This window comes from Pongo pygmaeus, chromosome 9 (genome assembly GCF_028885625.2).
Source record: "Pongo pygmaeus isolate AG05252 chromosome 9, NHGRI_mPonPyg2-v2.0_pri, whole genome shotgun sequence".
Taxonomy (NCBI): Eukaryota; Metazoa; Chordata; class Mammalia; order Primates; family Hominidae; genus Pongo; species Pongo pygmaeus.
This window is the reverse complement of record NC_072382.2, coordinates 57,931,716-58,042,562: the sequence shown is the minus strand read 5'-3', so window position 1 is coordinate 58,042,562 and position 110,847 is coordinate 57,931,716. Positions and strand designations below refer to the sequence as shown.

Sequence of the window (110,847 nt, the reverse complement as noted above, 5' to 3'; positions counted from 1 at the left end):
AATTCAGAAAGAGGCCACAGATATAAATGGAGAGGCCACTGGCATAATGATCATATATAAAGATAGTACATAGGCCGGGTGGGGTGGCTCATGCCCGTAATCCCAGCACTTTGGGAGGCTGAGGTGGGAGGATTGGTTGAGCCCAGAAGTTCGAGACCAGACTAAGCAACAAAGTGAGACTCTGTCTCTACAAAAAATTTTTAAAAGTTAGGAGGGGCATGGTAGTCCCAGGTGCTCTGGAGGCTGAGATGGGAAGATCACTTGAGCCGAAGAGTTTGAGGCTGCAGTGAGCCAAGATTGTGGCACTACACCCCAACCTGGGTGACAGAGCTAGTCCCTGTCTCAAAAAATATATATATGAAATTTCCTAGGGAGAGAATATACAGAGAGACAAGAAAGAGGCCAGCACTGGACCCCGGAGCACATCAAGGTTCAGAGGTTCAGAAGAGGGAGCAGAAGGCAGAAAAGGAGATGTGAAGGAGTGGACACCAAGGAGGGAGAAAACTAACGTGACTGTAATGTTACAGAAGCCAAGAGGAGAAAGTGTTTTAAGAAGGAAGGATTCGTCAGTTACCTTGAATGCTGCTTCAAGCTGAGGACAGAGGTGTAACCAATAGATTCAGCATCAGAGAGAGCACTGGGATCCTTGATGAGCAATTTAAGTGGTGTAGGGCAGAGGGAATCCAATTTACAGGGGCAGAGATGAGATTAGGTCACAGAGCTCCTTTGGGAGTTTCATCGTAAAGGGGAGCAGAAAAATGGAGAGAAATGCGAGGTAAAGGGAGGAGTTTTTTGGTTTGTTTTTGTTTTTTTAAGATAGGCAATCTAGAGAGAGAGTGTTCTAGTAGGGCAGAAGAAATAATTAAGGAAAGTAAGAGAGTGATTGTAGGAGCAAAGTTCATCTTGCTGAACTCATTGGTTCTATTAGGCCTGTCAGGTAAGTCTCTTGACTTCCCATGTATATAACCATATCATCTGAAAATGCACCTGAAAAAAATAATAGCACTTTTCGGCCTGGCGCAGTGGCTCATCCCTGTAATACCAGCACTTCTGGAGGCTGAGGCGGGTGGATCACGAGGCTGAGGCGGGTGGATCACGAGGTCAAGAGATCGAGATCATCCTGGACAGGGTGAAACCCCGTTTCTACTAAAAATACAAAAATTAGCCGGGCATGGTGGCGGGTGCCTGTAGTACCAGCTACTTGGGAGGCTGGGGCAGGAGAATCGCTTGAACCCGGGAGGCAGAGGTTGCAGTGAGCCAAGATCGCACCACTGCACTCCAGCCTGGCAACAGAGAGAGACTCAGCCTCAAAATAATAATAATAATAATAATAATAATAATAATAATAATTTTTAAAAAATAATGGCACTTTTCAAATAAGTGACTTTTATAAAAATCAGGATAGTGGTTTGTTTTGGGGAAAGGCAGGAGTCATATTGAGAGAGGGCTTATAGAGGAGCTTCTGGATGACTGGAAAAGTTTTATATCTTCAGTCAGGTGATGAATACAGAATTATTTGCTTTTTAACAATTCAATACAATGTACATTTGTTTAATGCAGTTTTCCCTTTTGTGTTTTACCTTACAAGAAAAAGATGAATGAAAAACAAAATAAACAAGGAAAAAACAATAGGACTTCTTATCCTTTCTTTTAAATATTTATACCTTATATCTATTTGTTTTTCATCCTGTTGTGTTAGCTAGGGCTGTCAGTACAATGTTCAGTAATAACATCTTTGTTTTGTTCCAGATGTTAATGGGAATGTTTCAAATATTTCAATTAAGAATCATGTCGGCCAGGTGTGGTGGCTCATGCCTGTAATCCCAGCACTTTGGGAGGCCTAGGCAGGTGGATCACCTGAGGTCAGGAGTTTGAGACCAGCCTGGCCAACATGGTGAAACCCTGTCTCTACTTAAAAAAACAAAAATTAGCCAGGCGTGGTGGTGGGCACCAGCTACTCGGGAGGCTAAGGCAGGAGAATCTCTTGAATGCGGGAGACGGATGCTGCAATGAGCTGAGATCGTGCCGTTGCAGTCCAGCCTGGGCAACAGAGCAAGACTCTGGCTCAAAAAAAAAAAAAAAAAAAAAATCATGTCGGAGACCAAGTGCAATGAATCATACCTGTAATCCCAACACTCTGGGAGGCCAAGGTGGGAGGAGTCTTTGAGGTCAGGAGTTGGAGACCAGGCTGAGCAACATAGCAAGACTTCATCTCTACTAAAAATTAAAAAAAAAAAAGAAAAAGGCTGGACATGGTAGTGCATGCCTGTACTCACAGCTCCTTGGGAGGCTGAGGCAGGAAGATTCCTTGGGCCCAGGAGGTTGAGGCACAAATTTGATCGGAGACCAATCATGCCATTGCTCTTCAGCCTGGGTGACAGAGCAAGACCCTGCCTCAAAAAAGAAAAGAAGAACGTCTGCTATAAGTATCATGTTCATAAAATTTTCTTCTATTTAGACTATAATGGACTTTTTCTCAGAAATAAATATTCAATTTTATCAAATGAGTTGTGAACATTTACTGAAATGATCACATAATTATTTCTTTAGTCTATTAATGTAGTGAATTACATTAAATATTTCCTAATGTGAAGCCATATTTGACATTCCTGGAATAGACTCAGCTTGGTCACGATGTTTTTTAATGTATATTTTTATCCATCTTTTAATATAGTTAATTTTATTTGTTTGTATTTTGTCTGGAATTTTTGCATCAACACTAATAGATGAGATTGGTCTGCAGTTTTGCTTTGTGTATGTGTGACTGTTTTTTCCAGTTTTGTTAACAATTTTGTTATCTCTATAGAATTCATCCATTTCCCACTATTTTCTGTTGCTTTGAAGTACAGATGGAAGTAGTTTTTTTTTTAGTACGTTTTCAACATGAATATTACTTTTTAAAGGTTTTCTGCCTCTTCTTGGTTTTAGTATTTAATATTTTCCTGGAAAATCATCCACTATTTTAAAATTTTCATGTGGTTATGTTTAGTTTTCCCTAAAAAAAATTGTTTTCTTTATTGCACAAGTCTCCGAGAGTGTGCCGGTATGATTTCTACTTAGGGGGACTTAAGAAAATGTTCTTTGTGACTTATCACATCATCAAATTTTACGGATATTCCGTTTAATTTGAAAATAATGTAACATTTCCATTTTGGGGTATGTAACAGTCAGGATAGAGCAAACACACCTGCAATGACGAATTCTCCCTTTATTATGTTAACACAATAAAGGCTTACTTCACTTTCACTCTAAGTTCAACATACATTGGGAGACTCTCCAGGGCAGCTCCTCCCCATGTGGTTTTCTGTGTGGTTACTCAGAGATTTGGGCAATTTCCATCTTGTGGCTCTGCCATCTTAATCCATGGCTGTCACCAAGAAAGAAGAGAGTTTTGAGATGAAATACCAGCTTTTAAATGCTTTGTCATTTAACTCATTGGCTATCACTAATCACTTCACCCTTCCCTACTACAAGAGGGTTGTTAAACATAGTCTTCCCATTAGCTCAAGAGGAAGATAAAAACCAAATATGGAGAGCCCAAATAGTCTTTACCACAGAGTACAAAGGTCAATATATGTGTGCACTTAGAGTATAGGAATTAAAAGCATGAACTGTGGAGCCAAATGCAGTCCTGCCATTCACTTGGCTGTGTGACTTCAAGCAAGTTATTTAATTTTTCCATGCCTTGATTTCTCAATCTGTAAAATTTCTGTCTTATAGGATTATTATGAGAATTAAATGAGTTCATATTTATAAAGCATTCAAAATACTGCTTGGCACACAGTAAGTGCTAGATTTGATTTTTAAAAAACAAATATATAAAATCAAACATTGTAAAATGTCGTTATTCATATCCTCTATGTCCTTACTATTATTTTTCTTTTACTTACTTTCCCATTTCTGAGAGATGAGTTCAACTTTCCTACAATTTTTAAAAGAATTACTCTTGGTATGTCTAACAAAATTTGCTTAACTTATTTAGTTGCTCTATTGTTTATTGTAAAGTTTATGATGGTTACATCTTATTAATTGTGTCATTTATAGTTATAAAATATCCTAAGTGGCCCTTTAATGTTTTTCCCCTGATTCTGTTCTTTGTTGTGCAATTCCTGCTTTCTATTTTGTTATTACTTACTTAATTTTTATTTATCCCTGCCTTTATTGTGTGTTGTTTTAAGTTTGCCACTTGTAAAGACATAAAACTGATTTGTCTCCAAACAGAATACTTACTTTTTAATAATGTAATCTAGCCCATTCATATCATTGGTGTTTTGAGTCTTAAAATGTATTTCGATTTCTTTCTTTTTCTTTCTCAATCTGATCTTTGCTGGCTTGATCAAATTTTCTGTGGTCCTTTTTTTAAAATCTAGTGGTTTAGAAATTCTACATCTTTTTCCTATTTCAATAGTGATTATCCTTGAATGATTAAAAAGCATATTTAAATGTATATATTCCTATCAACACCAAGATTACTCAGTATCTACAACCTCTTTCCTTAACAAGACAAGGCATTTGGAATGCTCTTATTTCTCTTTTCCCTTGCCTCCTCCACCCTAAACCTTCCAATATCTCATTTTTGTTCATTCAACAAATATTTACTGAGCCTCAAGTATGTGTTAAAAACATCTGGAATTTTATTTACAAATTGTTGGTACATTAACATTTAACAATTGCATCAAATGTTACATTAACATCATCAGTGATTATTTAATCTTTACTAACAATTTTCCTGATTTGTTCATTGTTTGTAGAGGCATTACTGGGGGGTTGTTTTTTTAATTTTTAATTTTTAATTTTTGTGGGTACATAGTAGGTGTATGTATTTATGGAGTACATGAGATATTTTGATAAAACATGCAATGTGTAATAATCACATAGTGGAAAATGGCATATCCATCCCCTCAAGCATTTATCCTTTGTGTTACAAACAATCCAATTATACTCTTATAGGTTTTGTTTGTTTTTTCAGACAGAGTCTTGCTCTGTCGCCCAGGCTGGAGTACAATGGCGCGATCTCAGCTCACTGAAACCTCCACCTCCCGAGTTCAAGCAATTCTCCTGCCTCAGCCTCCCAAGTAGCTGGGATTACAGGTGCTTGCCACCACGCCCAGCTAATTTTTTTGTATTTTTAGTAGAGATGGGGTTTCACAATGTTGGCCAGGCTAGTTTCGAACTCCTGACCTCAAGTGATCAACCTGCCTCGACTTCCCAAAGTGGTAGGATTACAGGCATGAGCCACTGCACCCAGCCTCTTATAGTTATTTTTAGATGTACAATTAAATTATTATTGACCACAGTCACCAGATATTACTGTTTTTTAATGCTCTGCATCTATTCCCTTTTCTTCTGTTGAAAAAACTGGTTTTCTTCTGGGGACTCACTCGTCTCTCAGTCTCAGTCCATTTGCTTTGGTTGGACCTACTTCTACTCCTCCTGCCCTCTCCCCGAGTTCTAGGGCAGTTGCAGGACTCTGGACTGGCTGAGGAGAGGATCAACAGCCTTTGGCCAGATTAATTGGCTCAGTAATGAGCACATGATGCAATTTGGACCAATAAGAATCAGGCCCAAGACTTCTGTTTGCAATTTAGAAGATAGTTTCTCTTTCTTATCTTGAACTCTGGGGGATAAAAGCCTGAAGTTCGTGGAAGTCATCTAGTGAAGAAGGCTTATTGAAGGTGATGCCAAGGTGGTATCTAGTGATAGATGAAGAGAAACCAGGACCTAAGGCACTGCTTAGGTACCTGGAACCATCCTACCTGAAGCTTGACTCCTCTTTTGTTAAGCCATAGGTTTTTGACCCATAAGTTACTGGGTTTTTTTTTTTCTATCCCGTGAATATATTTTTTATTTTCTTAAAGTCCTTGAATATTTTTTTTCCAGAAAGACTGCAGGGGTATACTTCAAAATACTCATATGTCCAAGTGTTTCAATTCTAGAGTCTTGCTGTCTTTGTCATTTCATAGCTCGCCTTGGGAAGGTAAGTAAAACTGGTACAGCATTTTATATGATGGCAGTTCAATGTTCGTGTATTATACATGTAGAAAAGGAAGCATTTTTAGGTAAAAATGGGGGAGGACTTTATAATCAGACAAATATGAATTCAAATTTCAACTCTTCCACTTACTACCTGTGTGAACATCAACAAATTTTTTAACTTCTCTGAACCGTTCTTCATCCAGAAAAGATAGAGATGATATTATCTCCCTCATGAGAATTGTGTTAATAAGATAATATATGTATGTAAATTCCCTAGATCAGGTCCTAGCACACAATAAGTACTCGGTAATTGCAAATTTCCTTCCTCTTCCCTTTCTTTATGGTGCTTCAATAAATTTCAACAAAAAATAATATTGCAGAGAGGAACATTTATTTTAATACATGTTTTAACCCCCAATCCTTATACAAATATCTTACCAGGGTTTGGAAAGTAACATGAGCATTCCTGATCTGTGCAGTTATTTTCTGAAAGTTATAATCCCAAGATGTTGTACTTCTAAGATAGCAAAAGTCATATTGAATTGTTAGTGTTGAGTCATTTAAAAAGTAAATCAAATGTGGGTATGTGGTGTATGGAAAGTGTAGAGAAGAACTTTCCTTTTTCGTGTGTAGTGAAATCAAAGCAAAGTGTAGCCTTGCCACTCGTATGCACACCTCAGGAAAAATCATTCTCTGAAAAATTATTCTTAGGCTGATCTGTAGAGATTTTAATACCATGCTAATATACAAACTGAGAGTTTAAAACGCATGCTAATTGTCTTGTGACTGGATATTTAGGTAAAAAGAATAGTTTTGGACATCGCAATGTGATTTATGTGTATGGTTAAGAAAAGTGTCCCTTCAGGGAAAAATTAGGCCCAAGATAAAAGTTGTGCTTACTATTCTTCAGCTATATATTGTGTGCATGCAGCAAACTAAAGGTTTTTCTGATATCAATCTCTAAAATTTATATAGTGCTTTACATTTTACAAAGTACTTTTATTTATATTGTTTACGTTGGTCATTAAAGTAACTGAGACTCAGATGGTTCGGTGACTTATCTAAAGTTACACGGCTTGTAAATGGCATAACATGAACTAGAAACCACCTGTTCTGTCTCTCAGCTCTGTGCTGTTTTACTCATCATGCTACCTCTTCTAAGAGGAAACGTGATTTGAACTCCAGTGAATGAGTATGTACATGCTTAGCTTAGATTTTATCATTTACTCGAAGGAGATCCCTGTAACAAGCGACAACCATTTTCCAGAAACCACAGTTGCCGTGGGAATGCTCCCTAAGCTTACTTCTGTCTATGGCATTGTAAATGTTTGTTCCTTTGTTTCTCTCCTTGGCCATAAACTCTTTCGGGGCGGGAACTGTGCCTTTCACCTCTAGGGCAGGTTCCAGCACAGTGCCTATCACAGAGAAGGCTGTTAATAAGTAATTATCCAATACATGCTTGTTGAGAAGGAATATATGAATACAAAAATGAAGCTGGGCATGGTGGCAGGCACCTGTAGTCCCAGCTACTTGGAAGGATGAGGCACGAAAATCACTTAAACCCACGAGGTGGAGGTTGCAGTGAGTGGAGATCATGCCACTGCACTCCAGCCTAGGCAACAGATTGAGACTCCATCTCAAACACAAAAAGAAAAAAGCAAGTCTATGTGAGATGTGAGAGAAATGCAAGACATGATAATAAAAACAAAATGCTGTCTGTAATCCTCAATCATGAAGGTCAAAGCTCCATTTATGCCTCCACGCGTGTGAAACAGAGGCTGCTTCTTTAAGACCTCAGATGTTAGAAGCCATATGGCATTCTATCCATGTTCAAATTGAAATTAATTTGATGAGGCAAAGGGATGGAGGAGAGAGGTTAGGCCAGGACATAATCTCTTGAGTCCTCAAGATCCAGATCTACTAAATCCCCCTGCAAAAAGCATAGTAATCTTCACAACATGACATCTTCAGGGAGCTCTCATATCAGATGACACCCAAATGACTTTACAGGAAGAGTGGTGTACAAGTCTGTTTACACACAGCATTACACAAATTTCATTCCAAGTCCCCTTCAATTCTCAATTACACTTTTTAAAATTACAATTGGAAACCCTGTTTATCACTTGAACTTCTCTGCTTCAACACATTGCCTCATGAAATGTTGGCTTGTGGCCATTTCAAACACACTGAGCAAAATGGCCCAACAAGTATCGATCATGACAAAGCCTTTCATTTGCTGTGCATTACAGCTTGCCAAAAGTCACACGGTAAGTGGCAGAGGGGGAACAGAACCTAAGGCCTCACTTATCCTTGGAAACATTTTTACCTCAATGTACCACGACATTTCAAAAAGTAGATTGAGGAACCCACAGGATATATTTCATTTTTCAGTTCCTTCAGGTTTTCAAGACTTCATTAACTTTGGGTTCTGAATCATATAGAAACCTCCCAATCCTTTAGTGATAATTATGAAAGCACTCAGTACCATCTGGAAGAGCCAAGACATTCTAAGACTAGGACTCGTGATTTACATTAAAGACAGCGTGAATGGTGCCCCCCGGAGTTGTACCATGCAGCATTCTTGCTCAAGTTAATAAAGCAAACTGTGCAAAAATGCCATTAATATGGAAACAGAATAGTCTGAATCATTAGGAAGTACTGGCTACTCAGATTTTTGGGGTGAGGAAGACTATCTTATAGCATGAGAATCAACTGTGCTTGGGGAAATTGGCCCCGTTACTTGGGCACACTTGATTTCCCTCAATGTCTGCTGTCTTAATGTTTGCTTTGTGTTGTTCAAAGAGGCATTATCGCCCTGCTCATACAGTGCCACTAGCCTTTTCTCCAACAAGTTAAACAGTATTTGTTGAGGCTGCAGAAAGAAAAGCCAGTACCATTTGTCAAATTAATGACCTCTGAAGCTTTTATGAAAGGGTATGATAAGTCTACATCAGGGGAAATGAGCAAACGTGATGATTAACCTCCCTTCTTTGCTTCTCCAACTGAGCTTAAGGTACTGTGACCGAGCTTTCACGGAAATCAGGAAGATTCTGAGAGAATCCAAATGTGACCATCTGGGAGAGTTAAGAGAAGAAAATACACTATGTGGAGAGACAAGGCATGCCACTCCTGGAGTTCCAAATGGACAGAAGGAGAGAGCTTCCTCTCATCTTTGGGAAAATCCTATCTACATAGCATAAATGCCCCATACCCCACCCTGGAAGAGGCTAATCAGGGGCACCTCTTCATGGGTGCCAGATATTAGAAGATTTTACATGCTCCATTGTGGCAGAAGGTAATCAAAAAGGCCCACCCTACAGAGAGCAGCAGCATGACCTTAAACTGCCTTTGTTGGTCACTTGGAGAGGGAGGGTACATTTTCCTCAGTGGGCAACAAAGCCACTGATAATCAGATGCACACATGACGTGGATGTAACCTGCTGAGGAAGTGTTTGATATACCAAAGGAGCCAGGACTCACAAGCCTGGCCAGGAAAAAGAAGCCTCAGAGAACCCTAGAGCAGCCTCTACTTCGTAGATGATATGAGTAAATACAACGCAGACAGCCACTTAGCCAGTTCAGAGCTACTTCCAAACGACGCTGAGAGCCTGGCGTCAGCTCCTGCACAGCGAGCTCCATTCTCCTCCCTTCAGGCCGTGTGCATGTTCACTCCAGTGAGCCACAAAGACACATTCCCAGGTGCGCACCTGGCCAAAAGCACAGAAGAGGAAGTTGCACATGTGACCATCCTCTGCCAGCTAGCCCACGTGTACAGCAGAAATCAGTATTGTTTGCCTCTGTAATAAAATCATTGCATAAATTTTGTAGAGCTTTGAATCAGCCTCATAAGTGTCACCAGGCAACTCTTCCAAGAAGGGTAGGGGGATGGTGAGGTAGAGAACTCCAGGGACACAGAAAAGGACCATGGTGTGTTTCTTGCAAAGCCCTTGTGCTGGAAATGCTATGAAGGCAAAAACTTTATGCTGACCATGAAACCCAATCAATATAACGCAAAATTCAGGCCAGGTACGATGGCTCACACCTGTAATTCCAGCATTTTGGGAAGCCAAGGCGGGCAGATTCCTTTAGCTCAGGAGTTCGAGACAAGCCTGGGCAAACATGGCGAAACTCCATCTCTATAGAAAATACAAAAAAAGTCCGGGAGTAGTGGCTCATGCCTGTAATCCCAGCACTTTGGGAGGCCGAGGCAGGCAGATCACCTGAGGTCAGGAGTTTGAGACTAGCCTGGCCAACATGGTGAAAGCCTGTCTCTACTAAAAAATACAAAAATTGGCCGGGTGTAGTGGTGGGCACCTGTAATCCCAGCTACTTGGGAGGCTGCGGCAGAAGAGTCGCTTGAACCTGGGAGTGGGAGGTTGCAGGGAGCCAAGATCACACCATTACACTCCAGCCTGGGCAACAAGAGTGAAACTCCATCTAAAAAAAAAAAAGGAAAAGAAAATACTAAAAAGTAGCCAGGTGTGGTGGTGCACGCCTGTGGTCCCAGCTACTTGGGAGGCTGAGGTGGGAGAATCACTTGAGTCTGGGGTGCAGACGCTGCAGTTAGCTGAGATCATGCCACTGCACTCCAGCCTGGGCAACAGAGCAAGACTCTGTCTCAAAAAAAAAAAAAAAATCCTCAATAAAACTACAGAACTTTGCACTTGTAGCAACCAATGCTTCCACTTCACACTGGCGTTCTCTCTGAAAGCATTGCAAAAATCCCTGTTAAGGTCATGGGCTAAAACATAAGGGAGACAAAACCACAAAGGGTGACATCTGTTGCTTGTAATGGTTTAGCTGTCATGTGGTGGTAGCCATAAGACGGCTGCTAATCTGCGTCTTCAGCCAAATTACACTTCTGAAAAGCTTGTGCTCACTAAGCAACCAGCTGACTGGACTAAGACCACCACAAGGATGGGGAAGGGCAGATTCAGATTTTATGGCACCTGAAAATCATTCAAGTTGGGGGCCTTGTTCAATAAAAATAATATAAAATTTCACATTCAAAATTGCTAGGCACCTCCCAGAGTCGTGGAAGGAGACCAAGTGACCAAGTGAGGGGCCATTAAACCCATGGTTCCCAAACTTTGCCGTACAGTAGAACCACTTGGGGAGCTTTTAAAAAGTCCTGGTGCCCAGTTCGCACCCCATATCAATTGAATCAGAATGTCTGGCATTTTTAAAGACCCTGTGGTGATTCCAATCTGCATCAAAGTTTGGGAACCACTACCTTAAGGGTTAAGCCTTATTGAGGTAAGTCAGCCTCCAGCTAGGGAACATAGTTCTCATTCACTTATTTAACTAACATTTGTGGAGCAATTGCCCTATGTCAAGCACTGTATCCCCCAGCATTTAGTGCTGTGCCTGACATGGAGCTGGCCATCAGCAAACGCTTGCTAAATATAAAAATGAATACGTTCAGCAGGGTCTCTCGTTTCACATTGGAGATGGGTTGTAGACTGGATGTGGAATTCCAGTTTATCTTTCTTTTTAGATGTGTCAGCATTTTAAAGGAATACTTTAGGCTTACCCCAGGATAGATATGCTTCATGGCTTCACCATACATATTAGGTGCTCCCTGTAGATTCTGGATATAAAAGAAGTCAGTCAGCAAGCCTACTGAAATATAATGAAATTTCTTTTTTATCTACCATCCTGCTCTTTGTTTTCTTGAAAATGGATCTATGTATGTGGAAGAATATTGAGTATATCTAACTATAGGGATTCCAAAAGTCTCTAAGGATTCTTATTTTATCTACCTTATCTATCTTACCTATCATAACTTCAGCAAATTCATCTCCTCCTACTCTTCCCATATTGTAGGGTCTAGGTCTCAAAATTCAGCTCATACTATTGCTCACATGCAGAGAGAAAGGTAACAGCTTCATTTTGCCTGTGACTAATCTGCTATTTCTCTGGAGCCCCCATCTGTTAGTAGCAGGAAAATTAACAAACTGAAGACCCAATTCAGTTTCAATTTACTCTGGTCCAATAACTTAAATAGAGCCTTTAAGAATTGCCCAGTCCTTAGTGGGGCATGGTGGCGGGTGCCTGTAATCCCAGCTACTTGGGAGGCTGGGGTGGGAGAATTGCTTGAACCTGGGAGGTCGAGGCTACAGTGAGCCGAGATTGTGCCACTGCACTCTAGCCTGGGTGACAGAGTGAGACTCCGTCTAAAAAAAAAAAAAAAATTGCCCAGTCTTTAATTAAAAAAAAAAAAAAAAGATTCAGTGCTTAAATAGCTTTCTCTTAAGACAGAGCCCAACTTTATGAAAGAGAGGTACACCTGTGAGACCTCATGGTAGGTGTGGAGAGGATTATGTTCTTTCCAACTCTAGCCTCTTGGTTTCCAACATGCTGGTTGCTTCACTGTTGTGTGAGGCTGTGTTGTGAAGCTAATGTAATTTAGGGATTTTGTTTTTCTTGGCCTGGGTAAGACTCCACAGTACTCCCTGAGTGAGTGGGCCTCATCACAGTTCCCACTGGCAACAAACCTTTGAGCTTCTCACATTACATCATTCCTCTAGTCTCTGCTGTGGCACAATCGTTCCCTGCCATGCAGGTGTGTTGGCATGTCCACTAGCTCTCAACTCGGCATTGATATTGCATGGGAACTTCAGGAATCACAGGAAAGCTAAAATTCAGAACCTCCCTCTACAAGTGAGATATGGCCAAGCCCTCGGTTGGAATGAGAGTGGTCTGAGTGATTTCCTTGTTAAGTCCCAAAAGAGGAGTGGGTGGAAGCATTTATCTGCTGTCTTTAATTGTCATGGAGGGTGGGCAGTGGTAGAAGGGTGCTGTTGAGCCTGCATATAAACTGCAGGGAGATATTCTCTCACTAAATATATACATCACTTATAGCTGTGTAATCCTCAAGAGACCCCCACATCTCCGACTAGCATAGAAGTTGGAAGAGTGAAAGTACATAGCTTCAGGAGAAGTGAGATGGACCTTGAACTTTCAGAAACTGATGGAATGAACAGCTATTAACTAGCCCCCTTGTCTTCCTCCTATCTTGAATTGTCACCTCCTTAGTCCCACTAACTGAGCACAGTGCTTAACACACGATAAGTTCAAATCACAATATACTTTGGAATGAATGAATGAATGAATGAGAAGTGTTAATCTACAATTCAGTTTCTCTCTTACGGGTTCAATAAACTTCAACAAAGCACTTGGTGATCACATATTGGAAGTTCATCTTTGACTGAAGACATGACACTCTCAATAGAACCTATGTTCTATTAACATCCCATTTCTCCCAGGGAGGGCCACACCATCTGCCCACTGAAACTCTCCAAGGTCCAATAGCAAACTTACTGGAGTGCAGTTTGAGAGAACTGGTCAAGAGTGATGATAGGGGCTTTACAAAGAAAAAATTTAACTCAAATTTTAGAGCCAGAAAAAATGGATTTTAACCAAAAATAAGTATTCTCAAACTCTACGATGTGGCAAATAAGCTCATGGTAGCTCCTCTGTATTAGACACAGACACAGATAAAAATCAGTAGACCAATCCAATTCTTCTGCTAACAATCGCATCAACTACCAAACTTCTCTTCTGCTCCTTCTGCACTTGTTTCCAGAACCGATGTCCACTACCCGGGACAACCAGCCACATGTACACTGGCTCCACTGCCCAGTGTTTCTGTTGTTTGGAATTATTTAGGCAGAGCTGTAACCCCTTTCCCATAACTACCCCCTCCCCACCATCCAATTGCTTTCTTCTGGTTCTTTTTATCTACAATTTCAAAAGAAACATTTTGGCTCCCATTGGCAACAAATCCTTGAATCTCTTTCTCATCATTTCTCTAGATGAGAGGCTTAGAGGGGAAATAAGACAGGAAGGATTTTTTTTTCTTTTTCAATTAACTTCAATTTCTTTCAAGTCTAAGTAAACTCCGGGCCCAGAACAACCAGGATGATATAATTATGGAAACTATTAATCTCTCCATCAAAGGAGAGCCAGCTCATGGTTACGGAGCAGTTGGCACGTTCCTCCAAAGGGTTTCTGCAGCATGATGTTCCTGGTTTCCCTTGGAGTCACAAATGCTCAGGGTACACCTTTTAGCAAGTAGGCAACTTCCTAAGAAAATGAAATAATCCATGAGTACTTTGTGAGTTGTTCTGGGAAATTGGGCATTTTTCCTTAATTGCTCTAAAGAAATAGCCAACCCACATTAAGCATGTTCAAACAGAATGAAAGAGAAAAATCTAACATTTTAAGATCACTCAAGGCTCATCCAAAATTGTGAAATTTGAATCTTTAAAGACCAGTCAGATATCACTTGATGTGAGCAAGGAACAAAGGGGTGCATCTGGAACAAGAAGTCTCCAAATTACTTTGAATATTGATCATGGAAATGGCAACAATCTCTAGAGGTCACTTAGGACAAACAGAACAGTTATCTGGTTTGTTCAAACCTAAAATAAATATAAAAAGAAACTAGAGAATTTAATTTAGAGATTTTATTCCAGGGCATCAACAAACTTTTGTTCTTCCAATGACAACAGAGTACAGACTTCTCTGTGATGGGGGGCAGGGGGCAGTGTTAAAGGATTTAGGAGTTTCCTCCAGAAATTCCTGCCAATTGGCTTATTCCTGGGTACAGATAGGAAAAGTCCAACACCAGTTGCATTTTGAAGAAAGCACATTCATAGATTTATAAATGCCATCAGCCTTCCAAAATACAGCCCCCCAAAAGAACGAATTTGCAGAGATGCCAAATTCCTCAAATGGTTTAGTTCAACAGGCACCACTCAAAACAAAACTACATGATCGTATGTTGAGTGACATAATAAAGCCATGTATATGCATTTGCTTGAATTGTGGGCTGTGATTAATATATACAATCCTTACCCACTGACTGCTTTCAATGTATACTGCTTCCTGGAAGCAAGCCCATACTTCAGGAAGTCAAACTCCTCCAAGGGAACAGGAAGCCTCTTTGTTCCTTCTTCCCACTATCCTGTTGTTGGAGCCTGCATGCACATTGGGCCTGAGCAGGAAAGTGTCACTTCTGTGAAGAGACTGTTCACAGAACTTTAATTTCTCTTGTAATCATATAAAGCCTGAATGGTAAGGGGGAAAACCCATAAAGGTCATTATAAACAGATCCTGTGATGTCAAAGGAAAAACAGCTGGAGAGAGGGAGTTTAATAAGCAGCCTTTTTTATTACAACAGGCTTGACGTCATTGATTATTTATTATTTCCAACACTAAAACATAAAGCCATGTGCTACACTGTGGACCAGGATGAAAAGGATATGTGGACTTTTCTGAGTATTTTAATATCCTCTTATTGACAGTAGATAGAAGATCTGAACAAGGACTGGGAACAGGAAATGATTTTAGTGATTTCATTACAGTAATAAGAGAAAAGCATTACCAATGGCAGCATTTGGCAGATGGTCTGGTAAGTCCTCAACCTCTAAACAGCCTGTAGGTCAACAAGCTCAATATTGATACAAGGTCAGTATGTAATTATGAGGTGTTCTAGCAAGCAGAATAGTTTTTATAAATATGGGCTGTAGCCTTGGCAGTGGAACACAGGAAGCTGGTGTTTAAAAGTTAATTTAGGATGGGTGCAGTGGCTCACTGCAGCCTGTAATCCCAGCACTTTGGGAGGCCGAGGTGGGTGGATTACTTTAGGTCAGGAGTTCGAGACCAGCCTGGCCAACATGGTGAAAACCCATCTCTACTAAAAGCACAAAAATTAGCTGGGCGTGGTGGCGGGCTCCTGTAATCTCAGCTACTCAGGAGGCTGAGGAAGGAGAATCACTTGAACCCAGGAGGCGGAGGTTGCAGTGAGTTGAGATCGCACCACTGCACTGGATCCAGCCTGGGTGACAGAGCGAGACTACGTCTCAAAAAACAAGGAAAGGTATTTAGAGGCAGCACAAAGTACACAGTAAGACCACGACCACAGAGTTCTTGATGTTCCAATACAAATCAGATTTCCAATGAAATATCAAGCATGGTACATCTTTACTTAGTTTAGCTCTAGTGAAAAATAAACATGGTTGTAGAATTTTCAGAGTTTTGAGACTTTTCAGATCTCATTCAAGAAAACCTAAGAAGTGATCAGTCAAATCATTTTAACCAACATCAAACATCATTTTGGTGAGGCCCCCTTAGAAACAGATTTCCCTGGAACAAAACATTAGTGTTTGGAAGCTCCCTAATATGTGAGATTTGTACAGGCCTTTACAATTTCCAGTGTTAGTTTAATCTCATTAACACTTCAAGTAATCCTGCAGGGTAGGCAATTTAACATCATCTCTACTCTATAGATGAGGATGCTCAGAAAAGCTAACTGACTTGGTCAAGGTCATACTGACCCTTGATCACCTTGATCAATGGTTTTCTTTTCATTTTCACCACTAATGTGTGTTCTATTTCTGTTTGATATGATCTATTTCTGTTCAATATTCTATGTATTTTAACAAAATCCAAATCATATTTCATATCCAATGTGTTGTTTCCCTTTTTAAAAAACATGCTTCCCATTATGTCATACCTGCTTGGTCAAGCATGGGTGTGAAATACAAGTTCCTTACAGGAAATATCCTTATAGGAAACTTTTCTGTAGAAGGCTATGATTTTGAGTGTCCAGCGTCAATTCATCACACGGAGCTATTTTTCCTGAGCCCTAGGTGGAGCAGTCATGTTCAGAGGTGAGAACAGTGGATCCGGAGTTCAGCTTCAAATGTACTATTTCCTTGTGAACTGTCACTTATAAGCTGTAAATCTCTCCCAATTTAGTCCAGTGTCTCCCTCTACAACTCCTATCTCTTTCGTTGACACTGTTAGCCCTTTAAATGTTTGTATTCCTTGGAGCTTTGTCCTAAGTCCTTAACCTGTATCTCTAGCCCACTCTCTCACAGAGTTCCAAGTCTGTATGGAAATGGGACATCTCCATGTGGATGTCCAACAGGTATTCAAAATTGAACACGTCTTTTACCCACCTTTACCTGCAACTCTTCCTGGGTTACTTCCCTATCATGATGAATGATGCCATCATCTATTCAGTCACCTAAGCCAGAATTCTGGATTTAACTTCTCACTCTCCTTTGCTTCAAATTGATGCCCAAATCCAGTTGTGTCTACTGCTAAACCTCTCTGTATCAAGCCCCTCCTCCCTCAGAAGGCTTTCAGTGATCATGACACTTTAAGGGCTTCTCACTGCCTTCAAGGTCACACTCAGCGTGGTGATGTGCCACTGAGGACCAGAGAATTTCCCTTTTCCACTATGTTTTACAAAAAAATCCTCCTCAGCCCCATGAGGCCTGTGGTTTAGATCTCAAGGGCACACAAGAAATCAATCAGTTGGCTCTTCAGAACCTTATATCATGGATGGCTTGTGTCTCATCCAGAATTGGGGAACTTTCACTAGCCTGCATCCTACCCTTCTGTAATCCCACAGACACTTCCACATTTTCTCTGTCTGTCACTTATTACACCATTCCCGGTGCCATTTTTTTTTAAAGATGGGAATGCAAATGATCATATCTCAAGTAGAATTTATTATGTTAAATTTACTATAGGGATTTGGGCATATCTTACAGACAACCTAAAGCAGGAATTACTGCTGGAACCCATGAGACTGTGACATGAAGCTGGAAAGCAGCTGAGCATTAAGGCAGCTTTTCTTTCATGCTGTTTCAGTGAGAGGTTACTTCAATAAAGATGTGTAACAAACTACCCCAAGATTCAATGATTCAAAACAATAAGCATTTAACTACTCACCACAGATCTGTAGGTTGGCTGCAACTCAGCTAGGTTAGGCTGAACTCCAGGTTGCAGATTAAAAAAAAATTTTTTTTTAAAGGATGGGGTCTTGCTCTGTCACCTATCCTGAAGTGCAGTGACACGACTATAGCTCACTGCAACTTCAAACTCCTGGGCTTCAGGCAATCCTCCTACCTCAGCTTCCCAAGTAGCTGGAATTACAAGTGCCAGCCACCACACCCAGCACCGGCTGCAGATTGGGTTTAGGTTTGCTCCATGTTTCTCATCCTCCATGGATCAATGGCTACCCAGGGCATGCTCTTCTCACGGCAAATGACAGGAGCACAAGCAAACTGCTAAAAGTACTCTGCTTACATCAGCTCCATTAACATTCTATTGGCCAAAGCAAGTGACTTGGTCAAGCTCAAAGTCAAGGGACAGGGAAGTACACTCCTTTCACGGAGAAGCCATGGCAAGGGCACGATACACAGAGGTGAAGAATCGAGAATGATGATCCAGTCTGCTACAGGATGCATGACGTCTATGCAGACCAGCTTCTTCCTCTGTTCCTCTTACACATGACTCTGGAATTCCAGGCCCATTAGGTCAAGATTTTTGTGTGCTTTGTCCACTGTATTTCTATTACACAGATTTTGTCTGTTTTGTTTACTGCTGTCTTCCTAGTACTTAGAATACCTGGTACATAGTGGATGATAAATATGACTGGCTGCCCCCACAAACAGTGCCCTCAGCCTTGTAAGTTACATGGTCTAGAGTCCAGTGTCCTTGAGCCAACCTGAGTTGTCCAGCTTGGGTTAGGAGTAATTCCCTTATTAAACCATATGCTGTAACCGGGGGAAGAATGTGGGCAGTCCAGCGGCAATTTTGGAGAAAGGAACATGGATGCGCAGATAGCCTAGCTGTCTCTTCCACGTGATCTATCAAGACCTTCATGCTCCAGTCCATGCCTCCCCACAGTATGCAAGTACAGTATAGTGGCTAAAAGAATATTCATTAGGCTAGGCAGGTCCAGATCCAAGCCCTGGGTCAGCTACTTACTACCTAAGTAACTTTCAGCAAGTTATTTTACCACTCTGAATCTTCATTTCTCCATCTATAAAATGGTGACAATTACCTTATGGGATTATTGCAAAATTAAATAACATACCTAAAGACCTTTACAGAGCATCCGACACATAGTAAATCCTCAATAAATGGCGGTCATCTCTAACAGGAAATTAAGTCTGGTGTCTACCACATCCTTCTGTGTCCTTAGGTAAATTTCATATCACACTCATTTTAATTTCAACTTTAGTTGATTGTGTTGGGTCACACACTTAGCCCAAAGTAGCCAAATCACAGGTGACTCACACTGCTTGATACAAAAAGACTAGTAACTACGCAAGAATTTCTCTCTCACTAATTTAAAGAAATACCAAGAGAATAAAGTGATTAAGCTGGCAGAACACAACCCCCCAAAAAAGACAGGCTGGTGTGGTCTTGAGAGACCACATACAAGCTGAAGTCCTAAGAAAGAAGAAATGGAAATAAGGAAGCCAGGTGAGACAGGGACTCAGAGCAGACCCTAATGCCACCTCTTTGGGTACAGATCCTCTCTCCTCCAGGTCTAGTTTCAGTGTGGCATGACCCTCTCCCAGAATTGTGATCCTTGCCAGAGCCCTGAGGCATGAACAATTAGGATAAAATGAGAATGCCCTACTCCATGATGTTACTACACTATAGAATCTTGCAAACGTCCAGGGAAAACACAGTTGTTCAGAAAGGGCAATCACATGGGCACAATCATCATGACAGGAGGAGTAGCCTGATATTACGAAATCCTTGGCTGTGAAATGTGAACTCATGGAGGTTTTCTGGCTTTTATATTACAGATGTTCCTTGGGTTGTATAAAATTGGATTTAAGCAAATATGACCTCATGCAAATTATCTAAGATACAGCATAAAAGCTTAGCGATGCAGATTTTGCATGCTATATAGAAATACAAAGCAGTCAGGTTGATGAACAAATAACATGAGAGGTGAGTGGAGGGCTAGCAGCACCACCACAACGTTCCCTCCTGCTTCCAGTCTCACCTGTTTTTTTTTTTTTTTTTGGTTGCTGGACTGGCCCACAAGACTTAAGACTACATTGGCCCAGGCTCTTGTAGGTTTGACTAGCCCAATGACATAAAAAGAATAAGCATCATTCATAATCAAATTAAAGCTTAAGTTGTGTATGATTTATTTGCTTTTATAAACCTTTAACAGGGAGGCCAGGTGTGGTGACCTGCAATCCCAGCACTTTGGGAGGCTGAGGCAGGATTGTTTGCAGCCAGGAGTTCAAGACAAGCCTGGGAAACATAGTGAGAACCCATCTCTACAAAATAAATAAATAGGCCAGGTGTGGTGGCTCACGCCTGTAATCCCAGCCCGTTGAGAGGCCGAGGCAGGCGGATCACCTGAGGTCAGGAGTTTCAGACCAGCCTGGCCAATATGGTAAAACCCTGTCTACTAAAAATATAAAAATTAGCTGGGCTAGGCATGGTGGCTCACGCCTGTAATCCTAGCACTTTGGGAGGCAGAGGTGGGCAGATCACAAAGTCAGGAGTTTGAGACCAGTTTGACCAACATGGTGAAACCACGTTTCTACTAAAAATACAAAAATTAGCTGGGCATGGTGGCATGCGCTTGTAATCCCAGCTACTCAGGAAGCCGAGGCAGAAGAATTGCTTGAACCCGGGAGGTGAAGGTTGCAGTGAGCCGAGATCGTGCCACTGCACTCCAGCCTAGGTGACAGAGCAAGCCTCCGTCTCAAAAAAAAAAAAAAAAAAAAGAAAAGAAAACCCACAAAATTAGCCAGGTGTGGTGGTGCGTGCCTGTAATCCCAGCTACTCAGGAGGCTGAAGCAGGAGAATCGCTTGAACCTGGGAGGCGGAGGTTGCAGTGAGCCAGGATCACACCACTGCAATCCAGCCTGGGCAACAGAGTGAGACTCTATCTCAAAATAAAATAAAAATGAATAAATAGATAAAAATTAGCTGGGCATGGTGGCATGTACCCATAGTCCCAGCTATGTGGCAGGCTGAGATGGAAGGATGGCTTTAGCCCAGTTTGAGGCTGCATTAACCTATGAGTGTGCCACTGCACTCTGGCCTGGGCAACAGAGCAAGACCCTATCTCTGAAAAAAAAAAAAAAAAAAAGTATAATGGAACCCCATGTAATTGTCACCCAGCTTCAGCAACTCCAATTCACAGCCAGTCCCGTTTCATCTACTCCATTAACTTACTTCTTTCCCTCTGCCCCAGACTAATTTGAAGCAAATCCAAGACATCATACTATTTCACTATAAATATATAACTTTTAATAATGGTTCTTGGATTGGATCTCAAACCAGCAACAAAAAGAAAACATATTCTATTCAGGATGTGGAGGCAGGAGGATTGCTTCAGCTCAGGAGTTTGAAACCAGTCTTAGCAAGAATATAGTGACACCCGTATCTCCAAAAAAAAAAAAAAAAAAAATTGGAAAGAAAAATATGGTATGGTTAAGAGGGGCATTTGCCTATTTTCCCTTTCTTAAAACTTCTGACAGAAGCATGCAGGAAACTGAAGTTGCAAAGTGGTAAAAGAGAATACATGCTCAAGTAGAATAATTCAGTCCTAAATTAACATGGACCTATTTCTTCTTTTTAAAAAGGCTATTGATTAGGTCATAAAGAATATTAATTAAAAAAGAATATTAGTTGAAGAAACAGAATACTAGAGTTATAGATTATCAGCTTCACAGCTAGCTCAGACACAGCATCATTATTGCCCAGTCCTGAAGAACAGATAATGGTGTTCAGTGTTTCATACACTTAAGATTTTCTGAACCCCTAACAGAGGTTGTTTTTTAATGCTTATAGTCGGTTTCTGCATGTGCTTCTCCAAAAAAAAAGTGTATCAGGCTGAGAGGTGGCTCTTAAACTTTTTCCCACTTACATACCAAAATTATTCAGTAACTAATTCAAAGCAAGGCAATAGGAAATATTAAAGATAGAGTGGGAAAACTCTTTTGATCTGGAAAGATGAACCTACCAAGAAAACAACAGTTTAGCTATATCCCATTTGCTGTAGGGGATAAAATATCTTTACAAAAAAAAAACAGTGGAAGGAAACCACGCCTTCTTTCTTAGTAGTTTAGGTACTTAAAATACCAAATTCAATATAACAAATGCTAACTCAAGCTCAATTTGCATTCTTCCTCTTCCTGACAAAGAGTATAGGGAAAAAAATGAGTTTCCATTTCATTTGTGTACATAATTTCATTTGTGTATATAATTTCATTTGTATATAAAATTTCATATTTATGGTTCTGGAGAAAGCACCATTTCAAAATTATCACTGCAACTGATTCAAGCACTAAATCTTGTTGAGTGAATTCTTCAGAACATGCAGCATTAAAAATGCTTTAACACTGGTCACTGAAAAGTATCATAATTTATAGATATAGGATGTTTTCAAACATACCAAAGTACTACGAAAATATGTACCAAAATTCATAATGTTAACAATAAAGAAGTAACAAAGTAAACAGTGTAGGTCCAAGGCAGAAATGCGAGCAGAAAATAAATTGGACACTCCTAGCCTTCCCACTACTATCCTCTTTCTCCTTCTCCCTCTGTAATTTGCCATTTTTGTGGAACACTCCTTCAGGTACATAAGGTCCTTGTGCTTTCCGTTTTAAAACATGCTCTCAGAAGGCTGGGCGTGGTGGCTCACGCCTGTAATCCCAGCACTTTGGGAGGCCGAGGCGGGCGGATCACGAAGTCAGATCGAGACCATCCTGGCTAACACGGTGAAACCCCGTCTCTACTAAAAATATTTAAAAAATTAGCCGGGCGTGGTGGCTGGTGCCTGTAGTCCCAGCTACTCGGAAGGCTGAGGCAGGAGAATGGCATAAACCCGGGAGGCAGAGCTTGCAGTGAGCCCAGATCGCACCACTGCACTCCAGCTTGGGCAACAGAGTGAGACTCCGTCTCAAAAACAAACAAACAAACAAACAAACAAAATTAACAGCTATGAAGAAAATCAACACTGATCTTTCACATATCCTAAAAAGAACCTCAATGATAAGCCTACATTTTTGCTTTCCTCAACTGAGGATGATAAATATCACATAGAAAGAGGGGTGACAGTGGTGAAACCCCAGATTCCAAAGTGAAAAAAAGTGAGACAAGTCTAGGACAGAAAAATGTAACACCAGACAATTATGGTCTAATATGGGCTTTAGCTAGTATTTCCAATAAGTCAATTTCAACTGTCAGTGAGAAAAATAAAGTTTATTTCTTGTACAGAAGTAATTCCAATTCAGGTTTTAAGTCTGAACCTTCAAACTTGGGAAGCTTTTTTCCAAGTCATCAGCAAGCGCCTTATCAACTTCACGTAGGATTTTAATAAAATCTTCCACCTGTGAGTCAAACAAAAAAAAATCAAACACAGAAGAGAAAAATGTGCTTTAAGGTACTGATTGCTCTACCTGTGGTTTCTAAATGGTCCAATGGAAAAGAAATGCTGGCAGATCTCCAAATGACAGTAACAGTACTTCCTAAGCAGTCTTCTAAAACATTCTCAAGGAAATGACTATGCTTTCCCATTCCGTTTTACTCTTGAGCTAGTACTTCTCCCCCTGCCTCCTCTTTACAGTCTGTTCCCACATTCTGTCCTTCATTTTCCTGTAAAAGTTCCTACTTTGAAATCTGATTCTAACGGTAGGAAATGTGATGTCATTTGAAAAACCATAAAAACCTACCGACTATTCCCAAGAATCTGATTTTGGCTTAATATAGATGCTACCTACTTCATAACAGAAAGGAGTACTATAAATTCAGAGCTTATGTTTTTCCTCTTAGAATTGTTACTCCCAATAGTATTATGAATTTTCCAGTAGTCATCTTTTTTTCCCTCAACTTTTATTGTAGACTCAGGGGAGTCTAAATGTCTAAATGTGCAGGTTTGTTATAAAGGTATATTACATGATGCTGAGGTTTGAGGCACAGATGAACCTGTCACCCAGGCAGTGAGCTTAGTACCCAATAGGTAGTTTTTCAGCCCTTGCCCTCACTCCCTCCCCTCCTCCTGTAGTCCCCAGTGTCTACTGTTCCCATTTGTATGTCCACAGTATCCAATGGTTTAGCTCCCACTTCTAAGTGAGAACATACGGTATTTGGTTTTCTGTTTCTAGCAGTCATCTATCTGATAAAGGCATTAAGTCATATAAATTGTATATACTATCATTTTTGACAATGACCTCGAAATCAAGTGCTTACTTGAAAACATTTAGTAATCCTACGAAACTTGGCCACCTATACATTTACCCATACTCACCACAGGGCTATAGAAAGGAAGAAGGTTTTGAAATGCAGAGGAACACTTCTGTTTGCTCAACTGGCCTTCCTTTACTCCCTGAGCCACCGTCTCCTAAAACAACAAGATTTAATGTCAAAAAAGGAAAATTTTTCAAGCTTTAACTAGTGAATAAAAACAAATCAGGATATTCAATTCCCTCCTGACTTCACAGGCATTTCAAATGTCCCACCTGAACCCACCAACATCAAGGAGGCTTATGTAACCCAAACATGTTCTCCACTCGTCTTTATTTTAGTGAAAGGCACCACCATCCACCCTGCTACACAGACTACAAACTTGGAACACAACCAAGACTTTTCCTTCTCCCCTCCTGCTGACCCCTCCCAGCAAGTGCTCAGTTCTATTCTACCAAATCTCTCTTATCCCCATCCCTCCTCTCCATTCAAACTTCCATTGTTTAGGCTGCCATCACTTTTCAGATTATTCTTGAAGATTACCAACCACAAGAGCCTGTTAGTTGATCTCCTGCCCTCCAGCCTCAACTATCTCTACTCCTTCCTCTCTATTGCTTTTGGAGTAATCTTTCTAAACTGATTGTATCACTTGGTGCTTAAAAGAAAAAAATCTTTAGTAGCTCCTCAGTTTCTTCAAGATGAAGTCTAAATCCCCTAAATATGACATAAGAATTTGCATGACATAGCACTCGTGTATTCTCAGCCCACCTTTCTTTGATGTTCCTACCACTTAAAAGTTAAGAAATATCGATGTCCCTTGCTCCAAAAAACAAAAGCAACAGCAAATGGGAAAAAATACATGCAATAAATATGGAAAAGATACACTATTACCGAAGAAATTCATACAAATAATCAAAATGGATAAATTATAAAAAAGTAGGAAACAAAATTAATATACGACATCCAAATATTTCAATCTCATTAATTTAAAAATGCAAATCAAAGTAAGACACAATTTATTACCTGAACTTTGACATAAAAATTAGAATACCCAATAATAAGGGTCAAGTAAAACCAACATTTCCACATGTAAACAGCATTTTGACAAAATATGGCCATTACGCCTTAGCCATCTTCACATTTATAATGTTGAATCCAGTAATTTAAATTCTGTAAAACCTGCTAAGGTAATAACCCCAAATCTGGAAAATACAAATATGGAAAAGGGAAGCAAGACAACTAATAAAAAAAAAATCACCAGAATAAGATAAACTTTTTGTTTCATTTTGTTTTTTGAGATAGGGTCTCACTCTGTCGCTCAGGTTGGAGTGTAGTGGCACAGTCTGGGCTCACTGCAGCCTCGACCTCCTAGCCTCAAGCAATCCTTCCATCTTTGCCTCCCAAGTAGCTAGGATCACAGGCGCATGCCACCATGCCCAGCTAATTTTTGTATTTTTTGTAGAGATGAGGTTTTGCCATGTTGCCCAAACTGTTCTCAAACTCCTGGGGTCAAGTGATCCACCTGCCTCAGCCTCCCAAGTGCTGGGATTATGGGTGCCTGGCCAAGAGAAACTTCTTAAGAAATACTCTTTAAAAAATTCAGTAGGTATGAATAAATATATTCTTCACAGCTATATTTATAACATTTTATATTCATACTATATTCATAACATATTCATAATACATTTCTTTCCAAATATATGGATAGAAAAAATATGGTCAAAGGAAGAATGTTAATAACCATTGAACATATTCAGGGAGAATATTCCTTAAGAGAAGTTTGCAGTAAATTTTGAAAACTGATTATTTGGTAAATTAGGTTTAAACTGGCTCTCAGTAAAAAGTCTTTCATCTAGAATCAAGAAAAATGTTTATAATATAGTGTTAAGGGAAAACAGTAGTCTATAAAAATTGCATATGCTGGGTTAAAGTATATGAAAAATGCATTTATAAAAATACATGCATGCAAACATAGGCATATGTCTGTCACACAAATATACCAAACTACATCAGCTAGTTGTTTTTAAGATTATAAACTCATGGTGATATTAAGATTTTACTTTATTTTCCCAAATTATATATTATTTTCATATTTAAAAAAAATAAAGTTTGGAGAGTTAAGCAACCCACACTTTCTTTTGCTTATGACATCATCAATACTTCTTTCCTACCTTTGTTAATGCCTGAAAAATATTAGAAAGAAATTCACATAAAATATCCTTTAAGATTTTCAAGTGGAAATCATCTTGGGTTAAATCAGTCTTTTTAGTTTCTTCTGTGTTAGACTCCGCCGAGTTCTCTGGTTTTTTCTGACACTGTTCCATATTTTGTAAGACCCGAATGAGGCTGTCAATTAGAGGAAGATCTACTGTATAAACAAATCAAGAAGCATGGAATTGGCCAGTTAAGTTTGGCTTTTCATTCATACGTATTGAATTAGTGCTAGACGTTATTATTTTGGGTATTACAGACACAGTAGTAACATCAGCAAGATGTCAGCCTATAAGAGGCTTACATTTTTATACTTTCAAATAAGTAAATAAAATAGACTATTTCAGGTTTTGGTTAAGTTCTATGAAGGAAATAAAAGAGGAATATAATATAGCAGCCTAGCAGGGCTAGCTCTCTGACAAGGTGACATTGAGTTGAGAACTAAAGCAATGAAGCATCAGCAATCAAAAGAGCCTAGGAGGCCAAGGGTGGTAGCTCACGCTTGTAATCTCAGCACTTTGAGAGGCCAAGCTGGGCGGGTAGCTTGAGCCCAGGAGTTCGAGACCAGCCTGAGCAATATGGCGAAACCGTGTCTTTACAAAAAGTACAAAAAAATTAGCTCAGAGGATTTTTCTACCACTACCACTGTTACCATCTTGGTCCAAGTTATAACATTTCTTGCTATGAGTCAATTATCAAGAATCTCTAAAAGCCTCCTAACTCATGTCCCTTTTGTACCCATGACTCCCTACATTTCTCATCAAAACAGCAGCCTATTAAAGTCAGCTCATGTGTATGCAACTTCTGCTTAAAATCCACCATGGTTCCCCACCTCATTCAGAGGAAAAGGCAAAATCAGGCCCTCCATACTCTACCTCTCTGGCTCCATGTGCTACTTTGCTAAACCACCCCAGCCACATGGGATCTCACTGTTCCTCCTCAAAAATACCCGGCATACTTCTGGTTGAGGGCTTTTACACTTTCTATTCCCTCTGTCTGGAATGTTCTTCTCCCCAAGTATGCACATGACTCCCTCCATTCTCTCCCTAAGGACTGTACTCAATGCCACCTTCTCAATGAGGTAACATTATCTATAAATGAAGATCTTAAAAATATTCAACATTCCTTTTTTATTAAAAACTCTTAATAAAATAGAAACAGATTAATATTTCCTTAAATGGTAAGACATACATCTGTTTTTGGAGGGGGGTGCGGAGTATTGCTCTGTTGCCCAGGCTGGAGTACAATGGTGCGATTTCGGCTCACTGCAGCCTCCGCCTCCCAGGTTCAAGCAACTCTCCTGCCTCAGCCTTCCGAGTAGCTGAGATTACAGGCGTGCGCCATCAAGCCTGGCTAATTTTTGTATTTTTAGCAGAGACAGGGTTTCACCATGTTAGCCAGACTGACTTTGAACTCCTGACCTCAGGTAATTGCCGGCCTCAGCCTCCCAAAGTGCTGGGATTACAGGTGTGAGCCACAGCACCTGGCTGTAAAACATGTATCTTACACCCAATAATGCTTAACAATGGAACTCTAGGATTATTCCTAATAAAATCAGGAAGAAGGTAAGGATGTTTTCTACCATCACTATTATTTTACACCAGAGATTCTAGGCAACCCAGAAAGACAAGAAGAATAAACCAGAGATAGACAAGTGATAAAATATATCTAATTTAAACCAAACCACTATCAGATAAAACCCAAAGATTATTACTGGAACGACTACTAAAAATAGTAAGAATTTGGTAAGGTTACAGGATACAAAGTTAATATACACAAATCAATAGCCTTCATATATTCCAACAACAATAATCAGTGGAAGAAAATACGTCACAGACAATAGTAAATCCAAAAGATAAAATATCTAGGAATGAAACTAACAAGAAATATCCAAGATCTATATGAAGAAACCATTACTGAGGGACACAAAAAAGACCTGAACAAATGAAAGGGCATAACATATTCTACCAAGTTAACACAATGTCAACAAAAATGTCAGAAAGTTTTTGTTTTTGGAACTCAAAGTTAGTGATAAGAATAGTTAAAAACATTCTGAAAACTTAGAATGAAGAGGAATTTGCCTTATTAGGTATTAAAACATAAAACCTTAATATTTAAAAACACTATGGCTACTAATATATCAATACGACAATGGAACTGAATAGAATATATAGGGGAATTTAAAAAATAATGATGAAATTTCAAATCAGTGTGGGTAAGCTGGATTATTCACTAAATGATGTTGAGATAACTGGGTAGCCCTCTGGGAAAAAACTGATACCACTAGTACCAAAGTTATCAAAGGGGGAAAAAAAAATTAAAGCCACACTTCACATGTGACACCAGAATAAATTCTAAACGAATCATGAATTTAATTGTGGTCATAAAAATCATTCTGTGAAAGAATATGTGTTTACATAGGAAAATATTCATTTTATATTTCTAAATGAAATGTTGGCTAAAAAGCAGAATTAAATATATGTGCATGTGTGGGATGGTAAGATTACAAACATCATGTTTCCTTGATATTTTTTATAAATTTTTAGGCAGGGTGCAGTGGCTCATGCCTGTAATCCCAGTACTCTGGAAGGCAAGGCAGGAGGGTCATTTGAGCCCAGGAGTTTGTGACAAGCCTGGGCAAGATTGTGAGACCCTGTCTCTATAAAAAATTTAAAAACTAGCCACATGTGGTGTCATGTGCCTGTAGTCCCAGCTACTCAGGAGGCTGAGGTGAGACAATCACCTGAGCCCAGGAATTCAAGGTTGCAGTGAGCTATGATCCTGCCATTGCACTACAGCCTGGGCAACAAAATAAGACTCTGGCTTTAAAATAAGTAAATAGGCCAGGTGGGGTGGCTCACGCCTGTAATCCCAGCACTTTGGGAGGCCGAGGCGGGTGGATCACCTGAGGTCAGGAGATCGAGCCCAGCCTGGCCAAAACGGTAAAACCCCGTCTCTACTGAAAAAATACAAAAATCAGCCGGGCATAGTGGTGTGTGCCTGTAATCCCAGCTACTTGGGAGGCTGAGGCACGAGAATCACTTGAACCCAGGAGGCAGAGGTTACAGTGAGCCAAGATTGTACCACTGCACTCCAGCCTAGGCAACAGAGCAAGACTCTGTTTCCAAAAAATAAAAATAAATAAAAAATAAAATAATAAATACGATAATAAAATAAATTTTTGAAGTTTAGCATGTAATATTTTTATAATTAGGGAAAAGAAAGCGTTTTTTAAAAGGGAGAAATAAATGAAATGAAAAACAGTATGAGCCTGGGAAACTGTACTTGCCTTTTTCTATCTTTAGATACTCTTGCTCAGTCTGTGAGGCATAGATGGCAGACAACACTGAAAAAACAGAGGCTAGCACTGTTTTCTGTTCTTGAAGAATGATGGGTGGATCATCAGACTGGCAGAACTCATGGCAGACCAGGTCAAAAAGTAAATTCCAAATGTCTTTTCCAGTGTCAGGACAATGTACTTAATAAAGAGGACAAATAAAGCAGTACTTTAAAATCATCAAACAATTAAATGAGTAACTGTAGTGCATCCCGATAAACCACCTTACCAATTGCTTGAATTCCATCATCCACTGTAGTAAGCAGTTGTAAAATATGCATGTAAACATCAAGCCATTCTGGATTTTCAGAACTAAATAGGAAAAGTAAAAGCACTGAATCAACAACTTTACTGTCCAGGGCATTCCAATCATTCTTCATTCAATAAATATTTATTACTCTGCCAGCCACTGTTCAAGGTGCTGAGGATAAAACAAGGAAAGGAATGAAGTCTCTGTGCTCGTTAGAGCTTTTATATTCTAATAGGGGAAACAGCAAAAAATAAACAAATATTATATAATATAATCAACACACACAGGACAAGAAGTAAAAAAACTTTTTGGCTCTATCTCACAAAAGCAACAATGCAGAAACCTGCTAGTTGATACTTTATCATTTTGGTTTGCTTGAATAATCAGAACAAAAAATGACTGCGATTTTTATAGTATGAATGTAAGGTCCACTGCACCATGCATCAACAATAATGATGTGCTGAAAATGTCTCAGGATTATCCTAGCTCCCTAGCTGAGAATACTAAAACCGTGTAAGTCTAATTCTTATGATCAACCGTTTGGATTCTCAAAAATCTAAATAGTTTGGAAACTCAAAATCTTAGTTCTTCAACCAAACAAGTGAAAAGACAGTGAACAATTAAAACAATGGTTTGGCAAATGTTTATTTAAGTACTTACAAATTTCAGGCACTATGTTAGGAGTTGAGAAAACAGATGTATAAGATGTTATCCCTACCTTCATGAAGTTTATACTCCAAAAGGAAAGAAGATTGCAAGCGGGGTAATTACAATGAAGTGGTACTAATGTAGCACTATAGGGCTAGGAACTTCACAAAGCAAGGAGACTTAGTTTGCAGGGTCAGGGAAGGTATCTTAAGAAAAATTATGTTTACACAGAAACATGAAGGGGCAAAGAAGTGTCTGAGGTGGAGGAAACATACTGTGCAAAGGCCTGGAGACAAGAGGGCCTGGTTCAGTTGAAGAAGTGAAGCAAACTTCACATGACTGAAACGCAGAGTACAAGGAATAAGGATAGCGCTACTGGGTCTATAGGCTGTACTTTATTTTTCTGAGAATTTTTCATTTATTTTATTCTTTTTTCCCCTATTTTATTTATTTATATTTTGGATTCAGAAGGTACATGTTAGGGGGTTGTTACATGCATGATGCTGAGGTTTGGGAATATGGATGGTCCCATCACCCAGGTGATGTACATAGTACCCAAGCTGTGTTTGTTTGTTTGTTTTTCTGGACCTTATCCTAAGGAAGCCAACTGAAAAGACTGAAGCATGAGAGTGAGATGAGTGCGTACTTTGCAAAAACAGCTTTAAAGTCTAGGCTTGGGAGAAGCAAGCATAGAGGCAGGGAATTCAAGTAAAAGAATGTGGCAGTTCTCCAGATGAGAGACAATAATGGCTTGATTGCCATGGATGGAATCCCAGAAAAAGTCAGGAATAAGGGTGGGGAGTTGACTGCAATGGGAAAATACTGGGGCAGGAAAGATTCAGTAATGGCTTCTCGATTTCTTCTACACTATCCAAATAGGATAATGATTACATCATTTACTGAGATTGAGAATACTGATGAAGCAGGTTTAGGGAAAGATGATGAATTTAATCCTCACTTGGATAAAGGACACAAAATTAATAGGTTTTGATGTGGCTTACTCAGCACTAAGAATGCACTAAGCAACCCACTATGCAGATCAATTTAAAAATTAATTTTCTAGTGATTAGCAATAAACAGTTTTAATGACCTGGAAGGCTTAGTAATCACTCTTGGCAAGACATCAGAGTCCCAACATCAGTCACTTATTGAAGACTGGCATATAAACACAAGGAGCAAAAAAAAACAAATGATGTGCAACGTTAATGAAGATATTGTTAAATATTCAATGTAAAATAAAGCACAAGAAAATGTTTTCTCTTTGATTTAAATTACATAAAATATCATAAGACAGAAACCACAGTTAATGTTGAGTAACAGCCTATAGCTAAATGATAATATAACAGGAACTTTGTAACCACTACACAGGTTGCATCACAAATAGTAGTAGTGAATTAACGTAACAAGGAGTGACTATGTACTTTATTCTGTTGTAAGGAATATAAGAAGACTTTATATCTGAGAATACTTCTAGCAATTGCATTTTCCCAGAACATTTTGCACGAAAGAGCTCACCTACCGTACTTGTTTGGCAGCTTCAAGTACACAGGGCACAAGCCGAAACACTGGCTGCTCTTCAGACTCTTCCTGGGGTTGGTCCAGAGGCTGAGTTCCCCCATTTCTGACCCATTCTAACATTAGTTTCTCATCCAAATCAAAGAGCTTGTCCACAACCTCCCCCACCTTCACCAGCAAGTCAACTGCAGAGAATAAAACAGATATCGAAATGAAAAACAAACTGCTAAAAGCAATAGGGTTAAGCAAAATTCCTAAAGCTATTCTAAGAAAACCAAATCTTGCCAAAGCAGTATTCTAAAGGGTGATTTACTTACCTTGTATGTTTAAATTTGCTTATCTTTCCTCATTTTTAAATGAGGAATTTATCAGTGTCCCAAGAGTTTAAGAAATTTTGTATCTTCAATCAAAAAACTTTCTCCAAAAAACAAACAAACAAAAAGCTGGACATGGTGGCTTACACCTATACTCCCAACACTTTTGGGAGCCCAGGGCTGGATGACTGCTTGAACACACGAGTTGGAGACCAGCCTGGGAAAGAAAGCGAGACACTGTCTCTACAAAAAATGTTAAAATCAGCTGAGCATGGCGCTGCATGACTACAGTCCCAGCTATTGGGGAGATTAACAGAAGGATACCTTGAGCCCAGGAGTGTGAGGCTGTAGTGGGCTATGATCACACTGCTGCACTCCAACCTGGGTGACAGAGCAAGATTCTGTCTCAAACAAACTTCATTACCTTGCACTCAAGGCTTTTTTAAAAAAGGTGACTTCTAGAAATAGTTACATGGTTTCCTAAAAATTAAATACAATTTAAAACATTTTTTTTCTAGAGTACATGATGACTTACCATTTGTTGAACTTGACATAATGAAGCAAATGCTATCATAAATAGCTGGATGTTCCCGGATCCTTTCAACCCAAACACTGGCCACTTCTGCCTGGGAAAGGCAAGTAAGCAACAACCTACATGGTAAACGTGGGTTGAATTTCTACTTTTCAAAAAAAAAAACAGTAAAGGAAATTTGAAAATAAAAAATTAACTTTTTTTCTTATCTACTCTTACGAGTAACCTTATAGAATTCATAAAAGGAAAAGCATACCTGCTTGTTTCCAGCAGAGTAGGTGGGTCTGAATCATACAAACAGTGCAATAACACCTGCCTACAAAAACAAAGAAGTTAACCGATATGCCTCACTTCTTGCATTTAAAATATCAGAGTTTTCATTTAATTTTTTGAACATCTTTATTGTGAAATACAGCATATATTCAGAAAAGCTCAAAAGACACAAATCTATAGTTAATAAATAATTATAAAGCAAACACTCCTGTTTCCAAGAAACAGAACAGAGCTGCATCTCTGTAGTCACCATGTGTCCATTCCAAATCACAATTCTCTTTCCAACTTAGAAATGATGACCATTCTGATTTTTCCAGCAACCATTTCCTTACTTTGCTCTATAGTTTTATTATTTTATATATTTTGGTGTTGCTTTATACTGCAGGTAAGAGGATTAAGAGGACATGCTGAATAAATAGACATAATCTGGGAGGTTATTCGGATTCATGAAGACAGTCAAGGAGGGGAGACAACATATGAAATAAATTGTATTATACTTATTGACTCTTCATTTATTTGCTGAAAATTATACATGTAAGATCCACCCATGTTGTTTCTTTAGCTGTTATTCTTTGACAGATTGCTGCAGAGCACTCCATTGTGTGAAAATAACACAATTTATTTTTCCAGGCTACTGTTGATAGACATTTGTGTTGATTCCAATTTGGGGCTAATTCAAGCAATCCTCCTATAATATTTGTAAGAGTTATCCTGATGCACATGTGCACAGTTTCTCTTACCATATATGCCCACTATGAGCTGGTCACAGCACATGCATATGTTCCAACGTGACCAGATAATGCCCAACTATTCTAAAGTGGTTCAACAAATTTATATCCCACCAGTAATATAAATTGCACCATACTAATATTAAGACAAGCATTTAATTGAATTTATAACATTTGTAAACATTTCTCATTTTTGGATTTTTGATAGAGAATATTAGAGACCAAACATAATCTTAAGTCATTTGCTCCATGGATGATGGTAAATTACTGAGGAATAAATACTCTGAACTAGGATCTTAAAGTCCCTCCACAACTAGGAGTTCTCTCTTTCTGAGAAACCCAGGTACTTGAATCCTGTGATAAAACCCTCACCGCCCCAGCTCTGACAAAAACTGCCCAGAACAGTTTTCTTAACCTATTTTGGGTACAAATTTCTTTGAGATTCCGATTAAAAGCCATGAACACTTTGCCTAGAAAACTAATACACTCATAAAATTCAGCATATAATTTCGGGGTGTTCTCAGAACACAGTAACCACTTGGGTTTCCTCCATTAAAAAACCTTCTGCCCAGAACTTTACACATGGAGAAGAGAACGAGCCTCGAAGCAGAAATCTGAAAGTCTTTTCATCACAGAGGCAACCCTTTATCTTCCAGTTGTTGGCAAGTCTTACCCTCTAAGTCAGAGCTCTCAGGATGACATTATTCAACAAATCTAGTTTCTGTAGACTCCAGCTGAGACATCGGATTCCCTGCCCCTAAACTGTTTTGGATTCCAGTTGGCTGCCCCATATCCAAGTTTTGGCCCACTGGTTCTTCCCCTATCTGGCTTACTGCCACCAGCTGACAATTCAGGTTCCTTTGCTACTGAAGAAAACAGGCTTAAATCCTGAATCATTTCAGTACCTCCTGAAGAAGCCCCTAGCTATCATCAACACACAATGAAGTTCCCAGAGAGTGTTCATCAAGACAAAGAAAGGACTGTCTTTCAGATTTGCTACTTTTCCTATGTATTAGAATTTCCTTAAGGATATAAATGAATATATTAAAAAACATAATTATATAGTAAGACTTACCCAAGATTTTTATCACTGCTGATGGACACACATATCTCCTGGAAACAGGCCATATTACCTAAAATTCCCACACAGATTTCCTGCCAAATCAAATTTTACAAGTCACAATGGCTCTGAGACGAAAGACATAAACAAAAATATTAACTTAAACAAAAACCTGCTGAGCCAAGTTTTGGGGCAAGGCGGAGGGGAGGCAGGATAAAGAAATACATATACTGCCTGTACCCTAACCTTGACAAGCTCACAGTATTTGAGAAGGGATGAAAAACATAAGAACAAGAAAGGGCAAAGGCAGGAGCTATGCAAGAAGAACTCCTATCGATAAAATGAGTTTTAAATGATTGATAGGATTGAGATATGCAAACAAAAAGACAGACGTTCAAATAAGGGGAAAGTATCAGCAAAGGCAGGAAGGGAATCATGTACATGGCGAATACTGTAGACAATAAAGTACTCTGGTTGTGGCACAAAGTGGGTGAACAGCATGAGGTAAATACTGCAGGTATAAAGGACTGAGATTAAGGGCTCTGAATGCCGTGCTGAAGAATTAGACTTAATCTGGGAAGTTATTTGGAATCATGAAGATGCTCAAAGAGGGGAGACAACATAGTGAAACGGTATCTTAGAAAGATTATTCTGGTGGCAAAATGCATAATGTATTAGTGCAGTGCCTCTTTACCCATGGTTTCAGTTACCCATGATCAACCTTGGTATAAAAGTACTAAATAGAAAATTCTAGAAATAAACAATTCATGTTTTAAATTGCATGCCTTTCTGAGCAGCATGATGAAATCTTGCACCGTCTCACCTGGGATGTGAATCATTCTTTTGTTCAACATATCCACACTGTATATGCCGCCTGCCCATTAGTTACTTAGTAGCCATCTTGGCTATCAGATCGACCATTGTGGTATCTCACAGGGCTTGTGTTCATGTCACCCTTATTTTACTTAATAATGACCCCAAAGCACAAGAGTAGTGATGCTGGCAATTTGGATATGCCAAGGAGCTGCCACTAAGTGCTTTCTTTACATGAAAAGGTAAAAGTTCTTGACTTCATAAGAAAAACAAACAAAAATGTATGCTGAGGTTGCTTAGGATCTCTAAGAACAAATCTATCCATGAAACTGTGAAGAAGGAAAAGGAAATTTGTGCATATTATAAATAGGGTTCAGTACTATCCTCGGTTTTAGGCATTAGGGGCCTTGGAATGTAACCCCCAAGGATAAGGGGAGACTAGTGTATAGGGAAAAGAAGTTGAAAAGAACTTAAGAATCTATCTCAGTAATAGTTAATTAATATGTAATAACAGTTTATTACCACTCATTATGGCCAGGCATTACTCTAAGCATTTTCCGTGTATAATTTCATATAATAACTTAGGTGATAGGTACTAATAGTATCCCCATTTTTCCAGATGAGGAAACTAAGGCACAGAGAAGTTAAGCCACTTGCCTAAGATCTTAAGATCTCCAACTAGAACACAGCAGAGCTCCAGAGCTTGAGCATTTAACCACTATTCCAAACTGCACCTCAGTTATCAAGATGCAAGAGGAGGAGGGCCCTCAGGCATGGAAAAGGATGAAGCTGAGGAAGACTCTCAAGGTGAAAGCAAAATAATCCAGTGTGAGGATAGGGGAGAAAGCAGTTGAACTTGACTCCTAGCTTTCAAGTTGCCTCATTTCCCCATCAGTGATATTGGTCCCGTTGACAGGAAAACTAAAAAAGAAAGTGCATAAAAGGCTACAATGAGTTCAGATGGTACAGTGTTTCCAACCTTGCTGGAACATAAGAATCACTCAGGGAGCTTGTTAAAAATACAGATTTCCAAATCTCATCTCAGATCTACTGAATCATAATTTCCAGGGTAAAGCCTGGAAAGCTATTGTTTACCCAGCATATACCAGGTGACTTTTGTGATCAGATAAGTGTGACCATAAATCACTGAGGACATACAGAATTCAGGGTTAGAGAGTACAGCTGACTCTTGAACACAGGTTTGAATGTGTGGGTCCACTTATAGGTGGATTTTTTCTAACCAAACTTGGACTGAAAATACAGTGTCCTCAAGATGCAAAACCTGCGTAATATGCAGAGCTGACTTTTCATACACACAGGTTCCACAGAGCTGACTGTAGAATTGAGTACGTGCGGATTTCAGTATGGGGGAATGTCTTGCAACCATCCCCCATGTATACCAAGGGACAACTGTAGAGCATGCAAGCAGAGAATGCCTGAAGAAAGTTGGAGATGTGACATCAGTTATCAGAAGGGAAGTCGAGGCTTTGCTCCTACAGGCAGAGTTGCAACTTAAAGGTGTAAAGAACACACAAGTTCACTACAAAAATGAATATAATGAGAACAAAGGATCAGGGCTTACACCTTAGAAAAAGTCCATATTCAGGACAGTATAAAAAAGGAAGAAAGAAAAAAGCCAATGAAAGGTGAGAGACAAGTGACTGAAGAGGTCAGAGACGACAGTGAGGTGACACAGGAGCTATAGAAATGGAGTTTCAATAAAAAGTGGGTGGTCAAATGTTGGGAAAAGATTAAGAGTGAGTAGGGGCAGAAAAAAACCACATATATTTCCCTTATAAACTAAAGAGGGAATAACTGAACTTCCAATCAAAGATCAAGTTTTTCTGTCTTGGCTGTTCACTGGAATCACCTGGGGAACTTTAAAAGCTGCCCAGAGTCTCACACTTGGAGATTCTGCTTTAACTCATCTAGGGTGGCCTGACCCAAGATTTTCAAAAGTTCCCTAGGGCAAAGTTTCTCAGAGTGTGGCAATGCACCAGAGCACCAGCATCACCTGGGAACATATTAGGAATCCTGGACCTACTGGACTAGAAACTCTGGAGGGACGCTCGGCAATTAGTGATGCGGGGACATGCTTAAGTTTGAGATCCCCTGTCCCAGGTGATTCTAACATGCAGCCAAGGCTGAGAATCACTGTGGCAGCAGACGGTGGCCCGCGGATATATACAACAATGTGACTAACTCCTAAAAGGTGCCATTCCTGATATAAGCTTATTTCTTTATATACCAGTAGTGAGTAAACATATTTAAGACAGAAAAAGTCAGTACAAAAATAGCATAATCGTCAAATCTTATATTAACATAAGGAACCATGGAAAAAAGGGTTAATCAGGCCCTAATTCAGAGAGAACATTCTACTTAAATAAGAATTTTAATTCAACATTCAATTTGTAAAAATATACTGTGGAATTCTCCATTTTATAATCTGAAAGAGAGGAAATACAGTACAGTGGTTATATTGGAGTCAGGCCTAGGCTGAAATCTCAGCTCCATTCTTTCCTAGTTGTGTGACCCTGAACACACCAAGATTTAGTTCTTTAAAAGTATACCTCATAGTAGTAAGACCAGGTATTCAGTAAAGAGCAGTTTTTCATAATTATAATTATTGAACAGATATTTACTAATCCACGATATGCACAGCACATGGCAATTTAATTGGCAATAAAGCACAGTACACTGCACAGTATATAAAGCCCTCTCCTTCAGTCTTTATCTATTGTTCTTGGCAGTTTACCAACAGCAATGACCACTGAAAGCTTACTTACTTACTTGGGAAGGTGTGGAAGGAAAAGTACCACTGTGAATAACAGATGCAAATACTGAGAGGGGACAGAAGGCACACAAAGGGAGGCTCGGAGACAGTGTGAGATAGGGAGTAGAAAGGTCTGGCTAAATCAGAAGGGTTATCTGGCTATCCAGATTTTATGCTGGAAAGATGAGTTAGGTTCAGAGAGTGGAAGTCTTGAGCAGCAGGCTGAGTTTAGAATAGTTTTCAAGCAATGGTGGATTTTGTCAGTAAAAAAGAAATCAACTGAAAAATGGAAGGCCCAGGCTCTGTTCCTTGTTCTGATACATACTAGCAGCATAACAGTGGTTATGCCTAACTTGTCTCCACAGCTGGTAAATGAAAGTGCTAATTTCCCTGGTCCGGCCTGAATCTAAAATTCTATGATTCTCATAATTTTAAATTATTAAATTAATAATTTAACATTTTAAATTATTACAGGCATGTAGCTCACGCTTATAATCCCAGCACTTTGGGAGGCCAAGGTGGGAGGATCACTTGAGGCCAGGAGTTCAAGACCAGCCTGGGCAACATAAGGAGACTCTTGTCTCCACAAAATAAAAATAAAAATTAGCTGGGTGTGGTGGCTTACACCTATAGTCCCAGTTACTTGGGAGGCTGAGGTGGGAGGGTCCCTTGAGCCCAGGAGGTCAAGACTGCAGTGAGCCGTGATCACGCCACTGCACTCCAAGCCTTGGAGACATAGTGAGACCCTGTCTCAAAAATAAAATTAAAAAAATGTAAATAGCAAATTACCTAGGACCTGGCAATGTTCAATTAACATCTACAGGCTGATTTGTTGATTTATGGTCAGTAGAAAATCAAAGTGAGAAAAATAAATGACTATCCAGCACTATCTGTTCTTATTGCTTCAAAGAAGAAGGCTTTAGAAATGTACACACTTACTCTTAATCGAGGACACTTGGACTTGGCCAGTACTCCCATGAATATATCAGGAGCATTAAATTCTTGGAGAAATAAAGCCACATCCTGAAAAGAAAAATGATTATTAGCTTGGATGTTGAATATTCCTCCCTAAACCCCAAAGCTTAGGCAACCATAAAATTCTATATTAAAATTAGAATTTTAGGTCAGGCACAGTGGCTGACACCTGTAATCCTAGCACTTTGGGAGGCCAAGGCTGGCAGATTGCCTGAGCTCAAGAGTTCAAGACCAGCCTGGGCAACACGGTGAAACCCTGTCTCTACTAAAAATACAAAAAAATTAGCCGGGCATGGCGGCATGCGCCTGTAGTCCAGCTACTCAGAAGGCTGAGGCAGGCGAATCACTAGAACCCGGGAGGCAGAGATTGCAGTGAGCCGAGATCATGCCACTGCACTCCAGCCTGGGTAACAGAGCAAGACTCTGTCTCCAAAAAAAATAAAAAAATAAATAAAATTAGAATTGTAGACACAAGAAAAAAAAAATCACAGGCTTAGGAACTGTGTCAACAGACAAAAGTGATGTTAGAGAGTCTTTATGGTAACTGGTCCCAGACAATGGAACAATTTCATAAACAAATCTAAACTACCTACAATACTCCAGAGGATTATCCCACTCTTTTCTGCCCGAATCTATTTACTCTTTATGGTAACTGGTCCCAGACAATGGAACAATTTCATAAACAAATCTAAACTACCTACAATACTCCAGAGGATTATCCCACTCTTTTCTGCCCGAATCTATTTACTCTTTATGGTAACTGGTCCCAGACAATGGAACAATTTCATAAACAAATCTAAACTACCTACAATACTCCAGAGGATTATCCCACTCTTTTCTGCCCAAATCTATTTACCTTAATAATTTTTCTGCCCACTAGGAATTCTCATTAAACACATTCAAACACATTTGGTGATTACCTATCAGGTATTAAGCTAGAAGTGGGGGACAAGGGAAAAAAGCAACACGCTGGGCGCAGTGGCTCACACCTGTAATCCTAACACTTTGGGAGGCTGGTTAGAAGGCCGAGGTAGGTGGATTACTTGAGCCCAGCTTGGGCAAACATAGTGAAAACCCATATCCACAAAAAATACAAAAATTAGCCAGGTGTGATGGCACATGCCTGCAGTCCCAGCTACTTGGGAGGCTGAGGTGGGAGGATCACTTGAGCCTGGGGAGGTCGAGGTTGCAGTGAGTCATGACTTTGCCACTGTACTCCAGCCTGGGCGATACAGCGAGAAAAAAAGGGGAAAAAAAAAAAAAAGTAAAACTTGGCTGGGTGAGGTGGCTCACACCTGTAATCCTAACACTTTGGGAGGCCAGGGCAGGCAGATCACTTGAGCTCAGGAGTTCGAGACCAGCCTAGGCAAACATAGTGAAACACCATCTCTACAAAAAATACAAAAATTAGCTGGGCATGGTGGTGTACCATCTGTAGTCCCAGCTACTCAGGAGGCTGAGGTGGAAGGATTGGTTGAACCCATGAGGCAGAAGGTGCAGTGAGCTGAGATCTCACCACTGCACCCCAGCCTGGGCGACAGAGTGAGACTTTTGTCTCAGACAAAAACAAAATTCCTTCTTGTCCTCCAAGAGCTTAAAACACGGTAGGGGAAAGAAGTCAAGAACTGCTATAGGGTCCTGTCCAAAACCAGAACTTGTGTTTTCAAAATCATCAACAGAATAAAAATTCTGATCACAATGTAACTGTGGCAGCCTCATAACTTCTTCCTACAGAGTCTGCCACAGTGCATAAAGGGGCATAACACACAGGTGACATGTGAGTGGACATGTGGCCCCAAATGGGCCAAAACTCACCTAGGAATGTAAGACACAAAAGCTAAGTCAGTTTGCTTGGGGATTTGCAATGTAAAATATATAAATAAAATTAAGTTTCTGGCTGTCCACTGCTTCAGATTTTCACTAAATTTGAGGTGTATATTTGAGAAGCCTTAACTTAAAATATAAGCTGCATGGCTTATGTGAAAATTAAGGGCCCTGGAGCATCTCAAAGAGAGAGGCAATTATTCTCCACAGCAACTGAAACCAGTAACCTGCCAGACAACTGACTGAGAGAGACACACTCTACTTACTAAAAGACCATGGTCAGAGAAAATAGTATTTTCAAAGATACACTCTGAACTGAAAGTCATAATGGCAGATTCTCTTCACTGTAAGTGATCAAGCTGTCCTGTGGGCAATTCTTTGTCACATGCAGAAATTTTTTAATTTAATGGTAATTCCTGGAGTAGCACAAGGGTGGCCTAACAATATCAACACCAACAGTAATAAAATTAACATTCATTGAACAAGTATTAAATGCCAGGCACAGTGAAGTGGCTTGTATGCTATCTCATTTAATTCTTAAAACAACTCTATCAACTAGTTATCATTATTAGCCCCATTATACTCATAAGCAAACTGAAGTTTAAAAAGTTTAGTAACCTGCCCAAGATTATACAGTCTCAGTAGAGCAAAGCTAGAATTTGAACCCATATGAGTCTGATTTGAGCCTATGGTTTTGTTTTTTAAAAGAGATGGGGGTCTTGCTATCCTGTCCATACTGGAGCAGTGGCTATTCACAGATTCACAGGCATTATCATAGCTCACTGCAGCCTCCAACTACTGGGCTCAAGTGATCCTCCTGCCTCAGCCTCACAAATAGCTGGGAATACAGGCAAGTACCCAGCGAGACTATGTTCTCAACCAGCACAACATGCTACCTCTCAGGTATTCATCTATTCATTCATTACTCCTCAAATATTTTCTGAAAAACCTAATAGGCACTGTTTTAGGTTCTGGGGACACATCAGTGAACAAGCTAAATAAGGGCTCAGTCCCATGGAATTTTCATTCTAAAGAAATGAACCAACAATAAATGTAAAACAACTAAACTACACAATTTCTAAATGCTACAAAGAAAATAAGATGTTATGTGCTAGAAACCAAGATAAAGCGGGCTACTTTAGACATAACATTGAAGAAGATATTTCAGAAGGGGTGACATTATGCTTTGATGAGAAGGAATTTAAATCCATCAGAGGACACATGTAACAGAGTGAAGCAATTCTGTGGGAACACCGAAACAAGAGAGATTAATTCTGACTGGAATGTCTGGGGTGGCATCACAGAGGAGGTGACACTGAAGCCGGACCATAAACAATGAGAAGGATTTTGCCAGCTGGAAGCCATTCTAAGCAGAGCGGCATGAATAGTGCCCACGGACACGTGAAAGTGCAGGAAGTATCTGGAGGTCTCTGGTCCTTGCACACTGAATTCGTGATTACAGAATGATAGGAGACAAGGCTGAGATATAAACTCACTAGACTTTGCGCCAGAGACCTCAATGGTCAGTGGAGAGCTCAGTTCTGAGTGGTGCCTCAAGGGCACCTCTTGTAAGGGAGCAAAAGGAGGCCAAAGAACATGACTTTGCCCGCCCCAATAACCTCCTTCAAACAGTAGAGCTGTTTTCTCAATTTTAAAACTGAGATTTTCACCCTAAGAGTTCATTTAAAACACAGGTTTTATTTCTTTTTTAAAAAATTTGTTTAACCATAATTTATCAATAATTGTAGAACAGAAAGTAGATCTGAGCAATACTCTCAACCAACCTGATCTGACATTGAGAATAAGATACTCCACTCAGCAAGAGCAGAACACACATGCTTTTTAAGTGAACATGGAATATTTACCATGTTCAATTAAAACCATATTCTGGGCTATAAAACAAGTCTCAACACATTTAAAACGATTCGGTGTTCACCAACCACAGCAACAGAAAGATAACTGAAACATTCCCAAATATTTGAAACTTATCTATGAACCAAAGAAAAAGTAAAGAATATTAGAAAGTATTCTGAACTTCTGCGGGCATGGTGGCTCACATCTGTAATCCCAGCACTTTGGGAGGCCGGGGCAGGCGGATCACTTGAGGCCAGGAGTTCAAGACCAGCCTGGCCAACATGGCAAAACCCCACCTCTACAAAAAATACAGAGCGAGACTCTGTCTCAAAAAAAATTGTAAACACAGCATATCAGAAATTGTGGAATACTGATAAAGCATAAATATTTAGGGAAAACTTTATAGTGCTAGATGTCTATCTTTAAAAAGAAAAGATTTCAAAGTATAAAGTATGCGGACAGCCGATTTTTGACAAAGACACAAAAGCAATTAGTGGAGAAAGGATCGTGTCTTTTCAACAAATGAACCTGAACAACTGAATATCCATAGGCAAAAAAATAAACTTCAATCCATCCTTGCACCATATACTGTACAAAAATCAACTCAAAATGGATCACAGACTTATATGTAAAACCTAAAATTATAAAACTTTTAGAAGAAAATGTAAGAAAACAACACAATTAAAAAGCAGGCAGAAGATTCAAACAGGTACTTCACCAAAAAAGATACACAGAGTACAAATAAACACATGAAAAGATACTCATCATTAGGAATTAAGGAAGTCCAAATTATAATCACAATGAGCTATCACTACATACTTATTAGCATGGCTAAAATTAAGAAGACTGACCATACTAACTGTTGGTGAGGTTGAGGAGAAACTGGACCTGGAATTATGTCTCATACACTGCTTGTGGTTATGTAAAATGGTAAAAACTGCTAGGAAAACAATCTGAAAGTTTCTTAAAAAGTTAAGCATACACCTACCATAAGATCCAGCCATGCCACTTGATATGGTCTGGCTCTGTGTCCCCCCCTAAATCTGACCTTGAATTGCAATCCCCATAATCGCCATGTATCAAGGGCAAGACTAGGTGGAGGTAAGTGAATCATGGAGGTGGTTTCCCTCATGCTGTTCTCATGATAATGAGTGAGTCTCATGAGATCTGACAGTTTTATAAGCGTCTGGCATTTCCCCTGCTCGCACTTCTCCTTCCTGCCACCGTGTGAAGAAGGTGTCTGCTTCCCCTTCTGCCATGATTGTAAGTCTCCTGAGGCCTCCCCAGCCATACTGAACTGAGAGTCAATTAAACCTCTTTCCTCTATAAATTACTCAGTCTCAGGTATTTCCTTATAGCAGCATGAGAATGGACTAACACAGCACTCTAGGTATTCACCCAAGGAAAAAAAAAGTATATGTCCATACGCACTTGTATACAAAAGTTCACAACAGCTTTATCTGTAATAAACCTTAAACAACTCCAACATTCATCAACAGGTAAAAAATAAATTGTGGTATATACATATAATGGAATACCATTCAGCAATAAAAAAAAAAAAATAAGCCACTGATATACACAACATGGATGAATCTCAAAATAATTATGCTGTATAAAAGAGCCAGCCCAAAAAAAGGATATGAGCACATTTATATAAAACTCGAGAATACACACTAATCTGTAGTGACAGAAAGCAATCAGTGGTTGCCTGGAGAGATGGAGGAATGGAGAGGCAAGAGGAAGAGACTACCAAGGACCATAAAGAAACTTTTAGGGGTGATGGTTATGCTCTCTATCCTGATTACAGTGACAGCTTAATCTGTGTACACATCCGTCAATGTTTACTGGCTGGGTGCAGTGACTCAACGCCTATAATCCCAGCACTTTGGGAGGCCGAGGCAGGTGGATCATTTGAGGTCAGCAGTTCGAGACCAGCCTCACCAACAGGGTAAAATCCTGTCTCTACCAAAAATATAAAAATTCACAGCGATTGGTGGCGCACACCTGTACTCCCAGCTACTCTGGAGGCTATGGCAGGAGAATCACTTGAGCCCTGGAAGCGGAGGTTGCAGTGAGCTGAGATCGCACCACTGTACTCCAGCCTGGGTGATAGAGACTCCATTTCAAAAAAAAAAAAATCAATGTCAATGATACTTCAAAACAATATGCAGTTTTTTGTGTGTTAATTATACCTCAATAAAGTTTAAAATAAAATGACTGAAACAATGAATAGCCATTGACAATTTTAAGAAAATGAGTACAATTAAGTCTGCATTTCTGGAAAAAAAGGTAACACAGGTGGCATCGTAGAGGACAGAAGGGAGGTGAAAGAGATTAAAACAAGGATTTTAATCAGGAAGCTATTGCAAAAGTCCAGGTAATAAAACAAGAGAGATTACACAGGTCATTTAATGTCTTTTGGCTTCTATTTTCTTAACTGTAAAATAAGGGTACTACCTACATCACAGGGTTATTGTGAAGATCAAATAGAATACTATACATGAAAATGCTTTTGAGCTATAGAATAAAATACACATATTAAAACACAATGATTAATATTGCAATTATAGACATATAATTATTTATTGTCCTCCTTCTAATATTATCATGGTATATTAGTGGTCTTCTAACTCCTAACCTGCTCTCAAATATATGGCCAGAGTTCTCTTTAGGTAGGTAAGTATCAGAACTTTCCCGGCCTACATGTGTGTAGGAATACATTCAGAAGAGCTACGTATTTAGTCCGAATCTATTGAGAGCTCAGATCCTCCAGCCTCAAAGACAGAAGTTCAGCATTTATAGCTCCTGGGATCTCATTCCCTATATCATATATGGGTGTGATTACAGACAGGAGATAAAGCCTTTCCCCAGAGTGAAAGACTGAACCATTTTTAAAACATCCATTCACCATCTCCTCACCCAACAGTCTTCAGAGTTTTGTTTCCAGCCTCATACCTCATCCATTGACATATCCCATACTCTGCAAATTTCATTCTCCATTTCTTCATCAAGCTCCGTCTGCTGTTCCTCATCATCTGAGTTAGATTTGGTGTTTTCAGGGCTAACAATCTTCAGAAACACAAAGAAAGAAAACATGAATAAAAGTTGTCTACAATACTAACCAGGTACCCAAATACAGCAGGTGATCAAATAACATTTCCTTGTAACGCTGATGAGAAAAAAATTTGATTCCTGGCCAGGGCCACCGTCTGTGTGGAGTTTGCATGTTCTCCCCAAGTATGCATGAGTCTGTTCCAGATACTTTAGTTTCCTCCTACATCCCCAAAATTTGCACATTAGCATAACTGGTGTCTAAACGGTCCCAATCTGAGTGAGTGTGGGTGTGTGTGTACCTGTGATGGGATGGCATCCTGTCCAGGGCTGGTTTCTGCCTTGCACCTTGAGCTGCTGGTACAGGCTCCAGCCACCCTCAACCTTGAACCAGAGCAAGTGGGTTGGGAAATGGATGAATACAAATTATTATAAAACAAAAATCTGTAAAGAAGACAATAATCATAGAGATGCACGACAATAATTATGTGGTAGGAAAGTGCTCAGTAAGCCTGCCTTATTTGTTATTGTTTTTGGACTGTACAGTAGTAAGAGGTGGTCATTTTTGCTTTGTAAACATTTATTCCTTGATTTAACACAATCAAAGAATAAAGGTTGTAGTGATAATCACTACAACCACCATCACTCACTAACTCACCAAAATTGGGTAAATAATTATCTTGTTTTTATTAACCTTTCCTAAACGTATTTATAGCTCACATTTATCTCAATGTTTAATATTAGAAGTGTTTTAGGTCCTCATTTAGAAGTTTGGTGATGTTCTTGTGTCCACAAATATGCCACAGGGACTTAACTCTTGTTTATATCAATTAGCTATGGTAAAATTGGTTTCATTATCAGTAATTTTGCTTAAAGTCACAATTTCCAAGAACCTACTGATGTTAAGTGAGGACTTACTTTAATATTAACCCATAATCGTTTAGAAGTCACAAAGAGGCTATCAGCAAAGTATCTTCTCTTGCAAAAATCTTCTTTTAAAAATGTAGTGCCTTGGGTAGATCTATTCTTTCAACATTCACAAAGTAAATACTGTTGCTAGGCACTGGGGTAGATATACAAAGACGAGTAAGATATAATCCCTTACGTTTAAGCTTTTTTTTTTTTTTTTTTTTTTAACTTTTAGGATCTAGTGGGGAAAGACATGTAAAGGGATAGTCATATTAGAAAAGGCAAAATGATTCAACTGAATTGTGGACAGAGTTGTGGTAGCAAAAATGATGGACCAATGACCTATTCCTGGGAGATGGGGAACCTTCTCTTAGGTGTTGATATTTAAGCTAAATTTTAAAGGAAGAATAGTAGTTTGTCATGTGAAGAAGGAGAGAAGTGAGTATTCAGAGGAAAGCACCAGAGTTCAGAGTTAAGAAAGGGCCTAGCATGTTTGGGGATGGTGAACAGTTCGGTGTTGATGGAACACAGTGTATCATGAGAAGATGAGGCTGGAAAATGTACAAACAGCCCTGGATTCCAAGCTTCAAGAAACACGCATTTTTCTCCTAGGCAAAGAGAACTAAGAGCAGTATCATGAATAGCCCTGCCTTTAAAGAAGATTATTCTGGCAGCTGTGTAGAAAATTGACTGGAGAGGATAGACAAGAGAAGCAGAGGAACGAATTAGGGAAACATGGGGAGAAGAAAACTCACATTTACTGACAACCTCCTATAAGCCAAACACCATGCTAAACACTCTATTGCCATTATAATCTCACTTAACCTACACAATAACCCTATATATAATAATATAAATATTATAATCCTATTTTATAGAAATTAAGAGACAAATAGAGGTTCTGAGCCGTTAGGTGACCTGCAGCTAGTGGGTAATGAAGCTGCGTTTTTTGTTTTTTTGAGACAGGGTCTCACTCTGTCCCCCAGCCTGGAGTGCAGTAGCTGGATCATAGCTCACTGCAGCCTCCAACTTCAGGCTCAAGCGATCCTCCAGCCTCAGCCTCCTGAGTCGCTGGGACTACAGGAGTGCACAGTCAGGACTGGCTATTTTTTTTTTTTTTTTTAAGTTTGTAGAAACCAGGTCTGTGTTGCCCAGGCTGGTCTCAAACTCCTGGCTCAAGCGATCCTTCTGCCTCGGCCATCCAAAGTGTTGGGATTACAGACGTGAGCCACTGCGCCTGGTCAGAAGCCACGTTTTTTATATAAAAGTTGTATAACCCTAAAGTCACCATTTATTCTATTACAACGATAGTCCATGAAATATATAAATTAAAGACCTGGGCTTCAGAAATGACAGTGGGGATGGGGAGCAAAACCCGAGCAATGCAGTTACACGATCATGTATTTTTGGAGAACTTGCGAAAACAAAATAGAACGGCAAGTATTTCAGCATCCCTACCATTATACTTCCCTTTGTGTCGAGAGCCCCCGACGGGGCCCTGATAGTTTTGGGGTCCGCAGCGGCCGGAGAAACGCAAGGGGCGAGGTCCCGCAGCGCACGCCTGGGGAGGGGTCTTTGTGGGGATGGCGGCTCCCGGGGCAGGAGGAGCCGCCAGAGGCGGAGCCCCGGTGCCTGGGGAATGTAGGGAGAGCCCACGCGTGCTGCCAGTTTCCACACCTGGATGAGTCCGCTGAGGACGCCGAAGAGCCAGTGTTTGCTGTAGACCGTGCTCCCTATGCAGTCTCCACCGGCCACCTCCTCCTTCTCCTCCTTGTCGCGACCCGTCAGCGGCGGCGAAGGGTTGCGGTCCATGACTTTGCCGCGTCCCGCGCTCTAGGGCCGTGCCGGAAGCTACGGAGGAGACGACCGGCGCCCTAGTGCCAGAGCGCCGAGCGCACCCGGCGGGACTCCCCCTACAGCGCCCCCTGCTGTTCGGAGCCTGGCCAGCCAGCCAGCCAGTATGGCTTGACCTCCCCCACCCCATCCTACCCAGGACCCAGGCACTAACATACTCATAATTATTTGTCACCCCCACTGAATCAGGTGTTCCATTTCTCCAGGAGCTCTTAGCCTGATTGAAGAAGGAAGAGTGGGGAGCAGGGAGGAAGCCTCAGGACCAGATGTGAATCTCAAAGCTAGCGGACTTCTTCTATTCGCCTTCTGGTCTATGTTGCCCAGGCTGGTCTCAAACATCCGGTTCAACCGATCCTTCTGCCTCGGCCTCCCAAAGTGTTGGGATTACAAACGTGAGCCACCGCGCCTGGTCAGAAGCCACGTTTTTTATATAAAAGTTGTATAACCCTAATAATATAATCCTCTGATCTCTGGCCACTGTTGCCATTCCTAAAAATATCCGTAGGGGAAGCTGGATGGCTTGTGAGGGATTCCAGGGATCCAAAGTGATTCGAAAAGCTAAAGAGGCACCATTTGTCCCCAGTGGAATGGCACGTTTTGCAGTAGTTGCTGCATATGGATTATGCAAATTGAAGAGCAGGGGAAATACTAAAATATAACATCACCTGATCCACATGCGTATGGCAGTCCAACTTTGTTGTAGCAGCAATGACTGTTGGTATGGGCTATTCCATGTATCCGGATTTCTATGCAAAACTTAAACCTTAGAAGAAGAGATGTTGTCTTTGTCTTGTTGGAGGAGCTTGACTCATTAATGAGTCATCTCATTATTGAAGTTACATGTTTATGTTGAAAATAAATTATTTGGGTAGGTTCAGATGATACTACGGTATTTTGAATATTCACTTCCTTTCGTGTAGGCTTGATTTGCCTGGTGACCAAATTATTAGTGACTAGTTCACTAACTAGATCATTCAGGGTAGTCAAGTTACACAAGAAACACGTCACCTAAATGCACTTGATGGTGTTAAAATGTCCAACTTCTTAAACTGTTAAGAAGAAATGAATACTAAGGAAGATAGCAAGCCAATCCTGAAGTACTCCCAGTTTGCTGCAGAATCTTGCATGCTTTGAATGTTAAGAGTCCAATTTACAGAAGAACATTCCATGCTCATGGGTAGGAAGAATCAATATCGTGAAAATGGCCATACTGCCCAAGGTAATTTATAGATTCAATGCCATCCTCATCAAGCTACCAATGACTTTCTTCACAGAATTGGAAAAAACTACTTTAAAGTTCATATGGAACCAAAAAAGAGCCTGCATCGCCAAGTCAATCCTAAGCCAAAAGAACAAAGATGGAGGCATCACGCTACCTGACTTCAAACTATACTACAAGGCTACAGTAACCAAATAGCATGTTACTGGTACCAAAACAGAGATATAGACCAATGGAACAGAACAGGGCCCTCAGAAATAATGCTGCATATCTACAATTATCTGATCTTTGACAAACCTGACAAAAACAAGAAATGGGGAAAGGATTCCCTATTTAATCAATGGTGCTGGGAAAACTGGCTAGCCATATGTAGAAAGCTGAAACTGGATCCCTTCCTTACACCTTATACAAAAATTAATTCAAGATGGATTAAAGACTTACATGTTAGGCCTAAAACCATAAAAACCCTAGAAGAAAACCTAGGCAATACCATTCAGGACATAGGCATGGGCAAGGACTTCACGTCTAAAACACCAAAAGTAATGGCAACAAAAGCCAAAATTGACAAATGGGATCTAATTAAACTAAAGAGCTTCTGCACAGCAAAAGAAAATACCATCAGAGTGAACAGGCAACCTACAGAATGGGAGAAAATTTTTGCAATCTACTCATCTGACAAAGGGCTAATATCCAGAATCTACAATGAACTCAAACAAATTTACAAGAAAAAAGCAAACAACCCCATCAAAAAGTGGGCAAAGGATATGAACAGACACTTCTCAAAAGAAGACATTTATGCAGCCAAAAAACACATGAAAAAATGCTCATCATCACTGGCCATCAGAGAAATGCAAATCAAAACCACAGTGAGATACCATCTCACACCAGTTAGAATGGCAATCATTAAAAAGTCAGGAAACAACAGGTGCTGGAGAGGATGTGGAGAAATAGGAACACTTTTACACTGTTGGTGGGACTGTAAACTAGTTCAACCATTGTGGAAGTCAGTGTGGTGATTCTTCAGGGATCTAGAACTGGAAATACCATTTGACCCAGCCATCCCATTACTGGGTATATACCCAAAGGATTATAAATCATGCTGCTATAAAGACACATGCACACGTATGTTTATTGCGGCACTATTCACAATAGCAAAGACTTGGAACCAACCTAAATGTCCAACAACGATAGACTGGATTAAGAAAATGCGGCACATATACACCGTGGAATACTATGCAGCCATAAAAAATGATGAGTTCATGTCCTTTGTAGGGACATGGATGAAACTGGAAACCATCATTCTCAGCAAACTATCACAAGGACAAAAAACCAAACACCGCATGTTCTCACTCATAGGTGGGAATTGAACAATAAGAACACATGGATACAGGAAGGGGAACATCACACACCAGGGACTGTTGTGGGGTGGGGGGAGGGGGGAGGGATAGCATTAGGAGATATACCTAATGTTAAATGATGAGTGAATGGGTGCAGCACACCAGCATGGCACATGTATACATATGTAACAAACCTGCACGTTGTGCACATGTACCCTAAAACTTAAAGTATAATAATAATAAAATAAAAATAAAAATAAAGAGTCCAATTTACTGCAGTTAATTTAACTTTTTTTCTGTCTGTCTTGTGGACTGGCTGGCTCTTTTAGAACTCTTTCAAAAAAGTGCATGAAATATAACTTGCAAAGCCTCCCACAACTGACGGTATTGTGTGCGTGTGTTTAAACCAAATCTAGAAATCTTACAACAGACCTGCATAGTATTAGTATTGATTAAAGAACCACAATTGTAAACATGAGAAAACCTTAATTATGGATTTCAGTTTGGCACTTTTGTAATTGCAGAATTACATTTTTGCTGCTGTTATATTAGAATAATTTTTCAGTGTCATCTTGAAATAGAAATGTGTATTTTAAGCACCCATGCAAAGGTAAATGAAAAACACTTTTTTCTCCATAAGAATCATAAACATTAAACTAAACAAATTACCTATGACGGAATTGATTTACAACTATCCACTTTGAGTTAATGGAATTAAATTTATAGATGATATAAGCTACTTCCACATGAAATTTCAAAAATGTCAATATAATGTCCAAACAGGAATGGAGACATGAAATTATTTAAAATAAAATGTCCACTTGAATATTTTAAATACTCAGTCATAACTATATTAGAAAACATAATGAAGGTGTCCAATGTTTGCCTAGAATTACTGTGATACTTATGTCAAAGTCAAATAAAACATAGAGATGAATCTCTAAATTTAAAGCAATTGATTTAGAAAGTAAGAATTGCAATCCAGGGCATACACACAGATGAGACAGATAGGCGTCTTCAATATATGTGAAGTACAAAGAGAAGATTGGGGGTTTTATAAAAAGGAGAAATGTTACACATTGTTTTGAAAGAAATTTTATTGGTTTTAGTAAGGTTTGGGGGAGCTTGCAAGCTAGGATTGGTGAGAGATGGCAGCAGGTAAAATTAGTCTTAGAGTCACAGTAGGTTGTTTCAGCAGCCATTAGATAAAACTGGTCTCCGTTTACAAGAGGCAGTTTCAGCAGCCAGGCTTGCAGAGAGTTACCTTTTTGGAGACAGAGGGTCTCCCTATGTTGCTCAGTCTGGTCTCCAACTCCTGATCTCAAGTGATCCTCCCACTTCAGCCTCCCAAAGTGTTAAGATTACAGGCACGAGCAACCACACCCAGCTCATTTCTTTTATTTATTTTATTTTAATTAATTAATTAATGTATTTATTTATTTTTTGAGATGGAGTCTCGCTCTGTCGCCCAGGCTGGAGTGCAGTGGCACAGTCTTGGCTCACTGCAAGCTCCGCCTCCCGGGTTCACACCATTCTCCTGCCTCAGGGGATCATTATTTATTCCATACAATAAAGCATTGTATGAAGCCAATGTCACCTTAATACCAAAACCAGGAAAGGACATACAAAAAAGAAAACTACAGACCAGTACCACTGATGAATATACATGCAGAAATCCCCAACAAAATACTAGCTAACCCAATCCAACAGCATATCAAGAAGATAATCCACCATTGTCAAGTGGGTTTCACACCAGGGATGCAGGATAGGTCAACATACACAAGTCAATAAATGTGATACATCACATAAACAGAATTAAAAACAAAAATCACATGATCATCTCAATAGATGCTGAAAAAGCATTTGACAAAATCTAACATTTCTTTATGATTAAAACCTTCAGCAAAATCGACATAGAAAGGACATACCTTAATGTAATAAAAGCCATCTATGACAGACCCACAGCAAACATTACACTGAATGGGGAAAAGTTGAAAACATTGTCCCTGAGAACTGGAACAAGACAAGGATGCCACTTTCACCACTTCTATTCAACATAGTAGTGGAAGTTTTAGCCAGAGCAATCAGACAAGAGAAAGAAATCAAGGGCGCCCAAATCAATAAAGAGGAAGTCAAACTGTCCCTGTTCACTGATGATATGATTGTATACCTAGAAAACCCTAAAGACTCATCCAGAAAGCTCCTAGAATTGATATATAAATTCAGTAAAGTTTCAGGATACAAACTCAATGTACACAAATCAGTAGCACTGCTATACATCAACAGTGACCAAGCTGAGAATCAAATCAATACAAGCTTTTACAATAGCTGTAAAAAAATACTTAAGAATATTCTTACCCAAGGAGGTAAAGGACCTCTACAAGGAAAACTACAAAACACTGCTGACATCATAGATGACACAAACAAGTGGAAACCCATCCCATGCTCATGGATGGGTAGAATCAATATTGTGAAAATGACCATACTGCCAAAAGCAATCTACAAGTTCAATGCAATTCCCACCAAAATATCATCATCATTCTTCACAGAACTAGAAAAAAACAATTCTAAAATTCATATGGAACAACAACCAAAAAAAAAAAAAAAAAAAAAAAACTCGCATAGCCAAAGCAAAACTTAGCAAAAAGAACAAATCTGGAGGCATCACATTACCCATCTTCAAACTATACTACAAGGCTATAATCACCAAAACATCATGGCACTGACATAAAACTAGGCACATAGACCAATGGAAAAGAAGAGAGAATCCAGAAATAAAGCCAAATAATTACAGCCAACTGATTTTTGACAAAGCAAACAAAAACATAAAGTGGGGAAAAGACACCCTAGTTAACAAATGGTGCTGAGATTATTGGCAAGCCACAGGTGGAAGAATGAAACTGGATCCTTGTCTCTCACTTTATACAAAAATTGACACAAGATGGATCAAAGATTTAAATCTAAGACCTAAAACCATAAAAATTCTAGAAGATAACATCAGAAAAATGCTTCTAGACATTCACTTAGGCAAAGACTTCATGGCCAAGAACCCGAAAGTAAATGCAACAAAAACAAAAATAAATAGATGGGACTCAATCAAACTAAAAAGCTTTTGCACAGCAAAAACAATCATCAGCAGAGCAAACAGACAACCCACTGAGTGAGAGAAAATCTTCACAAACCAAGCGTCTGACAAAGGACTAATATCCAGAATCTACAAGGAACTCAAATCAGCAAGAAGAAAGCAAACAATCTCATGAAAGAGTGGGCTAAGGACATGAACAGACAATTCTCAAAAGAAGATATACAAATGGCCAACAAACAGGAAAAAATGCTTAACATCACTAATGATCAGGGAAATGTAAATCAAAACTGTAATGCGATACCACCTTACTCCTGCAAGAATGGTCATAATTTAAAAATCTAAAAATAATAGATGTTGGTGGGTCTGTGGTGATAAAGGAACACTTTTACACTGCTGGTGGGAATGTAAACTAGCACAACCACTATGGAATACAGTGTGGAAATTTCTTAAGGAACTAAAAGTAGATCAACCATTTGATCCAGCAATCCCATTAAATATGTATAAATATATATTTATATACCATGGAATACTACTCAGCCATAAAAAGGAATAAAATGATGACATTCACAGTAATCTAGATGGAATTGGAGACCCTTATTCTAAGTGGGGTAACTCAGGAATTGAAAACCAAACATCATATGTTCTCACTTACAAGTGGGGGCTAAGCTGTGAGGACACAAAGGCATAGAATGATATAATGAACTTTGGGGACTTGTCGGGGAAGGATGGAAGAGGGGTGAGGGATAAAAGACTACACATTGGGTACAGTGTACACTGCTCAGGTGATGGGTGCACCAAAATCTCAGAAATTACCACTAAAGAACTTATCCACGTAAGCAAACACCACCTGTTTCCCAAAAACTCATTGAAATAAAAATAATAATAATAAATGATTTAATTTCACAGAACTTAAAAAAGCTCACTGTTCAGAGTTGATAATAATAAAAGAAGTAAGAATGAAAAGTGTAGCAAGTGGTAGCCTCTGGACAACAGGGCTCTAGATTTTCACCTTGCATACACTTCTCTAGCATTTGCAAAGAAAGTATACACATGAATACATCACCACTATCATAAAGAAAACATCAAAAAATGGTGTCAGGCCATTGTCAGCCTTGAATGAGCCCAAGATCTACTTTTTCATTTGGATATAAAGCCTCATAATGATAGTTCACATTGCTTAATGTGATACCTAGGCCCATAATTGATTTTTAAAATCAGGACAGCAATTACAGGAAGTTGAACAAGATGGGATGTGATAGGAGAGGCTTAAATGTACTAGATATGGGACAGAGGCCAAGAATCATCTCAGTTAGGATTTGTGTCTCAAATACCTCTGGCCTCTGATTTGTCCATAGTCCTCCTACAGGAAATAACAAGACTGTCCAGCATCTTCATAAGCCTGGATTGCTAACCAGCTTTCATTTCAGCTCCTGTAGACATCTCCTGAATTAAGCAACACAGAAAAGTCCTCTGAAGTCACTGAATCCCAGAAAGGCTCTCTACCTTTAGTACAAGGCAGGTCTTCACCACTGGACAAAGAAGGAACAATAAGGGTAAGTACCAAGAACTGTCTTCTTCCATAGTCAGTTATGATTTTTGCTGTAAGATCATGTCCTTATGCTTCCACCTTGGTGCTACATGCAGGGGGTCATGAGCTTGTTTTAGGAAAAGACAAGAGACATGAAGCTTCCTTTCGGAAACTGAGTGCTGTCAACCCAAACTGTGTGAGTTCTAAATGGTGTCCCCCCTTCTAATTTATCTCCCCATATCACCTCCTTCATTCCAATCACTCAATCTGCCCTCATGGAGAGACTGCTGCCTCTTACATACGTTTAACGCGCAAGGGGACATGCAGGCATTTCTTCCCAGAGTTGAACTGCTATAGAGCCAGTTTTGTTGTTTCACTTACTTTTCAAATTTATTCTTCTTTGCCTATCTGGAAAGGTCTGAGGAAGATATAGATGGTCCAATAATTAAGGAGTGTTTCATGAGGAAAGTATTTACAAAGATGCACAGAGTTAAGGGTCAGCACCTTAAGCAGCAATACATAGGGGAGCACTACTTCCTCCCCTAGGCTGAAAGGGACAAGGAAGGAGCAGTTACTATTGTCACCATAGCCATAGCTGTAGCCATAAGGGTGGGAGAGCATGAGCAGGCAAGTGGAGAAGCCCTGTGTGGCCAACACACAGCCACACAGGCGATATAGTTTGGATCTGTGTTCCCACCAAAATCTCATGTTGATTGTAATTTCCATTGTTGGAGGAAGAGCCTTGTGGGAGATGATTATTAGATCATGGGAATGGTTTTGCATGAATGTTTTAACACCATCCCCTTTTGGTATTGTTGTTGTGATACTGATGAGTTCTCATGAAATCTAGTTGTTTAAAAGTGTGTAGCACCTCCTCCCTCTCTCTTGCTCCTGCTCTCACCATGTGAGATGCCTTGCTCCCCCTTTGCCTTTCACCAGGATTGGAAGCTTCTTGAGGCCTCCCCAGAAGCAGAAGCTGCTATGCTTCTTGTACAGTCTGTAGAGCTATTAGCCAGTTAAACCCATTTTCTTCATAAATTTCCCAGTCTCAGGTATTCCTTTTTAGCAATGTGAGAATGAACTAATACACAGACAGAGAGCCAGGAGATGGAAATCCCAAGGTGCTCTCCTGCTGTCTTCCAGTCTCCTGCTGGTGTCTCCCAGTGTCTCAATTCCACCAGAAACCAGAAATAAAAAGAATCCCACTGATGTGGTACATAGAAGCCACTGTCTTTGGTTGTCAAACAGGATAAAGAAGAATGGAAAGCAAATCCTCATGGCAAATGAGACTATCCCTCTCACCTTCTTGTATCCTCCTGATTCCTGGGGCTTTCTCTATCTGATTGATCCCTGTCTTATTTCAGCTCTATCAGACTACTTTAACGTTTGGCATGTCTTTCTCTACGGTCACTTTTATGCAGAAATATTTGCATTTGTTAAAAATGCATAGAAAATAAAATGTAATTTTAAAAAGAGAACATATTTATTTTGTTTAGAATATAAGTTTGGCTGATCTAATAAAGACATGAAGTAGAAATACCTTAAACAAGAAAGTATAGTTGTGCCTCTGGGTCACTAGGTTCTGAATCTACAGATTTAACAAACCACAGGAGGAAACTTTTCCAAAAATAAAGGTGTGGCGGAGTTGTGTATGTACTGAACAGGTACAAACTTGTATTTCTTTGTCATTATTTCTGAAAAACTACAATATAACAAGAATTTACCTAGCATTAGCATTTTGTCAGTTATTCTAAATAACCATAAATGATTTAATGTATCTGGGAGAAAGTGCATAGAGTATATACAAATACCACATATAAGGAAATCAAGCATCTTCAGATTTTGTCTGTGCTGGGGTTCTGGAAAGAATCCCCTGTAAATACACAAAAATGACACTCTTCGAGATCTGAACTAGAAGCTCCAAAGCATCATATATCAGAATTCCAAAAATTGCTGCTCCCCAGTTTCTAGAGAGTTGCCCTCATCCTTGTGATCCTACATGGTTCCCAGCGACATTAACATTCCAGTCTTATGGAAAAAGGACGCGGGGAAGGAGAGGCTTTGCTCCTTCTATTAATCCCATGAGCCGGAACTTGCTTCTATCACTTTTGTGATTCTTCCACTTAACAGCACCTGGTCATGGGATGTCATCCAGCATCAAGGAAAACTGGGATGTAGGTGTGCTGCTTGTACATTCTCAGAATTGTTATGTGACCAAAAAAGGAAACTTTGGGGCAACCAGCAGTCTCTTCAGCCCCTGACTGTCTCTGATTCTGTGCTCACATCAAGATTTTTCAGGAACTCCTCAGAAATAATAAATGATGGGGCAGAGAACAGAACTGGAGTCTCATGCAGGGCTCCAGGGACCAGGGGCTGGTATTGGACCTGCTCTTCGTGTTGTGAACCAGGAAAACCCTTTAATTCTCTAGGCCTTGGCTTCATCTTATGTTATATGAGGATAATACCATAGATGGTCTTTAAAGAACATTATAGCATGTTAAACAACATGCTAAATGTTGGTGATACCACAGTGAAAGAGACAGGCATGACTTACTCCTTACGGATCTTCGGGTTTCATGAGGAAGACAAACATATCATACCATAACTATAGATGGACGAACAGTTTAGTGCTCTGAGTGTGGATAACAGAGGTTCTCCTTTTCCTCCCATTTCCTTTTTGGGCCAATCAGACCTGTGGCAGCTTGTCTCCCTAAGAGAACTCATGATGGATGCACTCACTCCTGATGTTCCTCTATACTCCCAGAGGAGGGTGCGCCTTCTTTCCACCTGGAGAGCTCCTGCCCATGTGCATTCTTGGGATTCCAGAGCAAATGTGGCCTCTGATATGCAAAAAAGAACTCCTGAATTTGTTCCTAAATGGCACTCACTCGCCTCTATTTTTTTCCCTATTTCATTTGCTTCTCATTCTCTATCTGGAGTTTGTTTAGGTTAATTTTTTTTTCAGCCCACAATTTTGACTGCCAACTTGGATTTAACTTGAGAATCACTCCTCTACTTTACCCCCTCTAACATGTATAATTGACACATAGTGGTGCTGGGTCCAAAGGGCTGGTGAAAAAATGGATCATGAGTCAGCCCTGCTGAGCTCACATTCATACTATATAATATATAACCCCCGGGACAAATAATACCCTCTCTTTATACTCTAATTTCATTATCTACAATACAGGAATAATATTAATTTTTACCTCCTAGGCTCTTCAGATGATTAAAAGAGGCAATACCTAATAAACTGTCAATCAGCTGCTGTTATTCTCCCAAATTAGACCTAATCCTCATTCTCCAGTTGAAATTTGCGTGAATATTTCTCTTTACAACCCAAGCCCTACACTTCTCCTATTTCCACTCATGGACTCCTCTCATACAAATGTTTGCATCAACAAAGAAACGCTACCAAAGATCTCCCAAAAGAGAAAATGAAATAGGTTTACATGGTGTATACCCAGCAGAACACTTAGTAGTGCCCCACAGATATTCCCACACTTCAATTACCTGCTTCAGTGGCACTCAGACCTCACCCTTACTTACTCTTACCTCTGCTCTATTGCTGAGCAATTCAGCTCAGACCCACACCCTACCAAAACATTGTGTACAAAATGCTTCTAGGCATTCGGCAAAAACACACTGAGTCCTTATTTTAAAGGCACATCACTGGTCATTTTCAGGTTTTGGGCACTCATCAATAATTCTTCTCAACACAGAGCTGTCCACAAATAGAATTCTGATGAATGAAATTTTCTTCATCTAATTATACATGTGTGTTCTAATGCCTTACATTGTGCTTTCATTTTTATTTTCCATTTCATCCAAATCTACCATTACCATTAGGCTCTCATGCATGCATTCCTTCATTGAATGAACGTTTATGAAGAGCACAGTGTGCTGCTTATGGAATAGGCACTGGGAGTATAAAATGTAAAATGTGGTCCTCTCTGCAATGACTGACACACTGAGTTATTTCTCACCCACCAGGTCCAGCCATTTTCATACTTATCCTAGCGAAGATCCCATTTTCCTCTGGTTCATAATGCATGATCTTCTTTCCTGTCCGTGGATGACCAGTCCTGGTCATGAGAGTGTCACAACCACCTCTTTGTGTATCTGAATTCCTCCACCTGAGAGAAAATGTCAGGCCTAGGATACAGTAATGATCAGGTCCACAGCCCTGGCCAGATGAGTGTGGGTGTTTTGATCCTAATGTTATTCCCATGTCAGCACAGAACTTGTATGGCAGTAGAGAGAGGTCAGGCTTCAGAGTCAGTAAGAACTGGATTTCAAACCTTTTGATAGGTGACTTATTCTCTGCAAGTCTCTGATCTCTCCTCTTTAAATGAGGACAGTAAATCCCACATGGCAGGGTGGTGGGGAGAATCAGAAATCGTACAGCTGGTGATCACATCTGGTTTGTGTTCCCAGGGACACCAGACAAGGGTTTCTGAGCATGGATTCAACCATCCCAGTCTTGGGTACAAAACTGACACCAATCAATGGACGTGAGGAGACTCCTTGCTACAAGCAGACCTTGAGCCTCACGGTGCTGACATGCATCGTTTCCCTTGTCGGGCTGACAGGAAATGCGGTTGTGCTCTGGCTCCTGGGCTTCCGCATGCGCAGGACCGCCTTCTCAATCTACATCCTCAACCTGGCCGCGGCAGACTTCCTCTTCCTCAGCGGCCACATTATACGTTCGCCGTTACGCCTCATCAATATCCGCCATCCCATCTCCAAAATTCTCAATCCTGTGATGACCTTTCCCTACTTTATAGGCCTGAGCATGCTGAGCGCCATCAGCACCGAGCGCTGCCTGTCCGTCCTGTGGCCCATCTGGTACCGCTGCCGCCGCCCCACACACCTGTCAGCGGTCGTGTGTGTCCTGCTCTGGGCCCTGTCCCTGCTGCGGAGCATCCTGGAGTGGATGTTCTGTGACTTCCTGTTTAGTGGTGCTGATTCTCTTTGGTGTGAAACGTCAGATTTCATTACAATCGCGTGGCTGATTTTTTTATGTGTGGTTCTCTGTGGGTCCAGCCTGGTCCTGCTGGTCAGGGTCCTCTGTGGATCCCGGAAGATGCCGCTGACCAGGCTGTACGTGACCATCCTGCTCACAGTGCTGGTCTTCCTCCTCTGTGGCCTGCCCTTTGGCATTCAGTGGGCCCTGTTTTCCAGGATCCACCTGGATTTGAAAGTCTTATTTTGTCATGTTCATCTAGTTTCCATTTTCCTGTCCTCTCTTAACAGCAGTGCCAACCCCATCATTTACTTCTTCGTGGGCTCCTTTAGGCAGCGTCAAAATAGGCAGAACCTGAAGCTGGTTCTCCAGAGGGCTCTGCAGGACACGCCTGAGGTGGATGAAGGTGGAGGGCGGCTTCCTGAGGAAACCCTGGAGCTGTCGGGAAGCAGATTGGAGCAGTGAGGAAGAACCTCTGCCCTGTCAGACAGGACTTTGAGAGCAATGCTGCCCTGCCACCCTTGACAATTATATGCATTTTTCTTAGCCTTCTGCCTCAGAAATGTCTCAGTGGTTCCTCAAGGTCTTCGAATAGATGTTTATCTAACCTGACAGTTGCAGTTTTCACCCATGGAAAGCATTAGTCTGACAGTACAATGTTTACATTCTCCTTGATGTTACCAACACAATTTTCCTGTTACCTTACACCGAATCTTTCTTACTGAATGCTTTTCCTGCAATTTTCATTGTAATAAAAGGAGTTCCTGTCCACAACCCTAAAACTCTTCTTTATACTTGTTTTCTACCTGATAGTATCAAAAAGGAGGATTCCTTATTAATCTCTCAGATTATGTTCCCCTGAAAATCATGTTCCCTTTTATGACTAGAGGCATTACTGCAGTTGGAAGCTCGATTCTTAATAAGTGATTTCTGCTACCTCTAAATTCCATTGAATTCTCAGGTATAAAGCAAAATAATGTCCTTAGAGACAGACTATGTCTTCATAAAAACACTCTCACAAATTGGTTTTATGAAAAGTCCTCTCCTCTCATTGGTCCACAGCATGGTGACATGTTGGCCTTGGTTTCTAGTAAAGACAACCGTGGCCCCTTCCCCTTGAGAAATGGTAAGTTCTTATTTAGCTCTTCCTGGACTAATGGACTAGTGAGGAGCCTATAAATATGTCCCACCAGTTTCATTTTGGCCATTGGAAACCTCAATATTGATTTTAAAGTGGAAATTATCTTGAAAACCATTTATTATTCACTTACAGATTCTTTCAGTTGTAGGAGAATTCTTCATACTTCCAGGTTTTGTATAAGTTGTTCTGATTGTAACTTTCAGTTAGTTTTATGGCTGTTTACATGAGAAGCAAAACTGAAAACATCTGACCTTTCCATGACAATCTCAATTATGGTATCTGGATAATAACTTACAGTTGGTACAGAATTCTGATATGTGCTGTGACATAGATGAACCTGGAAATATCGTGCTAAGGAAAATAAGCCAGATGCCAAACAATATTGTAAGTTCAAATTCTATGAGGTATCCAAACTAGGAAATTCTTGAACATAGAAAATAAATTAGGAGGATCCTGGTGCTGGAAGATGGAGAGAATGTGTAGCCATTATTAAATGAGCACAGGATTTCTGTGTGGAATAATGAAAAGTTTTTAAAAGGGACAGTGGTAACGGTTACGACTTATTGTGAATGTACTTACCTACACAGAATTGGACAATTAAAATGGTTAAAGTTGTAAAATGTATGTTATGTAAATTTTACCACAATTTAAAACATTTAATTATAAAAACAAGATCAGTACAAAATTTAGGACTATTCTCCACCAGTGGTTATCCCTTCCACAGATAACTCAAGCAGACAGAAGAGACCACCAAGAGAAGATGTGACATCACAGTGGACTCTGTGCTGCTCACAGTGTGGCTGCCCCTCAGATTAACCCTCACTGAGGGGAGCTGACACATGCAATTTGAGTTTGCAGGAGGCAGTACAAAGCAGCTATGAAAGTAATAAAGAGGTCTATACTTTTCCATTTTTCAAACCATATTTATTGATGGCTCTTATTACACTGTTCACAATGTTGAACTCAGGTCCCCTGAGTCCAGATCCATTGCTCTTCCAGACCTGGCATTCTGCTAATGCTCAATCCTATCAGTCCACCCTCGATTTCCAAATGCTGTAGTAGGACGTAGCTGTAGGTGAGAGTTTCCTACAGGTGACAGGAAGCAGGAAAGCAGTGTTTGCAGCCAATGCTCTGGGCCAGGAGCCTTGCTGTGATGTCTTTAGTTCAGACTGAGGGTTATTGAGAGAGTCCACTCTGGAAGTCTGTGACATCAATTGTACAGTTTTGGCTAAAGATGTTGTCTATCATGAGGAATTCTGTAGAGAATTTTCACCTGGCAGTTGAATCAAATAATGTTGGTTCTCACCTGCGATTCTGCTTATTTTGATGTTAGTGACATTCTTTTTCTTTTGATAGAAGAAAACTTCAACTTCATGAAGGCTTAGATTCTGTCCCTGAAGTCCATTCTGAACTCACTTGGCCTCACACATTGCTCCACTACAGCACTTATAACAGTGTACTTCAAATATTTGTCCTCACATCTTTCTCTTCAACCGCACCCTGAGGTCTTTAAGAGCAGAGAAACTGTCTTTGAATTTCTAGTGCAACAGACTAGGTGTGGAATTTAGAAGAGTGTTGGTAACTATTTCTCTCAAGCAGCTCCCACCTGAAAATCACAGGGTCATCCAGCACCTTGCAAAAGCTGGCTCAGTCACCAGATCTCACTGGAACTCCTACAGGAACCTCCCACTCAACAGAGTGTCCTCTGCAGTTGGTCGTTCTGAGAACAGCTGTTCCCCTTCATTGCAGGTCTGCTCACTGCCTCTGGGAAGAAGAACGGAGGGGATGCGGGAATCTGCTCATGAGCTGCCTTCTTTCCAAGGCCAGTGATATCATTTCCTCTAAAAGTTACATGTCGAGGAAGAGCATGCAGGACGTTCAGGAGTATTCTCCAGAAAGTGAGAAATGATATGAAAATCTCATGTGGCACCTTTTGGGAGCTACCATTCATGACTACTTTTTTTTTTTTTTTTTTTGAGATGGAGTTTCACACGCACATTTGTTTGTTTGTTTGTTTATTTATTTATTTATTTTTGCCCAGGCTGGAGTGCAATGGCATTATCTCAGCTCCTTGCAACCTCCACCTCCTGCGTTCAAGTGATTCTCCTGCCTCAGCCTCCCAAGTAGCTGGGATTATAGGCGCCTGCCACCATGCCTGGCTACTTTTTTGTATTTTTAGTAGAGACGGGGTTTCATCATGTTGGCTAGGATGGTCTTGATCTCTTGACCTTGTGATCCGCCTGCCTTGGCCTCCCAAAGTGCTGGGATTACAGGCGTCAGCCACCACACCCCGCCCATGACTACTTTTTAGGCATGAATTCAACAAACTTTCAAACCTAATTCATCAAGCACTGTGCTAATTCTACATAAAAGCAAACACCTTTCAAATGAGTCTCTCACTAATACATCCTATCTCTATATCCAATCCTTCCCACTTCATGAAGAAAATATATTGATTGATGCTGAGCAAATGCTGAGTCTTCGTAGCCATTCACTGATGCTCTAGTACACCTGGGCTCAAGGGCACTGAGTCATCAGCCTCACAAGAACCAATTGGGTCAGTTTCCTGTCTTGCTTTTGCCAATTAGGCTTGTCAATATAATTACCTAGTTTATCAAAATACACCACAAATCAATGAAATATGAGTATGAAAGAAGAATTGCGGTTTCCATACAAATTAATGTGAATGCTTAAAGGGACAATAAAAGAAGGTTACAAAATTATTGTTAGTTTAATAGGTGTGAGTCTGCCAACTCTATAAGATTAAACAAAAATGAACAATATTGAACAATATCCTCAGAGAGAATGCTATGTATTTGATGCTAAGATCTACACTTAAACTAATCCACCCTGCAAATCATAGACAATGATTGATAGATATGCTTTCAGCAAGATAGAGTAGAATTCTATTTGCTGAACCCTACACAAAGGAATGTTCTATAGTCTAGTTCTGTTATAGTGAATGAATCCAGGTAAAAATGAAATATTCATGTTACAATTGAATCCTCTTTTGTTAATACTGATAAACAGATATTTTCAATTAACCTATCTACTTGCATTTCTGAATGTATCATTAAGTGGGCTTTTCATAGCAATATCTCCCACTTATTCTACTGTTTATTATATAAATACATACTAGCATCTTCTATTCTCTAATTTGCATGCCAGACACTTAAGAGTCAAAGTAAACACACCTACATTCACAGAGCTCACAGCCTGTGAAGGAAGGACACTAGTGCAGGAAAGACTGCCTCCCAATGTGACACATGTTATCCAAGTGTTGTGTTTGTGGCTCAAGGGTGCTCAGAGGAGAGGGTATCTAAAAATTCCAAGTTATCTTGCTGCCATCCTGAAGACGAATGCCACCCCCAAGCACCCAGCTGAAGCAGGGCAATACGACTCCAATAAATTAGAGAATGTTCACCAGGTGGCTGCTCATGCAGGACAACAATCTCAACAACGGTTTTATAATTGAAGACATTAAAAGATTAATAGGCTGAATCTTACAACAGCCCTCAGTCTATAGTCCAATATCGCACCAGTGCACAATTCCAGAAAAGATTTTCAACAGACACTGCAGGTGCTTGGGTCACAGGCATTGCAGAACTACCTACTACCATTACCCTGTGTTCCAGCAGAAGAATCCCTTACCTCAAGGCAAACCCAAATTAAAGCATCTAGAAATCTTAGAACACAGAAGGATGCAGAATATGCAAGTGCTAAAATGGGAAGAACATGGACAAAGTTTCAGGGATTTGGGATTCTCAAGCTGACTGCATGGCCAACATGAGTCACATGCTCATTCCAGGGAAACCAAGCGGATAGTGAGGTTATGGGATTGTCCCAGTCTGAAACTGTGCCATTTGTGCATTTGTGCTCAGGTATCTCTTTTCAGAATATGTGGGTAAGGTCTGACTTTGCCATAAACATAGACTGAAGATAAGTACTGTTATGATCCAGACCTCCTGAGAAATTCATGTTTCTGCACATTGACTATAATCACAGTCAGCATATATTCTTCTCACCTATGTGGAAGCGACCTAGAATCCAAAGAGACTGCTGTGATGCTTTTCTGTATGATGGTGTGGTATCCATTGGGCACCATTATTGTCAATGTACCAATGCTGACTATAGATATAGATGGCATTTGTTTGCTGTTATCTAACAACAACAGCAGAGTATAGAAGAAGAAATCTCAATGCTCATGCCCATTGTATTGGTCCAATTCTTCTGAAACCTTGCAGGATGCAAACACAAGGAAGGAGAGCAGAGACAGAGCAGATCTCATTCCTGAGTGTGTATGTAGAAGTGAGTGAATCATGGAAGGCTTCGTGTAATAGGTAGAATTTTAACTGATGACTACAATTTACCCAGGATGATTATTATAATTATACCCTCTGTAAATTTGGCCAGTCACACAAATTTTTGTATTGGGCAAGGAGAGATAAATAGGATCTGGACAGATGGAAATAGAAGAAGAGATAATTTACAGTGGCACTGTTAATAAAAGCATAGAGTTTTTCAGGGAATGGTGAATAATTCGTACATGAGTTTTATTCCTTGTGTCACCCCATGTATCTGGTCATGGTGGCAAGATCCCTCTTAAACAGAATCACAAGGCTGGAGTGCTCTGAATAATGAGCACTATCTTTTGTGGCCTTGAAGTGGTAAGTGTTGGTGTTAATTCTGTGATATTTGTAGGAGTGAACTCTATAATAATGTAAAGTCCAGAGTGGACCAGGCAGGTCAGGCCAAAAGGACAAGCCACAAAGTCAATGTCCTGCTCTCCATACCCTCCTCCAGCCCTCCAGGGTCAGAAGGCATATGTGCAGCCCTCCAGGGTCAGAAGGCATACATAAAAGTTAAGAAAAAGTGTGGGGGTTAGGGGGGGAAGACAGAAACAGTGGAATGTAGCCCCTTCTCTGGAGCAGCATTTTTACCTGAAAAAGGCCCACATTGGGAGTAGGGGAGATAGTTAATCTTTGAATTAATTTTAACATTGTATTTGTCACATAAAAATTTAACTCTAAACTTTTGCATAGCCTTGATATGGGTGCTAGCTTAAGAGTTGGTAACCAGTTGTCCAAAATAATCTCTATTCAAATTCTGTGTGTCATCTTGCACCTCTTGTAATGTAGTATCTATAGTGTGTTGATATTTAGCTCAGTACTCCTGGTTTAATATCCTGATACACATGTGAAAGAATAATACATACCAACCTGAGAAGTTCTAAAGAAGTTGATGAGAATTGTCATTCCCTGTCCAGGTCCTCAGACACCCTTACCTTCTTATCAAATTCATATACAGTTACTAGTGAGAGTAGAGATGCAGGATTCAGCCTTTAATTGTGTCTGTAAAAGTTTATATATTAGTTGCAAGAGAAATTGGAAGCAAATATGATGAAAATTTAATATGTGCTCAATTTTGTGGTAGGTGTGTGACTCATTATGATATCATCTTCTAGCCTATGTCCCTGGCTTGCAAACTTCCTTCCAGTATACCCCATGTCCTCATTCTTGGTGTATTAGTCTGTTCTCACACTGCTAATAAAGGCATACCCAAGACTGGGTAATTTATAAAGGAAAGAGGTTTAATTGACTCACAGTTCTACATAGGTGGGTAAGCCTCACAATCATGGCGGAAGGCGAATGGGGAGCAAAGTAGCAAAGTTACATCTTACATGGCAGCAGGCAAGACAGCACGTGCAGGGGAACTCCCCTTTACAAAACCATCAGATCTTGTGAGACTTACTAACTATCACAAGAACAGCATGGGAAAGGCCCACCCCCATGATTCAGCTATCTCCCACCAGGTTCCTCCCATGATATGTGGGAATTATTGGAGCTACAATTCAACATGAGATTTGGGTGGGGACACAGCCAAACCATACCACTTGGTGACTTCAATATCTATGGAGGTTATCCATACAAAGAAGGCCTTTCAGTTGTTTTTTTAAGTTTTCATTCTCAAGTAATTGTAGACTATGAAGAAGTTACAAAAACGGTACAGAGAGTTTCTGTATGCCTACCACCCAAACTACAGCAATAGTAACATATAACATAAATGTATTATCAAAACCAGAAGACTGACATTGGTACCATCTAATTACTACACTTCAAATCTTATCAGATTTCACCAAATATCTACAGTACAATCTTACCAGATTTTACCAGTGTTTGCATGCACTCATTTTTGAAGTGAGCTATGCCTCTGTGTTTCATTCCATAACATTTTGTCCCATGTATAGATGAATATATAACCAAAACCACATTGAAGACCTATAAGTGTTTATTCCCCACAAAAGAACTGCCTTGGACTCCCCCTACTGTCATAGGCACCCTATGTTTCTTCCCAAATCCCTTTAATCACTGATCTATTTTCCATCTCTATAATTTTGTCATTTCAAACGTGTTACATAAATGGAGTCATACAGTATCCAATCTTTTGACTTTGGCTTTTTTCATTCAGCACAATGTTTTCAAGATCCACCCAAGTTGTTGCAGGTATCAGTAGATTATTGCTGATTTTTTTTCTAATGCTACCAAGTAGTGTTCCATTGTATGGATGTACTAAGCTTTGTTTCACTATTCATAAGTGGAAGGACATTGTCATTTTTTTCTAATGTGGCATTTAAAAATAAAGCAACTAGAAACCTATGTGTACAGATTTTTAAGTGAACATAGTTTTCCTCTCCATATGATAAATTCTAGAGCTGGATTTCTGGGTTGTATGAAAATAGGATTTCCCAGCATAGCTCTATCATTTTACTTTCTCACTGGCAATCGCTCCAAATCTCAGCCAATATTTGAGATTTTTTATTTATTTCCCTAAATATTAGTGATGTTGAGCATCTTTGTGCATTTATTTGCCATGCATACATATCCTTGCTGAAGCATCTGTTCATCTTTTGCCCTGGTTGAATCCAGCTCTGCACTAACTCCAGACCTGTTCCCATAGAACTGAATGTGGCTGGAGCAAAGTAAACTACCGTGCCCCATTGTTTCACTTTATTTTTATGACTTTCAACCTGAAATGTCCATTTATTTCTCCTGAACAATCATCTAGCATTTCCATAATTGCCTCTCATTCTGCAAGCAAAACTCTTCACCCCATCTCTCTCTGGAAACCACTTCCTCATTCTTTTTATCATTCTGAAGTGATGCACTGCTGAGCATTATCCACCTTCCCACAAAAGCTACCTGCCCATCTGTCTCTGAGCCCATTTCTCTGCCTTTTCTCTCATGCCAGGAAATGGGCTCTGTGTCCTCCTGTTTGAAACCATCCTTTCCACTTGAATGCAGTTTCCCTTGCCCCCTCGCCCTGAATCATTTTATAAAATCATTGGATCCCCTATCCTGCATCTTTCATATTTTCTTCTCTATTGGATCCTTCCATTACAGTTGAAACCCACTATCCTATTCCTGGCTTAAATCACCACCCATGTCCACATTTCCCTTCATCTACAGCCTGATTTCTTTTCTTTACTTTAGAAAAAAATATCTTCCAAAGAGTTTTCCTACACTCATTATCCTCATTTCCTTTCCCATTCATATCTTCTCAAATCCCCATCTCCCTCTCTTAGCTAGATCATTAAATTATTTTCCTTGCTTGAAAATTTATGTTGTCAAAGTAATAAAGTCACAGGTTTCAAAAACATTTAATATACACAGTAAAAATTGTCATTCCCATTCCAGGTCCTCAGGCATACCTGCATATATATATATATTTGTTTCAACTGTAGTGGGAGGATCCAATAGAAAAGGAAACATTGCAGGTGCAGGAGGGAGATTCAATAATTATATAAAAGAATTCAGGGAGAGGGGGCAGGGAAACTACATTCAAGTGGAAAACAACTACATATATGTAGTTGTTTTAGTATGACAAAGAATATATATGTATTCTTTTATATATGTATTCTTATATATATTATTTTACATATATTTATTCTTTGTCATGCAAAATAGACGTTTGTCTGTATTCTTTTTTTAATGTTTATTTTTATTTTAAGTTCAAGGGTACATGTGCAGGATGTACAGGTTTGTTACACAGGTAAACATGTGCCATGGTAGTTCGCAGCACCTATCAGCCCATCACCTAGGTATGAAGCCCAGCATGCATTAGCTATTTTTCCCAATGCTCTTCCTCCCCCAACAGCAGCCCCAACAGGCCCCAGTGTGTGTTGTTTCACTCCCTGTGTCCATGTGTTCTCATTTTTCAGCTCCTACTTAAAGTCAGAACATGTGGTGTTTGGTTTTCTGTTCCTTCATTAGTTTGCTGAGGATAATGGCTTCCAGCTCCATCCATGTCCCTGCAAATGACATGATCTCATGCTGCAATGAACACATGTGTACATGTATCTTTGTAATAGAATGATTTATATTTCTTTGGGTATATACCCAGTAATGGGATTGTTGGGTCAAATGTTATTTCTGGTTCTAGATCTTTGAGGAATTGCCACACTGTCTTCCACAATGGTTGAACTAATTTACTTTCCCATCAACAGTGTAAAAGCATTTCTTTACTTTTTTAAAAAGAGAAACAAACACTAAAATAAGTGGTGTCAGGACACCATTCAGGACATAGGCATGGGCAAGGACTTCATGTCTAAAACACCAAAAGCAATGGCAACAAAAGCCAAAATTGACAAATGGGATCTAATTAAACTAAAGAGCTTCTGCACAGCAAAAGAAAATACCATCAGAGTGAATAGGCAACCTACAGAATGGGAGAAAATTTTTGCAACCTGCTCATCTGACAAAGGGCTAATATCCAGAATCTACAATGAACTCAAACAAATTTACAAGAAAAAAACAAACAACCCCATCAAAAAGTGGGCAAAGGATATGAACAGACACTTCTCAAAAGAAGACATTCATGCAGCCAAAAAACACATGAAAAAATGCTCATCATCACTGGTCATCAGAAAAATGCAAATCAAAACCACAACAAGATACCATCTCACACCAGTCAGAATGGCGATCATTAAAAAGTCAGGAAACAACAGGTGCTGGAGAGGATGTGGAGAAATAGGAACACTTTTATACTGTTGGTGGGACTGTAAACTAGTTCAACCATTGTGGAAGTCAGTGTGGTGATTCCTCAGGGATCTAGAACTAGAAATACCATTTGACCCAGCCATCCCATTACTGGGTATATACCCAAAGGATTATAAATCATGCTGCTATAAAGACACATGCACACATATGTTTATTGTGGCACTATTCACAATAGCAAAGACTTGGAACCAACCCAAATGTCCAACAATGATAGACTGGATTAAGAAAATGTGGCACATATACACCATGGAATACTATGCAGCCATAAAAAATGATGAGTTCATGCATGTCCTTTGTAGGGACATGGATGAAACTGGAAACCATCATTCTCAGCAAACTATCGCAAGGACAAAAAACCAAACACCGCATGTTCTCACTCATAGGTGGGAATTGAACAATGAGAACACATGGACACGGGAAGGGGAACATCACACACGTTGTGCACATATACTAAAACTTAAAGTATAATAACAATAAAATTAAAAAAAAGAAATATAAAACAACATTGAAAAAAAAAAGAGGTCAAACTGTAACTGTTCACTGATGATATGATTGTATACCTAGAAATCCCTAAAGACTCATCCAGAAAGCTCCTAGAATTGATACATAAACTCAGCGAAGTTTCAGGATACAAAATCAGGTACACAAATCAGTAGCTCTGCTATACAGCAACAGTGACCAAGCTGAGAAATAAATCAGGAATGCAAACACTTTTGCAATAGCTGTAAAAAAAAAAAAAAAAAAAAATACTTAGGAATACACCTACCCAAGAGATGAAAGACCTCTACAAGGAAAACTACAAAACACTGCTGACATCACAGATGACACAAACAAGTGGAAACACATCCCATGCTCATGGATGGGTATAATCAATATTGTGAAAATGACCATACTGCCAAAAGCAATCTACAAATTCAATGCAATTCCCACCAAAATATCATCATCATTCTTGACAGAACTAGAAATAACAATTCTAAAATTCATGTAGAACAACAACAACAACAAAAAGCTGCATAGCCAAACCAAGACTAAGCAAAAAGAACAAATCTGGAGGCATCACATGACCTGTCTTCAAACTATACTACAAGGCTATAGTCACCAAAACAGCATGGCACTGGCATAAAACTAGGCACATACACCAATGGAAAAGAAGAGAGAATCCAGAAATAAAGCCAAATACTTAGAGCCAACTGATTTTTGACAAAGCTAACAAAAACATAAAGTGGGGAAAAGACATCCTAATTAACAAATGTTACTAAGATAATTGGCAAGCCACGTATAGAAGAATGAAGCTGGATCCTCGTCTCTTACCTTATACAAAAATCAGCTCAAGATGGATCAAAGACTTAAATCTAAGATCTAAAACCATAAAAATTCTAGAAGATGACATTAGAAAAATCCTTTTAGACATTCGCTTAGGCAGACTTCATGACCAAGGACCCAAAAGTAAATGCAACAGCAACAAAAAGAAATAGATGACACTTAATTAAACTAAAAAGCTTTTGCACAGCAAAAGCAATCATCAGCAGACAAACAGACAATCCACTGAGTGAGAGAAAATCTTCAGAAACTTTGCATCTGACAAAGTACTAATACCCAGAATCTACAAGGAACTCAAACAAATCAGCAAGAAGAAAGCAAACAATCCCATCAAAAAGTGGGCTAAACACATGAATAGACAATTCTCAAAAGAAGATATACAAATGGCCAAGAAACATAGGAAAAATGCTTAACATCACTAATGATCATGGGAATGCAAATAAAAACCGTAATGTGATACAATCTTACTCCTGCAAGAATGGCCATAATTTAAAAATCTAAAAATAATAGACATTTGTGGGGATGTGGTGATAAAGGAACACTTTTGCACTGCTGGTGGGAATAGAAATTAGCACAACCACTATGAAAAACAGTGTGGAAATTTCTTAAAGAACTAAAAGTGGACCTACCATTTGATCCAGCAATCCCATTAAATATATATATTTCATATACTGTGGAATCCTACTCAGCTAAGAAAAGGAATAAAATAATGGCATTCAAAGCAACCTAGATGGAATTGGAGACCATTATTCTAAGTAAGGTAACTCAGAAATGGAAAACCAAATATCATATGTTCTCACTTACAAGTGGGAGCTAAGCTGTGAGGATGCAAAGACAGATTAATATAATGAACTTTGGGGACTTAGGGGGAAGGACTGAAGAGGGGTGAGGGATAAAAGACTACAAATGGCTGCAGTGTACACTGCTTAGGTGATGGGTGCACCAAAACCTCCGAAGTTACCACTAAACTACTTATCCATGTAACCAAACACCACCTGTTCCCCAAAAATCAATTGAAATAAAAATAATAATAATAAATGATTTAATTTCAAAGAACTTTTAAAAAGTTTACTGTTCAGAGTTGATAATAATAAAAGAAATAAGAATGAAAAGTGTAGCAAGTGGTAGCCTCTGGACAATGGGAGTCGAGATTTTCACCTTGCATACACTTCTCTAGCATTTGGAAAGAAAGTATACACATTAATATATCACCACTATAATAAAGAAAACCCAAAAAAATGGTGTCAGGCCATTGCCAGACTTGAATGATCCTATGATCTACTTATTTCTTTAGTTATAAAGCCTCATAATGAAAGTTCCCATTGCTTAATGTGATACCTAGGCCCATAATTGATTTTTAAAATCAGGACAGCAATTACTTACAGGAAGTTGAACAAGATGGGATGTAATGGGAGAGGCTTATATGTATTGGATATGGGACAGAGACCAAGAATCATCTCAGTTAGGATTTATGTCTCAAACACCTCTGGCCTCTGATTTGTCCATAGTCCTCCTACAGGAAATAACAAGGCTGTCCAGCATCTTCATAAGCCTGGATTGCTCACCAGATTTCATTTCAACTCCTGTAGGCATCTCCTGAATTAAGCAACACAGAAAAGTCCTCTGAAGTCACTGAATCCCAGAAAGGCTCTCTACCTTTAGCACAAGGGAGGTCTTCCACACTGAACAAAAGAAGGAACAATAAGGGTAAGTACCAAGAACTGTCTTCTTCCATAGTCAGTTATGGTTTTTGCTATAAGATCACGTCCCTGTGCTTCCACCTTGGTGCTACATGCAGGGGGTCATTAGCTTGTTTCAGGGAAAGACAGGAGACATGAAGCTTCCTTTTGGAAACTGAGTGCTGCCAACCCAGACTGTGTGAGTTCCACATGGGCTGCTCCCCTCCCACTTCTGGTTTACCTCCCCATATCACCTCCTTCATTCCAATCATTCAATCTGCCCTCTTGGAGAGACTGCTGCCTCTTACATTTATTTAAGGAGCAAGGGGACATGAAGACATTTCTTCTCAGAATTGAACTGCTGTAGAAGCAGGTTTTGTTGTTTTACTTACTTTTCAAATTTATTCTTTGCCTATCTGGAAAGGTTCAAGGAAGATACAGGTGGTCCAAACTGAAATAATTAAGGAGTGTTTCATGAGGAAAGTATTTACAAAGATGCACAGGGTTAAGGGAAAGAGATGAGGCATGGGAAAGCACCCTAAGCAGCAATACATAGGGGAGCACTACTTCCTCCCCTAGGCTGAAAGGTACAGGGAAGGCGCGATTACCATTGTCGCCATAGCCATAGCTGGAACCATAGGGGTGGGAGAGCACCAGCAGGCAGGTGGAGAAGCCCTGCACGGCCAACACACAGCCACACAGGCTGATATGCTTTGGATCTGTGTTCCCACCCAAATCTCATGTTGATTGTAATTCCCAATGTTGGAGGGAGGGCCTGGTGGGGATGATTATTAGATCATGGGGATGGTTTCGCATGAATGTTTTAACACCATCCCCCTTTGGAACTGTTGTTATGATACTGATGGGTTCTCATGAAATCTAGTTGTTTATACGCATGTGGCACCTCCTCCCGCTCTATCTTGTTGCTGCTCTCACCATGTAAGATTCCTCGCTCCCATTTTGCCTTCCACAGTGATTGGAAGCTTCCTAAGGCCTCTGCTGAAGCAAAAGCTGCTATGCTTCCTGTACAGCCTGTAGGGCCATGAGCCAATTAAACCTGTTTTCTTCATAAATTTCCCAGTCTCAGGTATTTCTTTATAGCAATTCGAGAATGAACTAATACACAGGCAGAGAGCCAGGAGGTGGAAATCCCAAGGTGCTCTCCTGCTGTCTTCCAGTCTCATCCAGGTGTCTCCCAGTGTCTCAATTCCACTAGAAACTGGAATTAAAAAGAATCTCACTGATGTGTTACATAGAAGCCACTCTCTTAGGAAGTCAAACAGGATAGAGAAGAATGGAAAGCAAATCCTCATAGCAAATGAGACTATCCCTCTCTCCCTCTTATATCCTCCTAATTCCTGAGCCTTTCTCTGTCTAAAGGTGATTGATTGCTGTCTCATTTCAGCTCTATCAGACTACTTTAATGTTTGGCATGTCTTTCTCTACTGTCACTTTTATGCGGAAATGTTTGCATTTGTCAAAAATGCATACAAAATAAAATGTAATTTTAAAAAGAGAACATATTTATTTTGTTTAGAATATAAGTTTGGCTGCTCTAATAATGACATGAAGTGGAAATATCTTGAACAAGAACTTATAGTGATGCCTGTGAGTCACTATGTTCTGAATCTGCAGATTCAACGAACCACAGGTGGAAACTATTCCAAAAATAAGGGTATGATGGAGTTGTGTATGTACTGAACAGGTACAAACTTGTTTGTCCTTGTCATTATTTCAAAAAAAAATACAATATAACAAGAATTTACATAGCATTAGCATTTTGTCAGTTATTCAAAATAACTTAAAATGATTTAATGTATCTGAGAGAAAGTGCATAGGCTATATACAAATACCACATATAAGGAAATTGAGCATCTGCAGATTTTGGTGTGTGCTGGGGTTCTAGAAAAAATCCCCTATGAATACCCAGGAATGATGTATTCAGAATTCCAAAAATTGCTGCTCCCCAGTCCCTAGAGAATGGCCCCCATTCTTGTGATCCTACATGGTTCCCAGTGACATTAGCATTCCAGCCTTATGGAAAAGGACAAGGGGAAGGAGAGGCTTTGCTCCTTCTATTGATCCCATAAGCCAGGACTTGCTTACATCACTTTTATGATTCTTCCGCTTAACAGCACCTGGCCATGTGACGTTATCCAGCATCAAGGAAAAGTGGGATGTGGGTCCATGTGCTGCTTTTAATCTCTCAGAACTGTTATGTGACCAAAGAGGAAAATGAAAATTGGGGCAACCTAGCAGTCTCCTCACCCCTGACTGTCTCTGTTTCTGTGCTCACATCAAGATTTTTCAGGAACTCCTCAGAAATAATAAATGATGGGGCAGAGAACAGAACTGGAGTCTCATGCAGGGCTCCAGGGACCAGGGGCTGGTATTGGGCCTGCTCTTCGTGTTGTGAACTCAGGAAAACCCTTTAATTCTCTAGACCTTGGCTTCAGCTTATGTTATATGAGGATAATATCATAGATGGTCTTTAAGGAACACATGATGAATGTTGGTGATACTACACTGAAAAAGACAAGTATGGCTTAGTCCTATGAAGCTTTGGGTTTCATGAGGAAGACAAATACATCATACCCTAAATATAGATGGACAATGTGTTTAGTGCCCTGAGTGTGGATAACAGAGGTTCTCCTTTTCTTCCCATTTCCTATCTGGGACAATCAAGGCTGTGGCAGCTTGTCTCTCTAAGAGAGCTCATGATGGATGCACTCACTCCTGATGCTCCTCTGTGTTCTCAGAGGAGGGTGCATCTTCTTTCCACCTGGATGCCTCCTGCCCCTGTGCATCCTCAGGATTCCAGAGCAAATGTGACCTCTGCTAGCAAAAAGGAACTCCTGAATTTATTCCTGAATGGTGTTCACTCACCTCTACTTTGTTCCCTCTTTGATTTGCTTCTCTTTCTCTATCTGGAGTTTGCTTTAGTTTTTTTCTCAACTCACAATTTTGACTACCAACTTGGATTTAACTTGAGAATCACTCCTCTGCTTTACTCCCTCTAACATGTATAATCGACACAGGGTGGTGCTGGCTATAAAGGGCTGCTCCAAGACTGGATTGTGAGTCAGGCTGCTGGGCTCAAATCATACTATATAATATATAACCCCCGGGACAAATAACTCCATCTCTTTGTGCCCAATTTCATTATCTACTATACAGGAATAATACTAATTCTTACCTCCTAGGCTCTTCAAATGATTAAAAGAGACAATACCTTATAAACTCTCAATAAGCTGCTGTTATTCTCCCAGATTAGACCTAGTCCTCATTCTCCAGTTGAAATCTGCATGAATATCTTCTTTAGACTCCAAGCTCTACACCTCTCCTATTTCCCCTCATGGACTCCTCTCACACAAATGTTTGCATCAGCAAAGAAATGCTACCAAAGATCTCCTGAAAGAGAGAATGAAATAGGTTTATATTGTTTATGCTCAGCAGAACACTTAGTAGTCCCCCATAGATATTCCAACACTTCAATTACCTCCATCAGTTGCACTCAGACCTTATCTTCACTTTTTCCTCTGCTCTGTTGCTGAGCATATCAGATTAGACACAGACCAAACCCAAACATTGTGTACAGGAATGCTTCTAGGTGTTCAGCAAAGCCACACTGAGTCCTCATTTCAAAGGTACATCAGTGGTCAATTTCAGGTTTGGAGCACACATCAGTAATTTTTCTCAACACAGATAGAGCTGTCCACAAATAGAATTCTGATGAATTAAATTTTCTTCATCTAATTAAATATGTGTGTTCTAATGCCTTACATTGTGCTTTCATTTTTATTTTCCATTTCGCCCAAATCTACCATTACCATTAGGCTCCTCATGCATGCATTCATTCATTGAATGAATGTTTATGAAGAGCACAGTGTGCTGCTGATGGAAATAGGCACTGGGAGTATAAAATGTAAAATGTGATCCTCTCTGCAATGACTGACACACTGAGTTCTCACCCACCAGGCCCAGTCATTTGCACACTTAGCGAAGGTCACATTTTCCTCTGGTTCATAGTGCATGGTCTTCTTTCCTGTCCATGGATGACCAGTCCTGGTCATGAGGGTGTCACAACAACCTCTTTGTGTATCTGAATTCCTCCACCTGAGAGAAAATGTCAGGCCTAAGATACAGTAATGTTTGGGTCCACAGCCCTGGCTGCTTCAGTGCGGGTGTTTTTATCCTAATGTTATTCCCATGTCAGTACAGAACTTGTGTGGCAGTAGAGAGAGGTCAGGCTTCAGAGTCAGCAAGAACTGGATTTCAAACTGCATTTGAGGACCCCCACCTTTTGACAGGTGACTTATTCTCTGCGAGTCTCTGATCTCTCCTCTTTAAATGAGGACAGTAAATCCCACATGGCAGGGTGGTGGGGAGAATCAGAGATCATACAGCTGGTGATCACATCTGGTTTGTGTTCCCAGGGTCATCAGACTAGGGTTTCTGAGTATGGATCCAACTATCCCAGTCTTGGGTACAGAACTGACCCCAGTCAATGGACGTGAGGAGACTCCTTGCTACAATCAGACCCTGATCCTTACGGTGCTGACGTGCATCATTTCCCTTGTGGGGCTGACAGGAAATGCGGTTGTGCTCTGGCTCCTGGGCTTCCGCATGCGCAGGAACGCTGTCTCCATCTACATCCTCAACCTGGCCGCGGCAGACTTCCTCTTCCTCAGCGGAAGCATTATATCTTCCCCATTACGCATCATCAATATCCTCCATCCTTTCTTCAAAATCGTCAATCCTGTGATGGCCTTTTCCCACCTTACAGGCCTGAGCATGCTGAGCGCCATCAGCACCGAGCGCTGCCTGTCCGTCCTGTGGCCCATCTGGTACCGCTGCCGCCGCCCCACACACCTGTCAGCGGTCGTGTGTGTCCTGCTCTGGGCCTTGTCCCTGCTGCGGAGCATCCTGGACTGGATGTTCTGTGGCTTCCTGTTTAGCGATGCTGATTCTGTTTCGTGTCAAACAACAAATGTCATTACAATCGCGTGGCTGATTTTTTTATGTGTGGTTCTCTGTGGGTCCAGCCTGGTCCTGCTGGTCAGGATCCTCTGTGGATCCCGGAAGATGCCGCTGACCAGGCTGTGCGTGACCATCCTGCTCACAGTGCTGGTCTTCCTCCTCTGCGGCCTGCCATTAGGCATTCTGTGGGCCCTAAATTACAGGATCCACCCGGATTTTAAATTCTTATATTGTCATGTTTATCTGGTTTGCTGGCTCCTGTCCTCTCTTAACAGCAGTGCCAACCCCATCATTTACTTCTTCGTGGGCTCCTTTAGGCAGCGTCAAAATAGGCAGAACCTGAAGCTGGTTCTCCAGAGGGCTCTGCAGGACACGCCTGAGGTGGATGAAGGTGGAGGGCGGCTTCCTGAGGAAACCCTGGAGCTGTCAGGAAGCAGACTGGGGCCATGAGGAAGAGCCTCTGCCCTGTCAGTCAGACGGGACTTTGAGAGCAACACCGCCCTGCCACCCTTAACAATTATAGGCGTTTTTCTTAGCGTTGTGCCTCAGATATGTCTCAGTGGTTCCTCAAGGTCTTCAAATAGATGTTTATCTAACCTGGCAGTTCCAGTTTTCAGCCATGGAAAGCATTAGTCTGACAGTACAATGTTTAGATTCTCCTTGATATTACCGACACATTTTCCTTGTTATCTTACACCGAATCTTTCCTACTGAATACTTTTTCTGCAATTTACATTGTATTGAAAGGAGTTCCTGTTCAAAACCCTAAAACTCTTCTTTACACTTGTTTCCTACCTGATAGTATTAAAAAGGAAGATTCCTTATTAATCTCTCAGACTATGTTCTCCTGAAAATTATGTTCCCTTCTATGACTGGAGGCATTACTGAAGTTGGAAGCTTGATTCTTAATAAGTGAATTCTGCTACCTCTAAATTCCACTGAATTCTCAGCTATAAAGCAAAATAATGTCCTTAGAGACAGACTCTGTCTTCATAAAAACACTCTCACAAATTGGTTTTATGAAAAGTCCTCTGCTGTCATTTGTCCACAGCATGGTGACAAGTTGGCCTTGGTTTCTAGTAAAGACAACCAAGGCCCTTCCCCTTGAGAACTGGTTAAGTTTTTATTTAGCTCTTCCTGGACTAATGGACCAGTGAGGAGCCTATAAATATGTCCCACCAGTTCCATTTTGGCCATTGGAAACCTCAATATTGGTTTCAAAGTGGAAATTATCTTGAAAACCATTTACTATTTATTTACACAGTGTTTCAGTTGCAGGAGAATTCTCCATACTTCCAGATTTTGTACAAATTGCTCTGGCTGTAACTTTCAGTTAGTTTTATGGCTGTTAACATGAGAAGCAAGACTAAAAATGTCTGACCTTTCCATGCTAATCTCAATTATAGTACCTGGATAGTAACTTACAGTTGGTACAGAATTCTAATATATGCTGTGACATAGATGAACCCGGAAACATTGTGCTATGTAAAATAAGCCAGACACCAAAGAACAATATTATAAGTTCAAATTCTATGAGGTATCCAAACTAGGAAATTCGCAAACACAGAAAATAAATTAGGAGGATCCTGGTGCTGGATGATAGAGAAAATGTGTAGCCATTGTTTAATGAGCACAGAACTTCTGTGTGGAATGATGAAAAGCTCTTAAAAGGGACAGTTGTTAACAGTTACAACTTATTGTGAATGTACTTAATAATATTGAATTGTATAATTAAAATGGTTAAAGTTGTAAAATGTATGTTAGGTAAATTTTACCACAATTAAAAACATTTAATTATAGAAACAGGATCGGTACAAAATTCAGAATTATGCTCCACCAGTGGCTATCTCTTCCACAGATAACTCAAGCAGACAGAAGAGATTATCAAGAGAAAATGTGACATCACAGCAGGCTCTGTGCTGCTCACAGGCTAGTGAGGCTGCCCCTCACTCAGATTGACCCTCACTGTGAGGAGCTGACATACGCAATTTGAGTATGCAGGAGACAGTACAAAGGAGTTATGAAAGCAATAAAAAGGTATATAGTTTTCAACTTGTCCAACCAAATTTATTGGTGACTCTTATCACACTGTTCACAATGTTGAACTCAGGTCCTCTGAGTCCAGACCCATTACTCTTCCAGGTCCAGCACTCTGCTGATGCTGAATCCTATCCGTCCACCCTCAATTTCCTAATGCCATAGTAGGACATAACTGTGGGTGAGGGTTTCCTGCAGGTCAAAGGAAGCAGGAAAAGGAAGCAGGTCAAAGGAAGCAGGAAAGCAGTGTTTTCAGCCAATGTTCTGGGCCAGAAGCTTTGATGTGATGTCTTTAGTTCAGACTGAGGGTTATTGAGAGAGCCCACTCTGGGAGTCTGTGATATCAATTATACAGTTTTGGCTAAAGATGTTGTTTATCATGAGGAATTCTGTAGAGAATTTTCACCTGGCAATTGAATCAAATAACGTTGGTTCTCACCTCAGACACTGCTTATTTTGATGTCAGTGACATTCTTTTTCTTTTGATGGAAGAAAACTTCAACTTCATGAAGGTTTAGATTCTGTCCCTGAAGCCCCATTCTGAACTCACTTGGCCTCACACATTGCTCTACTACAGCACTTACAACAGTGTCCTTTAAATATTTGTCCTCATATCTTTCTCTTCAACCGCACCCTGACATCTTTAAGAGCAGAGAACATGTCTTTGAATTTCTAGTGCAACAGACTAGGTGTGAAATTTAGAAGAGTCTCAGTAACTATTTTTCTCAAGCAGCTCCCACCTGAAAATCACAGGTTTGTCCAGCATCTTGCAAAGGCTGGCTCAGTCACCAGGTCTCACTGGAACTCCTACAGGCACCTCCCACTCAACAGAGTGTCCCCTGCAGTTGGTTGTTCTGAGGAACAGCTGTTCCCCTTCATTGCAGGTCTATTCACTGCCTCTGGGAAGAAGAACGGAGGGGATGCGGGAGTCTGCTCATGAGCTGCCTTCTTCGCAAGGTCAATGATATCATATCCTCTCGGTTCTATGTCGAGGAAGAGCATGCAGGACATCCAGAAGTGTTCTCCAGAAAGTGAGAAATGATATGAAAATCTCTCATGGCACTTTTTGGGAGCTGCCATTCATGACTATTTTTTAGGCATGAATTCAACAAACATTCAAACCTAATTCATCAAGCACTATGCTAATTCTACATAAAAGCAAACACCTTTCAAATAAGTCTCTCACTAATACATTCCATCTCTATAACCAATCCTTTCCACTTCATGAATAAAATAAATTGATGGATGCTGAGCAAATGCTGAGCCTTTGTGGCCATTCACTGATGCTCTAGTACACCTGGGCTCAAGGGCACTGAGTCATCAGCCTCACAAGAATCAATTAGATCTGTTTCCTGTCCTGCTTTTGCCAATTAGGCTTGTCAATATAATTACCTAATTTATCAAAATACACTACAAATCAATGAAATACAAGTATGAAAGAAGAATTGCGGTTTCCATACAAACTGATGTGAATGCTTAAAGGGACAATAAAAGCAGGTTCCAAAATTATTGTTAGTTTAATAGGTGTTCTGCCAACTCTATAAGATTAAACAAAAATGAACAATATTGAACAATACCCTCAGAGAGAATGCTATGCATCTGATGCTAAGATCTACACTTAGACTAATCCACACTGCAAATCATAGACAATGATTGATAGATATGCTTTCAGCAAGATAGAGTAGAATTCTATTTGCTGAACCCCACACAAAGGAGTGTTCTGTAGTCCAGTTCTATTATAGTGAATGAATTCTAGGTAAAAATGAAATATTCATGTTACAAACATATCCTTGTTTATGAATACATCCTTTTTTATGAACACTGATTAACAGACATTTTCAATTAACCTATCCACTTACATTCCTGAATATATCATTAAGTGGGCTTTTCATAACAGTATCTCTCACTTATTCTACTGTTTATTGTATAAATACATACTGAGCATCTTCTATTCTCTAACTTGCATGCCAGACACTTAGGAGTCAAAGTAAACACACCTACATTCACAGAGCTCACAGCCTGTGAAGGAAGGACACTAGTGCAGGAAAGACTGCCTCCCAATGTGACACATGCTATCCAAGAGTTGTATTTGTGGCTCAAGGGTGCTCAGAGGAGAGGGTATCTAAAAATTCCAAGTTATCTTGCTGCCATCCTGAAGAGGAATGCCACACCCAAGCACTCAGCTGAAGCAGGACAATATGATTTTAATAAATTAGAGAACGTTCACCAGGTGGCTGCTCATGCAAGACAACAATCTCAGCAACGGTTTTATAATGATGACATCAAAAGATTAATAGGCTGAATCTTACAACAGCCCTCAGTCAATAGTCCAACATCACACCAATGCTCAATTCCTGAAAAGATTGTTAAGAGACCCTGCAGGTGCTTAGGTCACAGGCATTGCAGAACTATCTACCACCATTACCCTGTGTTCCAGCAGTACAAGCCCTTGCCTCCAGGCAAAACCAAATCAGCATCTAGAAATCACCGGATAGGTAGGGAAGCAGAATGTGCAAGTGCTAGAATGGGAAGAACACCTGACCTGGTTTCAGGGATTTGGGATTCTCAAGCTGACTGCATGGCCAGCGTGGGTCACATGCTCATTCCAGGCAAACCAAGCAGATAGTGAGGTTATGGGATTGCCCCAGTCTGAAACTGTGCCACTTGTGCATTTGTGCTCAGGTATCTCTTTTCAGAATATGTATGTAAGGTGTGACTTTACCATAACCATGGACTGAAGATAACTACTGTTGTGATTCTGGCAGCCTAAGAAATTCACGTATCTACACAGTGACTATAATCACAGTAAGCATATGTTCTTCTCACCTATGTGGCAGCGACCTAGAATCTGAAGAGACTGCTGTGATGCTTGTTCTGTATGATGGTGTGGTATCAGTTGGGCACCATTATTGTCAATGTACCAATACTGACTATAGATATAGATGGCATTTGTTTGCTGTTATCTAACAACAACAGCAGAGTATAGAAGAAGAAATCTCAATGCTCATGCCCATCATATTGTTCCAGTTGTTCTGAAACTTTGCAGGATGCAAACACAGGGAAGGAGAGCAGAGACAGAGCAGATCTCATTCCTGAGTGTGTATGTAGAAGTGAGTGAATCATGGAAGGCTTCGTGTAATAGGTAGAATTTTAACTGATGACTACAATTTACCCAGCATTATTATTATTATAATACCCTCCGTAAATTCTGCCAATCACCTCAATTTTTATATTGGGGAAGGAGAGATAAATAGGATCTGGACAGATGGAAATGGGAGAAGAGATAATTTACAGTGGCACTGTTAATAAAAGCATAGAGTTTTTTAGGGAATGGTGAATAATTCATTCATGAGTTTTATTCCTTGTGTCACCCCATGTATTTGGTCATGGTGGCAAGATCCCTGTTAAATAGACGGAAAGATATAGTTTTTTTCAGACAAACAAATACTGAGAGAATTTGCCACTACCAAGCCAGCACTACAAGAACTGCTAAAAGGAGCTCTAAATCAGGAAATACAACATCAAAATACAACCTCCTTAAAGCCTAAATCTTACAGGGCCTATAAAACAATAACACAATGAAAAAAAAACAATGTATTAACACAACAACTAGCATGATGAATAGAATAGTATCACACATCTCAATACTAATATTGAATGTAAATGGCCTAAATATTCCACATAAAAGATACAGAATGTCAGAATGGATAAGAATTCACCAAACAAGTATCTGCTGTCTTCGAGAGATTCACCTAACACATAAGGACTCACATAAACTTAAGGTAAAGGGTTGGTAAAAGACATACCACGCAAATATATACCAAAAGTGAGCAGGAGTAACTATTCTTATATCAGACAAAACAAACTACTTTAAAGCAACAACAATGAAAAAAAAGGGGGGACATTATATAATGATAAAAGGATGAGTCCAACAGGAAAATATCATAATCCTAAATATATATATATATGTATATATATACCTAACACTGTCACTCTTAAATTTATAAAACAATTACTAATAGACCTAAGAAATGAGATAGACGGCAACACAATAATAATAGTGGACTTCAATACTCCACTGAAAGCACTAGACAAGTCATCAAGACAGAAAGTCAACAAAGAAACAACGGACTTAAACTATACCCTACAACAAAAGGACTTAACAGATATTTACAGAACATTCCATCCAACAACCACAGAATATACATTCTATTCAACAGCACATGGAACTTTCTTCAAGATAGACCATATGATAGGCCATGAAACAAGTCTCAATAAATTTAAGAAAATTGAAATTATATCAAGTATCCTTTCAGACCACAGTGGAATAAAATTGGAAATCAACTCCAAAAGGAATCCTCAAAACCATGAAAATATAAGGAAATTAAATAATCTACTCCTGAATGATATTTGGGTCAACAATGAAATCAAGAAGGAAATTTAAAAATTCTTTGAAATGAGTGATAATAGTGACATAACCTATCAACACCTCTGGGATAAAGCAAAGTGGTGCTAAGAGGAAAGTTCACAGCATTAAATGCCTACATCAAAAAGTCTGAAAGAGCACAAATAGACAACCTAAGATCACACCTCAAGGAACTAGAGAAACAAGAACAAACCAAAGCCAAACCACACAGAAGAAAAAAAGAAAAAGAAACATTAGAGCAGAACTAAATGAAATTGAAACAACACCACCACCACCAACAACAACAACAAAAAAAAAACAAAGATAAATGTAACAAAAAGCTGGTTCTTTGAAAACATAAACAAAATTGATAGACCATTAGTGAGATTAACCAAGAAAAGAAGAGAGAAGATCCAAATAAGCTCAATTAGAAATGAAACATGAGATATTACAACCAATACCACAGAAATTCAAAAGATCATTCAAGGCTACTATGAGCACTTTTACACACACAAATTAGAAAACCTAGAGGAGATGGACAAACTCCTGGAGATTAAAATAGGAAGAAATAGAAACTCTGAACAGACTAGTAACAGGCAGCAAGATTGAAATGGTAATTTGAAAATTGCAATCAAAAAAAGTCTAGGACCAGACAGATTTACAGCTGAATTCTATCAGACATTCAAAGAAGAATTGGTGCCAATCCTATTGACACTATTCCAAAAGATAGAGAAAGAGGGAATCCTCCCTAAATCATTCTATGAAGCCAGTATCACCCAAATACCAAAACCAAGAAAGAGCATAACAAAAAAAGAAAACTACAGACCAATATTCTTGATGAATACAGATGCAGAAATCCTCAACAAAATACTAGCTAACCAAATCCAACAGCATATCGAAAAGATAATCCAGCATGATCAAATGGGTTTCATACCAGGGATACAGGGATAGGTTAACATACACAAGTAAATAAATGTGACAAATCACATAAACAGAATTAAAAACAAAAATCATATGATCATCTCAATAGACACAGAAAAGCATTTGACAAAATCTAGCATCCCTTTATGATAAAAAGCCTCAGCAAACTCAGCATAGAAGGGACATACCTTAACATAATAAAAACTATCTATGACAAACCACACAGCCAACATTATACTCAATGGGGAAAAGTTGAAAGCATTCCACCTGAGAACTGAAACAAGATAAGGATGCCCATTTACACCACTTCTATTCAACATAGTACTGGAAGTCCTAGCAAGAGCAATTAGACAAGAGAAATAAATAAAAGGCATTCAAATCAGTAAAGAGGAAGACAAACTGCCATCGTTCACCAATGATATGATTGTATACCTAGAAAACCCTGAAGACTCAATCAAAAGCTTCTAGATCTGATAAATGAATTCAGTAAAGTTTCATGATACAAAGTCAAAGTACGCAAATCAGTAGCACTGCTATACACCAAAAGTGACCAAGCTGAGAATCAAATCAAGAACTCAACCCCTTTTACAATAGCTGCAAAAAAATAAAATAAAATACTTAGGAACATATCTAACCAAGGATGTGAAAAACCTCTGCAAAGAGAACTGCAAAACACTGCTGAAAGAAATTATAGATGACACAGACAAATGGAAACACATCCCATGCTCATGGATGGGTAGAATCAATATTGTGAAAATGACCACACTTCCAAGAGCAATCTACAAATTCAACGTAATTCCCATCAAGATACCATCATCATTCTTCACAGAACTAGAAAAAACAATCCTAAAATTCATATGGAACCAAAAAAGAACCTGCATAACCAAAGCAAGACTAAGCAAAAAGAACAAATCTGGAGGCGTCACATTACCCGACTTCAAACTATAAGGCTATAGTCACCAAAACCCATGGTACTGGTATAAAAATAGGCGTATAGACCAATGGAACAGAATAGAGAACCCAGAAATAAACCCAAATACTTACAGCCAACTGATCTTCAACAAAGCAAGCAAAAAAATAAAGTGGGGAAAGGACATCCTTTTCAACAAATGGTACTGGGATAATTAGCAAGCCATATGTAGAAGAATGAAACTGGATCCTCATCTCTCACCTCATACAAAAATCAACTCAAGATGGATCAAAGACTTAAATCTAAGACCTGAAACCATAAAAATTCTAGAAGATAACATCAGAGAAACCCTTCTAGACACTGGCTTAGGCAAAGACTTCATGACCAAGAACCCAAAAGTAAATGTAAAAAAAAAACAAACAAAGATAAATCAATGGGATTTAATTAAAAAGTTCTGCACAGCAAAAAATATAACAATAATAATCAGCAGAGTAAACAGACAACTCATGAGTGGAAGAAAATCTTCACAAACGGTGCATCTGACAAAGGACTAATATCCAGAATCTACAAGGAAATCTAACAAATCATCAAGAAAAAAAAATTATCCATTTGAAAAGTGGGCTGAGGACATGATTAGACAATTCTTAAAAGAAGATATACCAATGGCCAATAAACATATGAAAAAATGCTCAACATTACTAATTATCAGGGAATTGCAAATCAACACCACAAAACAATACCACCTTACTCCTGCAAGAATGGCCATAATTAAAAAATCAAAAAATAATAGATGTTGGCATGGATGTGATGAAAAGGGAACACTTTTACACTGCTGGTGGGGATGTAAACTAGTAAAACCACTATGGAAAACAGTGTGGAGGTTCCTTAACTAACTAAAAATAGATCTGCCATTTGTTCCAACAATTCCACTACTGGATATCTACCCAGAGGAAAGGAAATCATTTATGAAAAAGACACTCACACATGCATGTTTATAGCAGCACAATTTGCAATTGTAAAAATATGGAACCAGCCCAAATGCCCATGAATTAATAGGTGGATAAAGAAAATGTCATATATATACATGCATATGTACTTACTACTACTACTCAGCCATAAAAAGGAAAAAAAAATGGCATTCACAGCAATCTGGATGGAGTTGGAGACCATTACTCTAAGTGAAGTAACTCAGGAATGGAAAACCAAACATTGGATGTTCTTACTTATAAGTAGGAGCTAAGCTCTCAGGACACAAAGGCATAAGAATGATAAATGGACTTTGGGGACTGGAGGAAAAAGAGTGGGAGGTGGGTGAGGGATAAAAGACTACACATTGGATACAGTGTACACTGTTCTGGTGATGGGTACATCAAAATCTCAGAAATGACCACTAAACAACTTATCCGTGTAACCAAACACCACCTGTTCTCCAAAAAGTTATCAAAGTAAAAAAATAAAATGTATAATCTCAGCTATTTTCAAATGTGTACTACATTATTATTTACTATATTTACCACACTGTGTAATATATCTCGAAGAAAAAAATTATTCCCCCCATTTAATTAAGGCTTTATACTCTTTGACCATCAATCATTTCTCCATGGGTGTTGAAATTTGTCAAATCCTTTTTCTCTGTTTATTGAGATATTCACATAATTTTTCTCCTTTACTCTGCTAATGTGGTAAATTTCATTGATTGATTTACAAATGTTAAACAAACATTGCACTACTGAGATAAACCCCACTAGCCATTCTGTATTATCCTTTTGATATATTTCAGGATTCTACCCGCTACTACTGTGTTAAGAATTTTTGCATCTATATTCATAAGGAATTTTGGTCTGTAGTTTTCTTATTGGTAATATCTTTTCCAGATTTCGCTATCAAAGATATACATGGTCTCATAAAATAAGTTGGAGAATATTCTTTCCTTCTGAAATTTATGATAAAATATTTGTATAAATTTGGTATGATTTTTCTCTTTAAATATCAACAGAATTTATCCAAGCCTTCTGGATCTAAATTTTTGCATGTGCATGTGTGGAAAGTTTTAATTAAAAATGTAGTATATTGGCCAGGTGCAGTGGCTCATGCCTATAATCCCAGAAATTTGGGAGGCCAAGGCAGGCGGATCACCTGAGGTCAGGAGTTCGAGACCAGCCTGGCCAACATGATGAAACCCCGTCTCCACTAAAAATACAAAAATTAGCCAGGTTTGGTGGTGTGCACCTGTAATCCCAGCTACTCAGGAGGCTGAGGCAAGAGAATCATTTGAACCTGGGAGGCGGAGGTTGCAGCACTCCAGCCTGGGTGATAGAGTAAGACTTCATTAAAAAAAACAACAACTCTTTATATATAAATCTTTCACAGACATACAGCTATTCACATTTTCTATTTCTTCTCATGTCAGTTTTGGTGAGTTATGTCTTTCAAGAAAAGTGTCCCTTTCATCTAAGTTTTGAATTTATTGACATAAGTTTGTTCATGATAGTTCTTTATTATCCTTTTAACGTCTTTAGAGACTATAGCAATATTCCCACTCTTATTCTTGATAATGATGTTATTTTCTCTTCGTTTATTGTTCAGTATTGCTAAAAATTTATGAATATCATTAATCTTTTCATGGTACTATCATAGCTTTGATTTTATCTCTATTGTTTGTTTTCTGTTTCACTGATTTCTGCTCTTTATTGTTTCTTTCTTTTTATTTTGGTCTTAATTTGTTCATGTTTTTTATACTTCTGAAGCTTGAAGGTTAGATCTTGATTTTTTTAATTATTAAGTGATAGAATTCACCAGTGTGGCCATGTGTGCCTGGAGCTTTCTTTGTAGAAGAGTTTTTAATTATAAATTCAATTTCCTTAGTAGATACAGGATTATTTGCAATTACTGTATCTTCTTGATCAATTTTGGGAAGGTGCGTTTTTAAAAGAGTACTTCTGTTTCTTCTGAATTGTCAAATTTTGACAAAAAATCATTCAAAAGAGCTTTTTATTTCTGTATTTTTAATACTGGTAGTACATACCATGATAGTCTCTCTTTGATTCCCAGTGTGAGTTTTGTGTTTTCTCTATTTATATTTTTCTTCATTGGTATTGCTAGGAATTTATCAATTTTATTACCTTTTCAAAAATATAAATTTCATTATTATTGTTATTTTTCTATTGTACCTTTGCTTTTTTTTTTTTTTTTTTTTTGAGATGGAGTCTCGCTCTGTCACCCAGGCTGGAGTGCAGTGGCATGATCTCAGCTCACTGCAAGCTCTGCCTCCCAGATTCATGCCATTCTCCTGACTCAGCCTCCCAAGTAGCTGGGACTACAGGCGCCTGCCACTATGCCCGGCTAATTTTTCTTTTCTTTTTTTTTTTTTTTTTTTTGTATTTTTAGTAGAGATGGGGTTTCACCATGTTAGCCAGGATGGTCTCGATCTCCTGACCTCATGATCCTCCCATCTTGGCCTCCCAAAGTGCTGGGATTACAAGCGTGAGCCACCACACCTGGCCCCTTTGCTTTTTAGTTTTTTTTCCAACCTTTATTATTTCCTTCCTTTTACAGTAGTTCCATCTTATCTTTAAGGGATAAATTCCAAGACCCCCACTGGTTGTATGAAAAGTGTTTCAATTGACAGCAACCAAAACACATTTCTGTTCATCTCTTCAACACACAAATGTAATGCTTTTTCTATCTTAATTAAGTAATTGTCATGTAATGTAGCCATAGCTTTTGCAGTTTGAGGTGCAACAGCAAAACTAGCATGATTTTTTTTTTGCTTCCTTTATGATACAACTAGTTTTTACTGTAGACCTTAGCAGCCTCCACATTCTATTTTTTTTCTTCCTTATTAAGTTGTAAACTTTCACCTGCACTTAGAGGGAGCACTCTACCACTTCTCTTTGGCATATCTGAATTGCCAGCATCCCTACTTCTAATGCTTTGGAGCCATTAATAAGTAAAATAAAGTTTACTTGAACACAAGCACTGTGATACCACAACAACTGATCTAGCAACTGAGAGGGCTACTAAGTAACAAATGGGTAGGTAGGGTACACAGCATGGATATGCTAGGCAAAGGGGTGAATCACATCCCAGGAAGGACAAAGCAGGACCACAAGAGATTTCATCACACTATTCAAAGTGGTACATAATTTTAAACATATGAATTATTTATTTCTGGAATTACTGAATGGAGAAAATCTGCTTACCTTTTAAAAACAAACAACTCTTCATTTCATTGATCTTTTCTTTTGTTTTTCTAGTCTTCTTTTCACTTATTTCTGCTCTGATCTTTATTATTTCCTTCCTTCTACTAATTTTACAAAGTATACATCTGATAAAGGATTAGCATCCAAAATATTTAAGAGACTCCAACAATTCAATAGCAATAAAACAAATGAACCAGTGAAAAAGTGGGCAAAAGAACTGAATAGATATTTCTGAAAAGAAGACTCAAAAATGACCAATAGATATAAGAAAAAATGTGCAATGTAACTCATCATCAGGAAAATGCAAATCAAAACCACAATGAGATATCATTTCTCCAGTTAGAATGGCTACTATCAAAAATACAAAAGATTACAAGAATTGTAGAGGATATGGAGAAAAGAGAACCCTCATACACTGTTGGTGGGAATGTATTTTAGTACAGCCATTAGGGAAAACAGTATGGAAGTTCCTCAAAATATTAAAAATAGAACTACCATATATTCAGAAATCCTGCTCCTGGGTTGATATCCAAGGGAAATGAAATCAGTATATTGAAAAGATATCTGCATCCCCATGTTTCTTGCAGCACTATTCACAATGGCCAAGATACGGAATTAACCTAAGTGTCCATCAACAGATAAACTGATGAAGAAAATGTGGTACATATTCACAATGGAATACTATTTAGCCTAAAAAAGAATGAAATTCTGTCATTTCTAGTGACTTGGATAAGCCAGAGGACATTCTGTTAAGTGAAATATGCAAGGCACAGGAAGAAAAATAGTGCATGATCTCACTCATATGTAGAATCTAAACGAGGTGATCTCACAGAAGTTGAGAGTAAAATGGTGGTTGCCATAGGCTAAGTAGGTTAGGTGAAAGGGGAGATGAGTAGACACTGGTCAAAGGATATGTAATTACATTTAGATGGGAGGAACATCCTGGGTTGATATCCAAGGGAAATGAAATCAGTATATTGAAAAAATATACTGATTTTTTTTTTTTTTTGAGACAGAGTCTTGCTCTATTACCCAGGCTGGAGTGCAGTGGTGCAATCTCGGCCCATTGCAAACTCTGCCTCCTGGGTTCAAGTGATTCTCCTGCTTCAGCCTCCTGAGTAGCTGGGATTACAGGCACCCACCACCACAGCCAGCTAATTTTTGTATTTTTAGTGGAGATGGGGTTCATCACATTGGCTAGGCTGGTCTCATACTCCTGACCTCAGGTGATCACCCACCTCGGCCTCCCAAAGTTCTGGGATTACAGATGAGCCACCACGCCCGGCCTGGAGGAACAATTTTAAGAGATCTATTATACAGCATGGTGACTGTAGCTGATGATAGTATATTGTGTTCTGAAAAATGCAGAGTGGGTAAGTGTTCTCACCACAAAAATACCATATGAGGTAATATATTTGTTATTTAGCTAAATTTATACCACAATGTCTATGTACTTCAGCATCACATTGTACAGGATAGATCCATACAATTTGAACTGTCCAAAAACTTTTTTAATTTAGTTGCTGAGGAGTATTTCCTTGTAGGGATACAGTAAGTGTTGTGTCATTATTCTTGGTGAAAATACATTTGCTTTGTTTCCATTTTAGCTATTAAATAAAGCTGCTATTAACATTTGTGTACAAACTTTTAAGTGAACATCCTTATCCACTCTCTTGGATACATTCCAAAGATAAATTGCTGAGTGATATGGTAAGTGTATATTTAACTTTTTAAGAAAATTAAAACAGTTTTCTAGAGTACTGTACCATTTTACTTCTCCACTGGCAATGTATAGAAGATCCACTTTCTCTAAATCCTTGCCAATATTTGAAACTATGAGTATTTTTTTACTTTAGCTTTCTAAGAGATGTATACTGCTGTATCATCATGGTTTCTTCTGAGACCTCTCTCCTGTTCTTGTAGATGGGGTCTTTTTCTCCCTGTGTCTTCACAGGGTCTTCCCTCTGTATGTTTGTGTCCTAATCTCTTCTTCTCATAGGGACATCAGTCATGTTGGATTAAGGCTCACTCTAATGAACTCATTTTAACTTAACTAGCTCTCTGAAGACCTCCTTCCCCAAAATACTCATATTTTGAGATACTGGGGCTAAGTATTTCAACATATGAATATTAGAGGGACACAATTCAGCCCATAACAAGGTCTTTTTAAAATATATGCTCAGCATTGAAGAATATTTCTGAATATTTTAAATAGGTTCTAATTCAAATGACATTATTTTTTAAATGACAAGTAGCTTAATTTGGCTACAGCATGAGACACAAGAAGGGCAGTGATAGAAGATAAGCCTTTAATTTTTTAATATTCATACCAAATGAAAATAAATAACAAATTTCATGAAGTAGAGGGAGGAAAAATAAGGATATATTATATGTGCTGAACTCTTTACATTTTATAAGGGATGTCCATTAAGCCACTCCTTAATACTGATAAATTAAAAATAGAAATACGTTTACTATTCAGAGCTCATAATTTTAAAAAGTAAGAATAAAAAGTGTAGCAAAGTGAAGCCTCTGGAGAACAGATTTAGGGACTCTTTCACTTTGTATGTACTACGTTGTCATTTGGAATTAAAATACACACATAGATGCATTATCACTGTGATCATGAAAACGTACCAAAAAAAGGGCTGTGACGGCCCCGGCGCTGACGGCGGCGGGCGGGGGGTGCGGTGTGGACGCCCGCGGTGCCGGCTGGGGCATCACCACGGGCCTCGACCCCGAAATGGCGCTGCTGGCCGAACACCTGCTGAAGCCGCTGCCGGCAGACAAGCAGATCAAGACCGGGCCCTTCCTCAAGGCGGTGTCCCACCTGCCGCCCTTCTTCGATTGCCTTGGGTCCCCAGTGTTTACTCCCATCAAGGCAGACATAAGAGGCAACATCACGAAAATCAAAGCTGTGTACGACACCAACCCAGCCAAGTTCCGGACCCTGCAGAACATCCTGGAGGTGGAGAAAGAAATGTATGGAGCAGAGCGGCCCAAAGTAGGGGCCACACTGGCGCTGATGTGGCTGAAAAGAGGCCTCCGCTTCATCCAGGTCTTCCTCCAGAGCATCTGCGACGAGGAGCGGGATGAGAACCACCCCAACCTCATCCGCGTCAACGCCACCAAGGCCTACGAAATGGCCCTCAAGAAGTACCACGGCTGGACCGTGCAGAAGATCTTCCAGGCAGCACTGTACGCGGCCTCCTGTAAGTCCGACTTCCTGAAAGCGCTCTCCAAGGGGCAGAATGTGACGGAGGAGGAGTGCCTGGAGAAGATCCCCCTCTTCCTAGTCAACTACACGGCGACCATCGATGTCATCTACGAGACATACACCCAGATGAACGCTGAGCTTAACTACAAGGTGTAAGCATGCCCACCGCTGGACACGCACCCGACTCGTGGCCACACGGAGAAACGGCAAACCAGAATCACTGTGAATCAAGTCGGTGAGCTGCCCCTGGTCTGCATCCCCCAGGGTCTTGCCCAGGGTCCTGCCAGAGTCTGCAGGGGACAGCCCTCGTTTTTTAAGTCTTTTTTTTTTTTTTTTTTTTTTTTTGGTCTATTCTAAAGGACCAGTAAATAATGATCTTACTTCCAAATCTCCTTGGAATTTCACGACAGCACAGACTGACTTTATACCTTCATTTCGGTGTGGTAAAAATCGATTAACACTTCCAATGTGTCAAGTCCTAGGGTTTTTTGGTTTTGTTTTGTCACCAACGAGGAACATGGCTCTGGGTGAATGGTGTCATCCACCTCGCTCTAAAAATAAGCACATGATGGCTGGGCGCCGTGGCTCACGCCTGTAATCCCAGCACTTTGGGAGGCCGAGACGGGCGGATCACCTGAGGTCAGGAGTTTGAGACCAGCCTGGCCAACATGGTGAAACCCCATCTCTACTAAAAATATAAAAAATTAGCCAGGTGTGGTGGCACGCGCCTGTAGTTCCAGCTACTCAGGAGGCTGAGGCAGGAGAATCGCTTGAACCCAGGAGGTGGAGGTTGCAGTGAGCTGAGATCGCACCATTGCACTCCAGCCTGGGCAACAAGAGCAAAAATCCATCTCAAAAAAAAAAAAAAAGAGGCAGGTGGATCACTTGAGGTGAGGGTTTGAGATCAGCCTGACCAACATGGTGAAACCCTGTCTCTACTAAAAATATAAAATTAGCCAGGCATGGTAGCGCATGCCTGTAATCCCATCTTCTTGGGAGGCTGAGGCAGGAGAATCACTACAACCCGGGAGGTGGAGGTAGCAGTAGCTGAGATCGCGCCACTGCATTCCAGCCTGGGCAACAAGAGTGAAACTCCGTCTCAAAAAAAAAAAAAAAAAAAAAAAAGCAGGTGACCTTATGAGACTCTCACTGTATTGCTATTTTGGTTATTTTAAGGACTATAAAGAGTTTGATTTGAAATTATGCAGGGCCCCTATGTGGGATTTTTTTAAAAAGCAAACTGGTGTGTATTCTCATGCCGTTTGCACAGCCCAGCCTCACAGCACTATTATAAACCCTGCTCTTTCTGTCTCACTAGACAGGTTTTTTTGTTCGTTTTCTTTTTTCTGGTTGTTTTTGTTGTTGTTGTTGTTGTTGTTGTTTTACAGCTGAAACCAACCAGCAAGCCCTTGATGACCAAGAGACGTTTCTTTCAAAGCTATAGGGCACAAACAATTGACCATAGAAGACTCTGTTTGCATTCTTCTGCAGAATTATTTCCTTCAGGGACACATTTTCCAACCTAAGAAACTACCTACTGTGTGTATTCTCTTGACAGGGAGAGATGAACCCTTCAGCTGCTAAGATCCAAGAAAACGCCTCACTGCCTTAACCTTAACTGTTCTTCCTGGCGCTAACAAGAGCTGTATTTTTTAAAGTGCTGGGGCAAACAAAGCAACCCCAAAAGAGTTGATGTGTGTTTTAAAAGAAAAAACCCAATGAGGAACAACTGGAGATTTTTATGCAGAAACTAAATAATCCTTAATAAATAAATCTCTATTTTGGAATCACAAAAAAAAAAAAAAGAAAGAAAGAAAACATACCAAGAAAAGTAGAATCAGGCCATTGTAAGTATTGAATGACCCTATGATCCACTTTATTCTTTAGCTATAAAGCTCCACAATGCAAGCTCTCATTGCTTGATGGTACTACCTAGGCTTGCAGTTGGCAATTAAGGGTCCAGAACAGCAATTACTTACAGGGAGGTGAACCAGAAAGGATGGGATGAGAGAGGCTAATGTGTTAGTGGAAATGGGGTAGAGGCTAAGAAACATCTTAGTGAGAAATCCTGCCTCAAATGCCTCTGGTCTCTAATTTTTCTGTAGTTCTTGTGCAGGAAATCACAAGATGTCCAGCAACTTGATAAGCCTGGTTTAGTCAACTTTCACTTCTGCTCCTGTAGGCATCTTCACAATTAGAGAACATAGAAAAATCCTCAGGTAGAAAAGAAGTCATATTAAAAAGACACTGTAAACACATAGTGTTTTGTTTTGTTTTGTTTTGTTTTGTTTTGTTTTGTGTTTTGTTTTGTGATGGAGTTGCACTCTATTGCCCAGGCTGGAGTGCAGTGGTGTGATCTCGGCTCACTGCAACCTCCACCTCCCGGGTTCCAGCAATTCTCCTGTCTCAGCCTCCTGAGTAGCTGGGATTATAGGTGCACACCACCATGCCTGGCTAATTTTTGTATTTTTAGTAGAGACAGGGTTTCACCATATTGGTTGGGCTGGTCTTGAACTCCTGACCTCAGGTGATCCACCTGCCTCGGGTTCCCAAGGTGCTGGGATTACAAGCATGAGCCACCAAGCGCAGCCGTAAACACATGTTTACAGCAGCACAATTTGCAATTGCAAAAATATGGAACCAGCCTAAATGCTCATCAACCAATGAGTGGATGAAGAAAAAGAAACAACATAACGGCATTCACAGCAACCTGGTTGGAGTTGGAGACCATTATCCTAAGTGAAGTACCTCAGGAATGAAAAACCAAATATTGTATGTTCTCACTCTTAAGTGGGAGCTAAGCTATGAGGGTGCAAAGGCATGAGAATGATATAATGGACTTTGGGGACTGGGGGGAAGGGCGGGAGGGAAGTGAGGGATAAAAGACTACACATTGGATACAGTGTACACTGCTCGGGTGATGGGTGCACCAAAATCTCAGAAACACCAACAAAGAACCTACTCATGTAATCAAATACCACCTGTTCCCCCAAAACTATTTAAATAATAATAATTTCATGAAAGAAAAAGGAAAAACAAGAAAAATTCTCAGGCATTACCCAATCCAAGAAAGGCTGTCCCCATTCAGCACCAGACAACTCTCCACCTCTGGATAAAAGAATGGAGGAAAGGTAAGGGTATATACCAAAAACTGTCTGATTTCCAGTTACAACTTTTGCTCTAGTTTTATATCCCTGTGCCTATACCTTGGAGTGCTACATGCAGTGGGTGATGGTGCCTCCCTCAAGAAAAGGCAAGAGACATGAGGCCTCCTTCTGGAGACTGAGTACTGGCAGCCTAAACTATGGCAGTTCCAAATGGAGTCAAGTGGACCTTTCTCTCTTCGGATCCATCTCCCTGTATCACTCCCTTTATTCCAACCATTCAAATCTGCTTTCATGGAAAGAAGCTGCCTCTTACATTCATTTAAGGAGTAGGATAACATACAGGCATTGCTTCCCAGAGCTGAACTGCTGTACACCCAGGTTTTATTGCATTACTTGCTTTTCAAAGTTATTCTCCTTTGTATATTTGGAAAGGTCCAGGAAGAAACAAATGGTCCTAACTGAAATAATTGAGGAGTGTTTCATGAGGGAACTATTTACTAAGATGGGCAGAGTTAAAGGAAAGAGACAATGCCTAGGGCAGCACCCTGAGCAGCAATAGTGGAGCACTGCTTCCTCTCCTAGGTTTAAAGGGACAGGGAAGGAGGAGTTATCATTGAAATCATAGCTTTACCTGTAGCTAGCTGTAGGGGCGGGAGAGGACAACCAGGCAGGTGGAGGAGCCCTGCATCACCAACACACAGCCACATAGGCAGACAGCCAGGAAGTGAAAATCCAAAATCACTCTCCTCCTGCTGGGATCTCCCAGTGGCTCAATTCAACCAGAAACCAGAAGGAAAAGAAACCCACTGATGAGGTAAGCATCCCTCTTGGGATGTCAAACAGAATGGAAAAGGGTGGGGAAAAAATATCCAGGGCCAATGAGATGATCCCTCAAACCTCCCTTTATTCCTGGGGTTTTCTCTGTCTAAATGTTATTAAACCATTTTTTTCATCACATCTCCATCAGTTACTTTTCTTCCTGTTTGCACTTTCTTTCTGTAGTGTCACTTTTATGAAATAATCTTCCATATTCATCAAAAATTCCCTGAAAATGGAATGTAATTGAAAAAGCAAAAACTTTTTCCTTATTGGTCAGAGTATAAGTGTGGCTGCTCTAAAAAAGTCCCATAGTAACAATGACTTCTGTAAAAAAGTTTACTAGACCTGGGCTGGGCTGGAGGTTCCAGGCATCAGACACCAGGAGCCCTTCCATGTTGCTGCTCCCTAATCCCTAGAAAGGTGCCCTCATCTTGTGATTCTGCAGGCTTCCAGCGACATCAACATTCCAGCCTGGGATGAAGAAGAGGAGGAGAGAGGGAGACCACACTTCTTCCATTAATCCAAGAGTCAGTTACATCATATCTGCTCACCTACCATTGTCTAGTGCCTAATCACAAGATGTCATAAACATCAAGGCAGGGGTTGGGGTAAATAGGATCCTTTTCATGATTTGTAACTCTCAGAAATACTATGTGACAGGCCGGGCGCAGTGGCTCACACCTGTAATCCCAGCACTTTGGGAGGTCAAGGCGGGTGGATCACCTGAGGTCAGGAGTTCCAGACCAGCCTGGCCAACATGGTGAAACCCCTGTCTCTACTAAAAATACAAAAATTAGCCGGGCATGGTGGCAGTTGCCTGTAATCCCAGCTACTCGAGAGGCTGAGGCAGGAGAATCACTTGAACCTGGGAGGCGGAGGTTGCAGTGACTCGAGGTCACACCACTGCACCCCAGCCTGGGTGGCCGAGTGAGACTCCATCTCAAAAAAATAAAAAATAAAAAAAAAGCAATACTATGTGACTGAGGAAAGGAATGGTTAGCAGGGGACATTAGCAGTCTCTACAGACCCTAATAGTCTCTCAGATTCTGTGTTCACATGACAATTTTTTGGGTGTTCCCCCAAGAAATAATGATTGATAGGGCAGAAGAAAGTGGAAAAGCCTCAGATAGGGCTCCAGAAGACAGAGGCTGGTATTGGCCATGCTCTTCATGATGTGAACAGGAAAATCCAATGTACTCTTTAAGCCTCTTCCTGTATTAACTGAGAATATTACACAAAGTGGCCCTCAGGAGCACATGCTAAATGTTGAGGACACAATAGTGAACAAATACAGGTACAACTTAGTTATGAAGGTTCAGCTTTGATAAGGAAGACAAATGTATCACACCCGAATAATACATTTACAAACTGTTCAGTACCTTGCGTGGGAGCAACGGAAGTCTTGGTTTTCCTTCCTTTTCTTTTCCTGGCCAAGCAAGGCTGTGGGAGTTTGTCTCTCTAAGAGAGCTCATGGTGGATGCATTCACGCCTGATGCTTCTCTCCACCGTCGGAAGAAGATGCATCCTCTTTCCACTTAGAGGCCTCCTGATTTATTGAATCCTCTGGATGACCGAGTGATGACTACATTTGTAGGGTAGAAAAGGGCTCCTGGATTCTCCTATCTGTTCCTAATTGGCTTTCACCCATCTCTCTTTTGTTTCCTATTTGATTTGCTTCTCATTCTCTCTCTAACTGAAGTTTGTTATAGTTAGCTTTTTTTCAACCCCTAATCTTGACAATCAACTTGGATGTAACTTGGGAATTACTCCCCTGCTTTCCCCCTCAAACATGTGTATTGAACGCTTGGTGGTGTTGGGGCCAAAGGGCTGGACCTAAGATTGAATCCTGAGGCAGCCCTGTTAAGTTCAAATCCACATTGTGTGAGACCAAGGAATAATTATGCATCCATTTTGTGCCCCTATGCCATCCTCTGTAAAATGAGAATATTAACAATCCTTCCCTCCTAAGCTCTTGAGAAGATTAAAGGAGACAGTAGCTGGTAAACTCTCAATCAGCTGCTGTTATTTACCTGGATGAGAGCTAGTCCTCTGTCTCCAGTTGAAATCTGCATGAGCATCTCTCTTTATACTCCAAGCCTGGCGCTTTTTCTATATCCCAACATAGACTCCTCTCACACAGAAGATTTATCCAGCAAAAGAAACTCTCCTAAAGATCTCCTGGGAAAGAGTGAAGTAGGTTTATGTTGTGCACACCACTTAGTAGTCTTCCATCTCTATTCCTACACTTCAATTTCCTCCTTCAGTGGCACTCAGACCTCACACTCACTCCTTCATCCACTATATTGCTGAGCAATTCAGCTCAAATCCACTTCCTACCCCAACATTGTGTACCAAAATGCTTCCAGGTGTTCAGCAAAGCCATATTGAGTCCTCATATCAAAGGCACATCAGTGGTCAACTTCAGTTATCTGGGCACACATCAGTAATTACTCTTAACACACACAGAGCTGTTCAGAAAAAGAATTCTGAATAAATGAAATTTTCTTCATTTCATTATATATGTGTGTTCTAATGTTTTTAATTGTGCCTTCATTTTTATTTCCCATTTAACCACCAAATCTGCCACTACCATTAGGCTCCTCATTCATGCATTCATTCATTGAATAAATATTTGTGGAGAACACAGTGTGCTGAACAAGGAGCTAGGCACTGGGGTTATAAAAAGTGCTTCTGACTTCAATGATGGACACACAGAGCCATTTCTAACCCACAAGGCCCAGCCATTCTTACATCTGTCCTGGAAAAATGTTACATTGCTCTCATGTCCCTTAAATCATGGTCTTCTTTCTCCTCCATGGATAGACCACTCCTAGTCATGGGGGTGTCACAGTTACCTCTTTGTCTTTCTGAATTGCTGCACCTGAGGGAAAATTTCTGGTCCAGGAGAGAGTAATGCTTGGGTCCATAGCCCTAGCCGGTTGAGTGAAGGTATTTCCAGCATAGAATAGTCCCATGTCAGCAGAGGACCTCTGCTGCAATAGAGCTCAGGCTTTAGAGCCAGCGAGAACTGGGTTTGAATCTAGTTTCAAGGGATCTCTACCTTTTGATTTGTTATTTATTCTCTATAAGCCTGTCTCCTTTCTCCGTAAAATGGGGACAGTAATTCACACATTGCAGAGTGGTCCTACAAATCAGAGATCATACAGATGGTGTTCAAATCTTGTTTGTGCTCCCATAACCTTCCAGGGGCACCAGTGGAGGGTTCTGAGCATGGATCCAACCATTCCAGCCTGAAGGACAGAGCTCACACCAGTAAATAAAAACAAATGAGACTCCTCTTCTAACTTGTGACTTGGACACTCTGAACTTCTTCATCAGCATGATGACCTTTGCCTACCTTGCAGGCCTGAGCATGCTGAGCGCCATCAGTACCGAGCGCTGCCTGTCCATCCTGTGGCCTATCTGGTACTGCTGCTGCCACCCAAGAAACCTGTCAACAGTCATGTGTGCCCTGCTCTGGGCCCCGTCCCTGCTGCTGAGTACCCTGGAAGGGAAGTTTTGTGGCTTCTTAGTTAGTGATGGTGACTATGGTTGGTGTTGGACATTTGATTTCATCACTGCAGTGTGGCTGATTTTTTTATTTTTTAATTTTTTTGTGGTTCTCTGTGAGTCCAGCCTGGTTCTGCTGGTCAGGATTCTCTGTGGCTCCCTGCACATCCTGCTGACCAGGCTGTGTGACCATCCTGCTCACAGTGCTGCTCTTCCTTATTTGCAGCCTGCCCTTTGGCATTAAGTGGTTCCTATTATTCTGGATCCTCGTGGATTTGATGTCTTCCTTTGTCATTTGCATCCAGTTTCAGATGTCCTGTCCTCTCTTAACAGCAGTGCCAACCCCATCATTTACTTCTTCATGGGCTCCTTTAGGCAGCGTCAAAATTGGCAGAACCTGAAGCTGGTTCTCCAGAAGGCTCTGCAGGACACACCTGAGGTGGAGGAAGGTGGAGGGCGGCTTCCTCAGGAAACCCTGGAGCTGTCGGGAAGCAGATTGGAGCAGTGAGGAAGAACCTCTGCCCTGTCAGTCAGACAGGACTTTGAGAGCAACACTATCCTGCCAGCATTGACAGTTACCTGCTCTTCTCTCAGCCTCATGCCTCTGAAGTGTGTTAGTGATTCCTCAGTGACTTTGGGTAGATTAATTTTAGCTTTGTTTTTCCAGTTGTTGTTTTTTTTTTTTTCTTAGAAAAAGCAGTCTAAACTAAGAACATCTCCATCTTTCTTGACTGTACCAATAAATTCTTTTTTTTTCTTTTTCTGGAAATGGGAAAGGAGGGAATTCATAGTAGCATTGTTAATAAAAGCATAGAAGTAATTTAGGGAATGGTGATCTGTATGTAAATGAGTTTCTTTCCTTGTGCCACCCCAAGTATTTTGTCATTGATATGATTTGGCTATGTTCCCACCCAAATCTCATCTTGAATTCTCATGTGTTGTGGGAGGGACCCAGTGAGAGGTAATTGAATCATGGGGCAAGTCTTTCCCATGCTGTTCTCATGATAGTGAGTGAGTCTCATGAGATCTGATGGTTTTAAAAAGAGGAGTTCCCCTGTACAAGTTCTCTCTTTGCCTGCTGCCATCCATGTAAGACGTGCGTTGCTCCTCCTTGCCTTCTGCCATGATTGTGAGGCTTCCCCAGCCACGTGGAACTGTAAGTCCAATTAAGCCTCTTTCTTTTGTAAATTGCCCCCATCTTGGGTATGTCTTTATGAGCAGCATGAAAATGGACTGGTCATAGTTGCAAGATCCCTCTTAAGAGGACTCTAAAGGCCAGGCACAGTGACACATGCCTGTAGTCTCAGAACTTTGGGAGACCCAGGCAAGAGGATCTCTTGAGTCCAGGAGTTTGAGGCTTGGAGTTCAAGACTAGCTGGGCAACATAGCAAGACACTATCTCCACAAAAAATTAAAAATTAGTCATGCACAGTGGCACATGCTGTAGTCACAGCTACTTGGGAGGCTGGGGTGGGAGGATTGCTTCAGTGCAGAAGGTCACGGCTGCAGTGAGCCAGGATTGCACAACTACACTCCAGCCTAGGCAACAGAGCAAGACCTTGTCTCTAAAAAAAAATTTAATTTAATTTTTAAAAAAGAAGGCTCATAAGGCTGGAGTGCTTTAAACAATGACCAGTGTCTGTAGTGGCCTTGAAGTGATAGGGGTTGGCAATCCTTTTGTGAAATTAGTTGGAATGAACTGTTCAATATCCAAGTCTTGTGCAGGCCAGCCAGGTCAGCCTAGCAGAAGAAGCCAAAAGGCAATGTCTTACCCTCCCAACATTCCTCCCCGGAATATGTCACATCCTTCAGGGTCAGAAAACATTGGTAAAAACAACAGGGAGATAGAACAAAGAGAAGTGGGGGAGTAGGGGGAAAGAGAGAAGCAGTGGAAAGCACCCCCTTCTCTGGTGCAGCATTTTTGCCTGCAAAAGACCCAAAGTGGAATTAGGGAAGATAGTTCATCTTTAAATTAAGTTCAACATTTTGTTCCTCACATAAAAATCCAACTCTAAACTTCTTTATAGGCTTGATATGGATAATGGATTGAAAGTTGGTAACTGGTTATCCAAAAACTTCACATTTAAATTCTGCATTTCACCTTGCACCTCTTTTGAAATGCAGTATCTATAGTGTCTTTTTTTTTTTTTTTAAGTAGAGACGTGGTTTCCACGTTGGCCAGGCTGGTCTTGAACTCCTGACCTCAGGTGATCTGCCTGCCTCGGCCTCCCAAAGTACTAGGATTACAGGTGTGAGTCACCCCACCCAGCCTAGTGTCTTGATATTTCAGTTAAAACTCCTGTTTCAACATCCTGCTACACATATGAGAGAATAATGCATATCAATTTCAGAGGCTCTGAAGAGATCAGTGAGAGGAGAGATGCAGGTTTGAGCCTCTAGGTATATCTGTAAAATTGTATTGATTTATTTTAAAAACCAATTGGAAGAAAATATGACAAAATTTTAACATATGCTTCATTTTAGAGATGTGTGTATGATGCTTATTATATGATCTTATGGGCTGTGTGTCTTGGTTTACGAACTTCTCATTAACATACCCCTCATCAACATCACCCTCATTCTTGGCGACTTCGATTATCCACATAGGTAGTCAACCCAACCAACTGATCTTTCCATTGTTTTTTAACTTTTCATTCTGAATTAATTACAGATTAACCAGAAGTTTCAAAACTAGTACAGAGAGTTCCTGTGTACCCTACACCCAGCCTCCACCAATGATGATAGATTGCATAAATATAGTATATTATCAGGCAATTGACACTGGTGCAATAAAGTTATCTATACCATAGCTAACCATTCAGATATCACTAGTTTTTTATACGCTCATTTTTTTTTTGGTTGCGGATTTCCCTTTGCGAATCATACTATGACATTTTATCACATGTATAGATTGACGTAACTACCACCACATTCAAGATATAGGACTGTTACTTCACCACAAAAGAACTCTCTTAGGTTACACATTATAGTCACACCCACACCCATCCCCCTTCCCAAATCCCTGGCTAGCAACCACTTACTTGCTCTTTATCTCTATAATTTTGTCATTTCAAAAATGTTATAAAATGGAATCACATAGTATATAACCTTTTTGAGTTTGACTTTCTTCACTCAGCATAATGTCCTCAAGATCTACCCAAGTTGTTGCAGTAAGTAATTTGTTGTTGATTTTCTTTTTCTTTTTTTTTTTTTGAGACTGAGTCTCGCTCTGTGGCCCAGGCTGGAATGCAGTGGCGCGGTCTCGGCTCACTGCAAGATCCACCTCCCAGGTTCACACCATTCTCCTGCCTCAGCCTCCCGAGTAGCTGGGACTACAGGCACCCACTACCACGCCTGGCTAATTTTTTGTATTTTTAGTAGAGACGGGGTTTCACCGTGTTAGCCAGGATGGTCTCAATCTTCTGACCTCATGATCCGCCCGCCTCGGCCTCCCAAATTGCTAGGATTACAGGCGTGAGCCACCACGCCCAGCCGTTGATTTTCTTAAATTGTTAAGTAAACTTCTATTCTCCAGGGGTATTATAGTTTCTTTAACTATTCATAAGTGGAAAGACATTTGGATTGTTTCCACTTTGGCTATTATAAATAAAGCTGCTTGTATTAGTCTGTTTTCACACTGCTGATAAAGACATATACCTGAGACTGGGCAATTTACAAAAGGAAAAGGTATAATTGGACTCACAGTTCCACATGGCTGGGGAGGCCTCATGATCATGGCAGAAGGCAAGGAAGGGCAAGTCACATCTTATGAGAATGGCCGCAGGCAAAGAGAGAACTTGTGCAGGCAAACTCCCATTTTTTTAAAGTCATCAGATCTCATAAAGACTTATTCACTATCACAAGAACAGCATGGAAAAGACCCGCCCCAAAATTCAATCACCTCCTGCCGGGTTCCTCCTATGATATGTGGGAATTGTGGGAGTTACAATTCAAGATGAGATTTGGGTTGGGACACAGCCAACCCATATCATTCCACCCCCGGCCCCTCCCAAATCTCATGTCCTCACATTTCAAAACCAATCATGCCTTCCCAACAGTTCCCCAAAGACTTAACTCATTTCAGCATTAACTCAAAAGCCCACAGTCCAGTATCCCATCTGAGACAAGGCAAGTCCCTTTCACCTATGAGCCTGTAAAATCAAAAGCAAGTTAGTTACTTACTAGATACAATGGGGGTACAGGCACCGGGTAAATACAGCCATTTCAAATGGAGGAATTAGCCAAAACAAAGGGGCTACAGGCCCTATGCAAGTCTGAAATCCAGCAGGGCAGTCAAATCTTAAAGCTCCAAAATGATCTCCTCTGACTCCATGTCTCACATCCAGGTCACACTGACGCAAGAGGAGGGTTCCCATGGTCTTGGCAGCTCTGCCCCTGTGGCCTTGCAGGGTATAGCCTCCCTCCCAGCTGCTTTCATGGGCTGGCGTTGAGTGTCTGCAGCTTTTCCAGACACACAGTGCAAACTGTCAGTGGATCTACCATTCTGGGGCCTGGAGGACAGTGTCCCTCTTCTCACAGCTCCACTAGACAGTGCCTCAATAGGTACTCTGTGTCGGGGCTCTGACCCACATTTCCCTTCCACACTGCTCCAGCAGAGGTTCTCCATGAGAGCCCCACCCCTACAGCAAAATTCTGTCTGGACATCCAGGCATTAACATACATTCCCTGAAATCTAGACGGAGGTTCCCAAACACCAATTCTTGACTTCTGTGCACTAGCAGTCTCAACACCATGTGGAAGCTGCCAAGACTTGAGGCTTGCACCCTCTGAAGTCATGGCTCAAGCTCTATGTTGGCTCCTTTCAGCCATGGCTGGAGTGGCTGGTACACAAGGCACCATGTCCCTAGGGTACACACAGCACAGGGACCCTGGGCCCAGCCCATGAAACTGTTTTCTTCTAGGCCTCTGAGCCTGTGATGGGAAGGGCTGATGTGAAGACCTCTGACATGCCCTGGAGACACTTTCTTCATTGTCTTGAGGATTAACATTCAGCTCCTTGTTACTTATGCAAATCTATGCAACTGGCTTGAATTTCTTCTCAGAAAATGAGTTTTTCTTTTCCATCACATTGTCAGGCTGCAAATTTTCCAAACTTTTATGCTCTGCTTCCCTTATAAAACTGAATGCTTTTAACAGCACCCAAGTCACCTCTTGAATGCTTTGCTGCTTAGAAATTTCTTCCAGATACCCTAAATCATCTCTCTCAAGTTCAAAGTTTCACAAATCTCTAGGGCAAGGGCAAAATGCCACCAGTCTCTTTGCTAAAACATAATAAGAGTCACCTTTGCTCCAGTTTCCAACAAATTCCTCATCTCCATCTGTGACCATCTCAGCCTGGATCTTACTGTCCATATTGCTATCAGGCTTTTGGTCAAAGCCATTCAACAAGTCTCTAAGAAATTCCAAACTTTTCCACATTTTCCTGTCTTCTTCTGAGCCCTCCAAACTGTTCCAACCTCTGCCTGTAACCCAGTTCCAAAGTTGCTTCCACATTTTCAGTTATCTTTTCAGCAACACCCCACTTTACTGGTACCAACTTACTGTATTAGTCCATTTTCATGCTGCTGATAAAGACATGCCCGAGACTGCACAATTTACAAAAGGAAGAGGTATAACTGGACTCACAGTTCCACATGGCTGGGGAGGCCTCATGATCATGGCGGAAGGCAAGGAGGAGCAAGTCACATCTTACGTGGATGGCAGCAGGCAGAGAGAACTTGTGCAGGAAAACTCCCATTTTTTAAAGCCATCAGATCTCATGGGGCTTATTCACTATCACAAGAACAACATGGGAAAGACCTGCCCCAAAATTCTATCACCTCCCACCAGGTTCCTGCCATGATATGTGGGAATTGTGGGAGTTACAATTCAAGATGAGATTTGGGTGAGGGCACAGCCAAACCATATCACTGCTATAGACATTTGTGTGCAAATTTCTTAAGTGAACATAGTTCCATTCTCTAGGATAAATGCCCAGTATGGACTGTTAGTTAAGTATGGTATATATAGATACCTTTTTAGGTAAATATGAAAGAGTTTTCCAAAGTAGTTATACTATTTTACTTTCTTACTGGCAAGTATGAAAAATTGAGTTTCTCCAAACCTCTGCCAACATTCGAAACTATGAACTTTTTTCAGCCATTCTAAGAGGTGTATAGTGATATCTCATAGTGGCTTCTTCTGAGGCCTCTTTCCTTGGCTTATTTATGGGAACTTCTTCTCCCCTCTTCACATGGTCTTCTATGTGTCTGTGTCCTAACCTCCTCTTCTTATAAGGACATCAGTCATATTCAATCAAGGCTCACCCTAACAGGCTCATTTTAACTTCATTCTCTCTGTAAAGACGTTGTCTCCAAATACGGTCGTCTTCTGACATACTAGGGGTGAGAACTTCAATATATGAATATCGCAGTGACACAATTCAGCCCATTACACAATCCTTAATAAATATTTTCTGAATGAATCTATTAAAAAACTTTTCTAAGTATTTTAAATAATTTTTAATTCAAATGTCATTTTTTAAATGACAAGTAGCTTGATTTAAGTGTTGCATGTGGCACAAGAAGATAATTCATAAGAGATACCATTGTGAGTATATATACCAAATGAAAATAAATAAATAACAATTTTCTGAAGTGGAAGGAGGAAGAAGAAGGATACTTACATGTGATTAACTCTTCACCTTTTAGAAGGGACGTCAACTGATCTACTTGTTAATATCGATAAATTTAAAATAAAACTATAGAGGAGGGGCTTTGAGATGGCTTACTAGAAGCACTGGACACTAGCCTCCTCCACAGAGAAGAATCAAAATAGTGACTGGATTATCACACTTCAAAGAGAGCGTCTAAGAGAGAATGCTGGAATTCAGCAAAAAAGTGACAGAAAACACCTGAGGCATGAAAAGACAGGGAGGCGAGTGGGAAAGGCCAACTGGGATCAGCTGGAAGTCCTGAGCAGCTCCCTAGTGTGGGGAAAGGGTAAGAGAGAGATCTCCAGCAGTTTCATATTCCCATCATGAACTCCTGCAATCTTAGCCACCGGAGAGCCCCTCAACTGCCATGGGCCCTGAGACTGGTATAGAGAGCCCCCTGGAGTCTGTACTACAACATTGCTCCAGAAAGGGAGCTCATGCGAGGTCCCACACATTTCCTGAAGACCCAGACAGCTGCAGCATGGCACCATTTTGAGAGCCCAGAACCCATAAGACTACATCCTGCCATGGGATCCAACAGCTCCTGCATGACTATATTGCCCAGAGCCCCACCAACATCGCCCCATGTTCACCTGGAGTGCCACAGTTAAACGCAACAGACTTGCAGGGTTTTCAGCACTCTAGCCCACATGCTCTCCTGCACCCTGGGGAAAGGGTGGTGCAGCACTCAAAGGAAACTGCCCCCAGGATAAAGGGAGTCAAATCACATTTTTCCTAGAGCCTGAATCCCACCTGCCTCATGCCACTGCCACTGACGGCATCTCTACTCCCACCAGCAGCTGGACTATCATGCACTTGCATGCACTCTGAGAATAAGCTCTCCCTGCCAGCCACTGCCACTAGGAGGATGAAGTGTGCACTCCCCATATCCTGAGAGCCACCTGTCTGGGGTGGCTGCCACTGTCAACAACTCTACCTCTCCCCAGCAGCAGGGCCGCCATGCACTTGCCCATGCCCTGAGAAGACAGGCTCTTCCCACCCACTGTCACCGCTGCCACTGCCAATCAAGCACACCACCGAGAGCTTGAGGATAGCTCACCTCTCCCACTGCAGCCTGCACCTGTGTGTGCCACTGGAGGGCCTATGGACAGACCTGCTCAGCTTGGCACTGCTACTCATGGCCCAAGCCCCCTGCCTGGGGGTCTTGGGATTGTCCCACCCATCAGTTGTCCAAGGCACACATGTATACCACCAGAGGATCTAATGACAACTCCAGAATGCCTGCCACCACCAGCACCCTAGCACACCATCCAGAAGCCTGGAGATTGCCCCACCTAGCCTACCACAACCTATGCCTATGGACACCATAAAGGGGAGCCTGAGGACAGGCCTGCCCCACCTGGCATGGCCCACCTCAGTGCCCAAGCACACCACCCTCAGGCCTGGGTGATGCTCCACCTAATCTACTACCACTAATATCTATACTGTCCTCCTGGGGGCCTGAAGATGGGCCTGCCAGTCTGCCACCACTGGCACTCACCCACACCCACCTGAGAAGCTGGAAACTGGCCTGCCCAGCCTGTCACACCCACTGCTAACACCAGTGTTTGCCGCCTAGGAGCCTGAGGGTTGTCCCACCATGCCTATTGTCATCACTTATGACCACATGCTCTGCTCAGAGACCAAGGACTTGCCCACCTATCTGACCAAGTGCTGTCATCACTGGCACCCAAGAAAGCTGACTGGAAGCCCAAGAATCATCCTGCCAAGACCCTCTAACACTAGTGCCTGTGTATGCC

The 110,847-nt window shown here is 40.3% G+C and overlaps 4 protein-coding genes and 1 pseudogene across 8 annotated transcripts; 4 read left to right on the top strand and 1 right to left on the bottom strand.

The window, feature by feature from the left end:
• Positions 1–23,010: 23,010 nt before the first annotated feature.
• Positions 23,011–49,006, bottom strand: SAAL1 (serum amyloid A like 1). 5 transcript variants are annotated; one of them, XM_054439815.2, is made up of 12 exons: positions 48,757–49,006; positions 46,075–46,188; positions 39,406–39,489; positions 34,896–34,975; positions 33,076–33,135; positions 32,823–32,938; positions 31,978–32,158; positions 29,790–29,872; positions 29,513–29,701; positions 26,184–26,380; positions 24,077–24,169; positions 23,011–23,159 (listed from the first exon to the last, which is right to left on the bottom strand). In XM_054439815.2, the coding sequence occupies exons 1-12, from the start codon at positions 48,889–48,891 to the stop codon at positions 23,067–23,069; spliced, it is 1,425 nt and encodes a 474-aa protein (XP_054295790.1). In that variant the 5' UTR covers positions 48,892–49,006; the 3' UTR covers positions 23,011–23,066. The 5 variants fall into 5 exon arrangements, with proteins under 5 accessions (XP_054295790.1, XP_054295791.1, XP_063527178.1 ...); XM_054439816.2 differs by having other exon boundaries at positions 26,184–26,377; positions 48,757–48,955; XM_063671108.1 differs by having other exon boundaries at positions 48,538–48,940.
• A 6,952-nt stretch (positions 49,007–55,958) lies between these two features.
• Positions 55,959–61,850, top strand: LOC129008068 (mas-related G-protein coupled receptor member X3). Its single transcript, XM_054439817.1, has 2 exons — positions 55,959–56,127; positions 60,540–61,850. The coding sequence occupies exon 2, from the start codon at positions 60,565–60,567 to the stop codon at positions 61,531–61,533; it is 969 nt and encodes a 322-aa protein (XP_054295792.1). The 5' UTR covers positions 55,959–56,127; positions 60,540–60,564; the 3' UTR covers positions 61,534–61,850.
• A 16,456-nt stretch (positions 61,851–78,306) lies between these two features.
• On the top strand, positions 78,307–79,749 carry LOC129008069 (mas-related G-protein coupled receptor member X3-like). The gene has a single exon (XM_054439818.2). The coding sequence runs from the start codon at positions 78,726–78,728 to the stop codon at positions 79,692–79,694; it is 969 nt and encodes a 322-aa protein (XP_054295793.2). The 5' UTR covers positions 78,307–78,725; the 3' UTR covers positions 79,695–79,749.
• A 14,706-nt stretch (positions 79,750–94,455) lies between these two features.
• LOC129008071 (glycolipid transfer protein-like) lies at positions 94,456–95,092 on the top strand. Its single transcript, XM_054439819.2, has one exon. The coding sequence runs from the start codon at positions 94,463–94,465 to the stop codon at positions 95,090–95,092; it is 630 nt and encodes a 209-aa protein (XP_054295794.1). The 5' UTR covers positions 94,456–94,462.
• Positions 95,093–95,094: 2 nt separating this feature from the next.
• Positions 95,095–102,880, top strand: LOC129008634 (mas-related G-protein coupled receptor member X3-like; annotated as a pseudogene).
• The last annotated feature ends 7,967 nt before the right edge of the window (positions 102,881–110,847 follow it).

Coding starts and splice junctions, on each gene's coding strand:
- SAAL1 (XM_063671108.1), bottom strand. CDS start 48,891: ATGGACCGCAACCCTTCGCCGCCGCTGACGGGTCGCGACAAGGAGGAG. Junction 32,939..33,075: donor ACTCTGCTGGAAACAAGCAG/GTATGCTTTTCC, acceptor TTTACCATGTAG/GTTGTTGCTTACTTGCCTTT. Junction 32,159..32,822: donor TATGTCAAGTTCAACAAATG/GTAAGTCATCAT, acceptor TATTCTCTGCAG/TTGACTTGCTGGTGAAGGTG.
- LOC129008069 (XM_054439818.2), top strand. CDS start 78,726: ATGGATCCAACTATCCCAGTCTTGGGTACAGAACTGACCCCAGTCAAT.
- LOC129008068 (XM_054439817.1), top strand. CDS start 60,565: ATGGATTCAACCATCCCAGTCTTGGGTACAAAACTGACACCAATCAAT.
- LOC129008071 (XM_054439819.2), top strand. CDS start 94,463: ATGGCGCTGCTGGCCGAACACCTGCTGAAGCCGCTGCCGGCAGACAAG.